This window comes from Manis javanica, chromosome 12 (genome assembly GCF_040802235.1).
Source record: "Manis javanica isolate MJ-LG chromosome 12, MJ_LKY, whole genome shotgun sequence".
Lineage (NCBI taxonomy): Eukaryota > Metazoa > Chordata > Mammalia > Pholidota > Manidae > Manis > Manis javanica.
The window spans coordinates 41,828,620-41,972,798 of record NC_133167.1 but is presented as its reverse complement, the minus strand read 5'-3'; the positions used below and the strand labels follow the sequence as shown (position 1 = coordinate 41,972,798).

The window sequence follows — 144,179 nt, the reverse complement described above, 5'->3', positions numbered from 1 at the left end:
TAGTGAAACAAGGAAATTATCTTTAGCTTCTCCTTAGTATTTCTCTGAGAAGTCCTAAAAATAAGAATTAGATTCTACTTCTAATTGGAAGGCAAAATGGGAAAATAAGTAATCACAAAATTTCAGCTTAAAACTACCACTTGATTCCTTAAAAACTATTCACTCATCCTTAAAAAAATATACAATCGTTATAGTCACACCCTTTTAAAAGACTGAATTTATTTGTGACAAAATTATTAGCTAATTATACTTTCAAGTGGCTTGAAAGTACTGAAGCTTTACTGTTTTTTTTATAAAATCACTCAAGCAGACTAGAAAGCCTAAAGAATGTCATAATAAGTTTCTGTTCACTCCCTGACCACAGTTTGATGGAAACTTTAAAATGGAAAGTAAATCACTTAGAACCTGTTTGTCTTAAAATTATAATTCAGGCTGAAAAAATAAAGAGGTAGTTCAAAATCAGGCATTAAATAGAAGAGAGCAATATGAATGCTTCTCTCTTAATTTAGGAGTATATTTTACTCTAATCCAAAAGAAAAAAGATATATACTCTTAGGCCAATCTTCCAACAACATTTTTAGAGACATCCACATATGTTCCAACAAATAACATCATTAATTTCTATGTAACTGAGACTGTAGTATCAAGATCACAAAATGTAGGATTGAGATTAAGACAAAAACTAAAATGAGAAGTAGGAAAATGTAATTTATTTATGTAACATAGTATTATTATCTATAAAAAAAACTACTAAAATATTTCCATCAGTGATTCTAAAAGCTAGACAAAATAACATGGACTTTATATTTTGAACATAAGTTTCTCTACATACTATTTTAGCTTGATTTTAGTTTGTGAGGAAAATACTATCTAGATAATTAAATTATTTTTGTTATATTTAATGTATATTAGAGCTATCCTTTAGCCATCTAAGTTGGCCATTAATAAAGGTCAAATTACCAATTAATTATTTATATAGCTGCATCATTTTTCACTAAAGCTTTGCTTCTTAATCTAGAAACTAAATATTCATGGACTTGAATAACGAAATATAAAGACAATCCAAGGAAGCTTCTTTATATATAACAAAGCACACCTTATGTGAATATACATGAATTGCATAAATTTTTTAGTCTACTGATACCTTTCACCGATGCATGTAGAAGGTAACTACTAACTTTAAGAACTATCAGCTATTAGAGTATCTGTCTAAATTTTTACTATGTTGATAAAAAGATTGTATCACCTTGACATAACATATATCAAAATTTTATCATAAATCAAATGTATCAAAATTATAAAACTGAAATCACTAATGTTAATTAAAGAAAGATTATGCATTTATATTTCCAAACCTTAGATATGACTAATCCTGGTCTATACTTTCTTTGTATTCTCATCACCTAATTATTCCCTCCATGGATCTGTATGAAAACCATACCAGAGTCCTCCAGACCTATCTACTGATGCTCATTCCATTCTGCTGCCTAGAAAACCTGCTTTTCCCTTTGCTTTTCCACCTAGAGAAATCCTCCATCATTTTACGCCTAGCTGTAATATCAGCTCCTCTATAAAGTCTTCCTTTAGTTCCCTCAGAATTGTGAGTTGGTTCTTCAGTGTGGGCAGAGATCTTTAACTTGTGCTTATTTCCTAAAGTATAGAGTGTTCCTTAAGACAGTAATCTGTCTTACTACTTTTTAATTAGCCTAACATAGTACCTGAAATAGGCCATTAACAAATATTTTTGAAAAGAGAATGGGAGAAAGGGAGAAAGGAAGGAAATAAGATAAAAAGAAAAATCCAGTCATTAGATGTTATTTCTATCTAATAACTCTACTTTTGGAAAATTATTGGGAGCACAAATTATCATGTGGTTAAAACTCTATGAACTTTCACCAACACAACTTAGATATTAGCAGACTTCCAAATATAGTACTTTAATATCTGGCACCACAGCAGTGAAAAAGGGCATAGGTATTGCACAAACATCTGTCTTTATTACTGCTGATCTTCAAGAAAATAAAAGTTCAGAGTCATTATTTAAATAACATCAGAAGACCTAATTTGGTTTTAAGAAAACTTGTATTTTAGAGCAAACAGCTTCCTAATTAAAGAATAGTTACACAAAACTTACAGGGAAAGAAAGAAAAGTCATTTGGCTCTTAAAGAGAGTTTAAGCAGATTCTAACATTTATTTGGGGCAACTATTTCCCAGGAATGACTTGCTACACTCTAATGGGGTCAAAGATACTAGATGGTTCTCCAGGGGCCCTTTTCTATTCAAAAGGGCTTTCAAAATAAAGTGGGGGTGGAAAAAGAGGCTAGGGAACTGTTCCTTCGTGCACCAAATGCATTCTCAGAGTATTAACATCTGTTTCAGTTTACATACTTTAAGTATGACTTACACATGGAAATTAAACTTAGGCAATATGCCTAAGAAGCCTGTCTGCAAAAGAACTTCATGTACCGTTAACAGCTGGAATTTGTATAGGTCCACATTCTACACAGTATAATATCCTGTAAGCCACTAATGACCCCAGTTTCTAAACCCAAATGTTGAAGAACAGCTACTAATGCTCATGAAATTTTTATAGTAGATAGGGATAAGACAGTAAGGGAATAGGAATCTGATTCCAAAACAGTATGTTGGAGTTCTAGAATTTAAAGAAATGCTTTTGTAAAGACTTTAGTTAAAGATACAAGGATATTTTTGAACTTATTTATATTAAGAAATTCTCATTATATAACATTTCACTAAGCTTACTTATTAATGAGACATTAAAAATATTTTTCAATGTGCTGATAAGATAGTTATAATTTCCGGTATACTGAAGGATAATGCAAAATCTGCAAAAATAATGGTGTTCCTTTGCTGCCACCTTGTGGTCTGTCTGTATTTTTGCAGTCATAGTTTTTAAATTACTTTCACACCTAGCTCTGAAGTCATCATCAGCTCAGACCTCTAGCATGCAGAAATTATTGACTTTAAGAATATAAGGTCTTTTTCCAGATAATTTACATACTAATGACTCATCAACCAACAAATAGTAACTAGGAATCCACAATCAGGAAGCACTGCAGTACAGTATCTAGAACAATATACTGTATTGTCTTGGCCTCCAAGAGCTTACACTTGTTAACAGCAAAACACAGAAAAATCAAGTATTCGTGTGAGACAAGTTAAGAGCTAGTATATAATTGGAGAGCAGTGAATGGTTAAGCAAATTTTAATTGCTCTGATTGGAAAGTAGAAGATACACGACAATGTTCCTGGAAGAGCTTTAAGTTTTGCAGTCCCTGGAAAGGATTTAGATATGAAGAATAAGAGCGGGAAGGCATTTCAAGTAGAAGTAATATTAAATAAAGGTACACACCTAGGATCGTCAGTGAATGCTGAGAGACCACAACCATAGTGAAGTTCACAGAGGTGAGAAAAAGAAGATAGGTAAGAAAGATAAATCAGGACAATCTGTGAGGTCCTTCATTGCCAGGCCAAGAAGCCTGGATTTTAGCCTATAGGTAATGGGGAGTCATTAATTGAACATGCCATGAATTTTTTTCCAATTATAGTTATAATCCCTCTGCCATATGAATGTCTCTGAGTTTATATGAAAATAATTTATTTACTGAGAATAATCTAGCAGCTCAGATCTTCTAATCTTTCACCTTGAGTAAATTAAATTTGAATTTGAGGTTACAGAACCCTGAAATCAAAGTCAACCAGTAAATTACTGCCAAATCACCAGAGGAAAAGAAATTTTGTTAATAAATATTTAAAGGATGATTACCAGACCCAGGGTAAAGTGAAACCTTCTTCCTAATATTTTATTGAGATACCATAATGCTTTGCTGAGTATTTACCATACATTCTGTTCTGAGAGGATAGGGTATTCGTTGTAAGGAAGGAGAAGAATTTTTTTTTTTTGAGAGGGCATCTCTCGTATTTATTGATCAAATGGTTGTTAACAACAATAAAATTCTGTATAGGGGACTCAATGCTCAATGTACAATCATTAATCCACCCCAAGCCTAATTCTCATCAGTCTCCAATCTTCTGAAGCATAACGAACAAGTTCTTACATAGTGAATAAGTTCTTACATGGTGAACAGTACAAGGCAGTCATCACAGAAACTTTCAGTTTTGATCACACATTACGAACTATAAACAATCAGGTCAAATATGAATATTCATTTGATTTTTATACTTGATTTATATGTGAATCCCACATTTCTCCCTTATTATTAATATTATTATTTTTAATAAAATGCTGAAGTGGTAGGTAGATGCAAGATAAAGGTAGAAAACATAGTTTAGTGCTGTAAGAGAGCAAATGTAGATGATCAAGTGTGTGCCTGTAGACTAAGTGTTAATCCAAGCTAGACAAGGGAAACAAAACATCCACGGATGCAGATTTCTCTCAAAACAGGGGGGTTGAAGTTCTAAGCCTCACCTCTGTTGATCCCCAATTTCTCACCTGATGGTCCCCCTGCGACTGTGCCTGTCTTAGGTTGTTCCTCCCTTGAGGAATCTTACCCGTCTCTGGCTAACCAGTCATCTTCCGGAGCCATACAGGGAAATGTGAAGTTGGTAAGTGAGAGAGAGGCAATATTGTTTGACAAGGTTAGCTTTTTACTTCTTTGCAGATTTATGCCCTGTGGCTTTTATGCCCAGTATTTGTCTTGAGGTATCTCTACCACTTGGAAGAATTATGATACTCGGTAAATTCGATATGAGGCACGAATTCTATTTAAGCGTTGTAATTAGGAAGGAAGAAGAAAAGCTATAGAGGTAGCAGACGGAAGAAAACATGGGAAGATTGATTATTTCTTTGACATATCTTCTTGTAGAGTAACTTAAGCATGTATAGGTTTTAAACTACTAATTAAATTGCACACACACATTAACATAATAGGAATACAGTTACATAACCAAAGCAGACCTATAATTACCAGCCATCTCCAGTGAAACCAAGAAAACCAGTTAGGCACCCTAGGCATTTGTGAAAACTTATCTATGATATGGTGGATATTATCCAACTGAACTTGAACAGTCTGAGAGAAATCAGGCAAATTAAAACAACCCATTCCTGGGGACTGTTCACATCCCATATGTTCTTTTAACAGTAGATAGTCTGTAGTCGTAAGATTTTGGAGTGCTACAACTTGCACTAGGAGAAGAATTTTAACAAAGAAGAAAGGAAAAGAAATTTAGGATCACAGTACCCTTTCATAGCAGTGTATAATGTAGTATGTGCTGAGGAAGGCCAGAATCAAGTAAAGGAAGGCCTGGGTTAATTGCAAGGTGATACACAGATGCCCAGCTAAAAATAGAAACTTCCATATTGAGTCTATTTGCTCAAAATAGTTGATGTAAATTTCAAAACAAAAACTGAAAACTTATTGTCTGTCATATACAATTGGATACTTTATTGATTTGTTCTTAAAAATGAAATTACAGAGTACCATGAAGAACAAAGGATCTCCAGAGTAAAATTCAAATAAATTCCTTGATCTTCCCATGTGCAAAATCATGGGGCAAACTTACACCCAGCCCTCTTGAGGAAAAACAGTAATTCTCAAATAAATATGATAAAAAAATCAACCTGTAGGTGAGTCTGGAGGATGGCGGCGTGAGTAGAGCAGTGGAAATCTCCTCCCAAAAATACATAGAGCTATGAATATATAACAAAGAAAACTCTTTCTAAACTAGAGACCAGAGAACACAGGATAACATCCAGACCACATCCACACCTGCAAGAACCCAGCGCCGTGTGAAAGGGATAAGATACAAGCCCCGGCCCAGCGGGACCCGAGTGCCCCTCCCCCCGGCTCCCGGCGGGTGGAAAGAAACCGGAGCGGTTTTTTTTTTGGCGAGTGCTTTTTGGAAGCCTTAAAGGGACAGGGACCCCGTTGCTAGGGAGGCAGGGCAGCGGGACCGCTGAGCGGGTGCCTGGGACAGGCACCTGAGGACAAAGATTATCGCGCGTTTTTCCCTACGGGACCTGTGGGCGGGTGCCTGAGACCGGCGCCTGAGGACGGAGGAAATCCTGCGTTTTTCCCCTTTTTTTTTCTCTTTTTGGCGAGTGCTTTTTGGAAGCCTTAAAGGGACAGGGACCCCATTGCTAGGGAGGCAGGGCAGCAGGACCAGTGAGCGGGTGCTTGGGACTGGCACCTGAGGACAAAGAATATCGCGCATTTTTCCCTGCGGGACCGGTGGGCGGGTGCCTGAGACTGGCGCCTAAAGACAGAGGAAATCGTGCATTTTTCCCTTTTTTTTTCTCTTTTTGGTGAGTGCTTTTTGGAAGCCTTAAAGGGACAGGGACCCTGGTGCTAGGGAGGCAGAATAGCAGGACCGGTGAGCGGGTGCCTGGAACCAGCGCCTGAAGACAAAGAATATCGCGCGTTTTTCCCTGCGGGACCAGTGGGCGGGTGCTTTTTGGAAGCCTTGAAGGGACAGGGACCCCGGTGCTAGGGAGGCAGGGCAGAAGGACCAGTGAGTGGGTGCCTGGGACCGGCACATGAGGAAAAAAAAAGAAAAAAATCACGTGTTTTTTCCTTTTTTTTTTTTTTTTTTTTTTCTGTTCCCTCTCTCATTGTTGCTGTTGTTGTTTTGGTTTGGAGAGTGCTTTTTGTAAGTCTTAAAGGGACAGGACAGGACACTTAGACCAGAGGCAGGGAATCTGGGGATCTCTGGGCACTCTAACCCCCTGGGCAACAGGGAGCACAGAGGCCCCTTATGGAGATAAATAGCCTCCCAGGCACTCCCCCTCCAATGGGGCTCCACCACTTTTGAGGAGCAGCCCCAGCCAGGCCACGCCCACAGCAACAGCGGAGATAAACCCCATAGCAAAGGGGCAGGTAGCAGAAGCCCTGCCTGCACACAGCTGACAAGCATAAGCCACTAGAGGTCGCTATTCTCCCAGGAGAGGAAGGCCACAAACCAACAAGAAGGGAAGCTCTTCCAGCGGTCACTTGTACCAGCTCTGCAAACTATCTCTATCACCAGGAAAAGGCAAAACTACAGGCAGACAAAGATCACAGAGACAACACCTGAGAAGGAGACAGACCTAACCAGTCCTCCTGAAAAAGAATTCAAAATAAAAATCATGAACATGCTGATAGAGATGCAGAGAAAAATGCAAGGGCAATGGGATGAGATGCAGAGAAAAATGCAAGAGCAATGGGATGAAGTCTGGAGGGAGATCACAGATGTCAGGAAGGAGATCACAGAAGTGAAACAATCCCTGGAAGGATGTATAAGCAGAATGGATAAGATGCAAGAGGCCATTGAAGGAATAGAAGCCAGAGAACAGGAACGTATAGAAGCTGACATAGACAGAGATAAAAGGATCTCCAGGAATGAAACAACACTAAGAGAACTATGTGACCAAGCCAAAAGGAATAATATTCGTATTATAGGGGTACCAGAAGAAGAAGAAAGAGGAAAAGGGATAGAAAGTCTCTTTGAAGAAATAATTGCTGAAAACTTCCCCAAACTGGGGGAGGAAATAATCGAACAGACCATGGAATTACACAGAACCCCCAACAGAAAGGATCCAATGAGGACAACACCAAGACACATAGTAATTAAAATGGCAAGGATCAAGGACAAGGAAAGAGTTTTAAAGGCAGCTAGAGAGAAAAAGCTCACCTATAAAGGAAAACCCATCAGGCTAACATCAGACTTCTCGACAGAAAACCTACAGGCCAGAAGAGAATGGCATGATATACTTAATGCAATGAAACAGAAGGGCCTTGAACCAAGGATACTGTATCCAGCACAACTATCATTTAAATATGATGGCGGGATTAAACAATTCCCAGACAAGCAAAAGCTGAGGGATTTTGCTTCCCACAAACCACCTCTCCAGGGCATCCTACAGGGACTGCTCTAGATGGGAGCACTCCTAAAAAGAGCACAGAACAAAACACACAACATATGAAGAAGGGAGGAGGAAGAATAAGAAGGGAGAGAAGAAAAGAATCTCTAGACAGTGTATATAACAGCTCAATACGTGAGTTAAGTTAGGCAGTAAGATACTAAAGAAGCTAACCTTGAACCTTTGGTAACCAAGAATCTAAAGCCAGCAATGGCAATAAGTACATATCTCTCAATAGTCACCCTAAATGTAAATGGACTTAATGCAGCAATCAAAAGACACAGAGTAATAGAATGGATAAAAAACCAAGACCTATCTATATGCTGCTTACAAGAAACTCACCTTAAACCCAAAGACAAGCATAGACTAAAAGTCAAGGGATGGAAAAACATTTCAGGCAAACAACAGTGAGAAGAAAGCAGGGGTTGCAGTACTAATATCAGACAAAATAGACTTCAAAACTAAGAAAGTAACAAGAGATAAAGAAGGATACTACATAATGATAAAGGGCTCAGTCCAACAAGAGGATATAACCATTCTAAATATATATGCACCCAATACAGGAGCACCAGCATATGTGAAGCAAATACTAACAGAACTAAAGAGGGAAATAGACTGCAATGCATTCATTGTAGGAGACTTCAACACACCACTCACCCCAAAGGATAGATCCACTGGGCACAAAATAAGCAAGGACACACAGGCACTGAACAACACACTAGAACAGATGGACCTAATAGAGATCTATAGAACTCTACATCCAAAAGCAACAGGATATACATTCTTCTCAAGTCACATGGAACATTCTCCAGAATAGACCACATACTAGCTCACAAAAAGAGCCCAGTAAATGCCAAAATATTGATATTCTACCAACCAATTTTTCAGACCACAAAGGTATAAAAGTAGAAATAAATTCTACAAAGAAAACAAAAAGGCTCACAAACACATGGAGGCTTAACAACATGCTACTCAATAATCAATGGATCAATGAACAAATCAAAATAGAGATCAAGGAATATATAGAAACAAATGACAACAACAACACTAAGCCCCAACTTTTGTGGGACGCAGTGAAAGCAGTCTTAAGAGGAAAGCATATAGCAATCCAGGCACACTTGAAGAAGGAAGAACAATCCCAAATGAATAGTCTAACATCACAATTATCGAAACTGGAAAAAGAAGAACAAATGAGGCCTAAAGTCAGCAGAAGGAGGGACATAATAAAGGTCAGAGAAGAAATAAACAAAATTGAGAAGAATAAAACAATAGCAAAAATCAACGAAACCAAGAGCTGGTTCTTTGAGAAAATAAACAAAATAGATAAGCCTCTAGCCAAACTTATTAAGAGAAAAAGAGAACAACCCAAATCAACATAATCAGAAATGAGAATGGAAAAATCACGACAGACTCCACAGAAATACAAAGAATTATTAAAGACTACTATGCAAACCTATATGCCAACAAACTGGAAAACCTAGAAGAAATGGACAACTTCCTAGAAAAATACAACCTCCCAAGACTGACCAAGGAAGAAACGCAAAAGTTAAACAAACCAATTACGAGCAAAGAAATTGAAACGGTAATCAAAAATCTACCCAAGAACAAAATCCCGGGGCCAGACGGATTTACCTCGGAATTTTATCAGACACACAGAGAAGACATAATACCCATTCTCCTTAAAGTGTTCCAAAAAATAGAAGAAGAGGGAATACTCCCAAACTCATTCTATGAAGCCAACATCACCCTAATACCAAAACCAGGCAAAGACCCCACCAAAAAAGAAAATTACAGACCAATATCCCTGATGAACTTAGATGCAAAAATACTCAATAAAATATTAGCAAACCGAATTCAACAGTATATCAAAAGGATCATACACCATGACCAAGTGGGGTTCATCCCAGGGATGCAAGGATGGTACAACATTCGAAAATCCATCAACATCATCCACCACATCAACAAAAAGAAAGACAAAAACCACATGATCATCTCCATAGATGCTGAAAAAGCATTTGACAAAATTCAACATCCATTCATGATAAAAACTCTCAGCAAAATGGGAATAGAGGGCAAGTACCTCAACATAATAAAGGCCATATATGATAAACCCACAGCCAGCATTATACTGAACAGCGAGAAGCTGAAAGCATTTCCTCTGAGGTCGGGAGCCAGACAGGGATGCCCACTCTCCCCACTGTTATTTAACATAGTACTGGAGGTCCTAGCCACAGCAATCAGACAAAACAAAGAAATACAAGGAATCCAGATTGGTAAAGAAGAAGTTAAACTGTCACTATTTGCAGATGATACGATATTGTACATAAAAAACCCTAAAGACTCCACTCCAAAACTACTAGAACTGATATCGGAATACAGCAAAGTTGCAGGATACAAAATTAACACACAGAAATCTGTAGCTTTCCTATACACTAACAATGAATCAATAGAAAGAGAAATCAGGAAAACAATTCCATTCACCATTGCATCAAAAAGAATAAAATACCTAGGAATAAACGTAACCAAAGAAGTGAAAGACCTATACCCTGAAAACTACAAGTCACTCTTAAGAGAAATTAAAGGGGACACTAATAAATGGAAACTCATCCCATACTCATGGCTAGGAAGAATTAATATCGTCAAAATGGCCACCCTGCCCAAAGCAATATACAGATTTGATGCAATCCCTATCAAATTACCAGCAACATTCTTCAAGGAATTGGAACAAATAATTCAAAAATTCATATGGAAACACCAAAGACCCCGAATAGCCAAAGCAATCCTGAAAAAGAAGAATAAAGTAGGGGGGATCTCATTCCCCAACTTCAAGCTCTACTACAAAGCCATAGTAATCAAGACAATTTGGTACTGGCACAGGAACAGAGCCACAGACCAGTGGAACAGTTTAGAGACTCCAGAAATTAACCCAAACAAATATGGTCAATTAATATTTGATAAAGGAGCCATGGACATACAATGGGGAAATGACAGTCTCTTCAACAGATGGTGTTGGCAAAACTGGACAGCTACGTGTAGGAGAATGAAACTGGACCATTGTCTAACCCCATATACAGAGATAAACTCAAAATGGATCAAAGACCTGAATGTAAGTCATGAAACCATTAAACTCTTGGAAAAAAACATAGGCAAAACCCTCTTAGACATAAACATGAGTGACCTCTTCTTGAACATATCTCCCCGGGCAAGGAAAACAACAGCAAAAATGAGCAAGTGGGACTACATTAAGCTGAAAAGCTTCTGTACAGCAAAAGACACCATCAATAGAACAAAAAGGAACCCTACAGTATGGGAGAATATATTTGAAAATGACAGATCCGATAAAGGCTTGACGTCCAGAATATATAAAGAGCTCACATGCCTCAACAAACAAAAAACAAATAACCCAATTAAAAAATGGGCAGAGGAACTGAACAGACAGTTCTCTAAAAAAGAAATACAGATGGCCAACAGACACATGAAAAGTTGCTCCACATCACTAATTATCAGAGAAATGCAAATTAAAACTACAGTGAGGTATCACCTCACACCAGTAAGGATAGCTGCCATCCAAAAGACAAACAACAACAAATGTTGGCGAGGCTGTAGAGAAAGGGGAACCCTCCTACACTGCTGGTGGGAATGTAAATTAGTTCAACCATTGTGGAAAACAGTTTGGAGGTTCATCAAAATGCTCAAAACAGACCTACCATTTGACCCAGGAATTCCACTCCTAGGAATTTACCCTAAGAACGCAGCAATCAAGTTTGAGAAAGACAGATGCACCCCTATGTTTATCGCTGCACTATTTACAATAGCCAAGAATTGGAAGCAACCTAAATGTCCATCGGTAGATGAATGGATAAAGAAGATGTGGTACATATACACAATGGAATACTACTCAGCCATAAGAAGTGGAAAAATCCAACCATTTGCAGCAACATGGATGGAGCTGGAGAGTATTATGCTCAGTGAAATAAGCCAAGCGGAGAAAGAGAAATACCAAATGATTTCACTCATCTGAGGAGTATAAGAACAAAGGAAAAACTGAAGGAACAAAACAGCAGCGGAATTACAGAACCCAAAAATGGACTAACAGGTACCAAAGGGAAAGGAACTGGGGAGGATGGGTGGGCAGGGAGAGATAAGGGGGGGGAAGAAGAAGGGGGTATTAAGATTAGCATGCATGGGGGGGAGGGAGAACGGGGAGTGTGGGCTGCACAACACAGAGAGGACAAGTAGGGATTCTACAACATTTTGCTAAGCTGATGGACAGTAACCGTAATGTGGTTGTTAGGGGGGACCTGATATAGGGGAGAGCATAGTAAACATAGTACTCTTCATGTAAGGGTAGATTAAAGATTAAAAAAAAAAAAAGAAAGAAAGAAAGAAAGAAAGAAAGAAAAGGGGGATTACTCCTTGATAGGATAAAACTATTGGTAAATCAAAGATCAACGCATGCTTTAAATATCCTTAATGTTGATCACTTAAAGGTTGTCAGATGATGAGCTATGGAGGTACTCTTTTCTAATAATATTTCTTTCTCTTGATAAAAAAAAAAAAAAAAAAAGGCAGTCCCTGTGTGCTGACCTCCAATGAGTTCTGCACAGTGGTATAGAGGGCATGTCAAAGTGTGGGCAAAGGGTCTGTTTGTTTCTATGCAGAAGATCAAGGCCTAGCTTGGATACCCAGAAAATGAACTAAGATACGATATGAGGAGGAGCTTCCGGCATCAGCACTCTCTGAAGGACTCGTGCCAGGGGATGATCATCAAAAAGCCTCCACAGGGATCCGGACGATGCTGCGGTTGTGGCTGCATCCAGCCCACCGTCTCCTGGACTTGCCATAAGAATGAGGAGGGAGATGTCTAGGCTGGCATGTGCATACAGTGAGACAACGAATTTGACCGGATCTGTACTGTTGGAACTCAACCAGGAGTTGGGAGGGGTGCAAGTTGTAGCACTCCAAAATCTTATGACTATAGACTATCTAAAGTTAAAAGAACATATGGGATGTGAACAGATCCCAGAAATGGGCTGCTTTAATTTGTCTGATTTTTCTCAGACTGTTCAAGTACAGTAGGACAATATCCATCATATCATAGACAAATTTTCACAAATGCCTAGGGTGCCTAAATGGTTTTCTAGGCTTCACTGGAGATGGATGGTAATTATAGATTTGCTTTGTTTATGTCACCGTATTCCTATTATGTTAATATGTGTGTGCAAATTAGTTAGTAGTTTAAAACCTATACATACTTAAGGTACTCTACAAGAAGATATGTCAAAGAAATAATCAATCCTCCCATGTTTTCTTCCATATGTTACCTCTATAGCTTTTCTTCTTCCTTCCTAATTACAACCCTTAAATAGAATTCGTGCCTCATATCGAATTTACCGAGTATCAGAATTCCTCCAGGTGGTAAAGATACCTCGAGACAAGTGCTGGGCATAGAAGCCACAGGGCATAAATCTGCAAAGAAGTAAAAAGCTAACCTTTTCAAACAATATGGCTTCTCTCTCACTTACCATCTTTACATTTCCCTGTATGGCCCCGGAAGATGACTGGTTAGCCAGAGACGGGTAAGATTCCTCAAGGGAGAAACAACCTAAGACAGGCACAGTCACAGGGGGGCCATCAGGTGAGAAATTGGGGTCAACAGAGGTGAGGCTCAGAACCTCATCCCCCCTGCTTTGAGAGAAATCTTCTGCATCCGTGGATGTTTTGCTGCCCTTGTCTAGCTTGGATTAATACTTAGTCCATAGGCACACACCTGATCATCTACATTTGCCCTCTTACAGCACTAAACTATGTTTTCTACCTTTATCTTGCATCTACCTACCACTTCAGCATTTTATTAAAAATAAAAATAATAATAATAATAAAGGGAGAATTGTGGGATCAACATATAAATCAAGTATAAAAATCAAATGAATATTCATATTTGACCTGATTGTTTATAGTTCATAATGCGTGATCAAAACCGAAAGTTTCTGTGATGAATGCCCTTGTACTGTTCACCATGTAAGAGTTTATTCACTATGTAAGAATTCGTTCACCATGTAAGAACTTGTTCATTATGCTTCAGAAGATTGGAGACTGACGAGAATTAGGCTTGAGATGGCTTAATGATTTTACATTGAGCATTGACCCCCCCCCATACTGAATTTTATTGTTGTTAACAACCATTTGATCAATAAATATGAGAGATGCCCTCTCAAAAAAAAATCACCCTTTAAATGAAAAAATTCTCTAATTTAACATAATATTCACAGATGTTCATACTCACTAAAAAGACAGCTCTTTAATCTGCAAAGTAGCAACAGTTTCCCTTTATTCTTCACCAGCTTTCAAATTAATTCTGGCAATCAAAAGATACCTAAGAATTGTTCCATTCTAGAGACTTCTATCCCTTAATGGTCACACCTTAGCCCAAGACACAGCAACATTAGATATTAAAGTATTTTCTTTAATTATTTTGCTTTGTTGATAAATAACATTCATAACCAGAGCTTTCTCTGAATAGTTAAAAAAGCAACATGAAGACCTGTCCAAATATTAGGATTAAATATTAGAGATCAACAGCAAAGGATTGATATTCCCTCCCATTAATAAAAAGTGTTAGTAAAATATAATGGAGAGAACCCTAAACTGGGCTTACCTTGTTCTTCTCATTCTGGCCTCGTAAGATAAAAAGCTAATTAATTTAGTTAATTGACTTTCAGTCTTTTTTGTGTTTCAATAAATGCCATTTAAAGATGAAAATTTTCCTCTGAATATCCCTTTCTTTGCTGTTTGCTAGTTAGTGCTCTCATTTATTTCTAATAATGGTATATCTTAGTTTGATTATACTTTAACTTCAATTGTTCAGGGAAATATTTTCAATTTCCAAATGGATAATTGGATTTTGTTTTCTTCATTTTTCTTTGGCAATTATCTTGTTTTTAATTTTTATTTTCATTTAACTGTGGTCAGTAAGTATGGCCTGTACATTGTATATTTTGGGGAATTTGTCTAAACAGTCTTTATGATCTAAATGATGGTCTGTTTTTGTGAATATTATATGTTTGAGGTACAAGAGTATGTTGTTCATAGGATATGTATGTAAATCAGATCTGGCTAATTGTGTTATGTACTTTGAAGCTATGCTGCTGAATTAAAAAATGTTCATGATTCATATCTTCTTACTGAAATGTATCTTTTAACAACATAAAAGTATTTTTTCAAAAGACTTTTTCTCTAAATTATGTATATTCAAATATTGCTAAACCTACTTTTCTTTTTTTTTACAGTTTGAGTACTTAGTATTATAGTAAGAAAAGTAAACTATTATATAACAACATAATGTATATATATATATATATATGTATCTATATATGTGCAAATGTGTGTGTGTGTACATATCCTGGTGATTTTTTTTGGTATCATTAATATACAATAACATGAGCAACACTGTGGTTACTAGATTCTCCCCATTACCAAGTCCCCACCACATACCCCATTACAGTCACTGTCCATCAGCGTAGTAAGATGCTATAGAGTCACTATTTGTCTTCTCTATGCTATACTGCCTTCCCCGTGCCCACCCCTTGCTACATTATGTGTGCTAATTGTAATGCCCCTTATTCCACTTCTCCCTCCCTTCCCACCCACCCTCCCACCCCAGTCCCTTTCCCTTTGGTAACTGTTAGTCCATTCTTGGGTTCTCTGAGTCTGCTGCTGTTTTGTTCCTTCAGTTTTTGTTTTGTTCTTATGCTCCACAAATGAGTGAAATCATTTGTAAACCTACTTTTCTTTTATAGCGTTCTGGCTATATTTTTTTCCTGTCCTTATTATCCAACTTATACATCTTGCTGACTATGTTTTTTTGAAGCAGGGCAGGGACTAGGGACAAGCATCATGATTAACTTTTCCTGCCTCTGATGAAAAGTCCCAAGATATAAACAGTATAGTAAGAACAAAAGGGACCCCATGTTAAGGCTAAGACTCCATTTTAAAAACCAAGGAGTTAGGAGGTCATATTCCTAACATATTCTTTGGTAATCAGCCAACAACCTATGTTAAGGCAGGGCAAGAAGTCCTAACTGATAGGTTCCCAGTGCTTGAAACCACTATCTTGGAGAAGAACAGGATCAATAAAGTCCTTGTGTTTAGTTTATCTTACAGAATATCTAGAGGACTGACTGTGGATGGTGATGTAGTACCTCTTACTGAAGAAAGACATCTTGAGACCACATGTCAAGCCTACACAGCCATTCCCCCACCCCGCTGTCCTTTGCCCCATTCTTCAAAGCCTTAAAAGACAGAATCCTAAGCCCTTAAGTGGGCCTCCTCTCTGAGGTAGCCTGCACTCCCTTTTCTTTGAATGTGTACTTTTTAAATAAAGCCTTCTCACTGCACAACATACTACATTTGGTCTCTACGCTCTTCCTGTAGTGTCTTTGTCACTTTGTTATTTCATTCTATGTTCTATATTTAAGTACAAGTCTTCACTCTCTCTGTCCTACTTCAGACAAGTAGGAAGGGGCTACTGAGATCTCTGATTTGGGCTTGCAAGTTCCTATCTCCTGGGTGACCTGAACGGAACTGCAGCTATACGATTGAGCTCTTTAGTAGCCTGCCTGAAAATCTCCTTTGCCTTTGGAAAGTTCCATAAGATGATCTCACTCCATCTAGTGCTCTGCAGCTCCCACAAGTCCTGGGGTGGTAGGGACTTAGCTCCCACGCCTTGCAGATTCAAGTTGACACTGGACACCAGGTGACCCTGGCTTTAGTAGTTGGAAGGGGATTTGCCCTATGCCAAGCAAGGGTTCAACGAACTTCCCATTCCTCCCTGTGCTCTTCCTGGCTCTCTGCTTGCCTGCATGGCTGCTGGCACTCACTGCTACTCTCACTTTAATGAATTCCTTCCTCAACTATACTTGTCCGACCTGTTTGAGAATTCTTTCCTGTCCATAGTCAAGAACCCTCCCCTGTCCAGGCTGAGGTTTCACCTGGTGCTTCACCTGGTGCTCAGGGAGAGACCTTCCCAGACGCAGCTGCCTGGCAACATTTTGAAAACATGTTTGTAGGCTATTGGATTTGTTATCATGCTAAAATTATTTGTCTTTTTTTAATTGTATTGTTTGGGGCAGGGAAGTTGGCCAGTTAATAAAAGCTTTTTTATATTTCTTATATTGATCCATTGTATTCTGCTTACAAATCTTTTCCAGATCTTTCATATGTCTATTTATTAATTTGCTTATGGTGTTTTTTGCTACATAAAGGATTCTTAATTTGTTAAAGTTAAATATGTCTACCTATTCTTCATGGCTTTAGGATTACCAGCCTTGGTTATTAAGTAATCCTTTCCATAAATTTTAAATGTTCTAGATTTTCTTGTAAATTTTGCATTTGTAAAATCTTATAATTATTTTGACTTTGAATTGATTTCATTATTCCTCTTGAGTTTATGGCATATAAGTCTATATTTTCTTCTAGTTGTTTTCAGTAATGATAGCATGATTTATTATATAATCTATTTTCTTACTGAATTGATCTACTAAAAATCTGTCTATTATATGAAATTTATTTCTGTATTAGTTATTCTATTTCAGTAATAAATTGGCTTGTTTTTATGATAACAGAGACTTTGTGTTATGCACTGAATTCTGGTAAGGTAAGTCTTCCTATTTTTTTCATATTTGGTTGATTCTTCCATGGTATTTGCATTCCTATACAAATGTTCAGATTATTTTGCTCAATCCCAATTAAACCCCTATTGGAATTCTAACTGGAACTGCATTTGATTTATATATTTGGTGGGTAATTAACATTTTTTTATATATAATCTTTCCATTCAAGAAAATGAAATACCTTTCCATTTGGTCAGACTTTAGACTTTGAATTTGTTTTCTCATATAATTTATCACATCTACTGCCATTCTCTGAAACTGTTCTATTACCTGCATAATGAGTTAACAAAGACAATGAAAAGAAGTCTCAAATGGTGGCACCCCTATCTGTGATGACTAATCTCATGTGTCAGTTTGACTGGGCTAAGGAATGTCCAGACACGTGGTAAAACATTCTTTCTGAATAAGTCTGTGAGGGTATTTCAGAAGAGATAAGCATTTAAATTTGTAAACTAAGTAAAGATCACCTGAACCAATGAGGGTGGTTATCATCCAATCCATTGGGAACTTGAATAGACCCAAAAGGCAGGGGAATGACAAATTTAATCTTTTACTTAAACTGAAACATCCAGGTTCCCTACCCTTGGATATCAGTGCACCTTATTCTTGGGCATTCAGTTTTGGACCAGGAGCGACAACATTAGCCCCTCAATTTTTTAAATCTTTGGACATGGTCTAGGGTTTACACTATTGGTTCCCCTGGGTATCAGGCCTTAGGATGTGAAGTGAATTACACTACCAGCTTTCCTGATCCTCCAGCCTGCAGACAGCAGATCATGGGACTTCACCTCCATAATCACATATGCTAATTCCTATAATGAACCTCCATAGAAATGATAGATAGATAGATAGATAGATAGATAGATAGATAGATAGATAGATAGATAGATAGATAGATAGATAGATAGATTTCCTATTGGTTCTGTTTCTCTGGAGAACCCTAACTAAAACAGTTATCTAATTATTTTTTTCTCAAGTAAAGAAATGAAACAGAAGAAAGGGTGGGAAGAAGGGAGAGAGGAAGCAAAAGACTTACCATCTATAATGACCATTCTTTTATAAAATAGGGAAAATTTTAATACTAAAACCTGTATGGAAAAAATCACCATCTAAATAAGTGTTATTTTTAATTATTAGACTTCAATAAATTCAGCTTCATAAAAACAAAAGTTACTACCTTTTCCTAGACTATAAACAAGTGTTGGAGAACCTCTGATTTCTATGATAAAAATCCAAGATCTTTAAATATGGCATACACAGTCCTCTGTGACTCACCTCTGTCTGTCTCTCAGCCCAGTTTTTTAATCATTCTTTCCCTGGGATCCAGCAACACTAAACTGTGTATAGTTGTCCACCACATCACTCAATTTAGGGTCTTTGTTTTATGCCATCTATCCTACCTGGAATGTTCTTTACAGAATCTCTCACTTAAGTAACCTGGCTTACTTCTATTCATCCTTTAAGAATTAGGTGAATGATCACCTCCTTCAAAAATGAAGGCCAGGTTAGGTGGCCTTCCTCTGTAAGCCTGTATCACCATGTGTATACCTAACACTTGTACTTGATTATACCATAACGTGATGATCACTTTGTGTGTCCATTTTCCTCAATGTAAGATCCTTGACAGAGGGACCATGTTTTACCTTACCTTTATCTTTTCATTAAAAAGATAGCCAAAATCTAGAACACTGACAACAAATGCTGGCAAGGATATGAAACAATAGGAATTCTTATATTACTGATGGGACTAAAAATGGTACAGCCATTTTGGAAGACAGTTTAGCAGTCTCTTACAAAAACAAGAAAATTCTTATACAATTCAGCAATCACTCTCTTTAGTATTTATCCAAAGGAGTTGAAATTTATACCCACACATAAACCATCACATGGATGCTTACAGCAACTTTATTCATAATTGCCAAAACTTGTAAGCAACCAAGATGTCCTTCAGCAAGTGAATGGGTAAACTGTGGTATACCCAAATGATGGAACATTATTCAGCACTAAAAAGAAATGTGCTATCAAGCCATGAAAAGATATAATGGAAACATAAGCGCATATTACTAAGTGAAAGATGCCAATCTGAAAATGCTACATATTGTATGATTCCAACTATATGATATTCTGGAAAAAGCAAAACTATGGAGACAATAAAAGGATCAGTGGTTTTCAGGAGTGAAGGCTGGGAAAGAAAGATGAATAGGCAAAGCACAGAGGATTTTTAGAGGAGTGAAAATGCTCTCTTACTCTCTATGGTATTTTAATGATGGATATATATCATTACACAATTTGTCAAAACTGTTAAACTAGAGCTTTGGATTATAATAATGTGACAATGTAGGTTCATCCTTGGTAGAAATGTACCACTCTGGTGAGCAATGTTTATTATGCTGTGGGAGAGTTGGGGGTATGGCTGTGTAGGGGCAGGGAATATATGAGAAATCTCTGTACCTTCCTCTCACTTTTTGTTACAAACCTAAAACTTCTCTAAAAAAATAAAAATAAAAATAAAAAGATATTAGGAAATTATAAATAAAAACACAAACATACCATTATATAAAAATGGGTGAACTATTTTACATAATAGTGATTTTCTTACACTTTTACTATGCTTGATGTGCTTTTATACTTTTTCTTATTTTTCAGGAAAAAAGCTGTCAGATTTATTAACTGAATTAATGCATGAAAGGTTATATCTCCCCAAGTGTGGAAAAATGAGCCTTAAAAATACCTTAAAAAACAGCCATTAGAAATTCATCATTTTGATTAATGCAATCACACAATTCATTTTCAGACAATTCATCCATCCTACATGTTGAACTGAATTGAGTACCGTAATTCCAAGTATTAGTGGATAATTGAGAGCTGATTTAATTCAGATTGTATGAATTACAAATTACTCTAATAAACATAATTTAATTTAAAAAATGAGGAAACAAAATGGAGTAGACATCAGTTACATATAAGGGCTTTCCTATTCCTATTATTCTCAATCAAACCCAGGTATACTTCCTACAATGTGGTTCCATGAGATTTCCCAAATCCCTTGTTTCTAACCCTTTTCAAATAAGAACATTAATTGAAGACATTTCTGTTTCTTAAAACCAAATGATCCCTAAAACAAAATTTTAAAATATTGTTTACTTATAAAGCATTGTGTTTGTCTTTTGTTTACATGTATTTGAAGTATCCTGCTTAAATAAAGTAATGTGGTTTAATATTTGAGGCAATAATGAAATAACTGCTGTACCGATAAGCTCACTTACTTTAGGAAGAGAGCTGTGTGAACTCACTAATCAATAAACAGTTTCAAAGGCTAAGTTTGGCAATAGGTATTCTATTTCTCATAATGTTTCTAAAGTGCTAATATACTTCACTTAACTATAAAACATGGTCCACCACAGACCTACTGAACTAGGATATTCTTCTCTGATCTCTCTTCTACTCACAAATGACCTCGCTATATGACACTAACTTGCAGCTTCAGAAGCCAAATCCTTGTGGTCTTCAGTTTCAATTTCTGTAACCCAGATTTCTATGTGGAAGAATCTAATTGGCTCCTTAGTTCCAATACCTTCTCCAATTATCTGTGCCTTGGAGAGATATCCCTGAGGCAGCAGTTTCCAAAGAGGATCACTTGTAAGATAATGTTGGGGATACAAGATTTAAAAATTATAACTCCAACTTACATTTATTATTTATATCATCCTCATCTCATCTGGCAAGTGCAGGAGCTGCCTTGCTAAAGCCAAAGGTTCAACAGGAGATAGTATCTCCTGTAACAAATCCATAGGCATTGTTTCCAGGGTTCACACAAGAGACATAATTGCAAGGTTTAACACACTCAGAGGAGCCCAAGTTAAAGCATCTTCATTGGGTATTTATGGTTCATTTATAGTTACTCCCTGTCCAGATGCATTTATCATCAGGCATCATTTTACCATAGGCAATAAAGCCTGTAACATAGGTGACATTCTATCTTGATCTGGTTTCCAGTGAAACAGAGGAAGTTAACTAAAGGAACTAAAGGTCACATTCCTATGACAGAAGGAGTAAGGGGTTTTATTAATCCTTTGCCCACACTCCTCATAATTGGTTCTTTAATATACTTACTAGTATTAACAGATTTGTTTTGAAGTTTCTCTCAAACAAGTAGAACATGGGCCAGAGTATATTGGTGGAGTTAGGTGCATGCCTCTCCCCTGTACTGCACCCACCTCCCAAATCTCCTGTCCAAGAATGTTCAGGGAACATATTGACTGCCTAGAAATATCCCAAGGTGCATGGGACTCTTAAATCCCTTATGAAAAATATTTATACCTATCTACAAATGGATTGAGATATAGATATAGATATCCATCTGATGAAGTGATTCAAAAGAAGGGGTATGAAACAAAGAAAGCCAGACTGAAAGGAGATTCAGCTGTACCCCTGAGAGTAAAGACTCCAGAACTAAAAATTATTTTGGGCCTGAGAATGAGAATAGTGGTTTTCAGTGGTATTTCAAGTTGTTCTCAACTGCACACCTAGTCATCCTCCAAAAGTGTTTGTGTAGTGAAATGAAAAAACTACATTGCTATATACTTAGATAATGCTGTTAGGGATTACTAAATGAACAGGAGAAGACTGTTGCCTATTGGATGGAGAGAGAAGAAAACATCAATAGAGCAGCAGTGACTAGAGCAGAAGGGCAGCTATATTGCTGGCAGAGTCTCTGATTGTAGAGACAATCTCAACACCTGTATATGCCTTGACAAAAAGTAACCTCACTAGAAACACACCAACTGATGAGACCAGAACATTCCATATTGAGGAGGAAAACTTCTAGAAAAGATGTGACTTCTTTTGGGCAGACTCTGGCAGATTGTAATTTCCAAAGATGGCTACAATGTCACCCATCTTACAGTATCTTTTACAACATTATTGTACCACTTCTCCAGTTGGGAGGTGAGTACATTTCCCCTTTGCTGAAACTGCACAGGTTTGTAACTGCTCTGAAGTCTCCAACTCTGGAAATAGGTTTATCTATTTCTTCCTGCAGTTATATCAGTTTTTGCCTCAAGTATTTTGATGCCCTGTTGTTTGGCTCACACACAGTAAGGATTGTTACACTTTCTTGGAGAATTGAACCCTTTAACATTGTGTAATGTCCCTCTTTATCTCTTACACAAGTTTCCCTCCTCTGAAGTCTGCTTTGTCTGAAATTAATATAGTGTATCTTTTGCCATCACTTTAACTTGAATCTATCTGTCTTGATATTTAGAGTTCTTAGAGGCAACATATAGTTGGGTCATTTTTTTGTCCACTCTAATATTCTATTTTTGAATTCAAATATTTAGATCCTTAATGTTTAAAGGGATTATTGATACAATTGGACTAATATCTACCATTTTTTTACTTTTTTTATGCATTGCCCTTGTTCTTTATTTCTTCATCTTCTTTCATTTTCTGCCTCCTTTTTAATTATTTATATGATTCTATTTTCTCATCTTTCTTAGCATATAATTATACCTTTTTTTTTACTGTTTTAGCAGTTGCCTTTGCATTTGCAATATACATTTACAACTAACACAAGTGCACTTTCAAATAACACAATACCACTCCACAGGTAGTGCAAGCATTTTATAATGGAGTATTCCCAATTCCTCCCTTCCATCCTATAACACTGTCATCATTTATTTCACTTACCTATATGCTATAATCATCCAATGCATTGTTGCTATTATTTCGAACATAAATATTAAATTAATAATAAAAACAAAAGATTTTATATTACCTTCATTTATTCCTTCTTTAACACTCTTCCTTTCTTTATGTAGATTTGAATTTCTGACCTACATGATCTTCCTTCTTTCTGAAGAACATCTTTTAACACTTCTTGCAAAATAGATACCAGAGACACATTTCTTCAGTTTTTGTCCAAGAAAGCATTCCTTTCTTCATCACTTTGAAAGATAGTTTCACTGGACACAGAATTCTAAGTTGGTAATTTTTTTTCTTTCTGCATGTTAAATATTTCACTCCACTTTCTTATTTTCATACTCCCTTAAGTGAAGTCTAATGTAATTCTTGCCCTTGTTCTGTAAGTACTGTGTTTTTTCCCTTTGGCTTCTTTCAAGATTTTCTTGTCTTTGATTTTCTACAGTTTGACTAAAATATCCTTAGATATAGTTGTTTTGGTATTTATCCTGTTTAGTGCTTTCCCAGATTCCTCTATCTATCTTTCATTTTGGAAAATTCTCAATCATTATTACTCCAAAATGTTTCTTCTGCTACTCCGTCTCCTAATCTTCTCCTTCTGGTATTCACATTACACGTGTGCTTACACCTTTTGTAACTGCCTCACAATTCTTAGATATTTTTTCCATCTTTGCATTCTTTTTTCTCTTTGCATTTCAATTTTGGAAGCTTCTATTGACATTTCTCAAGCTCACTGATTCTTTTCTCAGCAGTGACCAATCTATTGATGAACACATCAGACATTCTTCATTTCTGTTATGGTATTTTTTTTTTAGCATTTACTTTTGATTCTTTCTTAAGACAGAATCTCCTTGCTTACAGTGCCTTTATATTCTTGCATGTTATCCACTTTTTCCATTAGGATCCTTAGCATATTAATCATAGTTGTTTTTTAATTTCCAGTCTGATAATTCCAACATCTGTGCCATACCTGATTGTGGTTCTAATGCTTCCTCTGTTTCTTCACAATATTTTTTGGCTTTTAGGTGACTTGCAACTTTTTGTTGAAAGTCAGACATGATATATTAGGTAAAATGTATTGAGGTAAACAGGCTTTTAACATAAGGTTTTCTAAAACATGAAAATTAATGAATGCACTACACCACATTAATAGAATGAGAGGAAAACCCCACACAATCATCTCAATTAAAACAGAAAAGTCATCAAAAAAAACCCCTCAACATTCTTTATGATTAAAACACTAAGCAAACTAGATTAGAAAGGTATTTCCTCAACATGATAAAGGGCAGTAACCCACAGCTAACGTCATACTCAATACTGAAAGAGTGAAAACTTATCTGCAAAGATCAGGAATAAAACAAGGATGCCTGCTATCACGACTGCTATTCAGCACTTTCTTTGAAATTCTATCCAGATCAATCTTGCAAGAAAAAGAAAAAAAGCATCCAAATTGGAAAAGAAGTAAATATCTATTCAGAGATGACATGATCTCATGTATAAAAAATCCTAAACAACACACAACAAACAACTATTAGAACTAACAAATGAATTCAGCAAAGTTGCAGGATACAAGATCAAAACACAAAAACCAGTTCTATTTCTCTATACTGGCAATTGGTGGTGGCAGGGGCAGGGGGATTGATTGCAGGTCACAGCTTATTGGTAAAGGGTTTCCTTTTAAGGTGATGAAATGTTCTTGAACTAGATAGTTAGAATGGTGGCTGCACCACATTGTGAATGTACTAAATAGAAACTTTATTTTATGTGCATTTCACCATAATATAGGGTGGGAAAAAAAAAGAACCTGATGCCCAGATGACATTGAAGACTAATTACATCAGAACCTTGGGGCCAGGACCAGGTTTTCCTTATATTCCAAAGTACCCCAAGTGGTTCCTATGTGTAGCTAAGCTTAATTATTTGTTTATATATAGTAAGGTGATTTACTAAGAAGCCAGTAGGAATAGCAGAATAACCCATGGAGATAAAACTGCCATAAAATATTTATAAATGCCAGGTGCTTAAAGTATAGTGCTTTGTATAAATTGATTTTTATGTGGGTAGGGCTTAAGAGTCTACTTAAGAGCTTATTTTGCACATTGTCATTAAAATGTGGAATTTCTTCAGCTTTGTAAAATTATGTCCTATTGAAATATATTTCCCTTATTAAATATATTTTCTATTTCCTAATTTCTCACACTGAGATCTGAGAATTCAATTAGAATTTTTAAATTTTGAGATGTCATTTGAAAATCTAAGAAAAAAAATTTCCAGTATAACAAAAGTTTTCTTTTGCAGGGATACTTCCCAACTGACTTTTGGCTCCAATCTGTGAAAAATAAAATATTATGTATGTTTCCAGGCTTCACAGACACCCTGCATTCTCTCTTCCTGTCTTGTAAACCAATAGTCAGCATACTTCTAAAAAGGGCCAGAGAACATATATTTTGGGCTTTTCGTGATAAGCAATCTCTGTCACAACTATCCAACACTAAAACTGTAGTGCAAAAGCAGCCAAAGACAATAACAAGTAGACATAGTTGTGTTCCAATAAAACTTTATTTTCAAGAGACATCAGGCTACATTTGGACAATAGGCCATAGTTGGCTAAACCGTGCCCTAAATGATTATTTCATATCTTCTCCTCTCTCCCCAAACTTCCAACAACTCTATTTTTATCTCAGTTGATCATTTTATTTGCTGTTTCACTGAAACAACACAAAGCAAGTAAAAGAAAAATTCCAAAACCTCCCATAATTACATCTCCCCATCTACCTGCCTCTTTATTTATCTCCTCTCTATGGTTGAACTATCTGTGCTCTTAATACTTTTACACTACATTTCATCCTCACTTACCTATTTAAGTAATTACTCCAGCAATTCTTTCCTTAGTTTCTTGCATTGTCAGTTTTTCTTTCTCCCTTGTCCTTTCTATGAGCCTACTATCTGCTGTAATGTCTCTACCTTAGAAATAAAAAAAGCCCATCTCTTGACCTCACTTCCTCTCCAGTATCACACCATTTTTCTTCCTTTCTCCGTATAGAAAAACTCTTAAAGAGTCCTTAACATCTCCAATTTCACTCCTCTATTCTCTCTTGAACCTACTCAAATCAGATTTTCATTCCTATCACTCTACCAAAACTGCTCTTATCAAGGCCTCCAATGATTTCCAAATTATAAGTACAATGTTCAATTCTTTGTCTTCCTGTTATTTAACCATTCTGTCATAGTTGCCAAAAAGATCAGTTCTATCTCCTTGAAACTTTTTCACTTGGCTTTCAATGAACCATATTCTGGTTTTGCTCTTAATGCTGGCCAATCATTTGCTGGTTTCCCTTTCATGTTCCTGATGTCTAAATATTAAAGTGCCTCAGCCTCAGTTCTTGGACCTCTGCTATTTTCTCTCTACACTGATTCCACTGATGATCTCAGCCAGTCTCATTTGTCCTCCATATCATCTACATGCCAGTGACTCCCAAACTTCTATCTCCTGCAGAGACCTCCGCTGGCTTCCAACAGGATATCCAACTACCGACTCAACATCTCCACTTGATGCCTTTGAAGATCACACCTAGTTCCTAATAGTCTCCACCTCCTGAATCTCTTTTTCTTTAGTCTTTTCATCATTTTACATGGTAATCCTAATATTCAAGATCTCAGTTCTAATCACTGCAGTCACCTTGTTTCCTATTCTCTTACATACCATCAGAAAACATTTGATCCATCAGAAAACATTACTTGTACCTTCAAAATGTATTCAGGCTTCAAACATTACTCATCACTCTTACTACCCTAGTGTAAGCCACCTCTCTCTCTCTTAACTGCACTATTTCAGGAGACTGCTAACAGGGCTTCAAGCTTCAATCTTTGTCCCTCCTCAGTCTCTTAGGTACAGGAATCAATGATCCTGTAAAAGAGTTAGCCTAGAGACTTTCAGTTCCTGTTGAAACAGAATCAGAACACTCTATCATATCTCTCCCACTCAGTATAGCTAAAAATCCTAAACAAAATATAAAATGAACCAGAAGAGCACCCCTCCCTTTCTTACACCCCATCTGGAAGTGGAGGCCCCTGAGAGATACAGCTCTGATTCTCCTGACTCCACCCTAGATGATGTAACTTCCAATAATGAAGTTACATTTATTCAGCAGCAATATTAATGGTGGTGACAGGCAGGATGGCAAGGCTGGCCCCACATACTCTTTGCCCTTACGACTTTAATCCAATACCAGCCTATTGTGGAAAAGTTTGCAACAAAGTGGGAGGAAAAAGCATGGGCTTTCTAACCAGAAAACCAAGAAGGAAAGCCAATGAAGTCTAAGAATGCAGAGTATTACAGAGTAAGAAGCTGGAAAGAATGATCCTTAAATCATGAAATACTAAGCCTACCTCTGAGCTGTGCACATAAAACATAGCTTCATATAAAACATAGAAGAAATTGAGCAGAATTAGCATGTCCAAGTCTTTAAGGATTTTAACAGAACCCAGGATCTCTTAACATAATGTCTGGGATAAAATCTGAAATCACTCCACACCTAGGATTTCCACTCCTAGGAATTTACCCAAAGAAAACAAGATCTCAGATTCAAAAAGACATATGCATACTTATGTTTATTGCAGCAATATTTACAGTAGCCAAAATATGAAAGCAACTTAGGTGTCCATCAGTAGATGAATGGATAAAGAAGAGATGGCACATATACACAATGGAATACTATTTAGCCATAAGAAGAAAACAAGTCCTACCATTTGCAACAACATGAATGGAGCTACAGGGTACTACGCTCAGTGAAATAAGCCAGGTGGAGAAAGACAAGTACTAAATGATTTCCCTCATTTGTGGAGTATAACAACCAGGCAAAACTGAAGAACAAAACAGCAGCCGCTCTCTGTGCGGACGGGATGGCGGGCCGGATGCGGCGGCCGCTCCTGCGGACAGGGCCGGTGGACCGTAGCACGGAAGGAACCGTTGGATTGCCCTTTCCCGAGGGCGCTCGCGAGCTACTGACTGCTCAATACGGCTGCGGCGTCGCCTGCAACTATTGCTCAGGCCCCGGACTAACGGATTCTGCGAACGCGCCCAATGGCTGGTCCCCTTCGACTGACGGCCCTAGAAGCCAATAAGCGTGCGGAATCTCGCCCCCATAAACGTCCCTCAAGGCCAATGACCGAGCGGCGCCGCGGAGCAGGCAGTCGTCGGGAGCGCTCGCAGAATATGTTAGTCCGGCGGCTGCGTAGTAACTGCAGGCGCTGCCGCCTTCCTATTCAGCAGTCAGAGCTGCGAGGGCCGTAGCGAGAGGGAGTTCCAGTGGCTCCCTCCGTGCTTCGGTTTGCTGGGCCTGTCCGCAGGAGCGGCCCGGCGTAGACCAGATGTTGGAGCTGCGCTGTGCTCGGCTGCGCCTTCCTCCCGGCGCGCTTGCCCTGGCGGCACCGACCTCGCTCCCCAACCTCTGATCTCCTTTTCGCGCCCGCTGGGCCCCCGGCGCGGCTTTCGCCCCTTCTCGGCTCTTCCGCGGTGGGCGGAGGGCGGCGATCGACTCAGACTTGGAGCCGCCGCCCGGCCGGACTTGAGCCAGTCCAGCTCTGCCACCTCCAGCCTGGCGCCGTCGGGCGGCGCAACTAGGAACCCCGATGCCGCCGCGTGCCTGCCTTCGGCCTCGGCGGTCGCTGAGGGGCAGTCGCCCAAGAACAGTTCGTCCCTCCGCAGCGCGTGGGGGCAACCTGTCCCACGCCGACCGTATCGCCAAGGCCATCGAGAGCACGGGCGCGCAGCAGCTCACGCTACCGCAGATCTACGGTGGTTGGTCAAGAGTGGGCCTTACTTAAGGGATGAAGGCGACAGCGACAGCTCAGCGGGCCGGAAGGTACGTGGCCTCGGGGCACGGTCGGGCCCGGACGGGGCGCGGGGATCCCTGCCTCCGCCTGAGGTGGCGGTGGAGCTGGACGAGGGGGCGGCCGTGCAAGTTGCTCGGCAGGCAGTGCGTCGCCCATGGGGCCGGGAAGCGGCCGACGCGGGTGTTGGGCTCGCTGGGCCCGGCCGGGGGTCGCGGGTCGGGAGTCGGCGCGCTCTGCCGGAGGGGCTGCCCGGGAAGGGAGGAAGGTGGAGCAAGTGCGCCGAGAGCGGCCGTCCGAGCGGCCAGCGAAGTTCGCCGGGGCATCGGGAAGAGGGGCTCGCCGCAGCCTCTGCTCCTCCCTCCGCGACCGGTGGTGAGGGCGGCTGCTCTCCGCCCGGCCTGGGGCTGCGCTGCCGACCTGCTACCGCCTCCCGGGGCCGCAGGCGGAGGAGACGGGCCGGGCCGCGCAGACGGGGAGGCCGGTGGGCATTTTGCCGTGTGTGGATTTTTTTGTCGGGGGCCTCGAGGGCGAGGGCCGGGCGAGCTGAAGTTCAAGTGTGACCCGCGGCGGGGCGGCGGGGGAGAGGCCTCCCGGAGACAGCGCCTTTAGAATTAAAGGTTTTTTTCATGAGGTACCTCCCGTATTTTTTATTTGGTAATGAAGTTTCTTTACTTTGGTCTGCGAATTGACAGTGCGTTTTCTTGTATTTAAAAGTCCCTGTCTTTCTGTCATTATTTCTTCTCTGATCTTTACTGTGTCCCTCCTTCTGCTGACTTTGGGCCTCATTTGTTGTACTTATACCAGTTTCAATAATTGTGATTTTATACTATTCATTTGGGATTGTTCTTCCCTCTTTAAATAGGCCTGAATTGCTATATACTTTCCTCTTAGAACTGCCTTGCTTTGTGCTGTTGTTGTCATTTGTCCATATATCGCTTGATCTCTGTTTTAATTTGGTCATTGATCCATTGATTATTTAGGAGCATGTTGTTAAGCCTCCAAGTGTTTGTGAGCCTTTTTGTTTTCTTTGTACAATTTATTTCTAGTTTTACACCTTTCTGATCTGGGAAGTTGGTTGGTAGGATTTCAATCTTTTTCAATTTACTGAGGCTCTTTTTGTGGCCTAGTATGTGGTCTATTCTGGAAAATGTTCCTTGTGCACTTGAGAAGAATGTGTATCATGCTGCTTTTGGGTGTAGGTTTCTGTAGATGTCTGTTAGGTCCATCTGTTCTTTTTTTCTTAATTTATTTTTTAAATTTTGGTATCATTAATCTACAATTGCATGAGCAACATCATGGTTACTTGACTCCCCTCTTTATCAAGTCCCCACCACATACCCCTTGACAGTCACTGTCCATCAGTGTGGTAAGATGCTGTAGAATCACTGCTTGTATTCTCAGTGTTATACTGCCTTCCTTGGTTAGGTTTCTTCCTAGGTTTTTTTTTTTTTTGATGCTATTGTGAATGGAATTGTTTCCCTGATTTCTCTATTAGTTCATTGTTAGTGTATAGGAAAGCCACAGATTTCTGTGTGTTAATTTTGTATCCTGCAACTTTGCTGAATTCCGATATTAGTTCTAGTAGTTTTGGAGTGGAGTCTTTAGGGTTTTTTATGTACAATATCATGTCATCTGCAAATAGTGACAGTTTGACTTCTTCTTTACCAATCTGGATTCCTTGTATTTCTTTGTTTTGTCTAATTGCCATGGCCATGACCTCCAGTACTATGTTGAATAACAGTGGGGAGAGTGGGCATCCCTGTCTTGTTCCCAATCTCAGAGGAAAAGCTTTCAGCCTCTCGCGGTTCAGTATGATGTTACCTGTGGGTTTATCATATATGGCCTTTATTATGTTGAGGTTGTTGCCCTCTATTCCCATTTTGCTGAGAGTTTTTATCATGAATGGATGTTGAATTTTGTCGAATGCTTTTTCAGCATCTATGGAGATGATCATGTGGTTTTTGTCCTTCTTTTTGTTGATGTGGTGGATGATGTTGATGGATTTTCGAATGTTGTACCATCCTTGCATCCCTGGGCTGAATACCACTTGGTCATGGTGTATGATCCTTTTGATGTATTTTTGAATTCGGTTTGCTAATATTTTGTTGAGTATTTTTGCATCTACGTTCCTCAGGGATATTGGTCTGTAGTTTTCTTTTTTGGTGGGGGTCTTTGCCTGGTTTTGGTATTAGGGTGATGTTGGCTTCATAGAATGAGTTTGGGAGTATTCCATGCTCTTCTATTCTTTGGAAAACTTTAAGGAGAATGGGTATTATGTCTTCTCTGTATGTCTGATAAAATTCTGAGGTAAATCCATCTGGCCCGGGGGTTTTGTTATTTGGTAGTTTTTTTATTACTGCTTCAATTTCATTGCTGGTAATTGGTCTGTTTAGATTTTGTTTCTTTCTGGGTCAGTCTTGGAAGGTTGTATTTTTCTAGGAAGTTGTACATTTCTCCTAGGTTTCCCAGCTTCTTAGCATATAGGTTTTCATAGTATTCTCTAATAATTCTTTGTATTTCTGTGGGGTCTGTCATGACTTTTCCTTTCTTATTTCTAATGCTGTTGATGTGTGTTGACTCTCTTTTCCTCTTAATAAGTCTGGCTAGAGGCTTATCTATTTTGTTTATTTTCTCGAAGAACCACTCTTGGTTTCACTGATTTTTTTCTATTGTTTTATTCTTCTCAATTTTATTTATTTCTTCTCTGATCTTTATTATGTCCCTACTTCTGCTGACCTTAGGCCTCATTTGTTCTTATTTTTCCAATTTTGATAATTGTGAAGTTAGACTATTCATTTGGGATTGTTCTTCCTCTTGAAATATGCCTGGAATGCTATATACTTTCCTCTCAAGACTGCTTTTCCTGCATCCCACAGAAGTTGGGGCTTTGTGTTGTTGTCATTTGTTTCCATATATTGCTGGATCTCCATTTTAATTTGGTCGTTGATCCAATGATTATTTAGGATCATGTTGTTAAGCCTCCATGTGTTTGTGAGCCTTTTGCTTTCTTTGTACAATTTAGTTCTAGTTTTATACCTTTATGGTCTGAAAAGTTGGTTGGTAGGATTTCAGTCTTTTTTAATTTACTGAGGCTCTTTTTGTGGCCTAGTATGTGGTCTATTCTGGAAAATGTTCCATGTGTACTTGAGAAGAATGTGTATCCTGTTGCTTTTGGATGTAGAGTTCTATAAATGTCTATTACATCCATCTGTTCTAGTGTGTTGTTCAGTGCCTCATGCATTGCATTCTGTTTCCTTCTTTAATTCTTTTAATATTTGTTTCACATATTTTGGTGCTCCTGTATTGGGTGCATATATGTTTATAATGGTTATATCCTCTTGTTGGACTGAGCCCTTTATCATTATGTAATGTCCTTCTTTATCTCGTTACTTCCTTTGTTTTGAAGTCTATTTTGTCTGATACTAGTATTTCAACACTTGCTTTTTTCTCCCTGTTGTTTGCATGAAATATCTTTTTCCATCCCTTGACTTTAAGTCTGTGCGTGTCTTTGGGTTTGAGGTGAGTCTCTTGTAAGCAGCATATAGATGGATCTTGCTTTTTTTATCCATTCTATTACTCTGTGTCTTTTGATTGGTGCATTCAGTCCATTTACATTTATGGTGATTATTGAATGATATGGGCTTATTGCCATTGCAAGCTTTAGATTCGTGGTTACCAAAGGTTCAAGGTTAGCTTCTTTACTACCTTACTGTCTAACTTAACTCGCTCATTGAGCTATTGTAAACACAGTCTGATGATTATATCTCTCCCTTTTTATTCCTCCTCCTCCATTCTTCATATGTTTGGTGTTTTCTTCTGTCCTCTTTTTAGGAGTGCTCCCCTCTAGAACAGTCCCTCCAAAATACCCTGTAGAGGTGGTTTGGGGGAGGTAAATTCCCTCAACTTTTGCTTGCCTCAGAATTGTTTAATCCCTCCTTCCTATTTAAATGATAATCGTGCTGGATACAGTATCCTTGGTTCAAGGCCCTTCTGTTTCATTGCATTAAATATGTCATGCCATTCTCTTCTGGCCTGTAAGGTTTCTGTTGAGAAGTCTGATGATAGCCTGATGGATTTTCCTTTGTAGTTGACCTTTTTTCTCTCTCTGGCTGCCTTTAATACTCTGTCCTATCCTTGATCTTTGCCATTTTAATTATTATGTGTCTTGGTGTTGTCCTCCTTGGGTCCCTTCTGTTGGGAGTTCTGTGTACTTCCGTGGTCTGATCGATTATTTCCTCCCCCAGTTTGGGGAAGTTTTCAGCAATTATTTCTTCAAAGACACTTTCTGTCTCTTTTTTTCTCTCTTCTTCTGCTACCCCTATAATGCAGATATTGTTCCTTTTGGATTGGTCACACAGTTCTCTTAATATTATTTCATTCCTGGAGATCCTTTTATCTCTCTGCATCAGCTTCTATGCGTTCCTGTTCTCTGGTTTCTGTTCTGTCAATGGCCTCTTGCATTTTACCCATTCTGCTTATAAATCCTTCCAGAGTTTGTTTCATTTCTGTAATCTCCCTCCAGATGTCATCCCTTAGCTTTTATATATTTCTCTGCAGCTCCATTAGCATGGTTATGAGTTTTATTTTGAATTCTTTTTCAGGAAGACTGGTTAGGTCTGTCTGCCTCTCAGGGCGTGTCTCTGTGATTTTGGTCTGTCTCAAATTCTGCCTTTTCATGGCGATTGAGATAGTTTGCGGAGCTGGCGCGAGTGACGGCTGGGAGAACGTCCCTTCTTGTTGGTTTGGGGCCTTCCTCTCCTGGGAGAACAGCGACCTCTAGCAGCTTGTGCTGGGCAGCTGCACGCAGACAGGGCTTCTGATTCTTGCCTGGCTGCTGTGAGGTTTAGCTCCAAGTTTGCTGTGGGTGTGGCCTGTGTTGGGCTGCTGCTTCAATGTGGCGGAGCCGCATCAGAGGGGAATAGGCCTGGGGGCTGTTTATCTCCGTGAGGGTCCTCCGAGCTGCACTGCTGCCCAGGGGGTTAGGGCGCTGGAGTTCCCCGGGATTCCCATCTACTGGGATAAGTGTCCCAGGACACTTCCGTTCAGCTGTGGGTTCCCTGTCCCTTTAAGACTTTCAAAAAGCACTCGCTTTTCTTTGTCCCAGGGGCGCTGGCTGTGGGGACCCGCTCACAGGTCTTACAGTCTGTTTCCCTAGTGTCCAGCACCCCATGCACGCAGTGTGTCTGCGCTCTGGTGCGGATGGCTAGGTCTGGGTATTTAGCGGTCCTGAGCTCCCTCTCCTCCCTGCTCCGACTCCTCTCCTCCCACCAGGAGCTGGGGTGAGGGGCACTCGGGTCCCGCTGGGCCGCAGCTTGTATCTTACCCCCTTCGTGAGGTGCTGGGTTCTCGCAGGTGTGGATGTAGTCTGGCTGTTGTCCTGTGTCTTCTGGTCTCTCTTTGAGGAGGAGTTGTATTTGTTGTATTTTCAAATATATATGTGGTTTTTGGAGGAGATTTCCACTGCTCTACTCAGGCTGCCATCTTGGCTCCACCTCTCCTAGGTAGTTTTGCATGATTTGTATTAGTATTGCAAAAACTCACTTGACTTCATAACTATACCAGGTTTGTTGTGGCATGCCTTATTAAAAGAGTCATTCAAGGTAAATGCATTTATATGTGGCATCATAAGGGTGTCAATTAATACTTTCTCACACACACTCAATTATCATAGCTAAAACACATTTCACACTGTTCTTTTTACCTTGTGGTCATTTTTGTACCTTCAGAGCCAATGTCCTGCTATAGTTAAGTGGACTGTGAAAATTGATGGTAAGAAAAATACAACCAGTAGATTGGCTTAATAGCAACTATGACTTGTTCTGCTCTAAACAGGAGAACAGGTCAAGTCTTCATGTTGGGGATTTGAACAGGAAAAAACAGAGTCTGTTAGCAATAGCATAGCAACTGAAAGGGTGCTGTTAGGGACTTGGTGCATTGACGTCGTATAAAAACTGAAGTTATGAGGGAGCCAAAACTAGTTAAGCAGAAGAAACCACATAGCAAAGATGAAAAGGAAGGAGAGAGAACAGTAATACTAAGAAAGCCAATTCAGCTCTTGATGGAGAGAGAGGTCAGCCAGCCCTGAGAGCTGGTTCTCGTCCAATTCCTGCATCGTTAGGACAAGCTCCCATTAGTTGAAATAAATTAAGGGAATCTCTTTTCACTGCCTAACCAATCTGTATGATAATAAATGTGACATAATTAATTTTTTCCCTATAAACACACTTTGTTTTAGTACTTATTTAAAATTCTTGGTAAGAAATAGGCAATGATATGGACATGAAATAAAGTTTTACTAGGATCCATGACTTTTAATACTTTACTCTTACATTATTGCTTGACAAATTTATGGTGGCAATCATGCCTGAGAGATTAGAAAGATTATTTTTGTTTCATTATAAAGAATCTCCAGAGATGTAGTTTTTCAGTAACAAATTTTTAAAGAACTGGGCATCAATTTTTGCAGTAAGCCTGGAGCAGATGTTAGGAATGCCACAACATGATGAGGAATATATGTTCATTTAAGAATGGCACTGAGTCTGGATAAAAGGACATTAGAGCAGTGAAATTGATGTGGGGAACATATTAAAGGTAGTGATAGGGTGCCTTGAAATGCCCTGGCTGGCCATATTCACTTTTCTATTTCATCAGAAATTACAATGGCTTAATAATGTACCATTTTAAAATTATTATTCAGAAAGGGTAATTTATTTTCTGTAAATAGCGAAGTCAGAAATTGAAAATAGCAGGCATGTTACATTTAGGATAGTTCCAGGAATATGTTGCAGTTTTGTATTACTATATAAATACATTGTGAAGAGATATTTAAAAAAGAGAGTCAGTCTTATATAAAAACATGAGTAAATATATGTGAAGTAAATAGCTATCAAGAGATATTTTCTGGCTGTAATACCAGGGATGTACATATATTTATAGTTTGAACATCTTGGATGTGATTTAAAGGATGTTATGCACTGAAGTTTGGAAATGTAAATTGTTCTGTCTTCTCTAAAAATAGCTTATCTTTTCTAAAATCCTTCATTCACAATATTTATTACTGATATCACATCTGATTTATGTTATTTTCATAAATTGTTTCTTGGGGTAAAATTGTACTCAGTTAAATAGTAATTTAAAATCTGTCTTCAAGACTATAACAGAACTGTGCTGGTATGACATATTTTTTAAAGTGTGTTTTAATTGAAGACTATCATGGTTCTGAAACTGGCAGTTCTAAATGAAATAACTGCTTAAACTGCTTGCCAGTAGAGAGTTTACCTGGTAAGAAAAATACTGGAACTAGTAGCCAAGTTGGAAGGTGTCTTAATTTTTATTTCATTACAACTACAAAAATGTGTTTTGCTGTCTTAGGAATATTTCTTTTCTATTTTGCCTTCTCCAAAGTTTGAGTCACTTGCTAACCTCATGGAGCCATAATCTTGTGGAGCTTTTGGTCCATTTAATTCTCTGAAACTGATGAAAATTGAGAAGGAAAATTCACCACCTTACTGAAATGAGATATTAATTGATTTAAACAAAGGAAGAAACCCAAATATAATACTCTGGAGACTGCCACCTTAACAAAGGTGGTAGAATAATGATATGGTATTTTTGCCTTTTTAAAAAACTTGTATGTAACAAAGTCAGAGAATAAGGAATTGATCCATTTCTATAATTTGATGTATTGAGGACATTTAAGGAAGTTATTTGACTAAAGAAAACATGTTTTTACCAAGTGAAAACATTTGTGATTGAATTCAATATGACTACATTTTTTTGAAGCTTATATCAGACCAACAACTCTTTAGTTTACAATATTTTAAATCAGTTGTTCAATCACAGATGCATAGAGGTTACAATAGTTGTAGCTTCCTTAGGTTTAATGTATTTATTAACTTCTGCATTTAAGTATATATATCTTATGATACTAAGCGACAGGGGCAGTAGAGGAAGGCAGGCATGATCAAATCATGTCTCAATGTGGATATTGTATATCATGTTAACGATTTTTATCTCTAAGATCAGTAAGAAATTACTGAGTGATTTTAAACAATTGCATTTTTGTTTTGAGATTAGTCTAGATTGGAATGGAGGCAAAATAAGTGTTGAGAGAAGAACTTTGTTACATTAGTCCCAGTAAGAGCTAGTAAAAATGTGACTGTAATGGACCAAATGTTTGTGTCCCCTTAAATTCATATACTGAAGCCCTAGTCAGTATATGGTATGATGGTATTAGGAGGTGGGTCCTCTGGGAGGTAATGAGGCTTAGATGGATTTCTGAGGGTAGAGAGCCCATGATGGGATTAGTGTGCTGACAAGAAGAGGAAGAGACCAGAGCCCTTGCTCTGGTTTCATGACTTACATTCAGGTGTTTGATCCATTTTGAATTTACTTTTGTGTACGGGGTTAGACAGTGATCCAGTTTCATTCTCTTCCATCTAGCTGTCCAGTTTTGCCAGCACCATCTGTTGAACAGACTGTCATTTCCCCATATAGAGCAGTCCCTGTAAGATGCCCTGTAGAGGTGGTTTGTGGGAGGCAAATTCCCTCAACTTTTGCTTGTCTGGGAATTGTTTAATCCCTCCTTCATATTTAAATGATAATCATGCTGGATACAGTATTCTTGGTTCGAGGCCCTTCTGTTTCATTGTATTAACTATATCATGCCATTCTCTTCTGGCCTGTAGGGTTTCTGTTGAGAAGTCTGATGATAGCCTGATGGGTTTTCTTTTGGAGGTGACCTTTTTTTCTCTCTGGCTTTCTTCAATACTTTGTCCTTGTCTTTGATCTTTGCCATTTTAATTATTATGTGTCTTGGTGTTGCCCTCCTTGGATCCCTTGTCATGGGAGTTCTGTGTACCTCTGTGGTCGGAGAGGCCATTTCCTACCCTAGTTTGGGGAAGTTTTCAGCAATTATTTCTTCAAAGACACTTTCTGTCCTTTTTCTCTCTCTTCTTCTTCTGGTACCCCTATAATGCAGATATTGTTCTGTTTGATTGGTCACAGTTCTCTTAGAATTCTTTCATTCCTGGAGATCCTTTTATCTCTCTCTGCATCAGCTTCTCTGCGTTCCTGTTCTGTTTTCTAGTCCATTAATGGTCTCTTGCATCTCGTCCATTCTGTTTTGAAGTCCTTCCAGAGCTTGTTTTATTTCTGTATTCTCCCTCCTTAGTTCTTGCATTATTTCTCTGCAAGTCCATCAGCATGGTTATGACTTTTGTTTTGAATTCTTTTTCAGGAAGACTGGTTAAATCTATCTCCGCAGGTTCCTTCTCAGGGGAAGAGTAGAAGATATCGAAGCTGTCTGGGTTGGTCTTGTCTGGATCAAATTTTTTGGCCTTTTCATGTTGGTAGGTGCAATGATGAGCTATTGATTCGTGTGTCAGCTGGCAGAGCCAAGACTTTCCACTTGCTCCTGGCCTTTCTTTACTGGGACAACTGCGACCCCTAGTGGCTTGTGTTGGGCAATTGCATGTAGACAGGGTCTCTGTATCTTTGTCGGCTGGTATGGAGGAAGCTCCCTTGCTGTGGGCGTGGCTAGCCTCAGGCAGCTGCTCTGCTATGGCGGGCCCCGGAGGGGTAATGGACAGCGGGGGCTGTTTGGCTGTTTACCTCCGTGAGGGGGTCTCAGAGCTATTGCCCTGGGGGTTAGTGCACCCAGAGTTCCCTGGAGTTTCCAGCTGCTGGACTGTGACCCAGGATGCTTCCATCCAGCTGGGGGGTCTCTGTCCCTTTAAGACTTTCAAAAAGCACTAGCTTTTCTTTGTCCCAGGGGCGCTGGCTTCGGGACCCACGCAAAGATCTTACTGTCCTGTTTCCCTAGTATCCAGGACCCCATACATACATTGTGTGTGCGCTCTGGTGTGGATGGCTGGGGCTGGGTGTTTAGCAGTCCTAGGCTCCCTCTCCCTCCCCGCTCCGAGTCCCCTCCTCCCGCCAGGAGCTGGGGTGAGGGGCCTCGGGTCCTGCCGGGCTGCAGCTTGTATCTTACCCCTTTCAGCAGGTGCTGGGTTCTCGTAGGTGTGGATATAGTCTGGCTGTTGTCCTGTGTCTTCCGGTCTCTCTTTTAGGGATAGTTGTATTTGTTGTATTTTCAAAAATATGTATGTTTTTGGGAGGAGATTCCCACTGTCCTACTCACGCCGCCATCTTGGCTCCACCTCCCTCTTTAACATTTGTGAGTCCAGTTTAGTGGTAGTGAACCCACTTAATTTATATTTATCTGTGAAGCTTCCCTTCCACTCTAAATGACAACATTGCTAGGTAGAGTATTCTTGTTTGGAGGTTTTTCTCTTTCAGCACTTTAACTGTATTATGCCACTCTCTTCTGGCCTGTAGAGTTTCTGCTGAAAAATCCACTGCTAGCCTTATGGGGTTTTCCTTATTTTTCTCTTGCTGATTGGTACTTCTCTCTTTCTGCTTTTATGAGTCCCTCTTTGTTTGTGACCTTCAGTATTTTAATTATGGTATGCTTGGTGTGGATCTCCTTGGATTTATCTTGACTAGGGCTCTTTTCACCTCCTGGACCTGGATATCTGTTTCCTTTCCTAGGTTGGGGATGTTTTCAGCTATTATTTCTTCAAATATGTTTTTTACTCCTTTTTCTCTCTTTTCTTCTAGGACTCCTATAATGTGAATGCTTGTCTGTTTGAATTGTCCCAGAGCTCCCTTAACCTATCTTCCTCTCTTTTTATTCTTTTTTCCCTCTTAGATTGAGTGCCTTCCTTTACTCTTCCATGTCACTGATCCATTCTTCTTCACTCTCTAATCTGCTGTTGATTCCCTGTAGTGTATTCTTTATTTCATTTATTGTATTTTTCATCTCTGATTGGTTTTGTTTTATGCTTTCTGTTTCTTTGTAGAGGTTCTCACTGATTTCCTCCACTCCTCTCTCAAGCCTAGGGAGCATCTTTATAATAAGTAATTTGAACTCTTTATCCAGTAGATTGCCGAACTCTGTTCCATTTTCCATTTGTTTTATTTGCATTGTTCTTTTTCTGAAGTTTTGTCTTTTTTTTTTTTTTTTTGGTCTGAGTATATTTCTGACTCCTCATTTTGACTTTCTATGCTTGCTTTTATGAATTAGTAGAAAAGGCTGCTTCTTCCAGCTGTGAAGGATTGTCCTTGTATAGGAAGGCCCCCTGGGTAGGCTGGACCTGGTTTTGGTTGGTTGGCTGGAGGCCTTGTGAATGTAAACTGGGGATATACTGGTGTTAGGCTTTTCATGGGAGTGGTTTGAGGGGGTCACAGTTGGAGGGGCCTTATCAGATACTTATGGGGTCCGTGCTGGTTGGGAGGCAGCACATCCAAGCACAGTCTCCAGGAAAGCTCTGTCTCTGCAGCTACTGGCTCCATGCCTGTGCTGCAGCATCAGCTCAGGTGCTCAGTGATGACTGGCTCCGGGGAAGCCCCACCTCTGCAGCTGGGAGATACCTGAGGTGCGGTGGCAGACAAGGCATGCTCTACAGGGGGTCAGCAATGACTGGCATTGTGCCCTTGGGGCAGCTGGGGCCTGAATTTCGTTTCCCGCTAACATGTCTGGGTGTGTGCATAGGCTGGAAAGCCACCTAGACCAAGTCTTAAACTGATGTGCACCCAACCCTGCTCCCTACATCACCCTCAGTGTGGGAAAGGAGTGCAAAAAATGTACAGACTTCTGATCCAGAGAGAGTTAAAGCCATTCCCCATCAAACAGCAGTGCTTTAGTTCTATAAATAGTTTTTTTTTTTCACTTATAGTCTAGATGCACTTCGAAGTGCAGCTTTTTTTCTATGCCCCAGAGCAGGGAATCTGTGTCCACATTGCCCAGTAGTAACCCTCCCTTCTGTGGGTCACTGAGTTGCGCATGGTAGTCCCTCCATTATTGTGTCTCCATCTCTCCTGATGTTTCTTAATGTGATCTTTCTATCTATTTTTATGCAGAAGATGCTCACTCAGTTCCCAATTTTTTCTCAAGATGAATTGCTCTATGTGTAGGTGTAGATTTGGTGTGAAGGTAGAAAGATGCAGGTTTAAGCTCTCTCTATGCTGCCATCCTCCTGGAATTCTCCAATTTTAAGTGCTTATGAAGCATCAAAGAAGAGATTTCATCAATTAGAGAGTTCCAAAGGTAGCATGTTTCCCAGTTTGTCTGGGACTGTCCTGGTTTATAACTGCTGTGCTAGCCAATTATTGGTAACATTTACTTTCATTCTCAGAAGTACTCGGGTTTGGGCAATAAGCTAAATGATTACTCTGGTAATAACTAATTCCTCCACTTACAACTTGGAAGGAACCAGAATACGTTATCCTAAAATATGCCTTTTTGCCATAAAAATTATATTGAGATGAGGACAGTTAAGCAGCAGCAAATGCAGGAAGAACTATCTATACCATCCCCATTTTTGCCTAAAAGCAGGACAACAGTCAAGTCTTATCAGTCCAGAGCTGGCACCAGTGAATCTGCAAACAAACCTTTACTCCATTCTTTTCCTCATTTATTTACCTTCCCACAGTTTGCCACCCTTGGAAGCCTAAAGCCACATTCCTTTTTCCTATCATTTCTCTACAAATGTATTGCTCTTTGTTGAAATACTAAGCCACCTCTTTGAACTATTTATTCCCTGGTTTCTCCCATGTACATATGAGGTGTGCATGATGATAAACATCTGTTTGTTTTCCTCTTGTTAATCTGTCTTTTATCACAGGGGCCCCATCTGAGAATTTAGAAGGGTAGAAGGGAAGTATTTTTCTTTCCTATCTTTGTAGGAGAAATTTATTCTCTCCCTGTACTCATTCCTTTCTTTCTCACCAGATGTTCCCTAATCATCCTTTGAAGAGCTCATATTACCTGTCATTTTCACTTTTGTGGGTTGATTCAAGTGTGGATCTCTGTTGGCTTTACCCTGTTTTTAGGCCCCATTTCCTTAGGCACAGTGGTTGGGCTAGGGTGGAATACATGACACATTTATGTTGAGAAGCAGTGATTTCCAGGACCTTGTATCAGAGGAGAAAGAGACTCTGTTTCCCTGGATGGTGAAGTGTTAGTATGTGAGGGCTGAAACAAGGGCAGCCATTCTCCATCACAAGGGGATAACTGAAGTTTGCGTTAGTGGAGGAGAGGAGGCAGGTGTGGTTTAAGGATTAAGAACGCCAGTGAGAGCACAGTGGAGAGTGAAATAGAAATTGCTTTTATGGTAATATCAAGTGACTAGATCATGACTAGCCTGAATCCAGTTCTGCTACTGGAATTTTATTTATGTGAATTAAATTTGCCCATTACTGTTTAAGCCAGCTTGACTTGCACTTTGCCAATTAAAAAATGTTAATTCTTTACTAGGCTGTTATTCTTCCATAACTGATGTTATGTTGTGCTGCTAAATGTATGTTTTCCAGGGTGCTGGGGGGATGGGTGGATTTTAAGTGGAAAGTTTGTTGTTAAGTGATGACAAAACATCAAATATTATGCCTTCTGCATTTTTTCCATATAGTTTCAGATTGAGGAGGGAGCCCTGTGATTTAAGGAGTCTTCAAATTAATTGTATTTGAAAAGAATAAAGATGAAATTCTCTGACAACCATACAGAAATGTAGCAAGTATCATGACAGAGTTACCATTGGGGAGAAATATTTTCCTCTACCCTTTAAGGTTCTTCTAGCTGGTCTAAGAATTAAATTGACATGAGACAGATTAACAGGAAAAAAAATCCCCAAAGTTTAGTTATGTGCACCCAGGATCCAAATAATGAAATTGAGACCTAAGGAAAATGACCAAGGCAGGCAGTTTTACTTTTTAGACAAGGACATAATAAATGTGTAAGAAATAGACAGGACAAAGAAAACTGTGTTTCTTCTGGTACAGGGAGGGTACCTTTCCCAAGATTTGCTTCCTGTTTTTAGGAGGACAAAAAGGGATCAGTGTATTCTTGCACTGGCTGTTTCTTAGGTAACTCTTAATTCAAAATAATCCACATGCCAAAGTAGCACATTTTAGGTCAGCCTACCTTACTCAAGTAGAATGTTTGGGATGCTCATCCTTTGGCATCATGAGGATTAGATCATTACTTCTGTCTTATTATTTATTCATTTCTACAGATATGGATTTCACCTCTAGTATCTCAGTGTCTTTCTTCTGATATTTAACTAGTCTGATATATTTGGAGATTTAAATATATTTTCCAGGTCCTACCAAAGCATTCGTTCCTGCTTATGTCACATGTCCCTGAATAGATGTGATTTTTGAATATTTGATTCTGGGAGTCCTGCATCATCGATGTATACCCCCTGCATCAGATGCCTCCAACCGCTGTCTTAGGTACACATGTAGCCACTAGTGATGATGGTGCAAGATTTATATCTCACTTCCTACATCTTTCATTTCAAGATGTGAACTTTATTATTATGCTTTAGATAGATGCCATATTTAGGCTGGGTAATGGAGAAAAATATAATAAAGAAAATATTTACATAATTTAGAGAAAACGCAATGTGTGGTGCAGCACCCTGAAGCTAGTAGCAACAGAGAGGCTTTGCTAACCCTGAGCTAACGGTACCAGGGAAAGGAGTGGTTAATGGAAGCTGGAGAATGAGTTTTATGAGGATGATTGCCTGAGGAGGGTTAGCAGGAAATATGCTCCTTCTATGGCAAAAAGAAGGCATGAAGAGTAGAGTGAATTTAGAGGGGCAAACAGAAGATGTCTAGCAGAGGAGTTGTTAGAGTATAAATAGTATTTGAAGCCATAAAACTGGATGAAATCACAAGGGAGTGAATGTAGATATATCAGAGCTCCAAGAACTGAGCCTAGGGGCCATCCAACATAAAGAAGTGGGAGAGAAGAGGATGAAGGCACGATAGATACAGAGAAGGAACATCTCATGAGGTAGGAGGGATATCAGGGGAGTATGATAAACTGTAATCAAAATGAATAAAGTGTTTGTAAGAGGAGTAATTGGCTCTATCAAATGATGCCCCTGGGTCAGGTTAGAAGGGACCTGAGAACTGATAATTAGCTATCTGGGGACCACTGGGGACTTTGAATTGAATTTCCATGGCCAGTTGGGTAGAATGTTTGATTGGAATAGTTTTAAAAGAAGATGGAAGGGGCTGCTCCCTCTCCTTGGGGGCAGCCATTTTCTCTTTCAGATAATAAAATCTCTTGCGTGGGCCCGTGTCTCCTGAGTCTTTCTGGGAATCTGAGCTGCTTTGGGGACCCTCACTGCCTGACCCTCCTCCATGGCCTCACCGTCCACTTCCCTGGTCGCTCGTCTTCTCGCCCAACACCGGCCTTCAATTTGTTACTCCTCCAGGGCCATCAAGGCCTTCTCATGAAGAATAACGCAACCAGCTAGATGACATCACGAATCATCTCAAGATGCCCGCCCTTCCCCAACTCTACAGCAATGGCCTCACTGTATGGCCAGAATCTGCACCCCCTTCCAGCAGGAAGTAGCTAGAGAATGAGATTCTATGCCCAGTTCCCCAGAGGCCCAATTAAGAAAAGAAAAAGATGGGAATGAAGGCAAATTCTGGCGGGCTAAGACCCCCACCCCTTAATATACAGTCATGACCAACCAGATGGTTGCCCACCCCTTAAGATCCAATCACTAATGCAGAACACACTCTACCCCTACTCCTAAGAAACATGCTTCCTCACCCACAAGCTGCTGCTCCCGCTCTACGGGGGCAGCCATTTTCTCTTTCAGATAATAAAATCTCTTGCGTGGGAAAAAAGATAAATAAAAATAAAAAAATAAGGTGGAAGGATAATAATTTGAGACAGCAAATACAGACAGATATTTCCAGAAGAAATATGGTGGTAGATGGGATGAAAAGCAAAGCAAAGTTAAGGGAGTGTTCGGGATTCAAAAAGTAACAACCTCTTTATTCACTCACCTATGAATGAACATACAGGTTGTTTCCAGTATTTCATATTGTTAAACAATGTTGCAGTGAATAAGCTTGTGCATGTGTTTTTCTATTGCATCAATTTGCATTCTCAAAGATGGCCACTTTTTAAGCTGAGGGAGCTTCTTATCTATCTACCATCTGTCTATGTATCTATCTATGTATCTATATGTATATATCTATGTATATATCTATGTATGTATGTATCTGCCTATCTATGTATCTAGCTGTTAGTATCTATGTATCATCATCTGTCATCAAAACGAGATCATCATCTGACACAAAATGAGAATCCGGTTGTATTCTGCTCTTTCATAAGTTTTCACGAGAAGAAGAGATTTCTCAGCAATCTGCTTATTTGGAGGGAAGGAATTCTTAGTTTGGTGGTTTCATAATGCACATGGAGTTAGAAAACACAGTTCCATTCATTTATTGTACTGTTTAGGTTTTTAGTGGTTTAGATTAGAATTTAGATTCCCATTTTATGTACAACTTTCCAAAAATTGTAATGAAGTCTGTTAGGGATGTTGTACTCCTTACTTTTAATACATACATTTAACATGTACAGTGTGTTAAAATTGAGCATCTTGGTGATTTGTAGTGAACATAGGGACACTTCTTTTAAAACCAAGAGAAATTAGTACTTTTTGATTATGAAACCAGGTTCCTTTGATTGATGAGACAGAGAGGGAGAGAGTGAGCACACTTTAACTCAGTCTTAAAAAAGCCTCGGCATTATGGGCATATATTCTTTCAAAGTATAAGTATCTGAAGAGGATGTTATTTGTTTATACAATGGTGTGTTTTATGTTATAGCTGAGCTTATTCCACTTTGCTCACCCCAAGATGAACTTTAAGAACCTTAAGTACACAAAAAAATAGTTTAATTTTGTCTTTTTTCCTCTTCTACAACATGCAAAATTTACTTCTGCTGTATTATCTAGTTGCAGCAGGTTTGTCTGTTGTTTTTTATAGAATTCAACATTTTGTGTGCTTCCTTTGAGCTCTTCAGCATGTGGCATCTTTCTGGACTCTTGAGGATTGCAAAGGGCACTCTCTGGATATATTTTTTGGATATGTTTTTTTGGCTTTTATTTAAAATGCAGAAGTTCATTTCTTTTTCTATTTCTTGTGGAAGTCTTCATTCAAGTCTTGCTCTTCATCAAAAGATGCACTATTCACCTAAGAGCTATCTAAAAATATTTAGTACGTGCCAAGACCTGTGTGAAGAGAAGACATATATTCATAGTCAAAATAGAACACTCTATTATATTATAAAGGATGTATATACCTCTAGAACAAGTCTATCTTAACCATAATGAATTAAGTTTATGTGTAGCAGAAACTATCAGTGACTTTCTCATATCCCTTCAACCTACCAGAGCACATACAAACATGCTAAATTCTGAATTCTTCTACCCAGGAGGTGAAGACTGATATGAGAAGGAGAAATCAAAGAGGAATGGGAGTTGCTGAATAAATGTCTAAGCACCTCAGTAGGCAAATTCTGAAATGGCTTTCTACATGGCCCGCAGAGAGGTTCCTACAGGACCTGAGCCCCAGTTGCCACATTAGCAACCAACATTATTTACGGATGCTCTTCTTTCTCTTTTTCCTTTGCCCATTCCTATACCTTTTTAATTGGGATCACTTTCCAATTAACCACTTGCACTTAATTTCTGTCTAAGCATCTGCTTTTGTGAACCAACACTAACATATCATTTATATGAGCTATAAGGTTAAGGTATTTCTACTTTCTGGTGTTTCTTATTTTGAATACTTTTTTACCAGAACAATTGAGAATTAAGAAATTTTTTTAGCTCTCTTTGAAAAAAATGATTTTTGTTATCTGACTCAAGACTTCTTCCTGCCTTTGGCAAACTGAAAAATGACTATCACTGAAGGGTTAAGATTCACCCAAGATAAAGACATCAATTAACATTGTGTTGCCAGAATGGAAGAGACAACTACCATGATTTCTGAAACAATAAAGCTGACTTTGTTATTTTATAAGATTATGTACCATCTATGGATTTGTTTTTCTAGACCCTGCTTATAACTTCCCTTTAGATTTTGTTCTAGTAGTAGGCTTTCTTTGATACCAACTACTTTATCCTTATTATGTTTTTGGAGCATTTGACTCATTATTGGGAAAATGGAAATTTTATGGCCAGGATTCTGGCCTGATTCTAATAGTCCATTGTATATATACTTAGCCAGCTTCCATGCCTGGGGGCAGTGAACTGTTTACCTGCCTGGAGAAAACTGTCAGTCATGGAAGTATTGACTAGGGAAAGGGTTAGGGGAAGGGCTAGGGGAGGGTCCAAGGGGAACAGGAAGCAGAAGTAGGGGAGCCCCATTCTGGGAAGCAAGAGAGAGTGGAGGCTGGCAGAGGGAAGCCATGGAACCCTGTGCTAGCCTGTGCTAGCAAGCCCAGAGGGAAGGCATGGAGCCTGGTGTTGACAAGCAGGATGGAGTGGCGAAAAAACCTGGGGCAAAGACGGGAGGGCCACAGACTGAGACAGGTGGACAGGGGTCTACCGCTCAACCTGCTGCCTGAGAATAAAGCTTGGTACGAGTGCCTTTTTACCCTTAACCTTCCCTTATCATTATTATTTTTTTGGGGGGAGTGTTAACTAATGTTATTGTAGTAATGATTTTGCAGTATATACATGTATCAAATCATTACATTGTACACTTTCAACTTAGGTCAACAATGTCTCAATAAAGCTGGAAAGAAACATTTTAATATGTATTAGTTTCCTTTCAATATTTACACATGTATTTAAAAAATTACATATGGTATGTGTTCAGTTTCCTAACATAACACATACATTCTCCATTAAAAAAAGAACTATTCATAAATGTAGTTAGTTTAATAATACTGTTCTGAATGCATATATCATGGTTTAACTTAATAACTCCCTTATTGTTGGATATTTTGATGGTCTCCAAAATACTGTTAGAGCTATTCTTGTGCAAAACGATTTTTCCAGCATTTGGATTATTTTCAAGAGGGTGACTATACTGAACTGGACTCTCAGTATCTATAGACAAGGGAGATATACCAACATTGAATGCTTTCATTTATTTAGAGTACTGCCCAATTTGATTTACCAAAATGGTTATCTTTATTTTTAAATTTGCTTTTCTTTTATTATTAGAGAGAGTGGACTAGTTTCTCATCTGTTTGTTAGTCAACTACAACTGTAAATTGAGTGAGCCTACCCTTTGTCCACTCATCAAATGAGGTTTTAGAATTTATTTTAGTGGGTGGGGTTTCAACGTACTTATTCATCCTATATCTTTTTTTCCTGGGAATATATCAATTTTAATTTTTTTTATTCTGGTATTTTTTATTTTTTGAAAAATTTATTTATTTGTACACTTGAATGTATTTATTAGGTAGGGTTTTTGTGTGTAGAGGGTAGGTGGGTGATGTCACTCATTGCTTTTTAGTTTAAAAAGTACACCATGCCCAGAGATTTGACAAACATGTGTGTTCTCTTATCATTTTATGGCTAGCCACATTTACCTAATTATATGAGATAGAGTATTTAAATTATTAATGTGTCTCATCAGTTTTTTTTTTTTTGAGAGGGCATCTCTCATATTTATTGATCATATGGTTGTTAACAACAATAAAATTCTGTATAGGGGACTCAATGCACAATCATTAATCAACCCCAAGCCTAATTCTAAACAGTCTCCAATCTTCTGAAGCATAACGAACAAGTTTTTACATGGTGAACAAGTTCTTACATAGCGAATAAGTTCTTACATGGTGAACAGTGCAAGGGCAGTCATCACAGAAACTTTCAGTTTTGATCACGCATCATGAACTATAAACAATCTGGTCAATTATGATTATTCATTTGATTTTTACACTGGATTTATATGTGAAGCCCACATTTCTCCATTATTATTATTATTATTATTATTATTATTATTATTAAAATGCTGAAGTGGTAGGTAGATGCAAGATAAAGGTAGAAAACATAATAAAACATAGTTTAGTGCTGTAAGAGGGCAAATGTAGATGATCAAGTGTGTGCCTATAGACTAAGTATTAATCCAAGCTAGACAAGGGCAACAAAACATCCATGGATGCAGAAGATTTCTCTCAAAACAGGAGGGGGTGAGGTTCTAAGCCTCACCTCTGTTGATCCACAATTTCTCACCTGATGGCCCCCCTGCGACTGTGCCTGTCTTAGGTTGTTCCTCCCTTGAGGAATCTTACCCGTCTCTGGCTATGGAAATGTAAAATTGGTAAGTGAGAGAGAAGCAATATTGTTTGACAAGGTTAGCTTTTTACTTCTTTTCAGATTTATGCCCTGTGGCTTCTATGCCCAGCAGTTGTCTTGAGGTATCTTTACCACTTGGAAGAATTATGACACTGTAATTTTGATATGAGGCACCAATTCTACTTAGGGGTTGTAATTATGAAGGAAGAAGAGAACCTATAGAAGTAGCAGATGGAAGAAAACATGGGAAGATTGATTATTTCTTTGACATATCTTCTTGTAGAGTAACATAAGCATAGGAATACAGCTACATAACTAAATCAGACCTACAATTACCAGCCATATCCAGGGAAACCAAGAAAACCAGTTAGGCACCCTAGGCATTTGTGAAAACTTATCAATGATATGATGGATATTGTCTAACTGAATTTGAATATTTTGAGAAAAATCAGACAAATTAAAACAACACATTTCTGGGAACTGTTCACATCCCATATGTTCTTTTAACAGTAGATAGTCTGTAGTTGTAAGATTTTGGAGCACTGCAACTTGCACTTCTCCTAATTCTTGGTTCAGTTCCGACTGTATAGATCCAGTCAAATCTGTTGTTTTACTGTATGCACAGGCAAGCTTAGATATCTCCTTCTTCATTCCAATGGCAAGACCAGGAACCGGTGGGATGAATGCAGCTACAACTGCAACAGCACCAGGATCTTTGTTGAAGTTTTTTGATGATCATCTTCTGGACTGACTCTTCCAGAGAATGTTGATGTTGGAATTTCTTCTTCATATTGTATCTTAATTCATTTTCTGCATGGCCAAATTAGGCTTTGACTGTCTGTATAAACACAAACAAACCCTTTGCCCACACTTTGATATGCCCTTTATACCATTGTGAAGAACTTATTGGAGATCACCACACAGGAACAGCTTTTTTTTTTTTTTTAAGAGAGAGGAATATTATCAGAAAAATGTACTTCCATAGCTGATCATCTGACACCCTTTAAATGATCAAAATTAAGGATATTTAAAGCATGCATTAATTGGTGATTTGCAGTTAGTTTTATCCTATCAGGGAGTAATCCCCCCTTTCTTTGTTTCTTCATTTATTTTTTGTTATAATTAATCTACAATTACATGAAGAACATTATGTTTACTAGGCTCTCCCCTATACCAGGTCCCCCCCCCCCACAAAACCCCTTACAGTCACTGTCCATCAGCATAGCAAAATGTTGTATAATCACTGCTTGTCTTCTCTGTGTTCTACAGCCCTCCCCTTTCTCCCACCCCCCCATTATGCATTCTAATCATAATACCCCCTTTCTTCTCCCCCCGCTCTATCCCTCCCTACCCACCCATACTCCCCAGTCCCGTTCCCTTTGGTACCTGTTAGTCCATTCTTGGGTTCTGTGATTCTGCTGTTGTTTTGTTCCTTCAGTTTTTCCTTTGTTCTTATATTCCACAGATGAGTGAAATCATTTGGTATTTCTCTTTCTCCGCTTGGCTTATTACACTGAGCATAATACCCTCTAGCTCCATCCATGTTGTTGCAAATGGTAGGATTTGTTTTCTTATGGCTGAATAATATTCCATTGTGTATTTGTACCACATCTTCTTTATCCATTCATCTACTGATGGACACTTAGGTTGCTTCCAATTCTTGGCTATTGTCAATAGTGCTGTGATAAACATAGGGGTGCATCTGTCTTTCAAACTTGAGTGCTGCATTCTTAGGGTAAATTCCTAGAAGTGGAATTCCTGGGTCACATGGTAAGTCTATTTTGAGCATTCTGAGGGAACCTCCATATTGTTTTCCACAATGGTTGAACTAGTTTACATTCCCACCAGCAGTGTAGGAGGGTTCCCCTTTCTTCACAACCTCGCCAACATTTGTTGTGGTTTGTCTTTTTGATGATGGCAATCCTTACTGGTGTGAGGTGATATCTCATTGTGGTTTTAATTTGCATTTCTCTGAGGATTAGCGATGTGGAGCATCTTTTCATGTCTCTGTTGGCCATCTGTATTTGTTTTTTGGAGAACTGTCTGTTCAGTTCCTCTACCCATTTTTTAATTGGATTATTTGTTTTTTGTTTGTTGAGGCATGTGAGCTCTTTATATATTTTGGATGTCAATCCTTTATTGGACATGTTCATTTATAAATATGTTCTCCCATACTGTAGGATACCTTTTTGTTCTATTGATGGTGTCCTTTGCTGTACAGAAGCTTTTTAGCTTGATATAGTCCCACTTGTTCATTTCTGCTGTTGTTTCCCTTGCCCAGGGAGATATGTTCAAGAAGAGGTCACTCACGATTAGGTCTAAGAGGTTTTTGCCTATGTTTTTTTCTAAGAGTTTTATGGTTTCATGACCTACATTCAGGTCTTCAATCCATTTCAAATTGACTTTTGTGTATGGGGTTAGACAGTGATCCAGTATCATTCTCTTCCATCTAACTGTCCAGTTTTGCCAGCACCATCTGTTGAACAGACTGTCACTTCCCCATTGTATGTCCATGGCTCCTTTATCAAATATTAATTGGCCATATATGTTTGGGTGAATGTCTGGAGTCTCTATTCTGTTCCACTGGTCTGTGGCTCTGTTGTTGTGCCAGTACCAAATTGTCTTGATTACTGTGGCTTTGTAGTAGAGCTTGAAGTTGGGGAGCGAGATCACCCCCACTTTATTCTTCCTTCTCAGGATTGTGTTAGCTATTCAGGGTCTTTGATGGTTCCATATGAATTTCTGAACTATTTGTTCCAGTTCATTGAAGAATGCTTTTGGTAATTTGATAGGGATTGCATCAAATCTGTATATTGCTTTGGGCAGGATGGCCATTTTGATGATATTAATTCTTCCTAGCCAGGAGCATGGGATGAGCTTCCATTTGTTAGTGACCTCTTTAATTTCTCTTAAGAGCGTCTTACAGTTTTCAGGGTACAGGTCTTTCACTTCCTTGGTTAGATTTATTCCTAGGTATTTTATTCTTTTTGATGCAACTGTGAATGGAGTTGTTTTCCTGATTTCTCTTCCTGTTGGTTTATTGTTAGTGTATAGGAAAGCCACAGATTTCTGTGTGTTAATTTTGTATCCTGCAACTTTGCTGTATTCCGTTATCAGATCTAGTAGTTTTGGAGTGGAATCTTTAGGGTTTTTTATGTACAATATCATGTCATCTGCAAATAGTGACAGTTTGACTTCCTCTTTACCAATCTGGATTCCTTGTATTTCTTTGTTTTTTCTGATTGCTGTGGCTAGGACCTCCAGTACCATGTTGAATAACAGTGGGGAGAGTGGGCATCCCTGTCTTGTTCCCGATTGCAGAGGAAAAGCTTTCAGCCTCTCGCTGCTCAGTATCATGTTGGCAGTGGGTTTATCACATATGGCCTTTATTGTGTTGAGGTACTTGCCCTCTATTCCCATTTTGCTGAGAGTTTTTATCATGAATGGATGTTGAATTTTGTCAAATGCTTTTTCAGCATCTACGGAGATGATCATGTGGTTTTTGTCCTTCTTTTTGTTGATGTGGTGGATGATGTTGATGGATTTTCGAATGTTGTACCATCCTTGCATCACTGGTATGGATCCGACTTGGTCATGGTGTATGATCCTCTTGATGTATTTTGGAATTCGGTTTGCTAATACTTTGTTGAGTATTTTTGCATATACGTTCATCAGGGATATTGGTCTGTAGTTTTCTTTTTTGGTGGGGTCTTTGCCTGGTTTTGGTATTAGGGTGATGTTGGCTTCCTGGAATGAGTTTGGGAGTATTCCCTCCTCTTCTATTTTTTTGGAAAACTTTAAGAATGGTATTATGTCTTCTCTGTGTGTCTGATAAAATTCCAAGGTAAATCTGTCCAGCCTGGGGGTTTTGTTCTTGGGTAGTTTTTTGATTACCGTTTCAATTTCTTTGCTCGTAATTGGTTTGTTTAACTTTTGTGTTTCCTCCTTGGTCAGTCTTGGAAGGTCCTATTTTTATAGGAAATTGTCCATTTCTTCTAGGTTTTCCAGCTTGTTGGCATATAGGTTTTCATAGTAGTCTCTAATAATTCTTTGTATTTCTGTGGAGTCTGTCGTGATTTTTCCGTTCTCATTTCTGATTCTGTTGATTTGTGTTGATTCTCTTTTTCTCTTAATAAGTTTGGCTAGAGGCTTATCTATTTTGTTTATTTTCTCAAAGAACAAGCTCTTGGTTTCATTGATTTTTGCTATTGTTTTATTCTTCTCAATTTTGTTTATTTCTTCTCTGATCTTTATTATGTCCCTCCTTCTGCTGACTTTAGGCCTCATTTGTTTTTCTTTTTCCAGTTTCGATAATTGTGACATTAGACTAGTCATTTGGGATTGTTCTTCCTTCTTCAAGTGTGCCTGGATCACTATATATTTTCCTCTTAAGACTGCATTCACTGCGTCCCACAGAAGTTGGGGCTTTGTGTTGTTGTTGTCATTTGTTTCCATATATTCCTTGATCTGTATTTAAATTTGTTCATTGATCCATTGATTATTTAGGAGCATGTTGTTAAGCCTCCATGTGTTTGTGAGCCTTTTTGTTTTCTTTGTAGAATTTATTTCTAGTTTTATACCTTTGTGGTCTGAAAAGTTGGTTGGTAGAATTTCAATATTTTGGAATTTACTGAGGCTCTTTTTGTGAGCTAGTATGTGGTCTATTCTGGAGAATGTTCCATGTGCACTTGAGAAGAATGTGTATCCTGTTGCTTTTGGATGTGGAGTTCTATAGATGTCTATTAGGTCCATCTGTTCTACTGTGTTATTCAGTGCCTCCGTGTCCTTACTTATTTTCTGCCTGGTGGATCTATCCTTTGGGGTGAGTGGCGTGTTGAAGTTTCCTAAAATGAATGCACTGCAGTCTATTTCCCCCTTTAGTTCTGTTAGTATTTGTTTCACATATGCTGGTGCTCCTGTGTTGGGTGCATATATATTTAGAATGGTTATATCCTCTTGTTGTACTGAGCCCTTTATCATTACATAATGTCCTTCTTTATCTCATTACTTTCTTAGTTTTGAAGTCTATTTTGTCTGATATTAGTACTGCAACCCCTGCTTTCTTCTCTCTGTTGTTTGCCTGAAATATGTTTGTCCATCCTTTGACTTTTAGTCTGTGCATGTCTTTGGGTTTGAGGTGAGTTTCTTGTAAGCAGCATATAGATGGGTCTTGCTTTTTTATCCATTCTGTTACTCTGTGTCTTCTGATTGGTGCATTCAGTCCATTTACATTTAGGGTGACTATTGAAAGATACGTACTTATTGCCATTGCAGGCTTTAGATTCGTGGTTACCAAAGGTTCAAGGTTAACCTCTTTAGTATCTTACTGCCTAACTTAGCTCGCTTATTGAGCTGTTATATACATTGTCTGGAGATTCTTTCTTCTCTCCCTTCTTATTCCTCCTCCTACATTCTTTACATGTTGGTTGTTTTATTCTGTGCTCTTTCATGTTTCCTTTAACTGCTTTTAGTGGGTAGTTGATTTTATTTTTTTGCCTTTAGTTAGTATTTGGTTGGTCTGCTTTCTTTGCTGTGATTTTATTTTCTCTGGTGACATCTGTTTAGTTTTAGGAGTGCTCCCGTCTAGAACAGTTCCTCTTAAATACCCTGTAGAGGTGGTTTGTGGGAGGCAAATTCCCTCAACTTTTGCTTGTCTGGGAATTGTTTAATCCCTCCATCATATTTAAATGATAATCGTGCTGGATACAGTATTCTTGGTTCAAGGCCCTTCTGTTTCATTACATTAAATATATCATGCCATTCTCTTCTGGCCTGTAAGGTTTCTGTCAAGAAGTCTGATGATAGCCTGATGGGTTTTCCTTTATAGGTGACCTTTTTCTCTCTAGCTGCCTTTTAAACTCTTTCCTTGTCCTTGATCTTTGCCATTTTAATTATTATGTGTCTTGGTGTTGTCCTCCTTGGGTCCTTTCTGTTGGGAGTTCTGTGTATTTCCGTGGTCTATTCGATTATTTCCTCCCCCAGTTTGGGGAAGTTTTCAGCAATTATTTCTCCAAAGACACTTTCTATCCCTTTTTCTCTCTCTTCTTCTGGTACCCCTATAATACGGATATTGTTCCTTTTGGATTGGTCACACAGTTCTCTTAATATTGTTTCATTCCTGGAGATCCTTTTCTCTCTCTCTATGTCAGCTTCTGTGCGTTCCTATTCTCTGGTTTCTGTTCCATCACTGGCCTCTTGCATCTTATACATTCTGCTCAGAAATCCTTCCAGAGTTTGTTGTATTTCTGTAATCTCTTTACAGGCATCTGTAATCTCCCTCCAGACTTCATCCCTTAGCTCTTGTGTATTTCTCTGCACCTCCGTCAGCATGTTTATGATTTTTACTTGGAGTTCTTTTTCAGGAAGACTGGTTAGATCTGTCTCCTTCTCTGGTGTTGTCTCTGTGATCTTTGTCTGCCTGTAATTTTGCCTTTTCATGGTGATAGATATAGTTTGCAGAGCTGGCACCAGTGACGGCTGGAAGAAATTCCCTTCTTGTTGGTTTGTGGCCTTCCTTTCCTGGGAGAACAGCGACCTCTAGTGGCTTGTGCTGTGCAGCTGCGCGCAGAAAGGGCTTCTGATTCTTGCCCAGCTGCTATGGAGCTTATCTCCACTGTTGCTGTGGGCGTGCCCTGCCTCGGGATGCTGCTCCAAAATGGTGGAGCTGCATTGGAGGGGGAATGGCCGGGAGGCTATTTATCTCCATGAGTGGCCTCCGTGCTCCCTGCTGCCCATGGGGTTAGAGTGCCCATGGATCCCCAGATTCCCTGCTGCTGTAGTAAGTGTCCTGGGACGTTTCGTCCAGTTTTGGTGTTCCTGTCCCTTTAAGACTTCCAAAAAGCACTTGCAAAAAATAAAAATAAAATAAAAATAAATAAATAAATAATTGGGAAAAAAAGCTGCTCGCTTTTCTTTGTCCACAGGCACCGGCCTCAGGGACCCACTCACAGGTCTTGCTGTCCTGTTTCCCTAGTATCCACGATCCCACACATGCACCGTGTCTGCGCTGTGGTCCGGATGGCTGGGGCTGGGTGTTTAGCAATCTTGGGCTCCCTCTCCCTCCCTGCTCTGACTCCTCTCCTCCCTCCGGGATCTGGGGTGAGGGGTGCTCGTGTCCTGCTGGGCTGGGGCTTGTATCTTACCCCTTTCGTGAGGCGCTGGGTTCTCGCAGGTGTGGATGTGGTCTGGATGTTGTCATGTGTCCTCTGGTCTCTATTCTAGGAAGAGTTGTCTTTGTTATATCTTCATAAATATATGTGGTTTTGGGAGGAGATTTCTGCTGCTCTATTCACGCCGCCATCTTGGCTCCACCCCCCTTATCATTATTAGTTCTCATCAAATTCCTAATGAACTTGTCCACAGTGAGGAACCTACCTTCTCCCAGAGCAATACTCATTATAAGGGACCCATAGACAATTTTTTTATTCTTAGTGAAAAAGAAAATCTGATATATACTACTAGTAAAATATATTTTCTTTATATTCATAAATATATACACATATATTCAATACTGATACATATTATATGTGATTTTATATTATATATATTTATATATCCATACATATGGAGACCAAAGGGGTAAAGGTAAGGAAAAGAGTAAAGAAATATGAATAATATCTCAGTTTTTGGTTCATTTTTCTATCATTGATGCCTGCATTTAGAACTGGCCCCACTTAAGGAACTGAGCCCTAAATCCACTTGTGTTCAAGCTAGTGTAGGTTAGATTTTCTGACACTTGCAAGAGAAAGCATTCTAACTGATAGCTAAAAAATGATTCAAAATGATGAAATAAAAGGATAGGTATAGTGGTGGTTACTTAAAGGGAAAAAGGAAAGAAATAAATAAACCCTTGGAAATGTAAGTCAGTGAATCAATAAAAAATTGGAGAAAAGTAATATGAAAGATGATACGATAAATGCAGGAGTATTTGTATTTTAGGAAAGGATGATAATAGCAATAACAATGATAATAAAGACTATTTGACAACATCCTGTGCTGAGTTTTGCATGTTTTAACTCTTTTAACCTTTATTAAAATACTATAAAGTAAGCATTATTTTAATGTGAGGATTATGAGGCAAAAATAAGTTTAGCAAGTCATGACAAAAGAACCCATGTTTTATTATGTGTAATTTAATGAAAATACTTTAAAATTCTTGATGAATGGAGAAATGTTCTTGGATTATTTATACTTCCAAAACCAATTCAAAAGGAAAGGGAAAACTTAGACTAATAATTGTGAGAAATTTGAAATTACTAAAATATTACTTCCAAAAAATATATGGGATCTGAAGATTTTATTAGTTAATTATTATAAGGATGATGGGAAGATGGTGGCGTGAGTAGTTCAGAGGAAATCTCCTCCCCGAAACATATATTTTTATGAAAATACAATAAATACAACTGTTTCTAAAAGGGACACCAGTGGATGCAGTACAACAGCCAGGATACATCTACATCTGCAAGAACTCAGCATCACACGAAGGGGGTAAGATACAAGCCGCAGCCAGGCGGGACCCGAATGCTCCCCCACCCCAAAACCCGGTGGGAAGAAAGGAGTCAGAACGGGGAGGGAGTGAAAGCCCAGGACTGCTAAACAACCAGCTTTAGAAATCCACACCCGGAACGCAGACACAAGGTGCACGGGGTCCTGGATATTAGAGAAACGGAAAATCAAAACCTGGGGGCAGGTTCCCGCAACCAGCGCCCCTGAGACAAAAGAAAAGTGAGTGCTTTCTGCAAGTCTTAAAGAGACAGGGACGCCATAGCTGGACGAAGTTGTCCTGGCAGCTGGAAGTACTGGGGAAACTTAGGTGCCCTAAACGGAGGCAGTGCAGCTCTGAAGCCCTTCACAGGACGAGGCAGCCTGCCAGTCTTTCCTCCAACTGGCACGGACCCCGACACATGGGCCCAGTAGCAGGAGAGTGGGAGCGCACGCTGGGGGAGGAAGCACTAGAAGGAACCGAGAGCAGATCCGTGCGCCGCAGGGCTAGCCTGCAGCAGCTCGACCAAACAGCCTGGGCGCGGCTCCCGTGCACCGGTGGCAGTGAAGCTAGAGCCCGGTAGAAATCTGTGCAGAAAAGCCCCACGTGCAACAGCAGCGGAGCCAGAGGGAGCAGGCACCCTCCCAGGAGCCGACCGGAATCCCAGCCCAACGCACAGCCGCTCGGGCCAGACCCAAAGGCCGCTGCTGCCACACAGCTGCCCAGCAGGGTCGCCGCTAGCACAGAGGAGTGCACCTGGCGTGCCTGCCACTCCCCACAGGGCTCTGCGCTGCTCTGATGGACACCCCACCCACAGCAGCTTAGGAGATTAACCCAGTGGCTGCTCCAGGAGTGCAGGTAGCCGTCACAGGCAGTGGAGAAGGGCAAGGCATCCAGCAAGCAAGAAAGGACTTTCTTCTCCCAGCTGACACACCGGCAACCTGCCTACAGCCACTGCAATCACCATGAAAAGGCAAAGAAATCTGGTCCAGTCCAAGATAGTTACACCTGAGAAAGGATCTGCAGAGGCAGACCTAACCAGTCTCCCTGACAAAGAATTCAAAATAAAAATCATAAACATGCTGACAGAGCTGCAGAGAAATATGCAAGAGCTAAGGGATGAAGTCTGGAGGGAGATTACAGACGTTCAGTGGGAGATCACAGATGTCCGGAGGGAGATTACAGAAGTGAAACAAACTCTGGAAGGATTTATAAGCAGAATGCATAAGATGCAAGAGGCCACTGATGGAATAGAAACCAGAGAACAGGAACGCATAGAAGCTGATGCAGAGAAAGATAAAAGGATCTCCAGGAATGAAACAATATTAAGAGAACTGTGTGACCAATCCAAAAGGAACAATATCTGCATTATAGAGGTACCAGAGGAAGAAGAGAGAGAAAAAGGGATAGAAAGTGTCTTTGAAGAAATAATTGCTGAAAACTTCCCCAAACTGGGGGAGGAAATAGTTGCTCAGACTACGGAGGCACACAGAACTCCCGAGAGATGGGATCAAAAGAGGTGAACACCAAGACACATAATAATTAAAATGGCAAAGATCAAGGACAGGGACAGAGTATTAAAGGCAGCCAGAGAGAGTAAAAAGGTCATCTACAAAGGAAAACCCATCAGGATATCATCAGACTTCTCAACAGAAACCTTACAGGCCAGAAGAGAATGGCATGATATATTTAATGAATGAAACAGAAGGGCCTTGAACCAAGGATACTGTATCCAGCACGATTATCATTTAAATAGGAAGGAGGGATTAAACAATTCTGAGGCAAGCAAAAGTTGAGGGAATTTGCCTTCCACAAATCACCTCTACAGGGTATCTTAGAGGGACTGCTCTAGATGGGAGTAATCCTAGAAAGAGCACAGAACAAAACACCCAACATAAGAATGGAGGAGGAGGAATAAGAAGGGAGAGAAGAAAAGAATCTCCAGACAGTGTATATAACAGCTCAATAAGCGAGCTAAGTTAGGCAGTAAGATACTAAAGAGGTTAACCTTGAACCTTTGGTAACCACGAATCTAAAGCCTGCAATGGCAATAAGTACGTATCTTTCAATAGTCACCCTAAATGTAAATGGACTGAATGCACCAATCAGAAGACACAGAGTAACAGAATGGATAAAAAAGCAAGACCCATCTATATGCTGCTTACAAGAAACTCACCTCAAACCCAAAGACATGCACAGACTAAAAGTCAAAGGATGGACAAACATATTTCAGGCAAACAACAGAGAGAAGAAAGCAGGGGTTGCAGTACTAATATCAGACAAAATAGACTTCAAAACTAAGAAAGTAATGAGATAAAGAAGGACATTATGTAATGATAAAGGGCTCAGTACAACAAGAGGATATAACCATTCTAAATATATATGCACCCAACACAGGAGCACCAGCATATGTGAAACAAATACTAACAGAACTAAAGGGGGAAATAGACTGCAGTGCATTCATTTTAGGAAACTTCAACACGCCACTCACCCCAAAGGATAGATCCACCAGGCAGAAAATAAGTAAGGACACGGAGGCACTGAATAACACAGTAGAACAGATGGACCTAATAGACATCTATAGAACTCCACATCCAAAAGCAACAGGATACACATTCTTCTCAAGTGCACATGGAACATTCTCCAGAATAGACCACATACTAGCTCACAAAAAGAGCCTCAGTAAATTCCAAAATATTGAAATTCTACCAACCAACTTTTCAGACCACAAAGGTATAAAACTAGAAATAAATTCTACAAAGAAAACAAAAAGGCTCACAAACACATGGAGGCTTAACAACATGCTCCTAAATAATCAATGGATCAATGAACAAATTTAAATAGAGATCAAGGAATATATGGAAACAAATGACAACAACAACACAAAGCCCCAACTTCTGTGGGACGCAGTGAATGCAGTCTTAAGAGGAAAATATATAGTGATCCAGGCACACTTGAAGAAGGAAGAACAATCCCAAATGACTAGTCTAATGTCACAATTATCGAAACTGGAAAAAGAAAAACAAATGAGGCCTAAAGTCAGCAGAAGGAGGGACATAATAAAGATCAGAGAAGAAATAAACAAAATTGAGAAGAATAAAACAATAGCAAAAATCAATGAAACCAAGAGCTTGTTCTTTGAGAAAATAAACAAAATAGATAAGCCTCTAGCCAAACTTATTAAGAGAAAAAGAGAATCAACACAAATCAACAGAATCAGAAATGAGAACGGAAAAATCACGACAGACTCCACAGAAATACAAAGAATTATTAGAGACTACTATGAAAACCTATATGCCAACAAGCTGGAAAACCTAGAAGAAATGGACAATTTCCTATAAAAATAGAACCTTCCAAGACTGACCAAGGAGGAAACACAAAAGTTAAACAAACCAATTACGAGCAAAGAAATTGAAACGGTAATCAAAAAACTACCCAAGAACAAAACCCCCAGGCCGGACAGATTTACCTTGGAATTTTATCAGACACACAGAGAAGACATAATACCATTCTTAAAGTTTTCCAAAAAAATAGAAGAGGAGGGAATACTCCCAAACTCATTCCAGGAAGCCAACATCACCCTAATACCAAAACCAGGCAAAGACCCCACCAAAAAAGAAAACTACAGACCAATATCCCTGATGAACGTATATGCAAAAATACTCAACAAAGTATTAGCAAACCGAATTCCAAAATACATCAAGAGGATCATACACCATGACCAAGTCGGATCCATACCAGTGATGCAAGGATGGTACAACATTCGAAAATCCATCAACATCATCCACCACATCAACAAAAAGAAGGACAAAAACCACATGATCATCTCCGTAGATGCTGAAAAAGCATTTGACAAAATTCAACATCCATTCATGATAAAAACTCTCAGCAAAATGGGAATAGAGGGCAAGTACCTCAACACAATAAAGGCCATATGTGATAAACCCACTGCCAACATGATACTGAGCAGCGAGAGGCTGAAAGCTTTTCCTCTGCAATCGGGAACAAGACAGGGATGCCCACTCTCCCCACTGTTATTCAACATGGTACTGGAGGTCCTAGCCACAGCAATCAGAAAAAACAAAGAAATACAAGGAATCCAGATTGGTAAAGAGGAAGTCAAACTGTCACTATTTGCAGATGACATGATATTGTACATAAAAAACCCTAAAGATTCCACTCCAAAACTACTAGATCTGATAACGGAATACAGCAAAGTTGCAGGATACAAAATTAACACACAGAAATCTGTGGCTTTCCTATACACTAACAATGAACCAACAGGAAGAGAAATCAGGAAAACAACTCCATTCACAGTTGCATCAAAAAGAATAAAATACCTAGGAATAAATCTAACCAAGGAAGTGAAAGACCTGTACCCTGAAAACTGTAAGATGCTCTTAAGAGAAATTAAAGAGGTCACTAACAAATGGAAGCTCATCCCATGCTCCTGGCTAGGAAGAATTAATATCATCAAAATGGCCATCCTGCCCAAAGCAATATACAGATTTGATGCAATCCCTATCAAATTACCAAAAGCATTCTTCAATGAACTGGAACAAATAGTTCAGAAATTCATATGGAACCATCAAAGACCCTGAATAGCTAACACAATCCTGAGAAGGAAGAATAAAGTGGGGGTGATCTCGCTCCCCAACTTCAAGCTCTACTACAAAGCCACAGTAATCAAGACAATTTGGTACTGGCACAACAACAGAGCCACAGACCAGTGGAACAGAATAGAGACTCCAGACATTCACCCAAACATATATGGCCAATTAATATTTGATAAAGGAGCCATGGACATACAATGGGGAAGTGACAGTCTGTTCAACAGATGGTGCTGGCAAAACTGGACAGTTAGATGGAAGAGAATGATACTGGATCACTGTCTAACCCCATACACAAAAGTCAATTTGAAATGGATTGAAGACCTGAATGTAGGTCATGAAACCATAAAACTCTTAGAAAAAAACATAGGCAAAAACCTCTTAGACCTAATCGTGAGTGACCTCTTCTTGAACATATCTCCCTGGGCAAGGGAAACAACAGCAGAAATGAACAAGTGGGACTATATCAAGCTAAAAAGCTTCTGTACAGCAAAGGACACCATCAATAGAACAAAAAGGTATCCTACAGTATGGGAGAACATATTTATAAATGAACATGTCCAATAAAGGATTGACATCCAAAATATATAAAGAGCTCACATGCCTCAACAAACAAAAAACAAATAATCCAATTAAAAAATGGGTAGAGGAACTGAACAGACAGTTCTCCAAAAAACAAATACAGATGGCCAACAGAGACATGAAAAGATGCTCCACATCGCTAATCCTCAGAGAAATGCAAATTAAAACCACAATGAGATATCACCTCACACCAGTAAGGATTGCCATCATCAAAAAGACAAACCACAACAAATGTTGGCGAGGTTGTGAAGAAAGGGGAACCCTCCTACACTGCTGGTGGGAATGTAAACTAGTTCAACCATTGTGGAAAACAATATGGAGGTTCCCTCAGAATGCTCAAAACAGAAATACCATTTGACCCAGGAATTCCACTTCTTGGAATTTACCCTAAGAGTGCAGCACTCCAGTTTGGAAAAGACAGATGCACCCCTATGTTTATCGCTGCACTGTTTACAATAGCCAAGATATGGAAGCAACCTAAATGTCCATCAGTAGATGAATGGATAAAGAAGATGTGGTACATATACACAATGGAATATTACGCAGCCATAAGAAAAAAACAGATCCTACCATACGGAACACCATGGATGGTGCTAGCGGGTATTATGCTCAGTGAAATAAGCCAATTGCAGAAGGACAAGTACCAAATGATTTCACTCATCTGTGGAGTATAAGAACAAAGGAAAAACTGAAGGAACAAAACAACAGCAGAATCACAGAACCCAAGAATGGACTAATAGGGACTGGGAATGCTGGGTGAGAAGGGAGGGATAAGGGCGGCAAAAAAGAAAGAGGGCATTTCGATTAGCATGTATAATGCATGGGGGTCACTGTGAGGGCTGCGCAACACAGGGAAGACAAGTAAGTAGTGATTTTACAGCATCTTACTACACAGTTGGACAGTGACTGTGAAGGGGTATTTGGGGGGGACTTGGTGAAGGGGGGAACCTAGTTAACATAATGTTCTTTCTGTAATTGTAGATTAATGATACCAAAAAAAAAAAAAAAGAGTTGAGAAGTAAGATTCCTAACATACTCTTTAGTAATCAGCCAACAGCCTCCCTTAAGGCAGGATAAGCAGTCTTAACTGTTATGTTCCCACTGCTTGAGGGTAAGCACTATCCTAGAGAAGAACAGGGTAAATAAATTCCTTGTGTTGGGTTTATTTGGCAGAATTAGCAGAACTGATAACAGGAGACATGGTGTCTCACCAGAGACAAGCACCTTGAGACCACAGTCAAGCCTATGCCAACAAACCCCACCTCTTCCCTTTGCTCCATTCTGGGAAGCCTTAAAAGACAGAATCCCCAAATGTTCGATGCCCGCACTTTTCTTTCCTTAAACGCGTACTTTCAAAGAAAACTTTCTCGCTGCTCAAATTATTGCGATTTGTCTCTTTGCTATTTCATTTTATTTCCGAGCCTTCTCTGTTTCTGCTTTACTCCTAATAAGTAGGAAGGGGCTGCTAAGAGCTCAAATTTGGGCTTGCAAGTACCCATCGCCTGGGTGGCCTGGAGGAACTGCAGTTGTGCAATCTGCTCTTAGTAGCCTACTTGAAAATCTCCTTTCTTTGGGAAGTTCTCAGAACATAATCTAACTCCATCCTCTGCTCCATGACTCCCCCAAATCCTGGGGTGGTAGGGGCTAGGCCTCATGCCGTGCAGGTCCAAGTGGACACAGGATGCCAAGTGACCCTGGCTTTAAGAATTGGCAAGGGAACCTGCCCTGGGCTGAGAACTTTCCCTCTTTTCCTCTGCACTTTTCTGTTCTTTGCTGCCTGCAACGTTGCTGCCTTCAAAGTAGCTGCCATTCCCTTTGCACTTTAAAGAATTCCTTCCTTACTCACACTCCTCTGATCAGTTTGAGAATTCTTTCTTGTTCAGAGTCAAGAACCCTCCCCCGTCCAGGTTGAGGCTTCACCTGGTGCACAGGGAGAGACCTCCCCAGACGCAGCTGCCCGGCAACACTTACATTTCTGAGATGTAATCTACCTTGATTTTGAGTGGTGCCTCTGACTACAATAGCTATGGTCAATCCGTTTGTAATAAAAGCATGGCACTTGAAAGGGAAGTGTGACAATGGGCAAATGATGTTTTGGCAAACAATTCCACAGCCTCCCACAGATCCAAAAGCAGTGCCATATTTTGCATTTCACTGGACAATATAATTCCAAGGGAGATGGAATGGAAAATGGGAAAACCTGCACATTCAATGGATTTTAGTATACTTTGTGTAAATGATTCTGAAACAGGCTCCCAGGGCCACCAAATGGAAATGACTTCTTACTATTCTGAGTGTAGTATTTTAATTTAAATTTTTCTTCACATATGCTGCTTTTTAATGTGAATTTTATGAAAATGACGTAATTTAATATGAGTCATTAAAAATATTTGGTAGGGAATCTTAGGTAATTTCATTGATATAGATTGTCAAACAAAGGAATCTTTGAATAATGAGCAATAACTAATTACTCCTCCAAGATTCTGGTCTAAACCATATTTCACTGTCTTGTTTATGAGTACGTTATGGGAATCACAGTCAAAAGCCTTGTGAAGCCAAGATATATGGCATCATTTGTTTCCTCTGTTTATAAGGCTGTCACTGGGTAAAAGGGAATTTGACTGGATTGACCTGATTTGTTGTCCACCAATTCATGTTGGTGATTACCCTGCCTCCTGTACTTTCTAGAGCTTTGCAGATTGCTTCTGGGGGATTTGTTCCAATAACAGGAAACATGCTGGAGTTAAAGCAAACTGATCTTTAACTTAAAAAGTGCTGTCATATCTTGTCTTACTCTTCAGCCACTCACCTTCTACCTACCTCAGCCCCTTTGAAAAGAAGAGGTATTCTCATCTGTTCCTGTTTCCAGTTATTAGCTGTGCTAACTCAAAACATATAATTCATAGCTATTAAAATTTTAGGAGAATCGTTGGTTAACCTAGGTCATATATCACCAATAGTTCATATTTCAAAGTATTTGGTTTTTTTGAAGTAATTTTTACCATCTTCTACTGTATTTTATTACATCAAAGATACTTGGCACAAATTTCAGTGTCGTTTTAGTAATTGTGACGGACCTTAGGTAGATATTTTTGCAAGTGCACTTAAAAATCTTTGCAAAATTTAAGAGTATATGAAAAAAAATGTTCATTTTCACAATTCCTACCCATCTACCTTGGTTGAAGGAGTGATCATATGCAAAATCATTAAAAGAAGCGGTATTTTCAAATGCAAAGAAGAGCATTCTTCTTCTTTGCTTGTTCTTACTGTTTTCAGTTCTTGAAACTTGTCCTAATGACTCAGCTGATTTTTCCTCCTCCTTCTCCTCTTCTTCCTCCTCCTCCTCCTCCTCCTCCTCCTCCTCCTCCTCCTCTTCCTCCTCCTCCTCCTCCTCCTCCTCCTCCTCCTCCTCCTCCTCCTCCTCCTCCTCCTCCTCCTCCTCCTCCTCCTCCTCCTCGTCCTCCTCCTCCTCCTCCTTCTTCTCTCCTCTCATTCTCTGGCCCCATTTTTCTCTTCCTCCCTCTCCTTCTCATCGTGCTTTTTCTACTCCTTTATATTACAGTGGTTATTAGCATTTGTTATTATTTTTCATTATAATTTCTATTGACATTCTTCACTCTGCCATATTTAGTCAATTTGTCATTTTGCAGATCCTATATTTATGAAATACTATAGAGCTTTTGGTGCCTCTGTTTTTCTTAGTACTTAAACTCATTATGGTAATTCTTATTCTTATATTGTTTGTTTTATCTCTAAATATATGTTCTACATTTTTCTCTTTTTTTTCCCCACCCATTTCTCAACAGAATAAGAGGAGCATTCAGCTTGGTTTGATAAAATACGTAGATAATTTATTTCTCTTCACATTTTTAAAATGTATGTGCAATATTCATTATTTCTTTATCATAGTATTGAGTTATTGATACACTAAGTAAGAGTATAAACTAATTGAAGTGTATAGACAATGGAGTGCACTAATAAGAAGTAAGGGTAAGAAAGAAAATTTTATTTTTTTTGTCCTTAGTGTTTCAAAAGGTTGTCTATGATGTAAATTGGCATGGATTTCTTTGGGTTTATCATGTTTAAAAATGATTGTGCCTAGCTCCAAGAACCTGTAGGTTTATGCCTCTTGCCAAATTTGGGAAATTATTTCTTTGCATACTCCTTAGGCCACCTTTTCCTGCTCTCCTTTTGGTGCTCCCATGATAGGAATGTTAGGTCTTTTATTATAGCCCCACAGGTCCTTCAAGCTCTGTCCTTGCCCCCACCCCCACCCCATTTATTTTCTCTCTGTTGCTCAGATTGGGTAATTTATATTTGTCCATCTTTAAAATCTCTGGTTCTTTCCTCTGTCCCCTCCATTCTGCTGTAGAAACCATCTGTTGTTTTTTCTTTTGGTTATGGTATTTTTGAATTCTAAATTTTCCATTTACTTTTCTTTGCTGAAACTTCTGTTTCTTTGCTCTGACTTTCTGGGGTTTTTTTTAAAGTTGTTTCAAGAGTGTCCACAATTTTTTGTTCATGTATTTTTATGATGGCTGTTTTAAAGTCATTGTCAGATCATTTTAACCTCTGTGTCACCTGCTTGGCATCTCTTGATTGCCTTTTCTCATTCAAGTTGAGATTTTCTTAGTTGTTGGTATGACAAAAGGTTTTCAACAAAAACCTGGACATTTGGGCTATTGGGTTATAAGAATGTCGGTCTTATTTAAGCCTTCTCTTTTGGGAGGTCTCCTTTGATACCACTCTGATGAGGGAAGACAGAGGGTAGTCTCTTGCTGTCTGGCGGGAGTGGGAATCTAGGTTCCCACACACCTCATTTGAGGAAAGACAGAGTGTAGCTTCTTGCTGTCTGGCAGGAGTGGGAATCTACATTTCCACACACCTCATTTGATGCCTGGGGTATAGAGGTGATGCTCCTCATTACTGTTTGATGCGGGTAGAAATTTAGACCTCTTAATAGACTTCCACTGGAACCATTCTGGCTGGGAAGACAGAGTCCCTTGTTCCTATGATGTATGTAGCCTCCACTGACACTAGAATGGTGGTGGAGGTGGGGAGTGGAGTGGTCTCATCACTGTTCATGAACGTATTGACTTCCCATTAGGCCTTCTCTGACACCACCCTAGCATGGAGGGAAAGGGACACCTCATTTAACTCGATGGGAGGGGATGTCCATGTGGTCTGCATTGACACCATTCTCGTAGCTCTTCTGTGACACTACCCCAGGTACCTCCTCATGTCCTTACAAGGGGAAAAATCTAGCCTCGGATGGTGTGGGTGAGCATGGGGTCACTGCTTTTTCTGTGATGTTTGGCTGGAATAAAGTGGTTATTGGCTAGAAATATTCTACCATAATATTTAAATTCATATTAAATCTACTTATTACAATGTACACAGATTTGTTAAGAGAGCTATTTCTACCCAGATATTGTGATAGCAGCAAGGCTAAATTTGTAGATACTTGAAGGGCTTTGTAGTCAAAGGAAACAGTGCATAGAGCTTTGGAAAATCTGTAAACCTCCTGGGCTTAAACAGATTGTTTAATTTGGATTTTCTACTTTGACTCGCGATTTCTAGCCTTTAAGTTCTCACTCTCTCAAAATACTTTGAAATGGAGTAATGTGTTAAACACTTAGAGAAATTAGACGTTTGGCTCCAGCAAAGAAATTACTTCCATGGGAAAAGAAAGATGTGAATAAAATGTTTTAAAAATGAGGACAGCAGCTTGTAATGGGAATGTGAGAAGTGAGCATTGGAGTTCTCATTGCCCCCATGAATTTGAGTTCTGGCCTGAATAGCCTTCCACTAAGTGCAAGGCCATCTCCATCAAAGATCTTGGCTTTCTGTGTCATTGGTGTTTCACTGTAGCATGTGGGATTCACCACAGTAAAACACATGGCTTTATGAGTCTTCAGTGAGCTCTTCACATTACCAGAACTAGTTTCAAACTTTTTAGCTTTCACAAAGGATGTGATAGAAGAAAAACATTTGGTTTAATTGATCATATAGGTTTTACAGATACAGTTTTGGCTACATAGAGATAGTCCATGTAACATTTAGGGAATGGTCATTAAGTCATTATATAAGAAGACCTAAGAAGATCTGAAAAGTATAGTTTCCCTGAAGTCTTTATAATACCTGGCAATTAACTTCTACCAATGGCTTTTTCTATTTTCCATTCGTCTTAGTTCATTTCTGACCATATTCAGTCAAAGTTGATTTGGATACTAATTGTCTAGGTCTCTGCTAATACACCAGCCTCTAGGAACATGTGACTATTTAAATTCTAATTATTTAAATGAAGTAAAATTAAGAATTCAGTTCCTCAGGTATACTAGCCATATTCCATGTGCACAATAGTAGCAAGAGGCTAGTGGATACTACACTGCACAATTCAGAATAAACATTTCCATTATCATAGGAAGTTCTATTGGACAGTGCTAGTCTAGATGCCAAATACTAGGGATTAGTTCTCTTCCTTTACAGAGAAGCACCTGAATAAGTACCTCTTTCATAGTTCTATTTATTATGGCACTCATGGAGTGTGAGTTTGGAAGAAACATTATCGTGAAATTCTTATTAGATGGCATTGGTTTTAGTATTTGTAGATATTCTAGTGGTGCACCAAGTTAGTTTAAATGGGTCAACTCTTTTGCCTAATAATGTAATTTTTAAACTTGGTTACAATGTTATTTTTTTTGCAATAGGATCCTTGCCTTACTTGGAATAAAGCTAAACTTGTGGGATGGCAAAATGATCTGTCTTTTAAGGAAATACACAGGATGAATGATTTAGAGGCAGACTAACTAGGAAAATAATAAACTAGTTATCTCTCCACCTCATCCCTCCCCTACCTAAAAAATTTCTTGAATAGCTAGGAAACACACAGAGAACTCATTGCACTGGAGATGGATTTAAAGATGGCCTTATTTAGTTTATTTTATTTCTCCCCCTCAGTTTTTAATAACGAAATAAAATTTCACTTAGAAAACTAACAATATAAAACATTTACTCATATCACTTCCAGTGTTGCTATTAAATATTCTATCATGGTTGCAACGACCTCAGCTTTGCTCATTAACAATATTATGCACCCAGATATTAAGCTTAATTTGCTCAAAAAAAATTTACCAATCTAAAGTCCTCAAGGTGGAATTCAAATATCTCTGTCAAATGACTTTGTCTAATCTTTAGCTATGTTCTTCACAATGTCCCCAGATAATCCTCCATCCTGATGTTTCTGTTTAAATCATTTTTATATTACTATACTCAAATCTTACCTGTGCCAAAGGCTAGAGAACTGCTACCTGGAGCAATGGAAAGGTATAGAGGTCCTCACACTCCCTGCTTATTCGTTTGTGTCATTATTCTCTGATGTCTGATGGATGGCAGCCTTACTTTTTCACCAGTCTCTGGAAATCACTACATAAATTTAAAGGTTGAGAACCCATGTCTATTTCTTGCACAGATTCTAATATTACAGAGAGTGGCATAGGATTGGTCTTGGTGGAGGGTTGGGTAAGGTATGTCCTATTGTTTGATGGGGGAGTTGGAATATAAACCATTTACCACCCTCTTAACCTTACCTATAAACTCATACATTGACACCTATTTCACTAATGTATAGAATATACCAAGTCTTTGTTCTTACACTCTTTCTATTGTCATTTTTTTTCATAGATTAAAATATTTTTTATACTTGATTTATATGTGAATTCTACATTTCTCCCTTATTATTATTATTATTATTATTATTATTATTATTATTATTTTAATAAAATGCTGAAGTGGTAGGTAGATGCAAGATAAAGGTAGAAAACGTAATTTAGTGCTGTAAGAGGGCAAATGTAGATGATCAGGTCTGTGCCTATAGACTAAGTATTAATCCAAGCTAGACAAGGGCAACAAAACATCTACGGATGCAGAAGATTCCTCTCAAAACAGGGGGGGTGAGGTTCTAAGCCTCCCCTCTGTTGGTCCCCAATTTCTCTCCTGATGGCCCCCCTGCAACTGTGCCTGTCTTAGGTTGTTCCTCCCTTGAGGAATCTTACCCGTCTCTGGCTAACCAGTCATTCCGGGGCCATACAGGGAAATGTAAAGTTGGTAAGTGAGAGAGAAGCAATATTGTTTGACAAGGTTAGCTTTTTACTTCTTTGCATATTTACGCCCTGTGGCTTCTATGCCCAGCATTTGTCTTGAGGTATCTTTACCACTTGAAAGAATTATGACACTCAGTAATTTTCGATATGGGGCACAAATTCTACTAAAGGGTTGTAATTAGGAAGGAAGAAGAAAAGCTATAGAAGTAGCAGATGGAAGAAAACATGGGAAGATTGATTATTTCTTTGACATATCTTCTTGTAGAGTAACATAAGTATGTATAGGTTTTAAACTACTAATTAAATTGCGCACATACATTAACATAATAGGAATACAGCTGCATAACAAAAGCAGACCTACAATTACCAGCCATATCCAGTGAAACCAAGAAAACCAGTTAGGTACCCTAGGTATCTGTGAAAACTTATCAATGATATGATGGATATTGTCTAACTGAATTTGAATAGCTTGAGAAAAATCAGACAAATTAAAACAACACATTCCTGGGAATTGTTCACATCCCATATGTTCTTTTAACAGTAGATAGTCTATAGTCACATGATTTTGGAGCACTGCAGCTTGCACTTCTCCTAATTCTTGGTTGAGTTCCGACAGTATAAATCCAGTCAAATTTGTTGTTTTACTGTATGCACAGGCCAGCTTAGATATCTCCTTATTCATTCCAATGGCAAGTCCAGAAACCGGTGGAATGACTGCAGCTACAACTGCAGCAGCGCCAGGATCTTTGTTGAACTTTTTTGATGTTCATCTTCTGGAATGACTCTTCCAGAGAATGTTGATGTTGGAAGTTCTTCTTCATATCGTATCTTAATTTGTTTTCTATGTAGCCAAATTAGGCTTTGATCCTCTGTATAAACACAAACAAACCCTTTGCCCACACTTTGATATGACCTTTATACCATTGTGAAGAACCTATTGGAGATCACCAGACAGGAACTGCTTTTTTTAATAAGAGAAAGGAATATTATCAGAAAAATGAACTTCCATAGCTGATCATCTGACACACTTTAAAAGATCAAAATTAAGGATATGTAAAGCATGCATTGATCGTTGATTTGCAGTTAGTTTTATCCTACCAGGGAGTAATCCCCCTTTTTTTCTCTTTTTCTTTTTCTTTTTTTTTTTTGTTATCAGAAAAATGTACTTCCATAGCTGGTCATCGGACACCCCCCACATTATGCATCTCTGTCCATCAGTAGAACACAAAGACATCCTACAGTATGGGAGAATATATTCATATATTACATATCTGATAAAGGGTTGACATTCAAAATATATAAAGAGCTCATGCACTTCAATAAGCAAAAAACAAATAATCCAATTAAAAAATAGGCAGAGTAGCTGAACAGACAGTTCTCTAAAGAAGAAATCCAGATGGCCAACAGGCACATGAAAAGATGCTCCACATCGCTAGTCATCAGAGAAATGCAAATTAAAACCACAATGAGATATCATCTCACACTAGTAAGGATGGCTACCATCCAAAAGGCAAACAACAACAAATGTTGGTGAGGTTGTGGAGAAAGGGGAACCCTCCTACACTGCTGGTGGTAATGTAAATTAGTTCAACCATTGTGGAAAGCAGTAGGGAGGTTCCTCAAAATGCTCAAAATAGAAATACCATTTGACCCAGGAATTCCACTTCTAGGAATTTACCCCAAGAATGCAGCACTGCAGTTTGAAAAAGACAGATGCACCCCTATGTTTATCGCTGCACTATTTACAATAGCCAAGATATGGAAGCAACATAAGTGTCCATCAGTAGATGAATGGATAAAGAAGATGTACATATACACAATGGAATATTACGCAGCCATAAGAAAAAAACAAATCCTACTATTTGCGAAAACGGATGGAGCTAGGGGGTATTATGCTCAATGAAATAAGCCAGGCAGAGAAAGACAAATACCAAATAATTTCACTCATATGTGGAGTATAAGAACAAAAGAAAACTGAAGGAACAAAACAGCAGTAGAAGCACAAAACCCAAGAATGAACTAATAGTTACCAAAGGGAAAGGGACTGAGGAGGACGGGTGGGCAGGGAGGGATAAGGGTGGGAAAAAAAGAAAGGGGGCATTACGATTAGCATGTATAGTGTGGGGGGGCACAGGGAGGGCTGTGCAACACAGAGAAGACAAGTAGTGATTTTACAGCAATTTACTATGTTGATGGACAGTGACTGTGAACGGGGATGTGGGGGGGACTTGGTGAAGGGGGGAGCCTGGTAAACATAATGTCCTTCATGTAATTGTAGATTAATGATACCAAAATAAAATTTAAAAAAAAAGAATACAATGTTACCTCTCCCGCAGCTCCCATTCAGACAACTTTCTTCTCTCAAAATGATGTCTCATTCTGCCTCCAGTTATCTGTTGTTGAACCTAAGTTCTGAAGTATGACAGCTGACAGGTGGGGTCTCTTTTCTGTCCACTCTGGCTCATGGTACAAAACTCTACCTTGGGTGTGGAACCACTGGAAATACTGGTGACCCTATGGCCTTGATCCAGCTAATGAAGTTCCATGCTGAGTGAGGCAATCTAAGATATGAGGCCATGCCCCCTTCCTTCCACTAAGCACTCAGCTCCTAAAGTGAGGGTGTCACTCACAGAGAAGTGCACCATTGTTTAGAGCCATGGTTCAGAGAATTTTCCTGGGAAGAGGAAAAACTGGTAGTCCCTAATTTCTTCTTAAAGGAACTGGCTTCATTTGCAGTTGGAAATGTGGTAAAGTTCATGGCTTAGTGTCCTTTCAAAAATAGTAGAGGTAGTTGTCAAAGGCAATTGGGAAGATACTGATAGATTCATTGTTCATATAGGTCAGTTAGTTTGCCTGAGAAAACTTAGGAAAGAGACAGCTGGCTGGAGCCCACCTGAGATCAGAACAGAACTCAAACACTGGCCTCAGGAGCTGATCCTTCAAAGGAGAAAAAAATTTGTTCATTTCAAGGTGTGGAGCAATTTATGCCCCATGGCATTCTTGAAAAAAAATAGAGCACACAGATAGAAATTAGTGAAACTTGGTAGCTTAATGTTCTCAGAGAAAAGGGACAATCAGAGAGAACCTTGTAAAAAACCACTGTCATTTCAGTTTACTGTGGGTGTATGTCCAAAGCTTTAGCTTCTGAGCAGCAGCATCACAGGCTTAACACTGTAGGGGGATTAGAGCCCTCACTTAAATAATCCAGATAGTCATCAAGCAAATTAACAAGCAAATAACAACAGGCCCCATGGAGGAGTGGCCAGCACCCAATGTTGCTATGTTATCTATGATTTCTGGTTTCTAATGAAAATTTTGAGATATATGAACAAACAGGAAAGTAATGACCCATGCACCAGAAAACAGCAGGCAGCTAAGACTACCAGATGTGAGATTTAATACACAAAGCCTCCAAGTCATGAATAGGTTTAGAAAATAAAGGAAACCATGATTAAAGAAGTGAAAAAAAGATATGATGACAATGTTTTATTATCAAAGAGTGAATAACAATTGATAGAAATGATTTAAAAAAGAAGTAAATGGAAATTCTGGAGTTTAAAGGTATAAAAATTGAAATGAAAAATTAGAGAGACTCAACAGAAGATTTTACCTGGCAGAAGAAATAAATTATTGAGCTTGAAGTTAGACTGATAGAGATTTTGCAAATCCAAGGAGCAGAGACAAAAGTAATAAAGAAAAATGATCCTCAGAGAAATGTGGAATACTATTAAGTGCTGTCAGAGTAATGGGAGTATGAGAAGGAAAGGAGAGAGAAAAGAGCAGAAAAATATCAAAGAAATAATGGCTGAAAACTTACCAAATTTAGAGAAAAACAGTATTTACACATCCAGGAAGCTCAATTAATTTCAGGTAGTATAAACCAAAAAATCCACAGACAGACAAATCATAGTAAAAATGCTGAAAGTCAAAGACAAAGAGAAAATCTTGAAAGTGGCAAGAGAAAAACAAACTTGCTGTTTATAAGAATAGCCCTTTAAGATTAACAGCTAATGCCTCATCAGAAACAATGGAGGCTGGTGCACAGTGGTATAACATATTCAAATTGTTCAGAGAAAAAAAACTGTCAACCAAGAATCCTATACTCAAAATATTTCAGAATTTTGAAAGCTGTCCTTCAAAAATGAAGACAAAAATAAAGATGGAGATAGGCAAAAAATTAAGAGTCTGTCACAACATTAAGTACTAAGGGAAGTTCTCATGCTTAAAGGTAGTAACCTCAGACAGTAATTTGAATCCATATGAAAAAACACAGAGTACTAGTAAAGGTAATCATGTAATTGTAAAAGGCAGTATACATGCATATATTCTCCTTTCTTCTATTAATCATTTTTAAAAGCAATTGACTGTATAAAACAATATGTATGTAAGGTACTGGTAGGCCATAACATATAGAAATGCAACATATTAGCCAATGGTAGCACGAAGTAGGTGAATGAGAGTCAATCCGTATTGGAGTAGAGAAATTACTCAAGATAATAATTGGAATCATAAGAACAAATGAAGAAATGATAAGAAAGTTAATATATAACAATCTGTAAATATATACTCATTCTCCTCTCTCAGCTTTTTTGAAAGACGAAGTTATGTAAATTAGTAACTTTGTAATGTTGGTCTTGTAATACTTATAAATGTAAAAGGTATAACAATAATACCACAAAAAAGGGGCAAACAGAATAGAGTAACATTTCTATATTCCACTGGAATTATTAGTACATTTGTGAAGCTGATTCTGGTACCTTAAGATGTATATGCTAAGGCAACCACTAAGGAAATAACTAAAAAAAAAAGGAAAGTATCATTAAATTTTTTTAATGAAATTACTAAATAAATATTTATTCATTTAATACAAGAAATGAAATTATTCACTTAATACAAGAAATGAAATTATTCACTTAATTAAAAAAGTAATAAAGGAGGAGTAGAAGAACAAAAACACATGAGACACATAGAGGCAAAATGTAAAATGGCAGAAAGACAAATAAAATATTATTCACCCATGAAAAGGAATGAAGTACTGATATATACTACAACATGGATGCACCTTGAAAGCATTATGCTAAATGAAAGAAGCCCATTACAAAGACCACATATTATATGATTCCATTTATACAAAATGTCCAAAATAGGCAAATCTATAGAGATAGAAAGCAAATCCATGGTTTCTTAGGGCTGGGATAAGGATGAAAGTTTAGGGGTATGATAACTAACTAGTACATTTCTTTTTGAGGTGATAAAATGTTTTAAAATTCAATGAAGTAATCGTTATACATATCTGGGAATATAATAAAAATCATTGAATTGTACACTTAAAAGAAGTGAACTTGATCTCTATATTAAATAGATATGTGAATTGTACACCTCAGTAAAGCTTTGTGTTTTTTTTTTTTAAAGAATTATCCTACCTGAGTGGCGAGACACTTGTACCAATTCCCAAGAGTCATTTGTTGAAGGCTACTTCTAGTGGTGTTTAATTCCCTGGCACATCCAGCCTCTGCAAAGTACAAAAGGAGCCTCCCATGCTTTTTAAATAGGCTTTAATCATAGAGATGGAGACACTTTAAACTGGAATTTGTCTAGAGCACATTGATTATGGTTGAGCCCTGAGAACATCCATTCCAGTCCACTCCTTGTACCACACAGATCTACCCACATCTTACATTAGGTTGACTACATCTTGCAATTACTTATTTAAGGTGATGTCTGCCTATACTTTATAAAACACAAAAAAAAATAAAACTAGAGAGTTAGTGGGGAAAAAAAATATTCATCCTGCAGTAGTTGATATTGAGGTTGCCACAAATAATAGTCTTCTTTTTCTACCTCTGGTCTCCTATTTCTTTTTTTTTGTAGTTGTTGTTATCATTAATCTACAATTACATGAAGAACATTATGTTTACTAGGGTCCGCCCTTCACCAAGTCCCCCCCACAAACCCCATTACAGTCACTGTCCATCAGCATAGTTAGATGTTGTAGAATCATTATTTGTCCTCACTGTGTTGCACAGCCCATGCCTCCCTCCCACATTATACATGCTAATCATAATACGCCCTTTTTCCACACCCTTATCCCTCCCTACCCTCCCATCCTCCCCAATCACTTTCCCTTTTGTAATATTACACACATAACAGCAAGGGGGTGCCAGCCTGCCAGCTAAAGGAAGGCAGGGGTGTGACATCACACTTTTGCGCCAACGCACCGCCCCCCATAGTCACAGGTTCCAAGGCTGCAAGGCTGCAGGGACACAGAGCACCGGCCTTTACTGGTCGGTCAGGACGGAGGGACGACGCTGGGGAGGGGGCACAAGGGGAGGCAAGAGGGGAAGGGGACGGAGGAGCAGAGATGGCCCAGGCGGCTGTGGAGCAGTACCTCAGCACCTGCTCCAAGACTGCCAACGTAGCTGCCACCAAGACGGTTGCCAGTGACCTGGTCACGGGCAGCCGGCAGTGCGGACACATGAGTGGCAGCACGCCTGTTGCCGCGGACCACGCTGGGGCGCCAGCCTTTGCTGAAGGGAGCAGGGCTAGCCACAAGCGGGCCTCTCGGCCGTAACGGTCCCAACTTGGCCGGAGGTTCGGGCTCCACTGGCCCGAGCGGCTGCGGCACGGTGGGACAAGAGCTGGAGGGCGGGAAGTGGGAGGGCATCAGGGCTGTCTGTCAGGGAGAGGTCCGTAGACCCTGAGTGTGGGACTCTCTGGGTTTTGTTTCATTTTTTTTCTTTTCTTTTCTATTCTTTTAAACTGAGTGACATGTATATTTGGGCACACAAGTAGCTATAATAGTTTTTTTGTTCTTGTTATCATTAATCTACAATTACATGAAGAACATTATGTTTACTAGGGTCCCCCCTTCACCAAGTCCCTGCCACAAAGCCCATTACACTCACTGTCCATCATCACCATAGTAAGATGGTGTAGAATCACTACTTGTCTTTTCTGTGTTGCACAGCCAACCCTCCCCATGCCCCCCTCCCCCACATTATACATGCTAATCGTAATACCCCCTTTATTTTTCTCCACCCTTATTCCTCCCTTCCCTCCCATCCTCCCCAGTCCCTTTCTCCCTTTGGTAACTGTTAGTGCATTCTTGGGTTCTGTGATTCTGCTGCTGTTTTGTTTCTTCAGTTTCTCTTTGTTATTATACTGCACATATGAGTGAAAGCATTTGGTATTTCTCTTTCTCCCCCTGGCTTATTTCACTGAGCATAATACCCTCTAGCTCCATCCATGTTGTTGCAAATGGTAGGATTTGTTTTCTTCTTGTGGCTGAATAATACTCCATTATGTATGTGTACCACATCTTCCTTATCCATTCATCTACTGATGGACACTTAGGTAGCTTCCATTTCTTGGCTATTGTAAATAGTGCTGTGATAAACATACGGTGCATCTGTCTTTTTCAAACTGGACTGCTGCATTCTTAGGGGAGATTCCTAGAAGTGGAATTCCTGGGTCAAATGGTATTTCTGTTTTGAGCTTTCTGAGGAACCTCCATACTGCTTTCCACAGTGGTTGAACTAGTTTGCATTCCCACCAGCAGTGTAGGAGGGTTCCCCTTTCTCCACAACCTCGCCCACATTTGTTGTTGTTTGTCTTTTTGATCACCGTGATCCTTTCTGTTGTGAGGTGATATCTCATTGTGGTTTCAATTTGCATTTCCCTGATGACTAGCGATGTGGAACATCTTTCCATGTGTCTGTTGGCCATCTGAATTTCTTCTTTGGCGACCTGTCTGTTCAGCTCCTCTGCCCATTTGTTAACTGGATTGTTTGCTTTTTGTTTGTTGAGGTGCATGAGCTCTTTATGTATTTTGGATCTCAGTCCTTTATCGGATCTGTCATTTATGAACATATTCTCCCATACTGTAGGGTACATTTTTGTTCTATTGATGGTGTCCTTTGCTGTACAGAAGCTTTCCAGCTTGATGTAGTCCCACTTGTTCATTTTTACTTTTGTTTCCCTTGCCCCGGGGAGATATGTTCATGAAGAAGTCGCTTGTGTTTATGTCCAAGAGGTTTTTGCCTATGTTTCTTTCTAAGAGTTTTATGGTTTCATGACTGACATTCAGGTCTTTGATCCATTTCAAATTTACTTTTGTGTATTGGGTTAGACAGTGATCCAGTTTCATTCTCTTCCATGTAGCTGTCCAGTTTTGCCAGCACCATCTGTTGAGGAGACTGTCATTTCCCCATTGTATGTCCATGGCTCCTTTATCGAATATTAACTGGCCATATATGTTTGGGTTAATGTCTGGAGTCTCTATTCCATTCCAGAGGTCTGAGGCTCTGTTCTTGTGCCAGTACCAAATTGTCTTGATTGCTGTGGCTTTGTAGTAGGGCTTGAAGTTGGGGAGCGAGATCTCTGCCCCCCCGCCTCTCCCCCCCCCCACACACACACTATTCTTCCTTCTCAGGATTGCTTTGTCTATTCAGGGTCTTTGGTGTTTCATATGAATTTTTGAGCTATGTGTTCCAGTTCGTTGAAGAATGCTGTTGGTAATTTGATAGGGATTGCATCAAGTCTGTATATTATAGCTTTGGGTCGGATGGCCATTTTGATGATATTAATTGTTCCTAGCCAAGAGCATGGGATGAGTTTCCATTTGTTCATGTCCTCTTTAATTTCCCTTAAGAGTGTCTTATAGTTTTCAGGGTATAGGTCTTTCAACTCTGGGTTTTTTTTGGTTGGGGTAGAAATAGCTGGGTCTAAACTAAATGAGTAATAGCTGAAAGGAAAGACAAAATGCTCCAATTGTCTCTGACAGGGTGCCCACAAAACCCACTTTCCAGGAGTCAGAGCGGCCCGACTACTGATCTCCCTCTTGGGGTCAAGTTGCCCGTGATTCCCGGAAGCAATAGTTTGTACTGTACAATGAAGTTAAGTGTAAAGGTAATTTTTAACTATCTAACGTTAAAAATTGTTCTACTTGCCGTTAAAATTCAGGCGCTACATCCTGCAAAATACAGTAAGGGAATTTGCACTAACAGTCACCAGCCTTTAGTTTGGTAACTGAGACTTAGATTGGAATTGTGTTGACTCTACTGGTCATCTTGGACACACGTAATTTCTTGATAATGTTGAGTCTTCCAACTCATGAACCAGATATCCCTCTCTGTATATGCAAATATACATGACATATAAATATATGATGTAAGATATATATTATTTCTGTGCCTAAGTTCACCCCCTAGTTTGTCATTTTTGTCATTTTTATAAATGAAATGTTTTTCCACATTCATGTGTAGCTTCCTCATAATAATGTAGTTTTTCATCTTATATCCAGTTACCTTACCAAAATCTCTTAATTTTAATATTTTGTTAGTATCTTGTTTTTTTCTGATAAACAGTTACATGAGAACAATTTTTAAAATTTTTCACCAATGTGTTAGCTCATTTTAACATCTTATACCAATACAGTTACTAGGACTTCCAATATTAAGTGGCATGGTATTAAATGAAAAATTCTCAGTTTTACTTGAAATAATTTTGGTGTTTTGTCATAGGATAGTATTTTCCATTGGTTTTGGTAAAGACACTTTATTATCTTTAAATAGTGTCTTTTCCTATCTCATTTGGTATTTTATGGATGAAGATGAATTTATAAATTTAATGAAAAGGCTTTCCCTGCACCTAATGGTATAATCCTATTATTTTTTATTTTAACTTATAAAGACTGTAATTCAGTATCATACACTATCTTCCCATTTCAGAAATAAACCATGCTTGCCTTTAAGTATACTTTTATGTATTTTTTAAATTGAACTCAAACATAGAAAATACCACAAATTAATACACCCATGAAAGCAAAACACTCATGAAACCACCACACAGATCCAGAAATAGAACATTGGAAATCCTAGAAAAGCCCTCTTTACCCACTCTCAACCAATATTCTCTCTTTCCTCCCCAAATACTATTGTTATCTTGATTTGTTTGTATATCCATTTGTATATATTTATGCAGTTCTTCACTATCTTATTATTAAGTCAATATTACACTGGCTTAATTACAAAAGCCTTTTAATAAATATTGATATATTTGATAGAGCAAGTAGAGTGTCTTATTCTTAGTCCTTTGCTTTTCCTTTTAAATTTTAAAAAGAGCTTGTTGAGTTCCAAAAAAATCTTAATTGTGATTTTTATTGAAATGGCATTAATTTAGAGACCAATTTCAGGAGTATTAAAGTCTTATTATGCATTATATCTTCCAACCCAAGGACATATTTTTATGTCCTTTATTTCCTCTCAATATTTGTTATTTCCCATGTCTTGATTACTTTTCATTAGATTTTTTCAAGGAACTTGATTATTTCTGTTTCTTAAAAGAGTATCTTTTAAAATTTCATCTTAAATTTGATTTCCTAATGAAATACAACAAATTTTTCTATATTGATCAGCAACTTAGCGAAGCTCAGTTACCATTCCTAATAATTTATCTGCAGATTGTTTTAGATTTTCTACATGCTTAATAGTGTTTTCTATGAATGTCAGGTTTAACTCTTCTTTTTCAATCCTATGCCTATTCTTCTTGGCTTCTTAAACTGTCTACAATCACCAGTGTGTGTGGAATCAGGCATTCATTTCTTACTCCTGATCCAAGAGAAAAGTTGACAAGAGTAATTAAGAAGCATGCCTGCTAATTTCTTTAAAATGGCATGTTAAGGAAGATGTCTTAAATTCTTAACTTGCTAAGAGCTTTCAATTTAAATGGATGTTGAATTTTGTTCAATTCGATTTTGTTTTTGTTTTATACCTATTGAGATGATTATATGACTTTTCTCCTTTATTTTGTTAATGAATTATGTTGATTTTTAAAATGTTTTAAAATGCTGCTCTAAGCTTTTATTACTTCAAATAATAATGATTTGATCATTAAGCATTATTCTTGTGTGTACCTGGATTCAATCTGCCAGTGTTTTGTTTTATATTTCTGCTTCTGTCATCATGACAGTGATTAGCCTATAATTTTCATTTCTTATTGACATTTCTTTTTGACATAAAGGTTGTGCGATCCTTATGTGTTCCATCCTTTATTTTCTTCTGGAAGACCTAGGGAAAACATGGGCTAATTATTCCCTTAAAGGTTTTGTAGAATTAACTTGTAAAACTGTCTGGGTACAAGTTTTCTCTGTTAGGTAGTTTTAAAATTTTAAATATAGGATCATTTAGGTGTTAGTTTTGGTAAGTTAGCTTTTCTAGGAATTGATTAATTTGTTTAAGTTTTCAAATATATTGGCGTAGTATTATTCATAATTATATATATACACATATATTTAAAATTGAACTCAGAGAAAATACAAAATATTTTGAATTATTTTATATTCATATATTAATATTTAAACTTTAAGAATATCAGAAAATAAAAATTTTGTGTTCAGTAAATAATCACAAAGCACACAAATCTATGTAACCTCTGATGTGAACAATAAATATAAAATAACCATTAGAAAAGCCCCATTCTTCACCTTCTTGGATTTTGTATTCTTCTCAACATTTTCGTTTTATATAGCCTTTAATTTTAGCCATTCTAATGGATTGGTATCTCATTGAGGTTTTAATTAACACATCTCTTACTAGTAGTGAGGTTTCATACCTTTATTGGCCTTTGGATATCCTGTTTTGTGAAGGATCTAAAGTTTTTACCTATTTTTCTATTAGATTGCACTTATGTTTCTTATTAATTTGTTCGGTTTTCTTTATTGAAGTATCATTGATATACAATCTTACATTTTTTTTTAATGTACAACACAGTGTTTTAACAGTTACCCTTATTATATTTTATATAATTAATCCTTTGTTGGATACAATGGTTTAAATACATTCTCACATTATATGCCTTTTCTCTCTTTCATTATGGCTTTTGAAGAATAGGTTTTTGTCATTCAAATTGTCTTTTTTTAATTATTTATTTCCCTGTAGAAATTCTTTCTAGATTCATTAATGAAAATTTGTTTTCTTCTTTTTTAGTGAGAAAACTCAAGTTCTACTCTGTTAACAAGTTTATTATGAATACAGTATTATCAACTATAGACACTATGGTATACATTAGATTGTCAGACTTTCTTCATTTTATAGCTTATATAGCTTAATTCATTTTATAACCCTTTTCACAGCTTCTCCCTATTTTCCTCATGCCTCAGCCTCTAGCAGCCACCATTCTACTTTCTGTTTCTATTCATTTATTTTTTTTTAGATTTCACATAGAAGTGATACCATGCTGAATTTGTCTTTCTGTGTCTGACTTACATCAATTTGCATAATACCCACTCAAGTTAATCCATATTGTAGCAAATGATGGGATTTCCTTCTTTTTTAAGTTGAATGATATTCCATTGTGTATATATACCACATTTCCTTTATCCATTCACTCATCAGCAGACACTAAGATTGTTTCCATACTTTGGTTATTGTGAATAATGCTACAGTGAACATGGAACATGGAGTACAGATGTCTCATTGAGAGTGATTTCATTTCTTTTGAATATATACTCAGAAATGGAGTTGCTGGTTTGTATGGTGGCTCTATCTTTAATTTCTTGAGGAATTTCCATACTCTTCCAAAATGGCTTTACCTATTTTCATTCCCACCAACAGTATAAAAGGGTATCCTTTTCTCCATGTCCTGGCCAGCATTTGTTATCCCTTGTCTTTTTGAGACAACCAAAGAAAGGGAAGGTGATGTGATATCTCACTGTGGTTCTGATTTGCGTTCTCCTGATATTAATCATGTTGAGCACATTTTCATGTACTTGTTGGCCATTTGTAGGTTTGTGTGGAAAAAATGTCTATTCAGTTCCTCTGTCCATTTTTTAATTGGGTATTTTGCTGTTTTTTGCTGTTGAGTTGTATTCTTGTACATTTTAGATACCAGCCACTTATTACATATGTGGTTTGCAAATATTTCATCCTGTTCCATTGGTTTTCTTTTTAATTTTGATGACTTCCTTTGATCTCCTAAAGCCTTTTAGTTTGAAGTAGTCCCACTTGTTTTTTTTTGCTTTTTTTGTCTTTTTTGGTGTCAAATCCAAAGTATCTGTGTCAAGACTGTCAGGTAGCTTAGCCCAAAGCTTTCTTATAGAAGCTTTATAATTTCAGACCTACATTCAAGTTTTTAATCCATTCTGAGTTGATTTTGTATATAGTATGAGATAGGGATTCAGTTTCATTCATCTATGGATGGTTGTCCTACTTTCCCACCACCATTTATTGGAGAGACTACCCTTTCCACGTTGAATGTTCTTAACTCTTTATTGCGTATGAATTGACCGTATATATACATGCTTTATTTCTTGGCTCTCTATTCTATTTTATTCACATATTTGTCTCTTTTATGCCAATACCATACTGTTTTTATTACTATAGCTTTGTAATATACTTTGATAGCAAGACATGTGATCCCTCCAGCTTAATTCTTTTTTTCAAGATTGCTTTGGCTATTCACCGTCTTCTGTGGGTGCTTACATACAAATTTTAGGACTATTTTCTCTGTTTCTGTGAGAAATGCCATTTGAATTTTGATAGTGACTGCACTGAATCTGTACATCAATTTGGGTAGCACAGACATTTTAACAGTATTAATTCTTTCCTTCCATGACAAGGGATATCTTTACATTTTTTTGTGTCTTTTTATTTCTTTCATCAATATAATTTTCAGCATATAGATCTCTCACATCCTTGGTTAAATGTATTCCTAAGCATATTTTTCTTTTTGATGCTTTGATATGGGATTGTATTCTTAATTTTTCTTTGATAGTTTGTTATTACCATACAGGTATGTAATTGATTTTTGTATATTGATTTGATATCCTGCATCTTTTTAGACTTCATTTATTAGTTCTAACAGTTTTTTGATGGATTCTTCAAAGTTTTCTATATATAATATATCATCTGCAAATAAGATACAACAATCTTTCTTTCTTTCTGATTTGGTTATATATCATTTCTTTTTCTTTCCTAATTGCTCTGGCTAGGACTTCCAGTACTATGTTGAATAAAAGTGGCAAGATAAAAGGGCAAGAAAAAAATCCTTGCCCTGCTCCTGATCTTAAATGAAAGGCTTTCAATCTAATAAACATTAGCTATGGACTTGTCATATGTGGCCTTTACTATGTTGAGGTACATTCCTTCTATATCATATATTTTAAGGAGTTGATCACAAAATGATATTGAGTTTTGTCAAATTCTTTTTGTGCATCTTGAGATGATTTTTATCTCTCACGTTGTTAATGCAGTATGACACATTTAATATGTCCAACTATTCTTACATTGCAGGGATAAATCCCAGATGATCATGGAGTATGATATTTTTAATATACTGCTGAATTTTGTTGGCTAATACTTTGTTTTGGATTTTTTATTAAGGTATCGTTGATATACAATCTTATGAAGATTTCAGATAAGCAACATTGTGGTCACTACATTCACCCATATTATCGAGTACACCATACACACCCCACCACAGTCACTGTCCAATGGAATAACAAGATGCCACAAAGTTACCACTTATCTTCTCCATGCTATACTGTCTTCCCTGACACCCCCTACACCATGTGTGCCAGTCATAATCCCCTTCAATCCCCTTCCCCCTCCCTAAATCATCCCCTTTGGTAACCACTAGTCCCTTCTTGGAGTCTGTGAGTCTGCTGCTATTCTGTTCCTTCAGTTTGGCTTTGTTGTTATACTCCACAAATGAATGAAATCATTTGGTACTTGTCTTTCTCCACCTGGCTTATTTCACTGAGCATAATACTCTCTAGCTTTATCCATGTTGCTGCAAAAGGTAGGATTTGTTTTCTTCTTACGGCTGAATAGTATTGCATTGTGCATATGTACCACCTCCTCTTTATACATTCATCTACTGATGGGCACTCAGGTTGCTTCCATATCTTGGCTATTGTAAATAGTGCTAAAAGAAACTTAGGGATGCATATGTCTTTTGGAATCTGAGATCTTGCTTTCTTTGGGTAAATTCCTAGGAGTGGAATTCCTGGGTCAAATGGTATTTGTATTTTTAGTTTCTTGAGGAACCTCCATATTGCTTTCCACAGGGGTTGAACTAATTTACATTTCCACCAGCAGTGTAGGAGGGTCCCCCTTTCTCCATATCCTTGCCAGCATTTGCTGTTCCTTGTCTTTTAGATATTGGCCATCCTAACTGGTGTGAAGTGATGTCTCATTGTGGTTTTAATTTGCATTTGCCTGACAATTAGTAATGTGGAGCATCTTTTCATGTGCCTATTGGCCATCTGAATTTGTTCTTTGGAGAAGTGACTGTTCAGATCCTCCACCCATATTTAATTGGGTTATTTGTTTTTTGGGAGTTGAGGCATGTGAGTTCTTTGTATATTTTGGATGTTAACACCTTATCAGATAGGTCATTTACTCCCATACTGTAGGTTATTGCCTTTTTGTTCTGCTGATGGTGTCCTTTGCTGTACAGAAGCTTTTTAGTTTGATGTAGTTGCATTTGTTCATTTTTGCTTTTGTTTCCCTTGCCCAAGGAGATGTGTTCAGAAAAAAGTTGCTCGTATTTATATTTAAGAGATTTTTGCCTGTGTTGTCTTCTAAGAGTTTTATGGTTTCATGACTTATATTCAGGTCTTTGATCCATTTTGAGTTTACTTTTCCATATGAAATTAGACAATAATCCAGTTTCAATCTCTTACAGGGAGCTGCCCAGTTTTACCAACACCAGCTGTTGAAGAGGCTGTCATTTCCCCATTGTATATCCATGGCTCCTTTGTCATATATTAATTGGCCATATATGCTTGGGTTTCTATCTGGGCTCTGTACTCTGTTCTATTGATCTATGGCTCTGTTCTTGTGCCAGTACCAAATTATCTTGATTACTGTGGCTTTGTAGTAGAGCTTGAAGTCAAGGAGCATAATCCTCCAGCTTTATTCTTCCTTCTCAGGATTGCTTTGGCTATTTGGGGTGCTTATTGTTCCATATAAATTTTAGAACTGTTTGTTTTGTTTCATTGAAGAATGTTGTTGATATTTTGATAGGCATTGCATTGAATCTATAGATTCCTTTAGGCAGGATGGCCAATCCATGAGCACAGGATGTATTTCCATTTTTGGGTATCTTCTTTAATTTCTCTGATGAGTGAGTGTCCTACAGTTTTCAGGATAAATTTCTTTCGCCTCCTTGGTTAGGTTTATTCCTAGGTATTTTATTTTTTTAGATGCAATTGTAAATGCAGATGTTTTCCTGATTTCTCTTTCTGCTAGTTCATCGTTAGTATATAGGAATGCCACAACTTCTGTGTGTTAATTTTGTATCATGCAACTTTGCTGAATACAGTTATTCATTCTGATAGTTTTTGGGTGGATTTTTCAGGGTTTTTCATGTACAATATCATGTTATCTGAAAACAGTGACAGTTTTACTTCTTCCTTACCAATCTGGATGCCTTTTATTTCTTTGTGCTGATTGCCATGGCTAGGACCTCCAGAATTATGTTGAATTGAAGTGGTGAGAGTGGGCATCCTTGTCTTGTTCTCCATTTTAAAGAAAAAATTTCAGCTTTTCACTGTTAAGTATGATGTTGGCTGTGGATTTGTTGTATATGGCCTTTATTATGTTGAGGTACTTGCCCTCTATACCCATTTTGTTGAGAGTTTTTATCATGAATAGATACTGAATTTTGTAGAATGATTTTTCAGTGTTTATGGACATGAACATATGATTTTTGTCCTCCTCTTGTTGATATGGTGGATGATGTTGATGGGTTTTGGAATATTGTACCATCCTTGCATACCTGGAATAAATCCTACTTAATCGTGACATGTGACTTTTTGATGAATTTTTTAATTTGGTTTGCTAATATTTTGTTGAGTATTTTTGAATCTATGTTCAACCCAATATCTAACAGATATATTGGTCTGTAATGTTCTTTTTCTTTGTGGTGTCTTTGTCTGGTTTTGGTATTGGAGTGATCCTGGCCTCATAGAATGAGTTTGAAAATATTCCCTCCTCTTCTAGTTTTTGAAAAACCTTGAGGATAGGTATTTGGTCTTCACTAAATGTTTGATGAAATCAGTGGTGAATCCATCTGGTCCAGGGTTTTGTTCTTAGGTAATTTTTTGTTTCCCAGTTCAATTTTGTTGATGATGATTGGTCTGTTCAGATCTTCTGTTTCTTCCTCAGTCAGTCTTTTTCTAAAAAGTTGTTCATTTCTTCTAGGTTATTCAATTGGTTAGCATATAATTTTTCATAGTATTCTCATAATTCTTCATACTTCTGTGGTGTCCATAGTGATTTTTCCTTTTTCACTTCTGATTCTGTTTACTCTTTTTTCTAGATGAGTCTTGCTAGGGGTGTATCTCTTTTGTTTATTGTCTCAAAGAACCAGCTCCTGGTTTCTTTGAATCTTTCTATTGTTTTATTTTCTTCGATTTTGTTTCTGCTCTCATCTTTATTATGTCGCTCCTTCTACTGACTTTTGGCCTCATTTGTGCTTTTTCTAGTTTTATTCATTGTGAGTTTAGACTGCTCATTTGTAATTGTTATTCTTTCTTGAGGTTAGTCTGTATTACAATATACATCCCTCTTTGAAAGGCCTTTGCTACATCCCATAGATTTTGGGGTGTTTAGTTGTTTTTCATTTGTCTCCATATTTTGCTTGATCTCGGTTTTTATTTGGTCATTGATCCATTGATTATTTAGGAGCATGTTGTTAAGCCTCCATGTGTTTGTAGACTTTTTTGTTTTCTTTGCATAATTTATTTCTAGTTTCATAACTTTGTGGTCTGAGAAGCTGGATGGTACCGTTTCATTCCTTCTGAATTAATTGAGGCTCTTTTTGTGGCCTAGTAGGTAATCTATTCTGGAAAATGTTCCAAGTGCACTTGAGAAGCATATGTATGCTGCTGTCTTTGGATGAAGTGTTCTATAGATATCTTTAGGTCCATCTATTCTAATGTGTTGCTCAGTGCCTCTGGCTCCTTACTTATTTTCTGTTCAGTTGATCTGTCCTTTGGAGTGAGTAGTGTGTTGAAGTCTCCTGAAATGAATCCATTGCAATGCATTTCCCCCTTTAATTCTGTTTGTATTTGTTGCACATATTTGGGTGCTGTTATGTTGGGTGCAAAGATATTTATAATGGTTATATCCTCTTGTTGGACTGACCCCTTTATCATTATGGAATGCCCTTCTTTGTCTCTTGTTACTTACTTAGTTTTGAAGTCTGTTTTGTCTGATACAAGTACTGCAACTCCTGCCTTTTTCTCCCTATTGTTCACATGAAATATCTTTTTTCCATCCCTTCACTTTTATATGTCTTTGGGTTTGAAGTGAGTCTCTTGTAGGCAGTATATAGATGAGTCTTGTTATTTTATCCATCAGTAACTCTATGTCTTTTGATGAGTGCACTCAGACCATTTACATTCAGTGTGATTATTGATAAGTATGTACTTATTGTGATTTCAGGCTTTAGTTTTGTGCTTACCAAAGGTTCAAGGGTAGCTTCTTTACCATCTAACAGTCTAACTTAACTCACTTAGTACATTATTCCAAACAAAATCTAAAGGTTCTTTCTTTTTTTACTCCCTGATTTTTCTTCCTCCTCCACTCTTTATATATTAGGTGTCATGTTGTGTACTCTTTGTGTATCCCTTGACTGACTTTGTGTGTAGATGATTTAATTTTGTAGTTGGGTAGTAACTAATTGGTCTACTTCCTTTTCTGTGGTTTTATTTTCTCTGGTGACACTGTTTAGCCTTAGGAGCACTTCTATCTAGAGCAGTTCCTCCAAAATTCACTGTAGAGATGGTTTATGGGAGGTAAATTCCCTCAACTTTTGCTTATCTGAGAATTGTTTAATCCCTGCTTCAAATTTAAATGATAATCTTGCTGGATAATGTATTCTTGTTTGAGGTCCTTCTGTGTCATTGCATTAATTATATCATGCATTCTGGCCTGTAAGGTTTCTGGTGAGTAGTCTGATAATACCCTGATAGGATTTCTTTTGTATGTGATCTTTTTTTCTCTCTCTGGCTGCTTTTAATAGTCTGTTCTTATCCTTGATTTTTGCCTTTTTAATTATTATCTGTCTTGGCATTGTCTTCCTTGTGGCCCTTGTGTTGGGAGATCTGTGGACATCCTTGGCCTTCCCAGATTGTGGAACTTTTCAGCAAGTATTTCTTCAAACACACTGTCTCTTTTTCTCTCTCTTCTTTTTCTGGTACCCCTATAATGCAAATATTTTTCCATTTGGATTAGTCACACAGTTCTTTTAGTCTTTCAGTCCTAGAGATCTTTTTTTCTCTCTCTGCCTCAGCTTCTTTGTATTCCTGTTCTGTAATTTCTATTTCATTTACTGTCTCCTCTACTTTATCTAATCTGCTTTTAAATCCCTCCATTTTGTTTCATTTCAGATACTGTAGTTTTCAAAATTTCTCTTTCTTGAATTCCTCCCTGAGGTCTTGAATATTTTTCTGCTGCTCTCTGATCATGTTTATGATTTTTATTTTGCAATTTTTATCAGGAAGATTGCTCATTTCAGTTTCACTTGGTCCTCTTTCTGGTTTTTGTGGGATTTGGGTTCGTACAAGGCCCTTTGGCTGTTCATAATTTTATTGATAACTCTGGAAGAATAACTTTGTATAGGTGGCACCCTCTAGTACCCAGAAACTCTAGTCTATGGAGCTGCCCAGCACCTGAAGCGGTGGGGTGGGGGGGGTTGCAGTGAGTGGTGCCCATGCCTATCAGGACGAAAGAGCTCTTTCCTGCTTCCCGGCTGCAATGCCTGCCTCCACTGTGAGGGCCAGTGGGCCGAGCATGCATGGAGGAGCCTCTGCGTTATGCTCCTGTAGTTGCCGTAGGCAGAGCCACCCTCTGGCTAGTCTGGCACAATAACAGGTGCCACAGATGTGTGAACCAGTGCTGGCCGGATGGAAGGACTGCAGGCTGTGTATCACAGTGGGTGGCCTTGTCATATGTCACCAGGCAAGGGAATGGAGCACCTGAGGCTCTTGAGAGTTCCCAACCTGCTGGGCTGTGTGTCGGGATGATTTTGTCCACCTGTTCTTTCTCCTGAGCAGCAAGCTTGCCCCTTTAGCAGCCCTCTCACTGTTGCAAAGTCTTACAAAGTACCCTCCTTTCTTTTGCCCTGGAGCAGCCAGTTGTAAGTACTTGTTGTCCACAAGTGGCTGGATTCTCAGTCTCTCTGAGTATTCTGCTGGTGTTTGCTTTTCAGCCCCACTAATCTCCAGAATACCATGTAATGTGGGTTTCTGCTCCTGAAGTAGAACTCCAGGGCTGGGTTTTCAGCAACCCTGGGCTTCTGTCCCCTCCCCACTCAATTTCTCTTCTTCCTGCCAGTGAGCTGGTGCAGGGGGAGGGCTTGGGTACTGCTGGATTGTGGCTTTGCTGCTTTACCCTTTTCCATGAGGTCTTCTATTTACCCCAGATATAGGCAGTCTGTCACAGTCTTTCTACTTTCTCTTTCAGAATTCATTTTATTTACTGTATTTTCATATTTCATGTGGTTTGGAAAGGAAGTTTTGTCTCACTTCTCATGCCACCATCTTAAAGCCCTTTTGTTTTGGATTTTTGCATCTATTTTCACCTGTAATTTTCTTAAAGCATACTTGCCCAGTTTTGATATCTGGGTAATGCTGGCCTTATGAAATGAGTTGGACATGAGCCTCCTCTCCTCTCTGTTTCTTGGAAGAGTGTGGGGATTCATATTATTTCATCTTTAAATATTTGGACAGTTCACCAGTGAAACCATCTCATCTAGTCCTGACTTTTTTTTGTGGGACAGTTTTTGATTACTTATTCATTCTTGTTACTAGTAATTGATCTGTTCAGATTTTCTATTTCTTTATGATTCCATCTTGGAAGGTTGGATGTTTCTGAGAATTTATACATTTATTCTAGGTTATCTAACTTTTTCAGATATAATTATTTACATTAGATTTCTATGACCCTTGGAATTTCTATGGTATCAGTCCATAATGTCTCCTCTTTCATTTCTCATTTTGACTTTTCCTCCTTTATTTTCTTGATCAGTCTAGCTAAAATAAGTCTAAGGAAAGTCTAGCCTATTTTGTTCATATTTTAAAAAATCATCACTTGTTTGCAGTAATGTTTTAACATTATATAATTATTATCTTTATCGCTTGTTAGTGTTTATTGCTTCAGGTCTGTTTTTACCTGATGTAAGCATAGCAGTCCCTGCTTTCTTTTGTTTTCCATTTGTATAGAATATCTTTTTTCATCTTTTCACTTTTAGTCTGTGTATCTTTAAAACTGACAGAATATCTTGTAGGCATCATATAGCTGGGTATTGTTGTTTTATACATTGAGTTACTCTCCATGTGTTTTGGTTGGAGAATTTAGTCCATTTATATTTAAAATAGTTTTTGATAGGTACGGACTTACTATTGCCATTTTGTTCATTATTTTCTAGCTGTTTTATAGTTGAATAGGTGTTTGTTGCATTCTTATACTTTCCAATCACTTCTTTATACATTTAAACATATTGAGTCTACTTTTTTATATTACATATTTACATATAATATAAAAAATTCAAGTTTATGAATCCCTATGAAGTCTAATTCTGATGTAGGTTGGTTTTTTTCCTATTAACAGGCATGGTGTTTGTTTCTTCTTGTGTATTTGTGTAGCGAAGGTGTTGTTATATGTGAGCTCATTTTTTAATAAAAATGTATCATGAATTCTATATTTGCATAGAATATATTATTTTATAAAACACAAATTGAACACATTAAATATGTGTAGTTCTTTCAATATCAATTACACCTCAATAAAGCTGTTAAAAATTTTTTCATATGTCTATGGTAGGTATCTGGAAGAGCTATAAATATCAGTTCATTATACGTTAATTTCTCACATGGAGTTTTATGGACCGTATAGTGATTTAGAACTGCAAAATCATATAAGCAATAATATGTGATTATGAATTCTTAGGAGATTTTTACTTTATTCTCTATCCACAGCTGAAGCCAAGACATAATTCATTTTTGCTGCTATCTCTGTGGCATGATTTTTTTTTTTTAGACAACTCTTTAAAAGGTATAGCTCCGTGGGATCCAGTATATTTTTAGGGGCTCTTAGTTTACTTCTCTCTCTCTTTTGATCCTGGTGTCTTGTTTCAAATCCTCTTGGAAGCCATTAAATTTTCAGGTATTGGTAATGCCCCAAAGACATCACCTTCAACACTTGCTAACCCCTCCAAATTTGTGTTTCCTCAAATATTTTACTCTCAAGGATTTATTTCCCTTACCCCCTTAAAGCTAAGATGTTTTTAAGGGGATTTTTTAAATGTTTTATACAGATTTTCTAGGCAAAAAATATATATAAAATGTACTACAGCATATTACTGTTAACAAAAAAATGATTTTATTTTTTATTCAGCTTTTAAACTAGTATTGTCTTCACACTTTTCTCAGGCATGTGTACTCTTATTTCCTGTTACTTCTCTAAAACTAAACACACATAAAAACATATCTATACAAACAAAGGTTCATAGGATTTAAGTAAGATATTTTATACTCATCATTGGTACCTTTTGGTTACTCATCTATTGGAAGAAATAAGGGTTAACATTTAAACCTGACCTTGAACTGGCTCTAATTACTACTTTCTATAATTAGGGAATTCTTTTTGTTTAAAAATTTCTCATTTCAGTATCTGTATAATTGATAAACACCAACCCATCATCATCTGCCTATAGAGATAAAGATTTCCTATGCTTTCTATATCCAGATTATTTATTAAAATCCAGTAATGGAATCCTTCTTGACTACATACAAAACTACTTAGACAATATTTGAGTGGAAAGAGATTAACAGACAAATCAGTAAATAAACAAGGAGGAACATATTACATAAGGTGATCAACAAATGTTAGTGAATATGATTTTTTTTCTTAACATTGGCATTTATTGCTATGAACATTTCTCTTTGGCCTGATTTTGCTCCATCTTGTAAGTTTTAGTATGTTCTAATTTTCATTTGTCTCAAGATACTTCCTGATTTCCCTTTTGATTTCTTCTTTAACTCATTAGTTCTTCAGGAGTGTGTTGTTTACTTTCCACATATTTGAAATTTTTTTCATTTTCCTCCTGTTATTAATACAATTGTGATAGAGAAAAAACTTGATATGATTTCAGTCTGTTGATACTTATTAAGATTTGCTTTGCAGCCCAACATAAGATCTATCTTAGAGAATGTTCTGTGTGCATTGAGAAGTATGTATATTCCAGTGCTGTTGGATGGAATGCTTGTATATGTCAGTTAGGTTCATTTGGTCTGCTCTTTTCCTATTAATTTTCTGTCTCGATGATCTCTCCCATGTTGAAAAGTACAGTATTAAAATCTCCTACTATTATTGTGTAAGTGTCTGTATCTTCTTTCAGTTTTTTAATATTTGCTTTATACATTTAGATGTTCATGATATTCTTCAATACTAGGGTTTCTGTTTTATTCTTTTTCATGGTTTCTTCTTCTTTATTAAACTTCTCATTTTGTTAATACATTTTTTCCCTGATTTTATTTGTCTATGTCCTCCTGTATTTCACTGAGTACTTTAAATTGACTTCATTCAATTCTTTGTCTAGCAACTCACAGATCTCCATTTCTTTGCAGTTGGTTACTAGGGCTTTTTAAGTTTCTCTTGGTGGTGCCATATTTGCCTGATTGTTCACGATTCATGTAGCTTTGCAACAGTGTTTGTGTATTTAAAGAAGCAAACATCTCTTCCCATCTAAGCAAACTGGTTTTGGCAAGTAAAGAGCTTAATCCTGTCACTTCCTCAGTCTGATGGGATTACCTGCAGAGTCATAGTCATGCTAGATTGGAGCTTATTTTAAGGCAGTTGTGGAGTCCACAATGGGGTCCACTGTTGGCAGGCTTGTGGGTCTTGAATGTTCATGGATTTTGTCTGGTCACTGGAAGGACATGACTGCCTCCAGTACCTTATTTAGGGCAGTACTGGAACAAAAGTCAGTTTGCGCATCTACAGCTGAGTCCTCAGATAGCAGGCCTACTACCATGTGCATGAACAGATGTGGCTCCTACCATCCCTGGGAGGGCTGCTGCCTGGTCACTGGATGGGGCCCTTGGACCTGGACCATGGCTGAGAGGAGCTGGAACTGAGTCCTCAGATTGTTTCACAGAGTCCACAGTCAACACTGAGGTCTGCAGACCTAGCTCCAGAGGCATGCATGGGCATATCTCTGACCAGGTGTCTGATGAGCAGGACTGCCTCCTTAACTATGCCTGGGAGGGACTGCAGCTGTGAATAGGGCCCTTTTAGAATCTATAGTCAGGCATGTTGGGTGGGTTTACTTCCAGGGGCTCTCAAATCAAAGCCAATGGGATCTGGAGCTGGTTCACAAGCCACTTCAGGGTCCACAGCTGGAGTGAAGTCTGTGTGCCTGCTATCCAAGGTATAAGTGGGTGACTCCTACCAGGTGCCTTGGCATATGGTATAACAGGACCATGGCTGATGGGGCTGAAGCCTACTCCTTTGTGGTACAGAGCTGCTCCTGGGTCTGAGATCAGGACCACAGTAGGTGAGTCAGCCTCTTGGGGGCAGACCTACCTTCTCAAAATCACTTTTTGTGGTCTTGGACTCACTAGAATTTCATGATTTCCTACCTGGATGCCAAAGCTCCCACAAAGGCATTTTTGAGCATGGATGGTTGCCAGTTAGTCTTGCTAAGGGGGTACATGAACAAGGGTCTCTTTTCCTCCATCTTGCTTACTTCATCAATTTCTTCTTCCTTGTCATTTTGTTCTGTATCTTTTCTCTTCAAAAATATTTATCATTTCAATTTCTTTCCATTTTATTTCCTTTAATTCAGGTGGTCATGATAGAAGAGACAGACATGAATGATGTGCAAGCAATTGGCTGGATTGGGGAACAGTTAAACAGGAGGGACATGAAGAAATAAGTAATATCTTAAGGATAAAGGACACCAGCAGGGACATAAAATGTGAGAAAGATGAAGACAAGAATGAAGCCTATGTTACCGGATTGGAATTGGATACACTGGTGTAAGCTTCTGCTGCTAAGCTTACATTTGGAGATGAATAAACATAGAAATAGATACAGGATATACATGTTTCTGGGTGTATATATTAACTCTGTCCACTGAATATGCCTACCAGCAATGAGCACTTTTAATGTCCAGAAGTTTCAAAAACAATAACAAACAGGAACTAGAGTTGAGAATGAATAAACAAAAGAGGGAAAATATCATTTTTATAGTAAAATGTCAACTAATAAGTTCTATAGAAATAGGAACAGTGGAATTTGAAAAAAAAACAAATTTGGTGAACATTATCATCATATTTTTTTAGGCATTTATCCTCAGTGGATACTAACATTTATGGATGAAAATGTTTTGAGAAACATACTTATGTAGTCTCACAGTATCTCCCACAAGATATGACAGACTATAACAAGATTACTGTGTTAATTACAACAGGCAAAATAGTGGCTTTATAGCAGAGAAACCTGAAAACCATGACTTTCACTCAATGAACTAAGCACATCAGTGGGACAAATTAGCTACATCATCTCTTGATAAGGTGTACTGAGAAGAACGCAGTATCATACCTATGGTGTTCTGGTCAAATATGCTTAACCTGAATCTAATCACAAATAAATATTATACAAAAACAATATGAGGAAAATTTGACAAAATAACTGGCCTCAGCCTAAAATTGTATCAAGAACAAAAGAAAAGTAAAGACTAAGGAATTATTCCAAATTGAGAGTTTAAGTAGCTATGACTTTTTTAACACATGGTCCCACCAGATTGGGTCCTAGACTAGAATTTATTTATTTATTCAGCCACAATAGATGTCAATGGACAGTTGGTGAAATTTGAATGGGATCTTTGGATTAGATAATAACATGTCAAAGTTCTGGTTTTGATCAATGTACTACAGTTATACAGAGAACGTTTCTGCCTTTTAGTAATTACACACTGAAGTATTTAACAATAATAGTACATCATGCTTTCAAATTACTATTGAGAAAAAATCTAATAGGGAATGTGTGTCTGAGAAGTTATACATGTCTGTGGAAACAGAGAAAGAAGGAGAGAGGTAGAGAGAGAACTAATGTATAATGTTCACAATTGGGAAACCTGGAATTTCACATAAGTTTGATATTACTTCAATATTTTAAAAAACATAAGCATCAGAAAAATGTATAAAAGATCTTAATAAATGGGAGAGAGAAATTCCATAAATATCCGCAATGGAAAGTGATTACCAGAGTGGAAGACTCAATACACTAATATCTATTAGCTTCAATGCAATTCCAAAAAAAACTAAAGCACATTTTTTTGTAGAAATTTATCAACTGACTTATGAATTAATTCTAAAATTTATATATCCGTGCAAAGGGTCAATATATCTAAGGCTATTTTGAAGTGGAAAAAGAAAGCTGAAAGTTGCACAATACCAGATGAATCAACAGTGATTAAGAGAGTGTGGTGTAGGTGCACGGACAGACATACAGCTCGCCGAAATAAACAGAAAACATACTGATCCATATTTGGCACCTGACTGATGACAAAGTGCCACCCCGGCATTGAAATGAGGAAAAGTGGTCTTTTCAATAGTGCTGGATCACTCATTTGAAATCCATATGAAAAAATATGAATCTTCACTCCCACTATACAAAAGCTTTAGAAAAACAGTATAGACCTAAATTTGAAAGTTAAAACATTAAAGCCTTTACAAGTTAACATATGCAAATATCTTTAAGACCCTAGGATAGGCAACAATTTCTGAATAAGCATAGAAGTAAAATATTAAAAGAAACATGGGTAAACTGGATATCAAAAATTAAGAGATTCTGTTCATCAAAAGACACCATGAGAGTGAAAATGAAGCCACAGAGCAATATTCACAAAACATGAAATAATGTATCCAAAAAGATAAAGAACTGCTAAGAGTCAATAATAAAGAACATCCCAGTAAAAAGTCAAAAATCTTGAACAAACTTCACAAAAGAGGATATACAAACGGCCAATTTCATATAAATATATGTAACATCATAGTCAAGTCATAAGAGAACTTTAATTGTATGCTTCATCTACCACTGCACATCTATCACAGGGTCCAAATAAAATAACAACATGATTCTATCAGTTGTTGGTGAGGATGTGGAGAAACAGAAACTTTACTACTGGTGGGAATGTGAATCCGAAATCCACTTTAGAAAACAGTTTGCAGCATTTACTAAAACTGGAAATAATTCACATTACCCCCATCAGTTCTATTCCAGAAATACATGTACATTTGCATCAAAGAGTATGTGCAAAAATTTGTGTAGTATTTGTATTATCTCCAAACTTGAAAGAACCCAAACGCCCATCAATAATGAGATGGAAAAGTCTGCCACATATATAAAGTGAAATACCATTTGATTAACTACTCCTACATGCAATGCCACAGATATGGTATCGATAAAATGAGACAAGCACAAATGATACATAGGTTAGATTCCATGTATGTAAAAGATTAAACGTTCAAATTTCATCTATAGTCATAGATGTCTGAATATTTTGTTTGGAGACATCATCAGTAGAGAAATATGGTGTGTTGATAATGTTCTAGGTTTTGATCTAAGTGACAATTACATGGGTGAGTTCATTTTTAGTTCATTTCATAGAGATACATGTTTAATATCTGCATTTTACTGGATGTTGTGTATGTTTCAACAGAAAAATTAAATTAACAATAAGATATCAAGCCCCAACTTACACATAGTTTGGTCAGCTCCAGTGCAGTCTGTGGCTCAAAGAAGATTGATGGCACTAAGTCAGCAGAAATCTATTTATTTAATAAGATAAAGGAGCTGTTATACTTTTGAAAACAAATATCAAAATGTGAAATGCAAATTGATGGCAATGCATGAAGCTCAACATTTAACTAAGAAAACTTTTTAATTTTATGTCTCATCATTTTAAGATTAGCATATTCATACTCAAAGAAAGTTTATGACTTGGACTGACTTATTCCCAAGCTACAAATCCAGGGGTAAAAGTTGGAAAGGAATTACTTAAACAGTGCCATATTAAAGTTCCAATCACTTATTGTTTGAATACTTATATTTCATTTTATTATAGTAAAAATACATAAAACATCATGTTCTAGAAATAAGATGATAAAATGCTTATCAAATATAAAGAAAATATAATTGTACTAGATTATCTCTTGTGTACTTGCCTCTAACATAAATCTTGGAAAGGATAAGAATTACTATTTCTGGAATCTTCCCTTTAGGGCTGTAGGTTAGAATTTGCCAATGAAAGTAATTTGTGTGAGATATGAAAGGCAGAAGTGAAGCAAATGTCATTATTTTCAGAGATCTGTTATGGTGCCTTAATCAGTGACTTTGCAGATGACTTTACAAGCTCACATTGTCCCATTGTGGCAGACATTGCAGATCTTTCCATAAACTCCTTCTTCATGTTCCCAACTTTGGCTAGACACATCCCATTACTGGACTTCTTGAACACCAGCTTTTCCTCCCACGCCTGTGCTTTAGGCCAAGGTTGTTTCACTGACCATCCAGCTGCAGCTTTCCAGTTGTTCACACTAGCTCTTGCTGCCTTTGTGTAAGTTCTAATTCCTTTTATTAAACCTTCATGTCTATAAAATTTCAATGACTCACTTTTACTAACTGAGAAACCACTTTGATATTTCTTATATTGAAATTTTCCAATGTTATTGCCACATTCACATGTTTTTTTATTAAAAGAATGAGATAATTAATGACAAGATAAGTACAATGTATGAATGTGGGCAGTGAAGTAATATTTTCTGTATTCTATATGCCAACTTTAGATTTCTTTAATGGGAATACTTTTAATAATGCAACAATCTTCCTACTTGTAAAGATGAGTCAGTCTCCTTCCTTTATCACTTTAAAAGTCTTTGAAAACTTCATCAGTTGGTTAACAAACTTAATTTACTCCAGGAAAGACTTTTTTTTAAATTCTTGCACTTAATGAAGGCTACAGGAAGTTACTTAACAATAATTTTGGTACTGAAATATATTTATGAAGCATAATAGCTATAGATGTTAAAATTTTGCAGTGTGAGCATTTTGCGATGCTAGAACAATGTCAATTAGCAAAGGTCAAAATGTGTAATTTATGATTAGCTGCAAATTAGAAATTTAAAGTACTATCTGAGTATCTTTGGACACCAGATATTCATGGGTATCATGAGTTTAGTAGTGAAATAGTCTCGAATAGATGTGATCAAAATACTATCTTTCTAATAATACTAATACTGATACTAATTTTTTATAAAATTTGATAAGACTAAGTTACATAAACCTGCATAATTTGAATTAAAAATTAATGAGGAAAGTGAAAGTTTCCCAAAGAAATTTAATTTTATGGTCACAGGTAGGCATTATCTGTTCAAGTTCTCACAATCATTCTTGCTTAAGTAGGAAAGAAAAAACCGTATTAAAAAGAGGCAGAAAACAACACTTATAAACCACTGCACAGCTCCTTTACATATGCTATTTCACCTTTTAAATACCATAATTATTTAAAATAGAGATTATTAGAGCTGCCATTATGAATTAAAGGAACTGAGGTTCATAGCTGAATCAGTGAAAAGTTGGTAAAGGTGAACTTAAGACTATTTTCGACAAAAGCATGTTGGGACTTTTTTTTTAGAGTGACAAAGTAAATTATTTTTGTTAACACAATAATATATAAGAACTCTGAAGTGAGATAGAAATCACTTTCTAATTCTATGAACTTGAACAAGTTATTGACCCTGAGGAGGCACAAAGGATTCCATTTGCATTCCAAATTTACATGATTCAGAGATCTTATCCAATATAAAGTTTTCCTAATAATTTCAAGGATATAATCAAGAAGTATAGGTAATGCAAGAAGAGGTATTGGATCCTGACTGCATCCACCCTGGCCTTTTCTTTTCAAATTATATAATATATATATACACACATAAACGGTCAGTTATATACATCATATACATGATCTATATCATTTAACAATGATACATATACACACATATATATATATGTCCACAGATTAATATAACAATTATATGTACATATCAGAATAATGGAGGAGGTACTTAAGGAAGATATGCAGGTCACCACACAGATCAGTTAGCATTTAAGGTATGGAAATCTCCATTTTATACTAAGAAAGCTACATACTTTACGTGACATTTTCCAAGGAGCCATAACACATAAATCCATATAGCAATTATTATCATTACTGGCTACACTATTTACATTGGGAGTTTACAAAGGATTGACAATAATGTAGTGGGAGCTAAGATGTACTTAGTTTTGCAAAACTCAGAACTGTTGGCATTCTCTTGCATTCATTTAAGATCTAATCATTTAGTGGGAAGTATCTTCTCAGGAACCATATGTTTAAAAAAAGTTAAATAAAAGGCATCCAGATTGGTAAGGAAGAAGTCAAACTGCCACTGATGGCAGATGACATGATATTGTGCATTGAAAATCCCTAAAGAATCCACTCCAAAACTACGAGAACTAATATCTATATTCAGCAAAGTTGTAGGGTACAAAATGAATGCAAAAAACTCTGTTGCATTCCTACATACAGACAATGAACTAGCGAAAGAGAAATCAGGAAAACAATTCCATTCACAATTGCATCAAAAAGAATAAAATTCCTAGGAATAAACCTAACCAACAAAGTGAAAGACCCATACTCTGAAAATGACAAGACACTCACAAGAGAAAGAAGACACCAATAAATGGAAACACATCCCATGCTCATGGATAGGAAGAATTCATATTGTCAAAATGGCCATGCTGCTTAAATCAATCTACAGATTCAATGCTATCCCTATCAAAATACCAACAGCATTCTTCAATGAACTAGAGCAAATAGTTCTAAAATTCATATAGAACCATAAAAGGCCCTGAATAGCCAAAGCAATCCTGAGAAGGAAGAATAAAGCTGGGGAAATTAGGCTCCCTGAATTCAAGCTCTATTACAAAGCCACAGTAATCAAGATAATTTGGTACTGGTACAAAAACAGACCCATAGACCAGTGGAACAGAACAGAGTCAGATATAAGCCAAAGTAACATACAATAAAGGAGCCATGGATAAACAATGGGGAAATGACAGCCTCTTCAACAACTGGTGGCAAAACTGGACAGCTACATATAAGAGAGTGAAACTGGATTACTGTCTAACTCCATACACAAAAGTAAACTCAAGATGGCTCAAACACCTGAATGTAAATCATGAAACCATAAAACTCTTGGAAGGAAACACAGGCAAAAATTTCTTGAATATAAACATGAGCAACTTTTTCCTGAACACATCTCAGGCAAGAGAAACAAAGTAAAAAATGATCAAATGGGACTACATCAAGCTAAAAAGCTTTTGTACAGCAAAGGGCACCGTCAGTAGAACAAAAAGGCATCCTACAGTATGGTAGAATATATTTATAAATGACATATCTGACAAGAGGTTAACATCCAAAATATATAAAGAAGTCACATGCCTCAACTCCCAAAAAGCAAACAACCCTAATAAAAAATGGGCAGAGGATATGAACAGACAATTCTTCAAAGAAGAAATTCAGATGGCCAAGAGGCACATGAAAAGACACTCCACATTGCTAATTATCAGGGAAATGCAAATCAAAACCACAATGAGATATCACCTCACACCAGTTAGGATGGCCAACATAGAAAAGACTAAGAACAACAAATGCTGGTGAGGATGCAGAGATATGAAGGTTCCTCAAAAAACTAAAAATAGAAATACCATTAGATGCAGAACCAGAAAAGTCTCAATACCTCTCAAAGGAAAAGTAAACAACAGACACCGATACTAAGCCCCAAGATGACCCAATGTTGGAATTATCAGAAAAAGATATTATAAATTCAATTATTATAAAAATCCTGAAAGCAAGGAAAATACACTTAAAAGGAATGGAAAGATAGAAATATTTTCATGAAAGAAATAAAGGCTGAAGAAGAACCAAATGGAAACTAACTAAAAATGAATCATAGTCCTAAATGTCAAGTATAAAACATAAAATTATAAAACTCTTCATATAAAACATAGGAGAAAATCTTCATAAACTTGGATTAAGGAAAGATTTATTAGATTAAAAAAAAACATGATCCATAAAAGAAAAAATTGATAAATTGTACCTCATCAAAATTTAAACTTTAGTCCCATAAAAGAATTAACAGACTATTAACAGAATGAAAAGACAAGCCACAGTTTGGAAGAAAATACTTACAATCACATAAATGACAAAGGAATTGTGTCCAAAATATGTAAAGATTTCGATTTCAAAAGTCAACAATAAGTCAACCAACTAGTAAAAGAATAGGTAAGATTTGAAGACACTGCATCAAAGATATACAGATAGAAAGTCCGACATGACATGAAAACACATGAAGAGATGCCCAACATCATTAGTTATTAGTGAAATGAAAATTAAAACAATGAAATCCCATTATAAATTGCTATTAAAGCAAAATAAAAAATACTGATAACATTAGAGTGCTGACAACTAAAACTTTCATACATAACTGATTGAAAAGCAAAATAGTCTGGAAACTCTGAGGCTTCTACACAGTTGGTGAGAATGTCAATTGGTGCAGCCACTGTGGAAAGAAGTATGGAGGTTCCTTAAAAAACTGAAAATAGAAATACTGTAAGGCCCAGTAAGTCTACTTCTAGAATTAAGCCAAAGAAAACAAAATTCCTGATCTGAAAAGATATGTACAATACTATGTTTATGGCTGCATTATTTACAATACTAAACATATGAAAGCAACCTAAGTGTCCATCAGTAGATGAATGGACAAAGAAGATGTGGTACATACACACAATGAAATATTATTCAGCCATAAAAATAAAAGAAATCCTGCCATTTTCAACAATATGGATAGATCTGCAGGGTATTATGCTCAGTGTAAAAAGCAAGGTGGAGAAGGGAGAGATTAAAGATGGTGGCATGAGAGGTGAAACAGAAACCTCCTCCCAAAACCACATATAATATAAAAATATAGTAAATACATCAAATCCTGAAAGAGCAACAGAAAAGAAGGCTGTGACAGACTGTCTACACCTGGGGAAATGAGCAGACCTCAAGGAAAGGGGTAACATACCAAAGCTGTGATCAAGAGGGACCCAAGTCCTTCCCCCACCCCAGCTCACCACAGGAAGGAAGAGAAATGGAACAGGGAAGAAGTGGAGGCATAGGACTGCTGAACACCCAGCCCTGGAGATCTGCTCTGGAAGCACAAACCTACATTGCATGGTGCTCTGGAGAAAGTGGGGTTGGAGAGATTGAGCTTCCAGACATTTGTGGAAAACAGGGATCCACATCTGGCCACTCTAGGATAAAAGAAAGGCAGGCAGTCTGAGAAATCTCTGAAAGCGAGAGGGCTACTAAAGGCTCAAGGATTGCACAGTCCTTGCTGCTCAGAAGAAAGGACAGATAGACAAAACTGTCTGGATGCACTCTGCCTAGCATGTTGGGAACTTTCAGGAGCTCCAGGTGCTCCAACCCCCTGATTGGCTACACAGCTCCAAGGCCCCCCACTGTAATGTGCAGCCTGCTGCACCTTCCTCCCAGCCAGCACTGGCTCACAAACTGGCTGCCCCACCAATTGTGCCAGGCCAGCCAGAGGGAAGCCTTGCCTATGGCAGCTACAAGTGCAAAGCACAGAGGCTTCTCCCTTCATGCTCAGCCCACTGGCCATGGCAGTAGAGACAAGCACTGCAGCTGGGAAACAAGAAGGACCTCTTCCCTCCCAACAGGCACCAGTGCCACTCCCCTGCAACCCCTGACATTGCTCAAGGGGCTGAGCAGCTCCAGAGAGTAGAGCTTCTGGGCACTAGAGGGTGCCACATACAAATATGAAATGTCAAAGGAAACTGGTTCAAATTAAAATCCCACAAACACCAGAAAAAGGGCCAAGTGAAACTGAATTCATCAATCTTCCTGAAAGAGATTTCAAAATAAGAATTATAAACATGCTCATGAAGGTACATAAAAATATTCAAGAACTCAGGGAAGAACTCAGAAGTGAGACTCAATTATTAAGGAATACAATATCTGAAATAAAACATACAATGGAGGGATTTAAAAGCAGATTAGATACAGTAGAAAAGACAGTAAATGGAATGCAACTTAGAGAACAGGAATACAAAGAAGTTAAGGCAAAGAGAGAAAAAAGGATCTCTAGGAATGAAAGAATATTGAGAGAACAGTGTGGCCAATCCAAATGGAAATATATTCACAGTACAGGGGTAACAGAAGAAGAAGAGAGAGAAAGTGATAGGAAGTGCCTTCGAGGAGGTAACTGCTGAAAACTTCCTCAATCTAGGGAAGGAGAGTCTCTCAGGCCGTGGAGGTGCACAGATCTCCCAACACAAGGGACCCAAGGAAAACAACACCAAGACATATAATGACTGAAACAGCAAAGATCAAGGATAAAGATAAAGTATTAAAGGCAACCAGAGAGAGAAAAAAGATCACATACAAAGGAAAATGCATAAGGCTATCATCAGATTTCTCACCCGAAACCTTACAGGCCAGAAGGGAGTGGGATGATACATTTAATGCAATGAAGCAGAAGGGCCTTGAACCAAGAATACTCTATTTGGAAAGATTATCATTTAAATTCGAAGGATTAAACAATTTCCAGATAAGCAAAAGCTGAGAGAATTTACCTCCCACAAACAATCTCTACAATGTATTTTAGAGGGAGTGCTTTAGATGGAAGTGTTCCTAAGGCTAAATATCTATGACCAGTAGAAATAAAACCACAATAGAATAAGTAGACCAATTAATTACTAAGCAGATGCAAAATGAAATCACCCACCCCCAAAGTCAGTAAAGGGAAACACAGAAAGTACAGAATATGATACCTAACATATAAAGAATGCAGGAGAAAAAGGAAGGGAATAAAAGAACCTTTAGAATGTGTTTGTCATCAAATACTGAGAGAGATAGTAGGAAAGTTACCACTGAACCTTTGGTAACCACGATTCTAAAGCCTGCAATGGCAATAAGGACATTTGTATTGATAATCACCCTAAATGTAAATGGTCTGAATGTACCAATCAAAAGACATAGAGTCACTCAATGGATTAAAAAAACAAGACCCATCTATATGCTGCCTACAAGAGACTCACTTCAAACACAAAGTCATACACAGACCAAAAGTGAAGGGATGGAAAAAGATATTTCATGCAAACAATAGGGAGAAAAAAGCAGGAGTTGCAGTACTTGTATCAGACAAAATATAGACTTCAAAACAAAGAAAGTAGCAAGAGACAAACAAGAACATTATATAACAATGAAGGGATCTCAAACAAGAGGACATAAACATTACAAAAATCAATGCACCCAACACAGGAGCACCAACGTAGGTACTAACAGAATTAAAAGAGGAAATAGAATGCAATGCATTCATTTTAGGAGATTTCAACACACCACTCACTTTAAAGGTCAGACCAACCAGACAGAAAATAAGTAAGGAGATAGAGGCACTGAACAACACGTTAGAACAGATGGACCTAACAGACATCTACAGAACTCTACACCCAAAAGCAGCAGTATACACATTCTTCTGAAGTGCACATGGAACATTTTCTAGAATAGATCATATACTAGGCCACAAAAAAGAGATTCAGTAATTTCAAAAACAGTGAAATTGCACCAAGCACCTTCTTAGGCCACAAAGGTATGAAACTAGAAATAAGTTACACAAAGAAAACAAAAAAGTTCACAAACACATGGAGGCTTATTAACATGCTCATAAATAATCAATGGATCAATGACCAAATAAAAACAGAGATCAAGTAATATATGGTGACAAATGACAACAATAAATACTGCAAAATCTGTGGGATGCAGCAAAGTCCATGCTAAGAGGGAACTATATTGCAATACAGGTCTACCTCAGGAAAGAAGAACAATCCCATATGAATAATCTAAACACACAATTTAATGAAACCAGAAAAAGAACAAATGAGGCCCAAAGTTAGTAGAAGGAGGGACATAATAAAGATTAGAGCATAAATAAATATAATCAAGAAGAATTAAACAATTGAAATAATTAATGAAAGCAGGAGCTGGTTCTTTGAGAAAATAAATGAAACAGATAAACCCCTGCCTAGACTTATCAAGACATAAAAAGAGGGCCTACACACATAAAGAATCAGAAATGAGAAAAGTCACTACAGACACCACAGAAATATGAGAATTATTAGAGAATACAATAAAAATTATATGGTAACAAACTAGATAACCTAGAAAAGGACAACTTTCTAGAAAAATACAACCTTTCAACCCTGACCAGGAAGAAACAAAAAATCTGAATAGACCAATTTCCAGCAATGAAATTGAATTGGTAATGAAAAAACTACCTAAGAACAAAAGCCCTGGAGCAGATGGTTTCACTGCTGAATTTAGTGAAGACTTAATACCCACACTCCTTAAAGTTTTTCAAACAGTAGAAGAGGAGGGAATACTTCCAAACTCATTCTATGAGGCCAGCATTACCCTAATACCAAAACCAGGCAAAGACACCACAAAAAAAAATTACAGACCAAAATCCCTGATGAACGTACATGAAAAAATACTCAACCAAACATTAACAAATTGAATTAAAAAATACATCAAAAAGATAATCCATCATGATCAAGTATAATTTATTCCAGGGATGCAAGAATGGTACAGTATTAGAAAATCCATCAGCATCATATACCACATCAACAAAATGAAGGACAGAAACCACATGATCATCTCCATAGATGCCTAAAAAGCATTTGACAAAATTCAACAATCATTCATGATAAAAAATCTCAACAAAATGGGCAGAGAGGGCAAGTACCTCAACATTATAAAGGCCATATATGACAAACCCACAGCCAATATCATACTTAACAGTGGAAAGCTGAAAGCTTTTCCTTTAAGATTGGGAACAAGACAAGGATGCCCACTGGCCCCACTTTTATTCAACATAGTTCTGGAGGTCCTAGCCATGGTAATTAGAAAACACAAAGAAATAAAAGGCATCCAGATTGGTAAGGAAGAAGCTAAACTCTCACTGTTGGCAGATGACATGATATTTTACATAGAAAACCCTAAGGAATCTACCCACAAACTACCAGAACTAATAACTCAGTTTAGTAAAGTTGCAGAATTCAAAATTAATACACATAAATCTGTTGCATTCCTATATACTAATGATGAATTAGCAGAAAGAGAAATCAGGGAAACAATTTCATTCACAGTTGTATCAAAAAGAATAAAATACCTAGGAATAAACCTAACCAAGGAATTGAAAGACCTATACCCCAAAAACTACAAGACACTTATGAGAGAAATTAAAAAAAATACCTATAAATGGAAATGCATCCCGTGCTCATGGGTAGGATGAATTAATATTGTCAAAATGGCCATCCTGCCTGAAGTAACCTACAGATTCAATGCAATCCCTATCAAAATACCAATGGCATTCTTCAGTGAACTAAAGCAAACTGTTCTAAAATTCATATGGAACCATAAAGACCCCAAATAGCCAAAACAATCCTGAGAAGGAAGAATAAAGCTGGGGCAATCATGCTCCCCTGCTTCAAGCTCTACTACAACACCACAGTAATCAAGACAATTTGGTACTGTAAGAACAGACCCATAAATCAATGGAACAGAATAGAGAGGCCAGATAGAAACCCAAGTATATGTGGTCAATTAATACATGATAAAGGAGCCATGGATAATCAATGGGGTAATGACAGCCTCTTCAACAACTGGTGTTGGCAAAACTGGACAGCTACAAGTAAGAGAATGAAACTGGATACACAAAAGTAAACTCGAAATGGATCAAAGACCTAAATATAAGTAATGAAACCATAAAATTCTTGGAAGAAAACATAGGCAAAAATCTCTTGAATATAAACATGAGAAACTTTTTCCTGAATGCATCTCTTCAGGCAAGGGAAACAAAAGCAGAAATGAACAAATGGGACTACATCAAGCTAAAAAGCTTCAGTACAGCAAAGGACACAATCAGTAGAACAAAAGGCATCCTACAGCATGGGAGAATATATTTGAAAATGACATATCTGACAAGGGATTAACATCCAAAATATTTAAAGAACTCACATGCCTCAATACCCAAAAAGCAAATAATTCTGTTAAATAATGGGTGGAGGATATGAACAGACACTTCTCCAAAGAAGAAATTCACATGGCCAACAGGCACATGAAAAGATGCTCCACATCACTAATTATCAGGGAAATACAAATCAAAACCACAATGAGATATCACTTCACACCAGTTAGGATGGCCAACGTAGAAAAGACTAGGAACAACAAATGCTGGTGAGGATGCAGAGAAAGGAGAACCCTCCTACACTGCTGGTGGGAATGTAAGCTTGTTCAACCATTGTGGAAAGCAATATGGAGGTTCCTCAAAAAACTAAAAATAAAAATACCATTTGACCCAGAATTCCACTCTTAGGAATTTATCCAAAGAAAACAAGTTCTCAGATCCTAGAACACATATACAGCCCTATGTTAATGCAGCGCTACTTACAATAGCCAAGATATGGAAGCAACCCAAGTGTCCATCAGTAGATGAATGGATAAAGAAGAGGTGGTACGTATACACAATGGAATACTATTCAGCTATAAGAAGAAAACAAATCCTACCATTTGCAACAACATGGGTGGAGCTAAAGGGTATTATGCTCAGTGAAATAAGTCAGGCAGAGAAAGACAAGTACCAAATGATTTTCCTCATTTGTGGAGTGTAACAGTGAAGCAAAACTGAAGGAACAAAACAGTAGCAGACTCACAGACTCCAAGAAGGGACTAAGGGGAGGGGGAGGGGAGGGCGGGTGTGGAGGGAGAAGGGGATTGAGGGGTATTATGATTAGTACACATGATTTCAGTGGGGAGTCACGGGGAAGACAGTGTAACACAGAAGACAAGTAGTGACTCTGTGGTGTCTTACTATGCTGATGGACAATGACTTCAATGAGGTATGGGGGGGCTTGATGATATGGGTTAATGTAGTAACCACAATGTTTTTCATGTGAAACCTTCATAAGAGTGTATATCAATAATCTCTTAATTTTTAAAAAGCCCGGTGGAAAAAGCAAATGCCATATGATTTCATTTATTTTGGGAATATGAAAACAAAGCAAAACAGAATGAACAAAACAGTAACAGACTCATAGACACTGGGAAGAGACAGGTGTTACCATGAGGGGAGGTTCAGGTGGGTGGGTGGGGAAGGTGAGTGGGATAAAGGGGCACAAAAATTTTATTCATAGTGCAGGTTAGTCAGGGATAGTAGTACAGCATGGAGAATACAGCCAATGATTCTGTAACATCTTCTTGTGTTGACAGATAGTACATGTACTAGTGGGTGTGAGGATTTAATAAGATAAGGTAACTGTTGAACTACTACATTATATACTTGAAACTAATAATTAAGATTGTATATCAATAAAAAAGTAAAAATAAAATAAAGAACAAAAACAAAAAGAAACTGAAAAACAGCCAGGCAGTTTTCTAAACATTTAAACATGTGATTTGACCAAGCAATTCCACTTGTTGGTATTTATCCTAGAGAAATAAGAACATTTTCACACAAAAACCTACAAATGACTGTTTACAGCAGTACTGTTCATAAATTCCAAAACTGGAGGAAAAACAAACATCCTTCAACAAATGAATAAATAAACTCTAGAATATCCATACAATAGAACACCACTCAGCAATAGAAAAGAGGAAACACTGACCTTCAGAAGAACATGAATCTCAAATGTAATATAAGTGAAGAGACTAGACTCAAAAGTTTACATACTGTATGAAACCACTTACATGACTTTCTGGAAAAGGCAAAATGGTTGAGTCAGAGAGCAGACCACTATGGTTGCCCAGTGTGAAGGTTAATTTTGTGTCAACTTAACTGGGTCAAAGGATGCCCAGATATTGACTAAAAATTCTTTCTAGGTTTGTTTGTGAAGGTATTTATGGATGAGATTAGCATTTGAATCTGTGAACTCAGGAAAGCAGACTGCCCTCCCTAACATGGATGGGCATCATTCAGGGCCCATTAAGGGCCTGAACAGAACAAAAAGGAGGAATAGAGAATTCACTTCTTCTCTACCTGCATGCTGAGCTGGTATATCAGTCTTCACTTGCACTCAGACTGGACTTACACAGTCAGCTCCCCTGGTTTACAGCCCATCAGACTGAGAATTACACCATGGGCTTTCCTGAGCATCCAATTTGCAGACTGCAGATCATGGAACTTTTCAGCCTCCATAATTGAGTGTGCCAATTCCTTTTAACAAATAAATAAGTAAGTTCTGTCTTTCTGCAGAATCCTGACTACTGAGATTGGGATGGTGCTGTAACTAACAAATGCCTAAAAATGTGAAAGTGGCCTTAGAACTGGACAGGGTAGAGGCCAGAATTTTAAGATACATGCTAGAAAATAGTCACTATTTTTATGAAGTGACTTTTAAAGATGATTCTGGCAAGGACTCCGAGTCTTTTCTTTCCTTCAGAAAGAAAAGAGAAGAGCTGGGAGAAGCAGAAACCTGTCAAAGATGTTCTTCCCTTCCTATCAAATGAGCCAAACTTCCCTTGCTCTCTCCTAGGAAATGCCTAGGGAAGTGTGTGATAGTTTAACAACACACACATGGAGTACCTAGCCACCTTCTACCATCCTCAAAATTATACTAATTCCTTCCAGCCCTCCAAACACTTCAGAAAATTTTGCTTCTTTTAGTGTTATAGGGGTGCATGATATACAAAGCCAATATATGAAAAGAAATATTGGACTTAAGAAAGTTGCTTCATAAAAATAGTGACTATTTTCTAGCACATATTATACCTAACAATTTTTGACAAAGTGAAACTCCACATTACAATATAAATATTTTAAACAATGGACTATCCCACCTTTGCTGTCTTTCAACTGTTGCTTACTGATGCAATATTTATAGGCAATCTAGTTTGCCTTACAATATTTCATCAATCTTTTCCCTCCTGATTTCTTCCCACCTGAAATCAAAGTCTCAAGTAATACTCCCTCTTCTATGGATTTTCCCTATATTTTAGACTAAAAAAAATAAGTTAAATGTTTCCTTTTTGGCTATCATGAGTTATTCCTCTTTGTTTCCACGGTAACACATCTCAATCCCACAAAACACTCCCTCAAAAGAAAAAATGCAATCCTTCAGCCCCACAGTAGCTATTCTAGGAATCTCTTCTACAGCAATACTGTCACAAATGTATGTGTCCTATAGCACTATTTGCCACTTTGGAAAAATGGAAATGACTAAATATCCACCTTTGAGAGAAGGATTTAATCAATTATGGCACATTTATTCTACAAAATACTACGCAGTCATTAAAAAGGAGCTACGTATACATTGCAGTGAAAGCAAATAGAGCCAAAAAAATGTCTTTCATTGTATTGAACAACAATGCTGTTATATGTATACCTAGGAAAATATTAAGTGTACAAGAAATTTTTAATGAAGAGATATTCATGGGGTGTAGGGTGAACTGGGGCTATCCTTTTTGTACTCAAGTATTTTACAAAAAATCTGTGTTAACATGGAAGTTTTAAAATATTTTTTTAACCTGCCCAACTTCAACATCAGGTTAAACCTAAACCTCCTCAGAGAACACTGTATTTCTCACATTACTGTTTATTTCCTTCACACAATGTGATTATTTTGTTTGTTAAAAATTTCTGTTGTCTTTCCCATAGGTTAACAAGGCAGGCATATACTGTCTTGCATAGTGCCTTACATATAGAAGGCTCACAATAACTATTTGCCTCCAGAAAGACTGAAGGGATGTGGTAAATTTCTACACATCAATGAGTAACATGAGAAGGCAGATACCCTGTTCCTGTTAAAGCTAGGAGATCAGTGGATCTTTACCCTTAGCAATGGAAGAGCCAGCAGGGGGGATTGGTAAGTATTTACTTAATGAATGAATAAAGCAGGAACAGGAACCCTAATATACAGGAACCAGGAATATGATACACAGATTACTCATAACTTTATGAGTAATGGAGATGGAGGCATAAACATTCTGAGTTCAGGGCTTCCTAACCCACAGGCACGGTTGACTAATAGGGGAAGCTAGAACTAAGGCAACATGCACAAAAAAATCCGTAGTAAACCAGGGAGTGCCGGTCCTGAAGTTGGCACGAGTGGGGCAGAATGTCAGCTCCGCCACAGCAGCAACACTGAAGCGGAGAGAGGACGCACCAGGACCCCGGGGTGGGAGCCAGGGGTCCAAGGGAAAAAGTAAGACTCTAGGAGCTGTGGAGATTCTGTAGAAACACAAGCTGTGTTCAAAAGAACAGGGCAAAGTAAACAGCTAAGGAGAGGAGCAAAAAAGGTGGTCAGGAAGTAGAACGCTACCTTTCCACCCAAGACTTCAACCACCTGACCAAAAACAATCGGCACGAAATAAGCGCGTCATGGAACCGCGCCGGAATCACAGTTGCCGGAAAAGAAAGGTCTTGAAGGTGGGACCACCTTTCAGTTCTGGCGGAAGTAAAGAGAGAGATTGACCAGGCCGGAAAGTTATCTTACTAAATAGAAGCTTAGAAGTATCTAACATAAATTCATTGTCCCTATGTCTCCGTTTCGCTCTTACCTTTCCTACATGCGTCGTAATTGGATGTTGCCCCAACAAAAGATGGCCGCACAGCCGAAGGGCCTACCATAGAGACCGAGGCCTAGAGAAGCCCGCGCGCGCGTTCTGTGGACTGTGACGCAGGTCCTGTTACCCAGGCTCGGCCGGGGAGGTTAGGGGCGGGGCCCGCGACGGCCAATTCCCGCGACTGCGAGAAGGTGATGGCGGAGGAGAGGCTCCGCGTGGTTCGCTGTGGTGGAAGCGAGCTGAATTTCAGGAGAGCGGTGTTCTCAGCGGATTCTAAGTATGGGACCACCACGTACTACGGCCGGGCTGTCGGCGGGGCTGAGAGGCGTGAGTCCTCGCGCGTCGAGACTCGGCACCCGCGGATCTGGGCCGGGGCAGGGGCGCGCGAGAAGAGACCCCCGGGCACGAGGGAGAGGGCTGGTGCCGACGTGCTGTGTAGGAATGAGAAATCATCCCTTAGTGCAGTGGCACCGCAGGCTGGACGCGTTTCCCGTCCCCGGACAGTTTACCTGCGAGTAGACTGAGAGGCCCGGGGCCCACGTGTCTAACATGCTCGGAATTGGGGCGGCTGGAAAATGGTCCAGACCCTGATGTATGTGTGCGCCACCGAAGTTGCAGTGACACCCCCGGGGGTATCCCTTTTGGACAGAATCTTGACCTGGATTACCTAACGTTTAAAGATTCTTCTTGATCCTACCCAGGCAAAGAAGGCGTTTTGGCAACCTTTTTGGAACTTTGCGTGAAAACCGATGTTAGGTTCTGTGTAAGCCCTGATCCCTTCTCTCAGTTGTGCGCTATCGCTAGAAACCAAACCACTCCCAGTTCAAAACCTGGTTTCTACCGTTGTGCACATTGTGGAAAGAGAAGCCTTTCAAATCACTTAAGGATAGAGTGACACTTGGAAGAACTAAACTATTTCTTTCTGTCTTAGAAGAGTAGAGATAGTATCCCCCACAATATCTTGATTATAGGTGTATGGCAGATAGTTGTTGAATGCATGCAGGACTGAAGGGGCTTTCATAAATTGCCTTAAAGGTAAAAAAAACTTTCTTTAATCCTTTGTACATTAAAGAGGGCTTTGTTACTATTCATCTTATGAATCAGGAAGAAACTGAAGCTTCAAAAGATTGCCAAGGTTCTGCCACTTTGGACTTTTATCTAGAAATCCAATTTCTTCTTCCAGTGTACTGTTCTAACACCTTATTCATTATATTGCGATCCATTGTATTTTATTTGATAAGTCCAACAATTCATTTTTAAGTCTTTGTCAGCTATGTATTTATTATTTATGACAGAAATTAAGATAATTCCAATATTGATCCACCCTTCAATAGCTTAGTCGAGAGAGGAAAAGAAAAAAGCTCAGTAATACATGTTTTATATTGTGGTACTTGGGGAGCTCATAAGAAGGAGAGAGTACTTAAAACTGGTCAGGATGGAGAAGGTTGCTGAGGAAGTGACATTTAAGTTAGGCTCAGCTAGGTGGATGTATTTTGACTAGGTGATAATGGATGGAAGGCATTCCAAAGAGTAGGAGCCCATTTATATTGAACAGATTGTAATACAGTTATAGTATGAATGGTATTTGAAGAGAGCTAGTGGGAAATGAGGTTGGAAAGAGAACAAGGAGCCAGTTCTTGGTTGTTGTTTGGTCCAAAGAGAGTATATTTTCTTATTCTTTAGATGAGGGTACACATGATTATATTCAAAGATTCATCTGAAAACTATGTATAAAACTATATAGCATGTGTTGGAGAGCAGAGATTAGAGATGGTTAGGCTAGCATACTAAGGTACAGTGATGGTATAGAAGAGAGAGTTACAAAGTGAAATTTCCCTTCATTATCAAGATCTTGCAAGACTAATGGGAATTTGCCGCACCGATGATATTGGAGGACATTCAGGCAAAGTGAGCCGTTTGAAATTTGGGGGTCGGGGGTGGGTAGTGCCGTGTGCGTAAGGTCAGTGTAGTTGCACCATAAGGTGTACGTAAGTGGTGGGAGAAGAGTCTGTGTGAGTAGAGACCAAGGCTTAGAAGGCTGATACAGGCATCACAGCAAAAAATTACTTTGGTCTGAACTGAGATACTATTGAAGATGAAGAGAAAAGACAGTTTCGGAGTAATTTAGCAATTTGGATTAACTAACAAGAGATGTTGAGTTCATTTTGGGGCCTGTTGCGTACGTGCTCAAGAAGAAGGTAGAAATTCAGTACAGAAGTTTGGGGAACTTGGTGAAGATTTAAAGATATTTTATGTGTGTCTGTCATCTATATAGAAGCTAGTACTTAAAACCAGTTTTCTAGCAAATTAACAGGGTTATAACAAATTCATCAAGGATTTGAATATTATCTCAAAGGTACTACAAGGGGAGGACTGGCTTATACCAAGAGGAATAGGGTAATTTTTTTATTTTGCCTTAACAGACTTATCAAGAAAGCTGAAATAGTTAATATAGCAACAGAATTGTGGAACTTTGGTAGCTTTCTCTTGGTCAGTAGGTCTTCTTGAAATTAGGACAAAAACTTTTCTGCCTACCTGAGTGGAATGTTATGAGAGGCAAGTGGGGAGGTGGGTGCACACAGAAGTGGCTGGCATTCCTTACCAGACATGTTTGCATCATGTCATGTTGCCTACCAGTTACATTGTGCTGTGCATTATAGCATTACGTTGCTAGGGTATAGAAGACTAAAACAATGGTCATTGTTGCCTTTTACACCCCTCAAGTCTCACAAAGCTGCTGTCCTGACTAAATCCTCTTCTTTATGGATCATTCTTGTGCTCCTGTTGTAGTAATTTTCCTAAGTGTTATTGTCACATTACCCTCACCCTTATTCACTTTTAATAATGTAGAAGCCTCTGCTATATGGAAGAAAGCCAGAAATCCAGAAAGATAAAAGCAAAACCAGCATTTCAGTGACACAAAAAGGAACTGTCACAAAGTCTTTGTACTGGGCTATCTATACAAGAGACCTCACTGATTAGAGAGAACCTTTGACTTAGCATTTGAGAGCTGGTGTCCCCAGTAAACCATGGGAGTTGGAGGACATGGACAGAACCACTGAAGAGTAATGGTGTCTAGTGAATATACAGCATACAATTCTGAATATATAGTTCTTGAAACAATTGTTTTGAAAGGAACCTCTGTTGAAAGTTAAAATATTTGCACAGACAATAAAAAGATTATAGATAGTACATGAAACTTATTTTTCTCTCTTCTTTTCAGATACATCTTCTGTGTTTCTGGAGACTTTGTTAAAGTTCATAGCACAGTGACAGAAGAATGTGTACACATATTGCAAGGGCACAGAAATCTGGTGACTGGAATCCAACTCAACCCCAACAATCATCTTCAGGTGTCAAGTGATACATATTGAATATTTTAATATTGGCTTTGTTGTTGCCAGAAAATTATGAATTAAATTTGGCTGAGAAACTTTCTAGGTTATAATCAGGAAAGTATAGGTATCCCCTGCTTTTAAAAGTTCGCATTATGCCACTTTGCTTGTACAAAAGATCCATGTTAGTACCTGTTTTCACTAACAGAAATTCGAGGATGATATCTACTTTTATGAAAAAAGACGAAAAGCAGAAAGAGCATTCAGTGTTTGTTTTGCAACCAGGCTTTGCTTTACAGAGACAATACACACCCAAAGCAGACAGCAGCACCACCAAGCTCCTTCCCCAGGAACTTCATTCAGCATCTCAGCATCCTGTAGCCATAGCTTTGAACTGTGTTGTGCATGTCTGTGCTTTATCTTGATTTATTTTAACCAGATGTGTCCTAAGTATCAGGAAAGTCTGAGAGACATTAGTTTTTGGGTCTTGGAATGCTCAAAACTCTTTATAAATTACAGTGATAACTGATATTTGATAAATTTGATAAGTGGTAATTGATAATTGATTCTTTGTGTTATGCCATTTTGGCTTATGAAAGGGTTTTATAGGAACACTCTACTTTTGCATAGTGAAGGAAACCTGTATGTTGATTTTCTGACTCAGTATCTTCCTCTTAGTTATTAAAATAGGGTCACAGCCTAGAATCACATCACCCATGCTATATTCTGTGACCCATTTGTTCCACAGGATGCTAATAGGTATGTTACTTGTAAGAAGAGATTCTTGGTTGTATGAGTTTCTGAAATTTAGTGTTAGGCAAAGTTAAATGAATTTTAATTGTAGGTCTTTTCAGGGTCCTTTATATGCAGTGTAAATATCAAAATGGGTATATAGTATTTGGTGTTTCTCAAACTTCTATACCCTTGGGCTCTTTGGTTTCTGGAACACATTTTTGAAAATGTTCATAGAGAAGTATTGATTTTGTAGATTTATTCCTTCACAGATGAGGCTTTCATGTTCAGTCAGATGTTACCTAATTTTAAGGCCAGTGTCCAGATAAGAAGAAGTATCAACCAGCTAATTTGAGGACAACCTTGGGAATCTAGCCTGGAACTCACCACTCTCTGGATTTCACTCTACAGAGCAGCTCTTGCTTCTCAGAATTCAAAAATAATAAAATGTTACTTAATTCTGTTCTTAACTTTCAGCAGCTACTAAAGAGTTATCTCAAAAACATTTAATTCTTGCTGTAGTTTTTGATCAAGTTCCATATCTCTGGATTAGTCATATCCAGTGGGGAAGTTGTTGCTTGATATAAAAATGGATTTGCATTGCCATTCACTGTGCTAAAACAAAAGAAGTAGGGCATAAAGTTACAGTGATGCTTTCTTTTCTTAAAAATCAAAATTAAGTAATTTTTTTGCAGGGTCCAAGCACACATTTTCCTTGCTGCCTCTTAAGGGTTTGATAAAACAGCTTATGTGTAGCATTTGAATGTTTTTCATAGCAAACGTATCCATTAAAATTGGAATTTGTTAAGTCTATATTGTTTTATAGCAAACAAAAACCACATATGCACTGCATAAAAGATGTATTTAATGTAAATGAAGTTACTAATAAAATTGGAAGGAGGGCAGTTTTATCAACAGGTTTGGTTGGAATTGCAACAGGTGGGAATTGCAGAGATTCTCTGAGCTTTAGTCACAACATTTGTGTTTTGACATTTGTGTGTTCTCACAACCATCGTTTTGACATTGATTATATGTTTGCCTTGTTATAGTTTACTAATCCATGTTGTAATTCTTATGTTACATATAGCAATTGTGATGTATATTTTCTACTTGATACAATGCTTTTGCTTGGACACTTTCTTATTCCGTCATTTTTTATTTCTATTCTCTGATTCCATGTCCTTTTTGGCAGAAATCTTAAAGTGCTACTTTTTCAAGAAACTTAAAATTCTCTATAAAACATTATAATCAGAGTGTTTTCACAGTAACAGTAACAAAAAAATCCTGCCCATCCTTAGTAAAACTAAGTCCATGCTGGGACAAAAATAAAAATACATTACTAAGGCCTTGTGGTGCTACCAAAGTGTGTTCCACAGACCAGTCCACAAACTTTGGTTGTCAGTCAACAATGACATAAGTATAGAAATCGAGTGTCCCACAACTTTAGAGCACTAAGACATTGCAACAACATCTAAGTGCATAACAACTTTATTCTATTTTGTGAAGTATTGGTCCTTGATGAGTTGGAAATTTTTTGTAAAAAAAACGACATTTTCGGATCATTTGAGAAGCACTCCTTTAATACCCATGTAACATGAAAGTGGTTCTGTCAATAAAAGGACTGAGCTCTGGGAGAAACAGCATTAAGATCGTAAGTGCTTTTCACAACTCAGTACCTTACCATCTCCCTCTTGAAGATAGAGGATTAACTTTTTTCTCTTTCATTTAGTGAAAACTTGAAACTGATAGCTCTGCTTCCTCCAAAGAGCTGTGATAAGATTGTCTATTTTGCAAAACCAATATAAGTAAATGATTCCACGTGTTTAAGGTTTATAATGAAGTAATTAACAGAAAATGCCTTCTGTATCAGCACTTAATTATTCATTTCATATCTTAATGGAATTTTGTTTTTTTAATAAATTTTGTACTCTTACCCCTTTAGCTGTATTCTTGTTCCTTTGATGGCACAATTAAACTGTGGGACTATATAGATGGCATTTTGATAAAGGTATGTAGATTGGTCCTCCGTTTTCATTATGTGAAAGGAATGGCAACATAATTTAATGACATATTGTTTCCTTCTATAAGGCCTAATCTCAGGTGGCCTTCCTAATCAAGTGGTGAAAAATCACATACCATAAAAGGCAGATTTGTCTATTTGAAAATTTTAAACTTCTAACAAAAAGATGAGTGGTAAAACTAGAAGAAAATATTTATAAGAGATATTGTATCCCTATACATAAAAAAAATGATCAAAATCATTAAGGAAAAACTAATCACCCAGTAGAAAAAATTAGCCTAGAGTAGGAATATATAAGTCACAGAAAAAGGAATAATAAATAGCCGGTGAACATGAAGAGATGCTGAACCTCATTGAAAAGTAAATAAATGTGAATTAAAACAAATGCCACAGCATTTGTCCATATCAACTTAGCCAACTTGAAGACTGAAAAAAATCTGGTGATAAGTGTAGAGAAAGATACCTTTGTACATTATCAATTACAGGAAAGCTGGAAATGAAAAAATAACGTTTGCTCCAGCAATCCCTTTAGGAATCTCTTGTTAAAGTTATGTCATGTATATATAGTCCTTACAGCCTTGTCTCAATAGAAAAAAACTGAGTAACTTTGATGTCAGTTAAAATTTAGTATTCATTCAATAGAATACTATAAACCATTAAAAAGAAACTTAACTGGAAAGGTTATTCAAAATATAGGTATTGAGTGTCTTCTGTAGGCCAGGTACTCATCTGATTTGGGGAATACAGCTGAGAGCCAAATGGATTAAAAAATCCCTGTCCTTTATGGAATTTATATTCTAATGGAGGCAGGAATGAAGACAGACAGTAAACAATTGTGGTGCTTTTTATCTTTCAGACTTTCATAGTTGGACATAAACTTCATGCCCTCTTTACTCTTGCCCATGCTAAGGATTCTGTGTTTGTTATAATAAATAAAGGAAAACCAGGTATAGTATAATTGTTTTATGCAGCATTGAGTAGTTCTTTACATTTCACAGTGTCTCAAATTTCATGTTTTGGTTTGACTCTAAAGTTAAAAGTTTTTGGAGTTGGCATTTTAATTACTCTCATTGTTATTGCAGTCATTTAGGGGAGGCTTTGCATCAGTTCTGAACTGTGCAATAAGGGATTGATTACTTTATATGTGGTTTAAATAATGTACCTCAGAGCTCATTATCATTGGAACATCATTCTATCAAAATTGCCATGTTTCTGAATATTTTAGGAATTCCTGGCATATCTTCAGTGGTTATAAATAATTGCCCTTTAGTAGAGAATTTGATACATCAGAACATTGACGTGAAGGATCTACCCAAAGAATTTTTCTAATATCAGAATTCAAGAGACACCTTCTGGTGTCCTCTATAAAGTACAATTATATTCAGAATTCAAAGTTCAAAGCAGCTTTAGAATGATAACTGAGCAGTCAGACTGGCTCATGGCTCATTAGCTAAGTGAATCCTCCCATGGTGTTTTGTGGCGGGTTTTTTTGGCTTAAACAAATTTGTTTATTATATATTGTGACATCTAAGTAACCAGAGAGTAGTCAAAGCTGTGAAAATCGGTTTGTTAACTAAAACTTGCTTGGTGTAAGTTTTAGCTAAATGGGCAATATTTTATCTACCAAAAGCATGACATGAAAGAATAAAAGTATTTGTTTAGTTTTCTTGAGTGGCCCATTAACCATCTGTAAAAGATATAACAAAAAATGTTCTGGAAATGGCAACATTCTTAAAATAATTAAGTCACTTTCCCAGATGAACACCCTAGATAACACTCCAGTATTTAAGTTCTGTTTTGTATATAAATATGCAGATTCTTATTGTCCGTCCACATACTTACCAAATTCAGATTCCTAATCTCTCTGACTGACAGTTGATTGACTAGGTCTGAGATTTAATCTAGAATCTGCATCTTTATATCTCCCCAGGTGACTGCTCATCATTCACATTCGGTGGCCAGTCTCTATACTCACCCCATGATTCCTCAGTTGGAAGCATAGTTGCCAATAGCTATAGCAAAACTTTCTATCCTCATCAGTGAGACCAGTGACTATTCACACAGACTGTGCATTAGAATCACTCCAGGGAACTTAAAAAAGTAAGCTTTTCTGTAGTGGGGCCTAATTATTTACTTAGATATTCCCTATATGAGTCTAATGTGCAAGCCAGCATAGAAAACTACTCATCTAAGTAAAGATCGTGGCATTAGCCTTTTGGAGTTAACCGTGGAAACTTCCAAAGCTATAATCTAATCTGATTCTATTAATGGTAGAATCTAGTGTTACTTTCCAGAACTTGGCACATCACGAGCACTCAGGATGTGAAAATCTAGGTATTACATAGAAGTATGTATCAGGCTTGAAAAGATTCCCTGTGACTGACATCTCATAAAATAAATACATATCTTCCTTCATTTGCTTCATCTTTGTGCCACAGCCCAAAACCAAAGTCTCTGATAAAAAATTGCATAAATCATACTGAAATACACTTCTCTGGTTATAAACAAATTAATCTCTTATTTCCACATTATCTGTTACGGTGCCATTTTTTGATTATAGTAATTTATACATTTCAGCAGATAATTAAAAACCTACCATATGCCAGATGCTATTCTGGTTATAAGATACAAAACAGACAATCCCAACATTATTCAGACAAGGTCAGTCATAAAATAAGATGAAAGGTTTTCTAGAGAAGAATACTGCAAGGGCCAGAAATAGGCAAAATCAGGGGAATATTTATAAAGTAAGTGGTCAGGGAATGTTCTGAGGAAGAAGCAGCTGTCCAACTGTGTTGGAGAAGCAATATAGAGCATTCTTTTCTATATTATCTTGGTATCGAAATGAATTCTAGGGTACTAACAGTTTCATGTAAGTAAATGTACACCTTCACTTTAGAGGAATTTTCTATTAATATAACTTTCTTTGGCTAGATATATTTCAGCTGGTATCAGTGAAACTGCGAAAATCTTCAAGCCAGGAAGTAGAAGCTAAGGAGCTCTCCGTTGTTCTGGATCACATAAACCAGTCACCCAAATGCATTGCCTTTGGGAATGAGGTAAAATTGGTTTTGTTAGTTTTGTATGTAAAATGTCTTTCCTGCAGTCTTTCCTCTGAGCATTTTATGTTACTGTGATTTCATAGTGCTTTGAGTTTTAATATTTTTGTTGGTAACTAAGAACTCTGTTTCATTTTGGTAGCATGTATTTATGGTAAAAGTTTTCTAAGGCCATTGAAATTTTGTATATACTGTCTTACTGCTCTTGTAAACCATCTAATTGTTCCACAAATATTAATGTTTTGGCATTTATAGTGTGTTTCTTAGTCTGTCCCATTTAAAAGCTATTCACATCCTTTCATTTCAGACTATATGTGGTTAGAAAAATATGAACTCCTTGTCTATAATTAATATGCCCATTATAGAAAATTTGAAAATTTAATCTCTTCAGTGATAATACCTGAGGAATCTTTTTCAAGGCTTTTTCCAAACTATGTGTAAAATAACTTTTCCCAAACTGATTAGTGTCTGAAGGCTACTTACCTTTTTTTTCTCCACTTAACATTGCAGCATGAATGTATTATTAAATGTTCATCAGAAATAATATGTGTGTATGTTCAAACCATGATTTAATTAGGTGTTCCCTACCAATAATCACTATTATTTTAAAATCAACTGCCACCAAAAGCCCTTAGACATTATTGTGGGGCATGTTTCTTTTAGTCTTAAGTTTTTTAGATTATCTTGGCTTTGTTCTGAAAAGGGTTACTTAGAGTAGAGAAGACTCTTTAACATTATCAACATCATTAATCTTCAGCATCATACTCACTGGTTAAATAAATTAAAACCTCAGTAAGATATCACTTCGCATCTGCTAGAACAGTTAAAATTACAAAGATTATAATACCAGGTGTTGGCAAGATATGCAGCAAAGTTAACATATACCTTTACCATGACCCACCAATTCCACTCCTAGGTAGAGAAATGAGACAGGACCATAAAATGACATGTAAGAATGATTAATATTTGTAATAGCTCCAAAGAGGAAAAAACCCAAATGTTCACCAATAAAAGAATAGTTTGTGATATACATTCATTCACTGGAATTCAGCTTGATGATAAAAAGGAACTAATGATATACCTAAGAGCATGAGTGAGTCTCAGAAAGGTGATGTTGAGATAAAGAGCGCAAAAACAAAAAAGGATATACCATATACCTGCTGTTCGAATGGCATTCTAGAACAAGCAGAGAAGTAAACTGTGGTGATAGAAATCAGTAGTTGCTGGCAGGGGTGGGAGCATTGAGTCATGACTGGAAAGTGGAAAAAGGGAACATTACTGAGGTGAAGAAAACGTTCTGTATCTTGACTGTGGTCGTGGTTACACGGATGATATACACATACATCATGGATATACACACGTCAAACATGGCATTTTGTTGTAAGTTATGCCTTAATGGAAAAAATTTAAATCATTGTACTTAAAGCTAGGCAGTCTAGTTTTAGGATCTAGGACCCCAAGTTCATCTTCTAATTGTCTGTGGTCATTTTAGAAATAGAATCATCGTTTCCAAAGCTAAACAGTATCATTCTAAATTAATTTACTCTTGAAAAAGAAAGCCTATTACTGCATTAACATTTATGGTGAGACTATTTCTTAAAGAGTATGAACTATTTCTTCTCTGAAATATTACCTTCTCTGAAATAACAGGGAGAATATGTTGCTGCAGTACGGGACTTTTACTTGTCTGTTTATTTTTTCAAAAAGAAAACAACATCAAGGTAAGATTTCCTTTTTGATAAGTTTTATTAAGAGTTTGTTATAATTTAATTTTTCCTCACATTAACCAGTTGTCTCAGATATAACTTCTTAGGCCTATTCATGCCACCAGGTACAGAGGTAGTTAGTTTCATAGTGGGTAGGATTGAAGGAATCCTTAGTCTCAAAAAGCTAGGATACTTTGTCCACCCAAAACCCTTTGTACACTTAGACTCTGGTATGCATATTTGTTGTCAAAACTGAATGTAGTTTGCAGAGGTTTCCCCAGGTAATCCTCATTGCCAATTTTTGGCTACATGCTTTAGGATACCTGGGTTTAAAATGAGTCACATTTAGCCATTTGAACCACACTACACCTCAAATTAATATTTATTTTAAAAGGAGATAATATCTACCTAATAGAGTTGTAAGGATGAATAAAATAACATACTTAATGATACTAGTGCTAAGCATAAGTAGTCATTCTTCAAGTGACACGTCACTGTTCCCTTTTACTCTGCCAAGAATAACATTTGATTTTCTTTGCAATATGAAATAAGACACATTTGGACACATTAGCCAGTTGTCTCAGATATAACTTCTTAGGTTTATTCATACCTCATGCTACAACTTAGCTTCAACAAGAAATTTGAACAAACTTTGCCCAGGCAAAAAGCCACTAAAAGGATTGCTGTTTACTTCTATATCAGTGGCTTCTGTAGATAAGTTATTTTTGTAGAACTTAGTCAGTATGAAGTTTATATTGTATACTAATAAATATTTATAAAACAAAATTCTTAATCACAATTGTTTTTAATTGTGCATATATATTCCATGAATTATGAGAGCTATCTGGTTTTGGTTGGCTAGTGTGGGAACTCACTTTTACTTAATGGCATCACCACTTACCAAGAGATTTTAATAATAGAGGAAAATGTTTTTCTTCTAGGTTTACTTTATCATCATCAAGAAATAAAAAACATGCTAAGAACAATTTTACATGTGTAGCATGTCACCCAAAGGAAGACTGCATAGCCACTGGTCACAAGGATGGCAAAATTCGTCTTTGGTCAGTTACACATGAAGAGCGTGATGATCATGTGTACACTATTTTGTATTAGCTATCTCTGGGTCCAGGAAAAAGACTAATACTGAAAAGTCAGTGCTGATAATAGAGATTAGGCTTTGCTGACACCCTCCCTTTCTTGCAGTGTGCTATTCACTGTATAGACGTGCTATTTTAGGGTGTTTAACCTTGGGCTTGTAGAAAGTGAAACATTCCATTTTGCCTATAATTGTTTTATTGAAGGGAACTTTGTCAGCCTTTGAGTAAACAGGGTAGTGTGACAATAGTGACTATCTAACTGCTAGGATATCATGATGGCCTATTGTTTGTAGAAATAACTGGATAGGAGTAGGAAATGTACTTTTTGTGCATTAAGATGCTAAGCATGCCATCATTTTCCTAACTATGCTTTTGGTCAAATTACGGTTTTCTCCAATAGGAGGAATTTTGATGATGATAAGAAATACACATACACATGTTTACATTGGCACCATGATATGGTTATGGATTTGGCTTTTTCAGTGACAGGTGAGTGCAGGTGTAATAATTAAAATTGAAACATGAGGTATGTGAATGAAGTTTGTGTTTTGTGTGCGGCTCAGTGCATTTTGGCATGCTCATGTAACTGTCACATAGATCAAGATACCAAACATTCTCACTTTTTTTCCCGTTCATTAATTAATTTCATTGATCCTCCTACCCTCCCTCTCCTATGACAACCACCAGTCCCTTCTGTGTCTGTATGTTTCCTTTTTTTCATTTGTTTGTTTTATAAATTCCACTGATAGATGAAGTCATATGGTATTTGTCTTTATCTGTTTGACTGACCTCACTAGCATAACACCCTTTAAGCCCATCCATATTGTTGATTCCATTTTTTATGGCTGAGTAATATTTCTCTGTGTTTGTGTGCATTTACCCTATCTCCTTATATTTTTTATTCATTCATCTATCAGTGGACATTTACATCACCTCTTTATCTTGATTATTGCAAATAATGCAGCAAAAAGCACAGGAGTCCATATATCTTTTTAAATTACTGGTTTTGTTTCCTTTGGGTAATTCCCAAAAGTGGAATTTCTGAGTCTATATGGACTTTCTGTTTTGTTTTTGGGGTATTTTTTTTTTTTTTTGAGAAACCTCCATTCTGCTTCTGTATTGGCCAAAATACTTTCCCACCAACAGTGTACTAGAGTTCTCCTCTCTCCACATCCTCGCCCACACTCTTGTTATTTCATGTCCTGTTCATACTAATGTAGTGATATTTCATTGTAGTTTTGATTTGCCTTTGTCTGATCAGTGATGTTGAGCATCTTTTCATGTGTCTGTTGGCTATCTACATGTTATTTGGAAAAATGTCTATTCAGTTCCTCTGCCCATTTTTTAATTGGCTAATTTGGGTTTTCTTGGTATTCATTTGATATGTATTCTTTATATATTTGGGATATTAACCCTTTATTAGATGTATCATTTGCAAATAAATTCTTGCATAAAGTAGGTTGCATTTTCATTTGTTGGTGGTTTCCTTTGTTGTGCAGAAGCTTTTTTAGTTTGATATAGTCCCACTTCTGTATTTTTGCTTTTGTTTCCCTTGCCTGACAAGACATCCAGAAAAAAATTAGTAATGTCAGTGCGAATTCATTGTCTGTGTTTTCTTCTAGGAGTTTTATAGTATTGGGTCTTGTATTTAGGTCTTTAATCCATTTTTAGTTTATTTTTGTGTATGGCATAAGACAGTGATTTAGTTTCTTTCTTTTGCATGTAGCTGTCCATTTTTCCCAGCACCATTTATTAAAGAGACTGTCTTTTTCCCCATTGTATATTCTTGCCTCCTTTGTCATGTGTAGGCATGGGCTTATTTCTGGGCTATCCTGTTCCATTGGTCTGTGTATCTGTTCTTGTGCCAGTACCGTACTCTTGATTACTGGTAACTTTGTAGTATGGTTTGAAGTCAGGGAGCATAATATCCCTAGCTTTGCTCTTCCTCAAGATTGCTTTGGCTTTTCTGGGTCTTATGGAGTTTAACACAAATTTTAGGATTATTTTCTCTAGTTCAGTGAAAAATGCCATTGGTATTTTGATACTTCAATAGGAATTGTATTGACTGTTGACTGTTTTGGGCAGTATGGCCATTTTAACAATATTCTATCCATGAGCAATGAATAGCTTTCCATTTATGTGTGTCTTCTTCAGTTTCTTTCATCAGTGTCTTACAGTTTTCAGAGTATAGGTCTTTCACGTCTTTGGTTATTTTTATTCCTAGGTATTTTATTCATTTTAATACTATTGTAAATAAGATTGATTTCTTAATTTCTCTGTATTTATATATAGGAATTCAAAAGATCTATACATATATATGTTTTATATCCTGCAACTTTACTGAATCCATTTATTCTAATAGTTTTTTGGTGGAGCCTTTAGGGTTTTCTGTACATGTTGTTATATCATCTGCACATAGTCACAATTTTAGTACTTCCTCATGAATTTAGGTGCCTTTTATTTCTTCTTCTTCCCTGACTGCTATGGCTAGGACTTCCAAGTACTATGTTTATAAAAGTGGTGAGAGTGGGCATCCTTGTATTGGTCCTGATCCTATTCCCTCTTTACTCGCTTTGTTGAGAGTTTCTTTCATGAATGGATGCTGGATTTTAGCAAATGCTTTTTCAGCATTTATTGAGATGACCACATGGTTTTTATCCTTCATCTTGTTAATGTGGTGTATCACATTGATTAATTTGCAGATACTGAACCATCCTTGCTCGCATACCTAGAATAAATCCTACTTGGTTGTGATGAATGATCCTTTTAATGTATTTCTTTAATTTGGTTTGCTAAATAAGGATTTTTGCACCTATGTTCATCAGATATATTGATTTATGCTTTTCTCTTTTTGTAGGGTCTTTGGTTTTGGTACTAAGGTGATGATGGCTCATAGAATTTGGAAGCTTTCTTTCCTCTTAAGGTTTTTGAAATAATTTTAGAAGGATAGGTATTAACTCCTCTTTAATGCAAGTAGGTTGCATTTTCATTTGTTGGTGGTTTCCTTTGTTGTGCAGAAGCTTTTTTAGTTTGATATAGTCCCACTTCTGTATTTTTGCTTTTGTTTCCCTTGCCTGACAAGACATCCAGAAAAAAATTAGTAATGTCAGTGCGAATTCATTGTCTGTGTTTGGTAGAATTCTGTGAAACCATGAGGCACTGGACTTTTGTTTGTTGGGAGATTTTTTATTACTTCTTTAATTTCATTAGTAATAATTATTCTGTTCAGATTTTTTATTTCTTCCTGGTTCAGTCTTGGGAGATTAGATGTTTCCAGGAATTTATCCATTTCTTCTAGGTTGTCCAATTTGTTAGCATGTAATTTCTCCTAGAATTGTCTTATAATTGGATTTCTGTGGTATCAGTTATAACTTCTCTCTCATTTCTGAGTTTGAGTCCTCTCTTTTTTTCTTGATAAGCCTAGCTAAAAGTTTGTCACTTTTATCTTTTCAAAAGAACCAGTTCTTAGTTTCATTGATCTTTTGTGTTGTTTTTTTCAGTCTCTATATAATTTATTTGTGCTCTGATATCACTTCCTTCTACTAACTTTGGGCTTTGTTTATGCCTCTTTTTTTTCTAGTTCCTTTAGGCGTAGGGTTAGAATGCTCAAGATTTTTCTTGTTTCCTGTTATAGGCCTGTATCATTAAAAACTTCCCTCTTAGAACTGCCTTTGCTGCTGCATCCTGAAGATTTTGAACCGTTTTTGTTTTCATTATGCTCCAAGTATTTTTTGATTTCCTTCCTGATTTCCGAATTGACCCATTGGTTGTTCAGTAGTGTGTGTTTAGCCTCCATGTGTTCATGTTTTCCCCAGTCAGTTTTTCCCTTGTAACTGACTCACAGTTTCACACTGTTGTGGTTGGAAAAGATGCTTGGTGTGATTTCAGTCTTCTTGAATTCACTGATAGTTGCTTTGTGGTCTAATGTGATCGGCCCTGGAGAATGTTCCATGTGCAGTTGAAAAGAATGTATTCTGCTGTTTTGCATGTAATGTTCTATGTATATTTATGAAGTCCATTTGGTCTAATGTGTCATCTGAAGCCATTGTTTCTTGATTGATTTTGTATCTGGATGATCTATCCATTGATATAAGTGGGATGTTAATGTTGATCTTGTGAAACAAATTGGAAAGTGTTCATTCTTCTTTGTTACCTGGGAAACTGTGAATTGGTTTATTTTTTTTCCGTAAATGTTTGGAAATATCCACCAGTGAAGCCATCTGAGCCTAGAGGATGTTTATTTTGTTCAGTTTTTCTAGTTTATAGTAGAAGAGTTGGTCAGCAAACACACTAGTCAGACACTGTTGGAAAGGAAAATACCTAAACCAGTGATCTTAAAATCTTTTGTCTTAACAGTATTTTTACAAATATGAAGACACTTGTTTGCATATTTTAAAAAAAGTTTATTTTTTTAAGCTAGTAGGAAAAATTTTAATATTACATTTTTCTATTTTTTTTTTCCCTCAAAACACTGTCCTTTTCATATTTATGGATGGATGAGAAGGTACCAGTCTGTTGAGTGGTGGTCGTGAGTCTGTCCTTGTAGAGTGGCGTGATGCAACAGAGAAAAATAAGGAGTTCCTCCCCCGTTTAGGAGCTACTATTGAACACATCTCAGTGTCGCCAGCAGGGGATCTGTTCTGTACTTCTCACTCTGATAATAGTAAGTCTAAATCTGCTATTGTAAGGAAATAAAATTTGTGTGATGCCTTGATTAACCTCTGTAGGGAATGGAAGGGACCTAAGACTACTCAAGTGTAGCATAAGACTTAGTGAGCATTTTTTATTCCATTCCTCCTCTTTTCTCTACCCCTTTCTGCCCCTACATGTCACCAGAATCCAATGTTTTCAGAATTGTTTTTATGAAAATGTAGGGCTAAGTGTATTTGATTATTCTTATGCCACTTATATTTCAAAACCTTTTTATGTGGGATGATGTGGGGAAGTAAAGTGAAGGTTTGAAGTGAGCATTTGTGCTTTCCTTAATATAATGGCATTTTCGAAAGAGCACTGGGAGAGTCTCCCTTAATACAGCCATTATCTCTGCGTGGGAGTCCGTGGATTCTGAGAGAGAGGGGAGCAATCTTGTATTTCTCAAACTTTTTGCTTATCCTGTTACTGTTCACTAGATGTAGATCCTATAGCCCGTTGCCTTCTTTCCTTTCAAAAAAAAGAACATAACTGTGAGCAATCCATTAGTGCAATGAATCATTTCAAAGTCAGCTGTCTCTTTTAGGGTATATAAGGTTCTGAAGTAACACTTAAAATATATTGAAAGGCACTCAATAAAACTTGAGACTCCCCAACTGACAGTCCCTTATCCCCATCCCTAGTTTTTCAGCTGAATCACAAAATATATTCCTTATTTTCCAGTAACCAGTAACTTACTCACTTGCTTTGTATCCTGGTGTATTTCAGAATTATATAAATTCAAGTGATTTTTTTTTGACCTTGAAGTTCTGACCTATTTATGTTTAATTTTTTTTTCTTTTTTTAACCACAGAGATAATAGTTATTCAGCGAAACCTTGAGGCATCTGCAGTAATCCAAGGCCTAGTGAAAGGTACTGCACAACCCAGTGGATTTGAAGTCATGTACATTTTAAAAGTGAATATTTGTCTCATTTCCACTACTGTTTGTCACTTCTTTTGCAGACAGCAATATCTTTACTGGTTTGATGATTGATCCAAGAACTAAGGCTTTGGTTTTGAATGGAAAACCTGGCCATTTGCAGTTTTATTCTCTCCAGCATGATAAGCAGTTATACAATGTAAGATTTTGATCCATTAAATGACATTAAAACTAATGAAAGCTCTTTACAGCACCACTGGGGTCAAGTTACTTATTTAGTAGCTTCTAAAACAAGATTCTCTACCTACATTTACTGGACATAGTAAATATTGTCTGTGGTTACTTAGTTCAGTTGTTTACAGCATAATTCTAATGAAGTCATGGCTGAAGAGTTAAGTTTACGTATAACCCAGTTTCACTCTTGTGCTGGCTCTCTCTTTGTTTTACTTTGTTTCAACCTGCACTCTAATTAGCTGTCAAACCCATCTGTACCTTTTAGTCACAAGGATAGGAAATAAGAATATGAAGGTTGACAATATAAATATGTTTCTGCTTTGTGTTGAAACATGTCATATTTACATAGTGACAATAAAATTTTCAATTCTTCTTATTAAACCTGATAAATGTAATCCAGACATCCTACTTCTTCCTCTGTGTCCCACAGTACCCTTCGTGGATTACAGTCATGGCAGCTGTAACCCTTCGATCTTCTCTCCATTGCCTTAAACCTCTCAAAGTAACGATACTCACTGATCTTTGTACATTTATGCCTGGAAATAATAGGCACATAGCAGGTGTTTAATAAATACATGAGGAATTGGGATAAAAAAGAAACAACCATAGATAAAATGTTGGCTTACTTACAATATTGCTTTTTACTCCCTTCTTAAAAATTGTAGACTTTGTTTTTGCTCTTCTTTTTAGGGAAGTGGAATCTAACCTTGAGATTTTTTTGTGAAACTATTTGTTCATAGATACAAGAGAGGTGCATTACTATAAACTAAAGGTTCTGTTTTATCTTATAAATGGGTCATAGTCCACTAAAATTCAAATGAATCAAGAATACTCACCACTGAATTGGTACTATATAATGTGCTTTCTTTTTTAATGACAACTTTTTTGCCCATAACTAACAATTATTTCATCTTTCCCTTTGATAATCTATTACTATAGAGTCTAGAAGTTGGCTTTGTAGTTAATTACCATTCCTTTAAAGCTTTAGCATTTATTTATGTATTTACATTAATTGTCATTTTGGATTTTTTTAACCCATCAGTTAGATATTATACAGCAAGAATATATCAGTGATTATGGTCTGATCCAAATTGAATTAACAAAGGCTGCATTTGGCTGCTATGGTACCTGGCTTGCAACAGTGGAACAACGTCAAGAAAAGGAAACAGAGCTTGAATTGCAAATGAAACTGTGGATATACAATAAAAAAACACAAGGGTAATACTATATAGCCATTTAATGTCATAGTAGAAAATATTTGACTTTCTATGTCTTCAGTTGTTGGTCTTTGAGGGGTTTCATTTTAATGAGCTTTAGATTTAGACAAATGAGAGGTGTTATAAAGTCTTCAAGCTTTCTGCTCTAAGAACACAGTGATATCTTCCAAGTTACAGTGTCATCTTAGTACATAAATGAGGAAACATGAAAAAGAGACACCCCCAAGGACATAATACCTAATTCCAGGCAAATCCAGGATTAGAATTCAAATGTCTTGGTTCCTTTGCTCTTTTATTAACATACTACTACCTTCTTTGGGAAAATGGTAGTGGTAGGAAGCAGAGATGAGCACAGTGTAGCGTGTGTTTTGATTAGGTAGAGTCTCACTAGTATCTCATACCATGGTTGTAGCCATTTACCAAGTCCTTGCTGTGTGCCAAGCACCAGGATTAGTGCTTTCATACCTGTTGTCTTATTAATCTTCATAGGGACACTCTAAGATAAGCTTGTTTTCCACATTTCACAGGTGAGGAAACAAGCCCAGGGGGATTAAGTAATTATCCCTAGTCACCCCTCTTAGAATCTAGACTTCTTATAAATCACACTATCTTGCCTTGATGTTTTAATATGCAGCAGTTATCTTCATTCACAGCAGTGCCCTGTCAAGCTGGAAACAAGCTCTGAGAGGTAGTTCGGGTGACTATAAATATTAAATATTGACCAGTGCAATGTGAATAGGTAGTTTTCTTTCTGTATTTTCTTTCCATAAGTAGGAACTTTGGCAGCCATTCCATTTTTTGCTTATGCTCACAGTAGTGAAGCATCTGTGTTCTATATAGTTTTCCTGCAGAGTATAGTACAATAGGCTTTCAAGTAGTATTTTGTGAGTGACCCCTATTTTATACTCCTTTGTACAGTAAGTTGACACTGTACATAATCATCTCTATGTCATGGAAGTTACACAAAGATAATGTGTTAGAATTCTTGCTTCCCTTGGCCATTAGAGCGCATTCAGTTGTTTGTCATTCGAGGTGATAATATATCAGTTGCTCTTTCTTAAAGATGCTATTGTAAAATGTACAGTATGTAAGAAATTCTTAAATGTCAATTTATGAGATTTTCCAGATGTAAGAATAAATTTATGGTTTCCTTCCTACTAGGTTTGTTCTTAATACAAAGGTTAACATGCCACATGAAGACCACATCACAGCTGTTTGTTTCTGTAATGCAAGAAAATCTAAAGACCCCACTTTGGTTACAGCTAGTAAAGATGGTCATTTCAAAGTATGGATATTAACAGATGATTCTGATATATACAGTAAGTTCATTAAGTACAGGATATCTAAAGAATATGTAATTTTAAGAATTGATATATTTATCTCATGAATTATGTCCATTCTGAGAGAACATTTTCTATATTATTTAATGCTACAGTATACTGCCTAATTTTAAATAATTTAAGAGCTGACATTTTTACATGTCTCTTTCCCAAAAAACTATATAATATTCTTGTTTAATCATAATGCTGATTATTCCACTTTGAGGATATAGTATAAAGGGTTTTCACAATTAGTTATTTCATTGTACCACTAGGGGGCGGTCAGGGTTTTCAGGAAGGGGCATAAATTTCTAATCAGTCAATGCTTTGTAGCATTTCTAACTAAAGTTTTAGGAATCAGGTTTGTTGTTTTGTTTCTTAATCCCAATTGCATATAACTTCCCTAAGATATTCTCTAATATTTGTACCATTTCTAAACTCTATCCTCTACATTTCCACAGAAAAAGCTGTTGGCTGGACTTGTGACTTTGTAGGTAGTTACCACAAATACCAAGCAACTAACTGTTGTTTCTCTGAAGATGGCTCTTTACTAGCAGTTAGTTTTGAAGAAACAGTTACAATATGGGATTCAGAAACATGGGAACTTAAATGTACATTTTGTCAACGAGCTGGGAAAATTAGGTAAGGAAAATAATTTGGGAGTGTATAGTACTTTTAAAAATTTATTAAGTCCTTTTACATAAACTTCAGTAATAATTTATTTTTTCTCTAAAGGTAGTCTGTGGGCCATTGGGGCCAGCAGCTAACCAAAATGCTAGGAAGCTAAAAATTCTAGGTATATGAGCTGTGTGCTATGATTCACCCATTTCTGAAATCAGGATTAACATTTAATTCTTACAGATTTTTTTCTTTGTAATAAATACTCTTCATGGGTGTGCTACATGATAATAGAAGCCATACATAAGCCTCAGTGGACCCAAACAGTGCTTATCTTGTATGTTTTCCCATAAAAATGATGTCAGGCTCAAAGCTCATTGATTCAAAGAAGGGCAGGGGTAAATAAAGCAGTATCTACACTTGACCTCAGGTAACTGGGCAATAGAGGCACAGTGACAGATGGCTAAGAAATGTTTCTAGTTCCCAACAGGCCTGATTCTGAGTTTACTATGTGAAACTTTCTTCAGAATTCATTTTGCAGGTTTTCCTCCTCTAGGTAAATGAGCATTAAAAAAGGTTTTTTGTTAAATGATTTTACATGCTTCACATATATTTTCTCTATATATGTTAATTATTATACTGCACAGGATATTGGAGGAAAGAATTGGTCATCATACTGCTCTTCTAAAGAAATAAAGTTGCTAAATAAATAAACCTTACCTTTTGTACTCCTTAGCCCCTTTTTCTGCAGTATATCTAAGGACAACAACTTAGGTGTCTTTCTAAATATCTGCACTGCAGAAAACTAATACCGTGCCAAGAGTCCTCAGTTCTCTGAGACTGTGTGTGCTAGAAGGAACTTGCTGACATTCGTGTGGTTTTGATCTAGGCATCTTTGCTTTGGGAGACTGACTTGCTCAAAGTATCTTCTCGGTGCTGCTGAAATTGACTTTCTATGCTGTTGGAATCTGCTCAGCTGTGCATGTAAGATATTTTTTACTGTAAGCAACTAGGCAAAGCACATAGGAAGTGGCCATTAGACTTCATATTTTAGGACTCCTGGGTGATAATCTTCATGTGTCTACCCAGAGCATATATAATTTTTCACATGACATATTATACTATTATAATTTGAAACACTAGGCCTATAATAGACTTAAACTATTTATAAACTTCCTAATTGTCAGTAAATCAACTTCTACTGTCCTTACCTTTCTTCACTGTGTGTGGCTGTCTGTTACCCTCCATACTTACTCTCAGTCCTCATAACAGTTTGAGGAGTATTTCTGCTAATCTATAATGCATGTTAACATGCAGTATTCCTGGAAGCTTTCAATTTGATTGTAGCCTGCCACAGTTCTAGCAAATATGGACTTAGTGGCATTTTACTCATTTGAGGATATGTATGGAAGACATGGCAGTTGCTTAGTGATGAGTGTGGTTGGTAACACATTTTTTTATATTCTCGATAGTGACTAGTTAACATTTTGCCCATGTTTAACAGCAGCAGAAGCAGAACAGCACCAGGCAGTAGTTGCACTGAAAGAATAACCATTTCATAGTGTATGGAAGGAGTGCTTTGTTTTTTCTGCATCCTGCCCCTTGCTTTAATGCAGCCTTCCACAGATAATTTCAGTGTGTCTCCTCTCCATGTGTTATTTGGAAGTGTAAAATCCCTCTATCTATGAATAATAGAATTGATGGTCCCAATAAAGACTAAGAATATGAACTTAAAATAGCAAACTTAAAAAAGCTTTTGGTTAATCTCTTCTTAGAAGTGAATTGTGGGTTTTCTTCCCCTAGTGGAATGGAGTACAAAATTAAATATTAGAGTTATGGAACCTGATCCTAATTCAGAGAATATTGCTGCAATCTCTCAGTCTTCAGCGGGTTCAGACTGTAAGTACGGACCATACTTTGATAGTAGAGATCTATTACCTAAGTTTTCTTTTTAACATTTTTAATATAATGTAAGCCAAACTTGCCTTAAATCAGATGTTCATTTGAAGCTATTTTGCATAGGCACTTGCCTTCGGTTCTTGAGTTCTTTCTCCAACACCTGTTAAATATGCATTCATATTTAGTTCTTGGATGGCTCCAGAACATTCCTCATTTTTCAAAGTGCCAGTTCTTACTAAGCATTCAAAATCCAGGATTTCACCCCTTTGAAGTATTTCCAGTTTTCCTTGGAAGCTTTCATTATTCCTTCTCTACTCTTCATGTGCTTCCTACAGGTCTCCAATCCCATACTTAAGACAAAATGTGCAGTAGTTTTGGTGTCTGCCTTCTGCAGTGGGCCCTCATCTCTGGGGCAGAGCTGCTTCTTTATCTTTTTCATCTTCACAGCCCTCATTCCAAACCTGCTCAGCATGTCATAAGCATAGTAGACACCAGTAGATATTTGCTGAATCAAAGCTTAAAATAATCATGACCTGGGCTATTTATTCAAAGGCGCAAGTCCCAGGATTACCGTGGTCTCCCAACCTGAGGCTAGAACTCACATTTGCAGGCAAAATATTATTGTCTGTCTGTTTTTTCCCTCTAGTGTTTGTATTTAAACCTAGTGAGCCAAGGCCATTGTATATTCAAAAGAATATCTGCAGAGAGGAAGTCACCTGGGGAGTGTTTGTTCCCCGAGATGTCCCTGAATCATTCACCTCAGAAGCTTACCAGTGGCTAAACAGATCACAGTTTTATTTCCTAACAAAATCACAGGTAACCATCCCATCTCAAAAAAAGACAATCACTGTGTATATGTAATTTTCAGTTGTTTTAATATTTAAAAGTAACAGCCCCATAACAGGTGGAATAGTTTCATTAAAGGTTTACTTCCCAAAAGAAATAATTTAATATGCTCAATACAGCAGTGTGAATACATTAGCATCACTTTACCCCACACCTCTGAGACTCCTTAAGTATTGTTTTCATCAGAAGACGACTAAAATATTTTAAATTGTGCTTATTAGCCTAGTTGTTTTTGTTTTGTTTTCTGTTTGTTTAGTTGGTTTTTTTAGTATTTGATGTGGCATAAAGAGAACAGTGGCTTCAGTTTGATCCATCAGTTGAATTTCATTTCATTACCACTTCTAAAATATCTCTCAGAACAATCTTGTAACCATCACAACAGTTATTAAATAATGTTTTAATGTGTTACTATTTTTCTGTGGGCAGATATATACACACACACACACACACAAGGTGAAAAGTTGGCCTTCTCATTTTCTAACTTTGACATCTTTATTTAGATCTGCACTCTCGAATTTATCCTTTGCATGATTAAATCTCCTTTTTCAGAGTTTGTTGACGTTCAGTACAAAGTCTCCAGAAGAGAAACTCACACCAACAAGCAAACAGGTATGTTTTAGCCACTTGTAGTGCAGACTACATTGCCTCCCTATAAAGATAAGGTTATCTTTTAGAACTCAGCTGAGAAAAATGTTTCACCTGCCCTAATTTGAAATTTAAAACCATACACTTATAAACTACTTGTCTCTTTTGAGGCTATAGTACTTTTAAATGTTTTCATTTTTAGTATCAGTAAGTTATCCTTGTGATTTAAAGAGCTAAATAGTTCTGTAACTCTTCTCAGGAAAAACTTTTCTAACACCACTGCCATTACCCACAAAGATAATAACATTCAGCTTTTACCTCCATATCTCTTAAGAAACACGTTTACATTGCTAATTGTAGATTTTTCAGATTTATGTATTTGTTAGCTGATCTATTGAAGTTAACACTTTAGCTCTTATATCAGCATTCACTCCATATACATAAGACACACACCCTTCCTGCCCCCCAATTTTCTCTATATAAATTAAATTTATTCATTGTTATAACCATGTAAACACAACTCATAGCTGAATCATATAGTAGCAAATTTTTCCCATTTTTTTCTCAAGTTTTTGTTTTCTCTGAAGTTAATGATTGCCTTCTTTTTTCATTTGCTTAGCTTTCAATTTACTTCTTATATAATTCACCCCAAAATTCTACTAAAGTTATGCAGATCTCTCAGTATTTTCAGACACATTAGGTATTCTTCTGAGTCTTGAAGAAATATTTCCAAGAGCCTTCTGACCTTCAATCTAGACTGATTACTCTATAAACCTGTAGCACAGTAGTCATAGGATCTATATTCACCATCATTCTGGGAATTCATTTCACCTCTACTATAAAAAATCCCATAGTTCTCTTTTCTCTTTGGTTTCTCCCTTGCTTTGGTGAAGCACATTCTGTTATTGCATGGAAGCAAATTTAAGACCTTGAGTGTTTGGGAATGTTTTTGTTCTCTCCCTCTTAATTGGTTAGTAGGATATTGAGTAGTAGGTTGAAAATCATACTTGTCTTAGAACTTTGAAGGTATTATCTTATAGCTCTAGCTGTTAAAGAAATCCCATACCATTCTTATTCTTTATCCTTTATCTGTAATGTGGCTTGTTCATTTTCCTCTGAAAATTCATGGTTTGTTTTACAACTTTGTTATCATCAATATTGCTGAGGGCTATTCTGGATTCTTGGGATACAGCAATGAGCAAAATAGTCAAGTGTCCAAACTTGTGGTGTCTATAGCTTAGTAGGAAGATAGAGACAATGAACAACAAGTATTAAATAAGTAAAATGTTTAGTACTGTAGAAAGTGATAAGAATTATGAGGGGGAGAATAGAGGAAATGGGAATGTGGGGTGCAGCTTGCCATTTTTTTATGCAGCAAAGTAGGCCTTGATTAAAAAACTGGCTTTTCCTCTGGGTGAAATGCAGAACCTCTTATAGAGTTTTGATCAGAGAAATGACTAAGGTAGAATTACTCCTTTGCCTCTATTTCCTCTGTTATTTTTCTGGAATTCCTATTTAGTGCTGGGCCTTCTAGAATGGTACTTTAATAAATTTGTGTTTTCCTCTTGTTTTTTTTCTGTTTTTCTGGGAGGTTTCCCCATCTTTAGCATCAAAATTTTTTTTCCTCTCGCGTGGTCCGTTTTCATAATTTTTTTGTTTCTTTCATCTGTTTTGTTCAGTCTTTCATTTTGTAGGCTTTCATCAGGTCTGATGATTCTTGGCTATCTGCTTTTATTTATAAGTGAGGGAAAAAAAACATTTAGAAAGTCTCTGCCTAGGTGGAGCTTGTTCACTGGCCTCCACTATCTAGCTGAGTTATTTTGAGAAAGTCTCCAATGTCATTATTTTTAGATCTTTTTTCTCTTAAGCTGACCCTCCTTTTTATATTGAAGTAATTCCCCCTTTGTCCTAAATCCTTATAGCTACTAGCAGAAGAAAGTCTTCCGACAACCCCATTTTATTTCATACTGGGAAAGCACACACAGCAGCAGGATGAAAAATTAGCTAAGACTTTGGAAAATGAGCTGGTACAACTACCCTTAACAGAAAACATACCTGCAATTAGTGAGGTAAGTAATTAATGAAACAAACAATATGAAACAGGTTAAATGCACTAAAGCACCTTAAGTCAGAGTTTTTATACAATCAGTTGGTAACATAAACCTTTTGAATAATAAACCAAATAGCAGAAACTCACACTATGGGATTGTTGTGGCCCAACCTGGGGCGAAGGGAAGGGCTGTTGCTAGTATAAATGTAGGAACAGAGTTTTTGTTTAGTTTGGTTTTTCTGTGGAGAAAGCTCATGGCATTTAACCTTTTTAAATGAAACCCGATTTTTCTCTTTTTACTCTAGCTTCTTCATACTCCAGCCCATGTGCTTCCTTCTGCTTCTTTCCTGTGCTCCATGTTTATAAATTCATTGCTGCTGTCTAAGGAGACTAAGAGGTAAAACAGGTTTTAAAATAGATCTAGATATTGTTATGAGAAACAAGATGATTTGTGTAACTCTTTGTTGGATTATTCTACTCTATTTCTATTTCAGCTTTAACATACAGTAAAGGATATAGGATATTAAGCCAAACAAAATACATTGAAAACAGGTGTTAGAGATGTTTTGTGAGTGTGTTTTAAGGATAATTCAAAACTGTGCTTTTTATAAATTTACCTGCTCTTTAGGTATCCATAACTTTTAAAGTGGACTTAATCGGAGGACTTTTCATTTACTTTGTCCATATGATTATATTTCTATATAAGTGTCTTGAATTAGAAATTTCTTTTGAATATTGTTTATATTTTATTCTGTTATTATTAAAGTGCTGAAGAAACTCCTGATGATATAGAAATGGAAGAAGCAAAAGAAAGTGATGATTCAGATGAAGAAAATGATTTTACTGAAAAGGTCCAGGATACAAATAACACAGATTTGGGGGAAGACATTATACATCAGTCATCAAAATCTGAAGAAAAAGAACTGAGAAAATTCAGGAAGGTAGACTACAGCTGGATAACTGCTCTTTAAGCCATGGGGGAGGGTTCTTGTACTTTGTCTTTTATTATGTTTATATTCCAAAAACATGTATTTTAATGTTATTTCTGTTCGTAAAATAAAATATTAAATATTAGCAGGTTTCAGTTTTTATGCAGCCTGTAATATTGCGTCGTGCTTTACAGTTGATGGGTACATTCATATAGATGACATCTCTTTTTTATTTTGAGTCACATCAGCCTTATAAAATAGCTGTGATGATACAGTAGACCCTGAACTTAAACTTACACAGCATATTGGTACAGCCACTGTGGAAAGCAATATGGAGGTTTCTCAAAAAACTAAAAACAGAAATACTATTCTACCCAGTAATTCCACTTCTAAGAATTTACCCAAAGAAAACAAAATCTCTGACTCAAAAAGATACATGCACTCCAATTTATCACTACATTACTTACAGTAGCCAAGATAGGGAAACAACCTAAGTGTCCATCAATAGATGAGTGGGTAAAGAAGAGGTGGTACATATACACAGTGGAACATTACGCAGCCATAAAATGAAAAGAAATCCTACTCTTTGCAACAACATGGATAGATCTAGAGGGTATTATACTCAGTAAAATAAGCCAGGCAGGGAAAGACAAGTACGTAAAATGATTTCATTTATTTGTGAAATATAAAAACAAACCAAACACAATGAACAAAACAGCAGTAGACTTAAGACACTGAGAAGTGACTATTGATTACAGTGGGGGAGGGGTTGGGGGAGAGAGGGGTAAAGGGGCACAAAAATTCTCAATCATAAGTTGGTATGGAGGTAGTAGTACAGCATGGAGAATAAAGTCAGTGATTCTGTAACATCTTCCTATGTTGACAGGTAGTAACCACACTAGTGGAGGCAAGTAATAATACGGCTAACTTAAACTGCTGTGTTGTATATTTTAAATCAATATAAGATCATTTATCAATGGTTAAGTCGATTGAAAAGAAATTATACAGCATATGTCCCATTATCTGCACTTCGGAGAAAAAGTTTTGAAAATCAAAAGATATTTTTGATAATTCTGTTGTTACTAAGTTTGACACCAAAGTTCATTTGGTGGTCAGCTATGAGCTGAAAGCTGATAAGAGGTTTTCTGTAGTTCTGACTCATCCTTCTTAGTGTATTTATTTCTGAGAGAAATGATTGATTATATGGTATTCCACAGACCCCTCTGAGGAAGTTAACATAAAACACTAACATGTACAAATGATAAGAGCAAATGGCAATGAATGTTTACAAAATTGCAATAAATGGCTTTTTAGTGTGTTTGAGTCAGTGTCCAAGTAAGGCCTATCCAGTTCTTTAAATAACAACCAGATTGAGATATAACTCACAAACTATATAATTCAGTAGTTTTTTAGAACACTCAGAGTTGTGCACCATTAATTACCATATTCAACTGTAGAATATTTTACCACCCCAAAACTTGGCCCATTAGCAGTCACTCCCCATTTCTTCAACCTACCCCAAACCTCACCCTTGGCAACCACTAATACTTCTCTACAGACTTGTCTCCTCTGGACATTTTATATAAATGGAACCATATGTGACTGGTTCTTTTCACTTAGCATCCATGCTGTGGCATGTCTCAGTACTTCGTTCCTTTTTATTTTCATTTCTCCTGGGTATATACCTAGGACTGGAATTACTGAATCACTTGCTAACTCAATAACTCTCAAGAACCATGACACTTAAATATCAACTGTACCATTTTACATTATTTGCAGTATGTGGGGCATAAGTGATTCCACAGTCTGATCCATTAAACCTAGGTCCCTTTGGAGGGTTAGTTTTTGAGGCCAGTCTAAGGATTAGTCTGATCCCTGGAGGATTGTTTTTCCCAGTAAACTAGCTGGTTTGTGATTTTACCTTGTTGCTCTCATGGAGCTACCAACCAGCATTTTCATGAGCAATGAATTTCACTTAGTCTTGAACTTCACTCTTTGAGTAATAGCAAAGCTTGATGTTTATGGGACTGCCTCTTGCTCCTGGGCAAAACCAGCCACTGCTCCAGAACTGGGGGCAGACTCTCAGAGTGACACCCCTGCTTTAACAACTGGTCAAAGAAAATAACCTCTGGTCTTTGCTTTGTCTTTCCTGGCATGAAACCTCTGCTCTAAGCAAGCCAAGCAAGCCTATGCCCAGATTTCAGTATTCTCAGCCTGGGGAGTGGGGCACATTGACATAGTTACCAATACATTTATTATTATTTTGCCATATCAGACACTCACATGGTACTTCTAAGTTTTAGGGCTACTTATTTTTTATTACATATGAAAGGTTTCATGGTTTCAAATTGTTAAAAGAGTAAGGCCACAGGCCCAGTGTAGTCACTCATGCTAGGCCAAATCACCAAACTGGGACTTCATACCTAACAAGTTTCAAGCTCCCCCAGAGATGTAGTCTTAACAGGAGTTTTCTGGTCCACATCAATGAGCTCGTCATCTCACGGGCCCTCCGTCCCCCAAGTCATGAGGGAAGGTGCATAGTAAGAACCCCTGCTCTTGCCCACCCTCCGTATAAAAGCCTTACATTTTGTACAACTCCTCAGAGCATCTCTGCTAGATGGTGCTGCTAAATTTATGGGTCCTTTAATAAAGCCAATTAGACCTTAAGTTTGCTTGGTTGAATTTTGTTTTTTAACAAAATCAAAGTAAATCTGGAACATGTCTTAAATCATGATTATTGTATAATCTGAATAGTTGCTTTGTAAGTGTGGATTTAAGTCTACAGTTGATCACTCCTATTACACTAAAACATGACAACCTTGTTTTATTCTAATTTATTCTTAATTCCTGCACCAATATCAAAGTATTTTATTTCTCCCAAAGACAGCTACACAGATAAAAGGGAAATGGCTGCTCCATTCCTTAAAATCTGGACTTCCGTTCAGCAGATCTGCAGTGCTGTCCTTCAGTTTCTTCCCCACAGAAAACTCGTCCCTTTATAGCACGTGAGCCCATAGAGATGACTCACCTTCTCTCTGCCCCCCTCCACGTGATGTACCTGTCAGGTACATGTCCATTAGCAGGTGCTCTCTCTAGTGCAGCCTTGAAGTATAAGATCTCAACCTCGTGGAAAATGGGCCACAGGTTAACCACCTACCACATGCCATGCATTTCACACACATCACACTCAACAATTCCGTATCTTGGGTATCTACCCCAATTTGAGAAAGGAGGAAACT

The 144,179-nt window shown here is 37.5% G+C and overlaps 1 protein-coding gene and 1 long non-coding RNA gene across 4 annotated transcripts; one reads left to right on the top strand and one right to left on the bottom strand.

Annotated features, from left to right (window-relative positions):
- The first annotated feature begins 28,411 nt into the window (after positions 1 to 28,411).
- Positions 28,412 to 141,085, top strand: WDR75 (WD repeat domain 75). 3 transcript variants are annotated; one of them, XM_073218534.1, is made up of 21 exons: positions 28,412 to 29,115; positions 116,947 to 117,076; positions 119,733 to 119,798; positions 120,667 to 120,757; positions 122,745 to 122,869; positions 124,520 to 124,590; positions 125,517 to 125,636; positions 126,073 to 126,161; positions 130,177 to 130,335; positions 131,176 to 131,235; positions 131,327 to 131,442; positions 132,520 to 132,695; positions 133,856 to 134,013; positions 134,475 to 134,655; positions 135,521 to 135,615; positions 136,435 to 136,530; positions 137,177 to 137,346; positions 137,926 to 137,985; positions 139,884 to 140,030; positions 140,317 to 140,408; positions 140,778 to 141,085. In XM_073218534.1, the coding sequence occupies exons 1-21, from the start codon at positions 29,081 to 29,083 to the stop codon at positions 140,980 to 140,982; spliced, it is 2,442 nt and encodes an 813-aa protein (XP_073074635.1). In that variant the 5' UTR covers positions 28,412 to 29,080; the 3' UTR covers positions 140,983 to 141,085. The 3 variants fall into 3 exon arrangements, with proteins under 3 accessions (XP_073074635.1, XP_017523947.1, XP_017523948.3); XM_017668458.3 differs by lacking the exon at positions 28,412 to 29,115 and adding an exon at positions 113,843 to 114,000; XM_017668459.3 differs by lacking the exons at positions 28,412 to 29,115; positions 116,947 to 117,076 and adding an exon at positions 117,095 to 119,441.
- On the bottom strand, positions 45,836 to 113,797 carry LOC118971806 (uncharacterized). The gene is made up of 3 exons (XR_012123648.1): positions 113,718 to 113,797; positions 98,764 to 98,832; positions 45,836 to 46,188 (listed from the first exon to the last, which is right to left on the bottom strand). It is a non-coding gene; the product is annotated as an uncharacterized lncRNA (long non-coding RNA).
- Positions 141,086 to 144,179: the final 3,094 nt, after the last annotated feature.

Bases quoted from the DNA above. Each gene is read 5' to 3' on its own strand.
- WDR75 (XM_017668458.3), top strand. From the start codon at position 113,918: ATGGCGGAGGAGAGGCTCCGCGTGGTTCGCTGTGGTGGAAGCGAGCTG. The intron at 131,236-131,326 runs GTACTGCACAAC...CTTCTTTTGCAG, and splicing joins AATCCAAGGCCTAGTGAAAG to ACAGCAATATCTTTACTGGT. The intron at 136,531-137,176 runs GTAAGTACGGAC...TTTTCCCTCTAG, and splicing joins GTCTTCAGCGGGTTCAGACT to TGTTTGTATTTAAACCTAGT.